We start from the raw sequence: 144,179 nt of genomic DNA, 5'->3' as shown, positions 1-144,179 counted from the left end.
TGCAAATTTAGCTCTCACCTCCCAGCTCCCAGGTGATGCGGGGTCTGGGTGCAAATGATACTACTGTCCCACATGCCACCATCAGGGCTGTGAGAAGCCCCCTGATGGGGCCATGCATCCTCATAGGGTTGGAACCTTGTGTGACTGCCCTTCAGCAAAGTAGGCTCATGGGCAGCAGGAGGCTACCGTGTGTGTCAGTTCAGAGGCACAGGGCCAGCAGATCTGCTCAGAGCTGGAAGCAGTTGGGTCCACAAGAACCCAAATATCCTCGTCCAGGTAAGAAGTTGCCACTCTATCCTCCTGGGAATCAGAGGCCAGTGGTGCTTCCTTATGGCCTATAGAGGAAGAAGGGAAAGCCAGGTCATGCTTTGGGAGCTGAGGCTACACGCTGTTCCTGCTCCTTGGTGGGCCCTCAGCTCTCCTCCACCACCTGTCTCAATCCATCCTCCTCAATCATCTGTTGACAACTAGTAGGCATCAGATAGAGGCTCCTGGGAATAGCCACATGCAGACAGAGGGCATTTCCAGAGCCACAGGAACTCATTGCCACATTTTCACCCCTCCCCGACCCCCTGCCAGCCAACCCACATCGTGGGCCATACTCATAGGAGTACCTGGTGCAGACTGAAGGGATGCTAGGCAGACAGGAACAGTTGGCCAAGGAACAGATTCCTTCCTATGGTGGCTATGTGCTACTGGTAGACAGATGCATCCAAAGAGCAGAGTCTGGGTTTGTTTCCTTCAGAGATCCTGGCTCCCCGTTCCTGTAAGGCCAAACAAAACAAATGGCCAGTGAGACCAAAGGGCCAGAGAGTTTAAGTGCATATGCATGCACATAAAGGTACACAATCCATACAAACATGCATATGTGTGTGCTATACATACAAATGTTAGTTATGTATCCACATGGCATTCACACACATGTAAAGCCATACCATGTAGGAGTGGCTGACCTTATGTGGGGAACACAACTGGCATGGGTGGTATCTGCTCATCTTTAACTTGTCTCAGAAACAGAAGTGCTCAACTCTGATTACTGAACACCACCTAGCCCTTGATATTCATTTCAAGAAAAGATCTGTGCGATTGAGAAATGTAGTAGGCTAAGGAAATGAGGCATGGGGGATCCTGGGGAATTCTCTTGAACCAAGGGCTGTTCTCATACTGAGCATCCATACTGTTGACCAAGTGGCTCAGAGGCACTAAGACTGCTCTCAGGCAACACACCAGGTTACAGACTTGGCTAGTCACACAACACACAACATGGCAGAGTCTCCGTCCCTCTCACAAGACCCCTGACATCTGCAAGGGGGCAATGGCCTTTGAAGTAGTTTAGGGGAGGGCAAGAAGCCCTCAAAGTCTGTCTCCATGTGGATCCAACATGCTACCATCCAACAAAGCAAGGTCAAAGGAGACATTTGTGAAACAACCTCTAAATTCAGCCTTTTTTGTGAATATCTAGCAGACTAGAACAAAGAGGGATAACTGACAGACATCGTGCCAGTCTGAGCTACAAGGAGAGTCGGCCCAGGTTATGGGTACATGTGTGGGCATTATCTCTAACATGTTCCAACTCTGCCACAATATAATTCAGGAAGTTCCTTAAAACCCATTGGCAGGCATTCCCTGAGATACCTGAGACAGACAATGCGCCTCAGGGCAAGGCACTGTAAGGTAACAAGGGACAGGGAGATAGCACTGTCACCATTACAATTGCCAGTGTCCACCCACCTGTGAACCCATGGACCAAGCATGCCACACATGAGGAATAAGACACTGCAAAATATGGGAACAGTGTGCACTTTGCAAGCAGATTGAAAGGCAACAACGGTAACTCCTCTCCAGAGTCTTTCGAACATGTACAGGAAACTTGAGATAATCAGATATGAAAAGAAGCCCTGGAGATAGAGGAAGCCCAGAGGTGCTGGGGACTCTGAGGGCTCAATCAAGAGCTTTGCTCCAGCCTAGGTCACTCTGTGACTGCCCTGAGCCAGTAACTCCTAACCAAGTACTTTTCTGCCAGCCTCTTCACAGTTGACTGTTAACAGTAGTGTGGGTTCTTCATTTTGTTCCCTTTGTTTCCACGGACTGTGTGAAAGTTACAGACCTCCTACACCTCTGGGTTCTGACATCCTTCATCTTATTTTTGTCACAATTCTAGCTTTCCTGTGAACTTTTCCCAGTTAGTTGAGCTAAAATTTGCAACAATATATATTTTAGGTTATAGAGTACCAGTCAGCTAGAGCAAACATTTTAGGCTTCTTTGAAGCAAGAACATTGCAAGGGGTAACATTGATCAAGACACATTGTACTTAAAAATAATAAAAGTGGGCTGGGAAGGTAGCTCAGTGGTAGAGTGCTTGCCTTGCATGCCTGAGGCCCTGGGTTTGATTCCTCAGCACCACATAAGCAAAAAGAAAAAAGCCAGAAGTGGTGCTGTGGCTCAAGTGGTAGAATACTAGCCTTGAGCTGAAGAGCTGAGGGACAGCGCCCAGGCCCAGAGTTCAGGCCCCACGACCGGACCCCAAAAATAAATAAATAAAAATAATAATAATAAAAATATTTTTGTGCCAGTCCTGGGATTTGAATTCAGGGCCTCAGAACTTCCCTGAGTTTTTGTGCTCCAAGTTAGCACTCAACCACTTAAGCCATGGTTCTACTTCTAGCTTTTGGGGTGGTTTTATTGGAGATAAGAGTCTCGTGAACTTTTCAGCCTGGGCTAGTTTGAACTGTGATCCTCAAAGCAGCTTCCTGAGTAGCTAGGAGTACAAGTGTAAGCCACTGGGACCTGGCTAATAAAAATAATTTTTTAAAATAATAAAGCACTTTAGTCAGGCACTGGTAGCTCATGTCTATAATCCTAGCTACTCAGGAGGCTGAGATCTTAGGATTGTAGTTTGAAGCCAGCCTGGGCAGGAAAGTCCATGTAATTCTTATTTCCAATAAATTACAAGCAAACAAACAAACAAACAAAAAAGCCAGAAGTGGCGCTGTGGTTCAATTGGTTGAATGCCAGCTTTGAGCAAAAGAAGCTCAGGGACAGCACTCAGGCCTAGAGTTCAGGCCCCAGGACCAGCCAAAAATAAATAAATAAGCACTTTAAGCACTCTTTGTTTTGTTTATAACTGGAGAAAAGGTCGCATTCCGTGGCAGCTGCCAAGGATGGAGAGAGCCCTGAGGCCAGCCTGCCCCTGCTTCACACTGCTGACTGAACCCATGTGACCTAGAGCAGGCCAGCCCCCTCCCCCTCCCATAACACTCTTCCTCAGCACCTCTCTTCCCTCAGTTAATCCTCCACCTCAATTTCTCTTTCAGCACCTTCAGTCCCACAGCTTTCCCCTTGGAGAAAGGATATGATATCCATGTCCATCTCTAAAGATGGTGCTGCACAAATGAGCTGTGTAAGGCACATGCATGTACTACAGAAGACTTGCATAGGACACATGCAACTTGGGGAAAGACTGAACAGTGCCCAACATCCCCACCTAGTCATGTCCAAGGCGAAGGGGATTCTTAGGCCTGACCCACTCTCCTTTCTGGCTTTAACTCTGTGGTTTATGCTGTTTCTCTTCCTAAACTCATGATTGCTTCATGAGCTTTCAGTACCTCCCTCAATACAGTGAGTCTAAAAACAAAACAAATAAAAACAATGCCCCTAGGTTTCACATTGTCCCGAGTCTTCCTTGCAATCTCCCTTTGACTCTACTGGCCTGTGCTAGACTGACCTGAGCCTTCTCCTCCACAAGTGTTATGAGTAAGAACCCTGACTGTCACCAGCATCCCTGACAATTTGCCTCTCCTTACCTAGCATCCAGAAAGCCAGTTACTATGAGCATTTAGTACCACCAAGCTACCCATGCCTGAGACACTGGGATGGCAAGGGTCAAAACATCCACTGAGATTGAGTGGAGAGCTTATGCTAGTCCTCCTACATTCCCTTCCCTAGGTGTCCTGACCTGTCCTGATCCCACATGTCCTCCCCTGGTCCCAACCCCACATTTCCTTCAGATCCCTCATGCCATATCCTGCCCCTTTGTGTGTGGGCTCCATCGGGCTTCAGCTATCTTATTAGGTAATAAGCATGACTCTCTAAGAGCACCCATGATCCTTCTGTGTCACCCTTCTTAAAGGGCAGATGACATCACACTATCATGTACCTCTAACTTTCCTATATCTCTCAAGGCTTGTAGAAGATCGGCCTAGTCTCTAATCTAGTGTCCCTGAAGGTTTATCTACAATTTACCAGGGGTGTGCTTTTCCATCCTTCTTGTGCAGCTCTGAGACCAAGCAGTAGCCTAGTTAGTCCCAGCCCCCAAGTATTGAGATCAAGGAACTGCCAGCTTGCCCAGGTTCTGCATGGGCCATGTAATGGACAGCTAGGTCTAAGAGCCACCCTGGACCCCAAAGACCACTGCCTTCCCTCCAGTGTACACTCCCACCCTCCACCCAGAAAATTTGTCAAAATCCCAGCTACCCGTGGCTCAGTTCCCAAACCAGAGCCGTCACAGACCTGACAAAAGGTCTTTTCCTCTTGAAAAATGAGCCTCCAGCCAGCTGGACTTCACGTACTGTCTTAGAGAAAAATCTAAGAAGGAAGGAGATTAACAAAAATAACCTTTAGGAAAGACGACCAATGGACCAATAGCCTTTTAGAAGCGCCAGGCCAGCCTCCCTGATTTCTGAAAGCCTGAGTCACCTTAGCCTTGTATCCCAAGGACATATACAACAACTTCCCTAGAGCCAGAGGCTCTAATTTTCTCCCCCAGGGATACTCAGGTCCTTTATATCTTATGAGGCTCCAGTTTCCTGAATGTAACAATGGGGGAGAAAGACCATGCTATTTCATCAGGGCATTAGCCCTTCCTGCAGGCTGGGGTCTTCCTGCCCTGCCATCTCCACACTGACCAGATTCTCCAACTGTATAGTTGACAGGAAAGCTATCAGGCAATGGCACAGACACAGTCAGAGGGGACATATAAAGGCCCCCCAAAAATCACAAAAAACTACTGCTTAGCAAAATGCTTTCATCATTAGCAAGTCCTTAGAAATAAAGGCCAGTTTGACCACAGGTGATAACCAAGACCTAGTGGGCAAGGGACCCACGCCAAGCAGGGAGTCTGCATTGGGATCTCCTCTCTAGGACATGAAACATTGATGAGAGGACTCACCTGTTCCAACAAATGCTCTGTGAAAGCCTGCTTCACCTTACTTCTGGCAGGCGAAAGGACATTCATCGTCAAGACTGTAAATTCCCCCAAATTCCCCTACTTCTGACTGTCAACCCAACTCCCACTGCTTTTTATACATTAAATTTCTGTCCCCTCTCAATTCACAAACCCCTGCTTCCCGCCAGAGACCTGGAAACTGCACTTTAGACCTCAGGATTTGGTAAGCAGCTTCAACGTGATACCATATCTGACTGGTTTGTTGGGGGTTTTTTGTTGTTGTTGTTTATTTGTTTTTGCCAGCTCTGGGGCTTGAACTCAGGGCCTGGGCTCTGTCCCTGAGCCTCTCTGTGCTCAAAGCTAGCACTCTATCACTTGAGCCAAAGTACCACTTCTGGCTTTTTCTGAGTAGTTTATTGGAGAAAAGAGTCTCACAGACTTTCCTGTCCAGGCTGGCTTCAAACCTGGATCCTCAGATCTCAGCCTCCTGAGTAGCTAGGATTACAGGTGTGAGCCTCCTGTTCCCAGCTTCATTTTGTATTTTGTATTTTGCTTTTATTTTGTATTTTGTTTGGTTTGGTTTTGTTGGTGAGGGTTCCTTTATGTTGCCCAGAATGGCCTCAAACTTCCAAGTCCAGGTGATTTCTCCTAACGCAGCCTTCTGAGAAGCTGAGACAACAGGCACACAAAACGGGACCAAACTCACCCACATACCATTAATAGCTCACCATATGGCTATGGATGAAGGGACCAACATCAACAAGACGTTAAAAATGAAACCTGACAATGTGACAACCTCTCACCTAGTCGAGATGAGAGTGAGCAATGCTGAGGCCACACCTGTCCCTGGAAGGCTTAAGTCTTTCCCCAGAAGAGAGTACTAGGTCCCTTTGCTCCTGAGGCGGCAGTATCTCTGCAACAGTTGCCATATATCGACCTGATTTCCCACCAGTTTCTAGTTTCCAAAAAGCCAGATGACGGTCTAGCAAAATATCACACACTCAAAATCAGATTCAAGGCGCATGCACTGCAATCCTATGAACTACAACTAGTCCTCTGATTCACCCATGCTCCTCATGCTCCCTGCACACCACAAAGGTGGTCTTTCTTCTCAACTTCAGGTTAAAGAGTCATGAGAGGTAGGAGACAAATTAAGATACTATGCCACATCATAGCCGAGAGAGATACCGGAATCCAAAGCTGCACTGCTGCAGATGCTGAGAGAGGGTGTCTGGGAGAGGTGGCACCCAGACAGATGTCTCATTAGAAATACATGTGCAGCCCTGAGACAGCAGAAAGGGCTCAACGGTGAACTCTGCTGAGCTCACTATGTCAAATGGAGTCATGAATCACACACTGATGTAATCAGGGTAATCCCAATCCAACACGCATCTAACAAGACATACTCCACCTATGTCTCTCAACCACTAACCAGAACCTACCTGTCTTGGCAACCCAGACCCCTCACGATAGTACTTGACTTGGAATTCTGCGGGATGAAGTTGTACCAGTGGCCTGCTAGCCCATGGTAAGCACTGTCTCTCCAGTAGGCTGACAATACCACAGTGGATGTGCGCTTCCTCTTCTTCCTGACTTTTGCATCATCTTCCTGGTGGTTCATAATGAGTCACTGTCATTGGATAATAGACACTCATATCTCAGGCCCTACCCCATCCTTAGGGCCACCTGGTCATTGCTCTGTCTCCTTCAGGCTATGAAGGAGATTGACTTACTGGTGAGGGTGTGATAGAAATGATGTGGACCAAAGCAGAGTTATTTTTTCGTCAAATCAAGACCAGTCTTAGAACTCACAAGAAACTATTCTAGGGAAAACAGCCAGGAGGCAATGGATAGAGACATGGACCCAGCTCAAATTCACAGTGGCTCAGACAAATCTCCACCCCTCTACCATCAAGACGGTACTTTTCCCTCACAGGGTGTATGCCCAGGTGCCTTCCAGAGGAAAAGATACAAGAGGGGCAGTATAAAAATCTCATAAGCTGATGAAGGGACAGTATCTGTAGATTCAACCAACTGGAGATGGGTAATATTTTTTAATTGGCTCTGTACTGAACATTAATAGACTTTTTGTCTGTCTTTGTTCCTTATATAATACAGTCAAACAACTACTCCCATAGGAATTACACTCTACCTATTATCATGAGTCAGGCAGAAATGACATAATATGAGAAGATGTACACAAAGCATAAGGACATTTTCTATAAGACACTTTATAGACATCCATGAAATTTGGATCTGTGGATGTTCTGGAGCCAATGTGCAGATATGTAACTAAGAACACTTGCGATGGACCAGCTCGGCCGGAGCACTGGAACCGACGGGACAGGGATTTCGGAATAGGTGGGCAAGGAATCGGCAAAGTGACAAACAGACACAGACTCAAAAGAGTTGCAGCTGAGTGTATTTTTATTGAGGAGAATTAACATTTTTATACAGTGTGTGATTGTGACATAGATTCTTTGTTTATTTAAGCATGTAATCAATTTTTTAAAAAGGCAAAGCATTGATGAATTACATGAAAATTGATGACTAGATTTTAGTCATTCTAACTGGGGTGAGGTGGAATCTCAATGTTGTTTTGATTTGCATTTCTTTTATGGCTAGGGAGGTTGAGCATTTCTTCATGTGTCTACTGGCCATCCTTCTTTCTTCTTCAGAGAAGTTTCTCTTTAAGTCTTTTGCCCACTTATTTATTGGGCAGTTGTTTCTTTGAGGATTTGTTGTTGGGGGATTTAATTTTTGAGTTCCAAGTATATTTTAGATATGAGACCCTTGTCCATTGTATGGCTAGTGAAGATCTTCTCCCAATCCGTAGGCTTTCTATTGATCTTGCTAGCTATGTTCTTTGCCATGCAGAAGCTCTGCAACTTCATGCAATCCCATTTGTCCAACCTTTCTTTGATTTGTTATGTTTCTGGGTCTCTATTAAGAAAATTTCAGCCTGTGCCAAGGAGACCTAGGGTTTCTCCTATTCCATCCTGTAATGTTTTCAGAGTGTCTGTTTTGACTCCGAGGTCTTGATCCATTTGGAGTTGATTCTGGTGCAGGGTGATATATAAGGATCTAGCTTTAAGTTTTCTACAAGTAGTTAACCAATTTTGCCAGCACCATTTACTGAAGAGGCTGTCTTTCTTCCATTCTGTTTTTTTAGCTCCCTTATCAAAGATTAGATGGCTATAGGTCTGTAGGTTCATTTCTGGGTTTTCAATTCTATTCCATTGGTCCTGAGGTCTGTTCTTGTGCCAGTACCAAGCTGTTTTGATTACTATAGTTTTATAGTAGAGTTTGACAACAGATGCTGGAGGAGATGTGGAAAGAAGGGAACCTTACTGCATTGTTGGTGAGAGTGTAAACTTGTTCAACCACTTTGGAAAGTAGTATGGAGGTTCCTCAAAAGACTCCACATAGAGCTCCCCTATGACCCAGCAATCCCACTTTTGGGCATTTACCAAAATGTTCACAAACAAGACCACATTAAAGCTACCAGCACGACTATGTTTATTGCAGTACTATTTACTATAGCTAAGAGATGGAACCAACCCAGATGCCCCTCAGTAGATGAATGGATCAAGAAAATGTGGTATATATACACAATGGAATTCTATGCCTCCATCAAAAATAATGACATTGCCCCATTTGTTAGGAAATGGAAAGACTTGGAAAAAAATTATATTAAGTGAAGTAAGCCAGGCCCAAAGAAACATAGGTCCCATGGTTTCCCTTATGTTCAATATCTAGTATATGTCTGAGTAAAGCAGAAAAGGTCAGATAAGTTGATGTTAGGGAAATGAACCCTAAGATATGAATTCAAATGTTTTTTTTTCTTTCTTGCAATTGTTTCTAACACATTTATAAGATTATTTCTTTGTTGCTTTGTATGTCCCTCCCCCACAGTATAACCCCTGCTTTCACTGTATTTAATGTCAGTATAATTTGTGGAGGTGAAGGGGAAAAACAAATCATTTAAATAGGGATACAGGTGGACCCATTGCAACAATGAGATATACAAGTCATTATGTCGACAACAAACTTTACAACTTTGGTGCGGGGGGGGGGGGGGAGGGGAGGGGGGAAGAGGGGAGGATTGGGAGAGGGTGGGGGGGAGGATGGGAAGGGATGGGAAGGGGAAACAAAGGAGGAGGCTACAATGCTTGATAAGAAATGTACTCATTATCTTGCCCATGTAATTGTAACCCCTCTGTACAGTATTTTCACAATAAAAAAAAGAAAGAAAATCGATGACTATCCCACCAACTGTTTAAGCTAAGTGGTGCAAAACAAGTCTAGCATATTGCTTAATAGAATGCGTCATCTATTCAGCCTTTCTATGTTTAATAATTAAACCTAAGACAGGGATGTACTTATTTTGTACTCTTTTTATTTTTTCCATATATTTTCAAGTCCCTTTGAAACCATCCTAAAAACCACTTTCAGGTTAAGTCAGGCATTCTTCATTTCCTGTGATTTTAATCCCAATATTCATACACATAAATTTCCAATTGTTGTTTTAAACTATCTTATTGTTGTTTAAATAATAAACACCATAATAATCTAGATCTACCTAATCTTTGTACAAAATCTAATGAGTTTCAAAATACTCTTTTTCCTTTTACGTTTATCCAACTATTTTCATCTTTATAAGCTCCTGTATAAGGAAATGGTTCATCGGTTGGTTCAGGAAACGTGATGTTATTAACTTTATAGTTTGTGTGAAACCACCATCTACTCCCTATAACGTAAGCTGGACTAAACTTAATCATAACTGTTGGGGGAATCTTTCTTTTCCTTTTATAATCAGAGGTCCTTTTTTTTTTTAGAACTCTCTGAACTACTGGGATAACTCTAACTTAGTTTAATTCATTGATTCTGTCTATTGTGACATATCTGTAAATTTTAAGTTTCTATATTTACTATGGGTGAGCTGCAAAACTGCTTGTGAAGATGTAGGAGTTTCTGGAGGCAGCATCACATCAAATGATAGATTGATTGTGGCATTGCTCACATTTAATCTTTGGTCCTAGTCGTTATTATTTAGAGAAGCCGTCTCTATTGGACTGGAAAGATACAACATGCTCTGTTCGTGGATCAATAGAAAAATAGCCAAAACGAGAATAAAAGTAATGAATGCACAGCCAAGAAGAATATAATAAGAATAAAGGTAGAGGCTATAAAGGTGCAGCCAAGTGTATGGGAAGCCTTGAACCAACACCCCCTTCCTGCAGGCATGCTTCCTTGAAGCTCTTTGTCTAACGGGCTCTCTCACGCAGACTCTGCAGGAGGTGGCGTGGCAAACACTCCCATTTTTAATATACTGGTCAGTAGTCAGTTAGTGCCTCTCTCAGGCCCTGCTCTCTAGGTCCCTCTAGGTCCCTTTGTTCACTCACAGGCTTGTAGAACCCATCCCAGAAGTCCTGAGACCCTAGCACCATGGGAAGGGATGAAAAAGGGATGGTCACAGGCTTCTCATGTGGGCTCTTTCCACACTGTCCCTGCCTGGCCCCAGAGTACTACTCCCAAGAGCAGAGTACTGGCCAGCAGAGGATCCCAGCTGTTCTACACAGTGTGACCACCCAACATGGCAGCCCTGGATGACCCTGCCACAACCCAAACCCACTTTGCAGCCTCTCCAGTGAGGAAACCACAACATCTGGTCACAGCAAGACCTTTCTCAGGTTGGGAAGAATAATTCAGGATACCAGTGACAGGGACATCCATAGCAACATTTGGGAGGAAACAACTAGTCATCTTCTTACAAGGACCCTTCTAGAAACTCTAGGACGGCATGTAGTGGCAGTATGGAATGTAGATCCACCACAGGGAGATTGCCCTTGTGTATCCTGGAAATCCAGGAAGCAAGCTTTTCCAAATTAGTACCCTTGCTCGTTAGGCTCTTCAAGAGTATGCATTGATGCTTTTTAGTTTTTTGCTCACTTAAAAAAAAGAATTAGAAGAAAAATAGCCCAACCATACACTAACATGCATGGAGTGACTAGTGATGTGCTCAGATTGGAGTGCTAGTTTTTGCCCTGTGTCAAGCTATCGTGTGAAAATTTACATCATAAAACCTTACTGAAACCTCCAGCTCTTAAACCTGCACCCAAGTTACCACCAAAGTGTTTGCTTTGCCTTGATCTTGTAAGGAAGTCAGGCTGATGGGAAGGACAGCAAAACACAGGGGAAAGAGAGAACTAACTGGTAACAGGAAGTTCTAGAAGCATTCCAGCCACCAGGGCAGGGTGGAAGGGAAGGTTGATCACAAAATGTCAGAACCAGAGAAGGTTGTGATAATATGGACCCAACTAGCAGGTGTGAATGAGAAAAACCTGTCAGGGCTTTCTCTAATCCCACCACACCACAGTCCCACCATACCTAGACACACCTTCTCCCCTGGCCTCCACATCACCCCAACCACCTTATATCACTGCTCCTCCTCATCTCTTCTTTAATCCTCTAAAGTGCACTGACTGCTACTCACACCTGCATGGTTTATCACGCTCCCCACCACCAGAAGCATTACAGGCACCCAGTTCTCATTAGGAGACAATTGATGTACAGGGACTGTTGTCTGGCATCCAGGAAAAATAGGCAACGGCTTCCCAGGCAGAAAAGAAAACCAGGAAAGCTCTTGGCCCATCAGGTAGGGCAGAAACTGGCCTCTGTTACAAGGCAGCCTGAGGGTGTAGACTAATGGATTAACCTCCACCAGGAGGAAACAAAAGCCACAGGGCTCAGTTACTGGACATGGGGTTGCAGGAACCTTTTTCACTAGTATCCTTTGAGCCAATTACATTTTTCAACAATAGCAGCCCCTGCCCAGTGCTATCTCTTTTGTCGGTTATACATCCAGGTGTCTCACAAGGTAGGAGAAATAGCCTTGAATCCCCAGTAGGGTGTTCCTACTTCCCTACTTCCACCTCCATCCATCATTCAGACCAGGATCTTACCCTCAAACCCCAGTGTGAACTTGGGTTCGTCTTTGAGGTTTTTCCAGTCACCTGCACACTTTTGCTGCTCTGCTCTGACAAGTTCTTTCTGTTACTCCCCTCCAAAAGTCAAAGACCGCAGCACCCGAGTTGGTACACTCAGCTCATCTGTACCGGCTGCAACCAGGGCCACTCAGTTTTTGTCTCTAGGGCAGAGAGCTCACATTCCAAGTCAACCGACTTTAATAATATTATTAAAATTTGTCATCATGAAATAATAAGAATTATCTACTGTTTTCACTAGAATGGCTAACCCTTCTACAAGTAACCACTTAAAAACCAATTTTCATGGGTAAGCACAATGGCTCAGGCCTGTTATGTCAGCTACTCAGTAGGCTAAGATCTATCTGGAGGATCACAGTTTAAGATCATCCTCAGGGAAAACATTAAAAGACCTATCTTAACAAATTAGCCTGGTGTAATGCCTGTCATCCCATTTATGAATGAGTTGGACTATGGTCCAATCCAGCTTGGGTAAAAATGCAAGATGAGCCAGGCACCAGTGGCTCACATCTGTAATCCTATCTACACAGCAGGATAAGATCTGAGAGTCACAGTCCACACCCAACCTGGGCAGGAAAATCCATGAGATTTTTATCTTCAATTAACCAGAAAAAAAGCCAGAAGGGGAGTTATAGCTCAAATGGCAGAGCATGCCTTGATCAGAAAAGCTGAGGGACAGCTCTCAGGCTCTGAGTTCATGCCTCACTACTCATTCTCTCTCTTTCTCTCTCTCTCTCTCTCTCTCCCTCTCTCTCTCTCTCGCTCACTCGCTCGCTCGCTTGCTCTCTCGCTCTCTCTTGCTCTCTTGCTCTCTCTCACACACAGACATTATCTGAAAAAAAAAACTAAAGTAAAAACACCTTAGAGTCATGACTCAAGTAGTAGAGTGTCTACCTAACAAGCAAAGGCCCTGTACAATAGTGATTTTACTCTTTCTATAATGACTTAGCTCCCCAAAGAAACTAAAGAGAGACAGTTGCCATTCGTTGAGAATCTAAGGAAATCCAGGTCTATGATATGATTTTCAAAGCATCTCCAGCCTCATCTTGACTCTCCTATACTGTTCTACAAGGTAGTATTAACCTTAAGCACCAGTCCTGACTCTTGCAGAGCACCCTACTGTGGAACCATGCCCTGAAAGTTCCAAATCAGGGAGAGGAAAAGACTTGCAAAGAGTAGGAAAAACAAGGAGGGTCATCAACAAGGCCTGTGGAAGATAAGGCAGCCATGAAGGCCTGTGTGTCCATCTGAAGAGCAGGTGAGTTTTCCTAAATACCCACATGGGTACTCTAAGAAGCTGCACAGTAGCCCCATTCAGCACTGCTAGCTACCTAGCAAAGTCACTACCCACTGTCACTTCCACAGGAGTAAACCTCAATTACTGGCTGCTCAAGACACCTGCACTCACTTCTGTGATCACTTATATTCAGCCCTGGTTGTCAATGCAATTGCTCTTAGAAAATGTCAAGTCAGAAGGCTATCTCCAGACATCAGAGTAACTTCTACCTCTGGTCCCAGATGCTTTACAGACTGAAGCAGGGGATGGCTTAACTCTAGGAGTTCAAGGTTGGCTTGAGCAACATAGTAAGGTTCTGTCTATTATAAAAGAAAGAAACTATTATGTAATCACTTAATCACAATAAAGAAGTTGAAAAAGAAGAAAGAAAAAAACTTCCTCTAATCTTGGCTATAGTTATCATCTGGATTATTCAAAATTTAAAAGTGATCCATTTGAGGCCTAGAAAGGAAAGGAAACAGAAAGAACTAGTACCAACAGCCATTACTTGGGCATGGGCACTGATCCCAGGACTGAGCCACAGCAGACCTATATATGCCTGATCAACACAGGTGAATAAAAGAAGACAGATTTCAGTCTCCTTTCTCTTGCAGTTCTTTACAAAGTGGCCCAGGGAAATCATTATGTCCACCAATGGCCTACAACAGCACCTGAATGCTAGGGCATCTGAGCAGAGGTTCAGAGTTCAGGCCACACCCGAGTTTATCCCAGTCCCAAGCCTGACTAGGCACTGGAGTTCAGTGGCGGGCAGGAGAAATTGAACACATTTACCATAGTTTCCAGTAAATACTTTCCAAGTGTGTACATGGAGACATGGAAGCAGGACTCAGAGACACCTGCATGTCATGTGCTCATCAGCATCTGTCTCAATATCCTGGTCTCAACCTGCCTTTATATGAGCCACCTGAGGCCCAAAAGCCTGGAAGGAACCATATAGCCATCAAACACTGTAGCATCTCAGCATACACAGGGGACTTGCTAGTGGGGAAGAGACCCAAGCAGTCAGAGGCTGCTATGACTACTGTCTAGCTAGTGCAAATGTCATCACAGCTACCACCTCATTCTCTAGTCTTCTGGTTCCTGGGGAACATGTCTAGGACATAATGGTGGTCTGGTCAGACATAGCTACCCCTCAGCACCCTCATGCATGTGGCTATGCATGAGCTTATGTTTCTGAGATCACCATCTACCATGATGCAGAGTATAGATCAGACAGAAGCCAGAGCCCCCAAGGTTAAGTCCCGGGAGGGAGACACAAAGCCCTCATCCTACCACACACAAGCTGGAGCACAGCCCTGGTGGGAAGTGGACTTCTAAATGATCTTCACGGGGGATGCCAGCACAGCCAGATGCTCTGCTCCACTCACACTACACTGGGTAGAGCTCCATGATGCACCTCAGCATGCATATACATAGCACAATGGTGCACTGGAGAGACCCCATTTTGTGGACAGCCACAAAACTCAAGGTAATTTTGGATTGCTTCACAGAAGAGGATAGGACCAGACAGAGTACACGGAAGTGCCTACAGGGATGGGCTCTTGTGGAGCAATGGGAAGGGAGAGCTGACATCATCTCAGAGTATTTCCACTTCAAGATTAGTCAAGGTAGTGAAGGAAATGCTACAGATCACCCAGATCTAGCTAAGGACCATGATCTTGTGGAACTAGTCCACCATAGACCAGCAAATGTGTTGGAAATGATGAAAGGGAGCAGTCAGGACCCACATCAGACTAAGGTGTCAGAAACTTCTAAAAGGAAGATCTATACCAGAATGATGATGGTCACTCCTGGGCAAAGACTTACTTCTAGTCAGGATATATCAGGAACTCCACACTGACTGACATAGAGCCCTGAGGGTAGCAAAGAAAAATGTGAGCTGGGTGCTGGTGGCTCACACCTATGATCCTAGCTACTCAGGAGGCTGAGATCTGATGATCACAGTTTGAAGCCAGCCTGGGCAGAAAAGTCCTTGTGAGACTCTTATCTCCAATTAATCTCTCAAAAACTGGAAGTGGTACTGTGGCTTAAAGTGGTAGAGTGCCAGCCTTGAGCAAAAATGGCTCAGGGACAGCACCCAGGCCCTGAGTTCAAACCCCATGACTGACAAAAGGAAAGGGAAGAAAAGAAAGAAAAAGAAAAGAGAAAAGTGTGTGTGTGTGTGTGCACAAACATGTGTGTTGTCAAAAAGTGATGAAGATGTAGAGAGCTCAGGGGTAGCAGCTGGATGTGAATCTGACTTGAGGTCCACATATTGACAGATGAGACTTGGCCCTGTTAGCCTTCAGATCTTCGTGCTATTAGTCAGGTGGTTTTCTGGACAATACCAAAAGCATCTCAGGAAGCCATCTTCCTTGAGCTGGTTCTTACATTAGCCTTTTCTGCTCTGAGTTCAAAATCTGGTCCCACCACTGACAGGAGAGGACTTGCTACCTCAGCACAGATGCAAATCTACTGTGGCTGAAACATGTGCTGCCCACCAGCCATGATGCTGAGCCTCCTAGAGGCACAGATCAGGAAAAGATGCATGGAGCCCCCCAGGGTACCTCTTGTGTTCTAGAGCAAGGGGCTGTGGTACCAGCACTGTTGGCAGAGGACTGGCACAGAGATAGCTGAAGTGGGTCTGGGGTTGGGGGAGGGTAGAAAGTAATTTCAGCAGCAGCAGGTCTTATGCCTAGACACTGGTGCCCAGATCTGAGCCACAGCAGGTCAGGATATGCTTATGTAAGTAGATGAAGACAGACAGCCTTCTCTGCTTTCTCTTACAATTCTTTGCAAATCACTGTGTCTACCAGTGCCATGCCACCTTGAATACCCTACACCTGAAACTGTTACTGGTAGGTGGTCATGGAGGTGAAGAGCCCAGATTCTTGGCATCTCCAACAAAGACTTGAAAGAAGACATACACACACAAAAGTAGTGAAACAAGGAGTTTAATAAAGAGAGAGAAGAAAAGTACACCATTAAGAGAAATGGTGGTCTCCAGCTGAATACAATTTTCAGTTTCTCTGGATTTGGAGAGTGTGGGAGGAGTTCATGGTAATGAGAGTGGGCTGATATTAGGAAAACGAGAGATTATAACTTGGCAGGTTTTTGGTAGGGATGTGTGCACGTACAAGGTTGCCATCCCATAATTGTAAGTGTATGTATGAGATACAATTCATATGTATGAAAAGTAGGAGTTTGTTGTAGAAAGGTGGGGCTACGGGCTTAAGGGGTTTCACTGTGCAGGTGCCTCAGTTTGGTTAGAACTGGCCTAGAGTTCTTCTAAACCAGGGAGAAGTTTTCACAGCAAACCACTAATTACCCAAAAGGAGGAGTGATATGGGAGGTACTGGGGAGGAGTCAGGACTCAAGGGTGTCTCTAGAGCAGGACTAGGAGTATGTGGGGAGGGGTCAGTTTCAACATTGTTTCCCTATAGCTAACCTTCCTCAAAACCACTACCCCATAGAGAGCACTGTTCAGTGAGTGTTGAGTGTTCAGGCACTCAGCTTGGACTAAGAAAATGTTTCATTCTTATAGGCCCAGGAACTGTGACTATGTGCTTGGCCTTGTGAATGCCACTGCACTGAACTCCTGGCCTGGACATGTTTGACTGCCTTGACCTTGTGCCAAGGTCTCCACTGCTGCCCACATTTCTATCCCTCAGGCAGTACCTCCAAGATACATACCCTGAATATTCTCTAGTCCTCAACTCCTTTCTATCCACCATGGCCATCATGGCCACTATCCCCTGAAACTCCAGAGAAGCTCTCCGCCTATATACCAACGTGCCTATGGTCCACCTGAGCTGTCCCTGGACCTGCAGCAGTGGCAGTATATGGGCACAATGGTGCCAAGCACCCCAGAGGTGACTTGTACACTGGGCTACCCAATGCAGTTTTGCACCAGGTTTTATACCTTGCTGCTTGGTAATGATGTGATCGACCCTGTCTCTCTAGTTGGCCAAGATGGTTCCTTAGAACCAAGATGAGCTCTTAGGGAGCAGCATTTGACTTCCAAGTGCAATTTTTTAAAAAAGCACACACATACACAAACTCAGTGGCTTCAAGAAACACAAATGCTTTGTGTATCTCACAGTTGTGGAGGTCAGACCTTGGCAAAAGGTTGTTTAAAACCCCTGGGTTTTAGGCATGTGCCTCCTGGAGGCTAGGGGAGGAGAATGCTTCCCCTTGCTTCTCCAGTCTATCTGCATTCCTTAGCACTTGGTCCCTTTGTCCATCTTCACAGCAAAGGGTGGGATCTGAATATGCCCCACCAGGTAGGACAGCTGAGAGCTGGGACAAGTAACAGAAGACAGCGTTTTCTCTGCACCTCCTTTCTGCCTAAAAACAAGGTATAAGCTTCTCTTTATAAAAGTGATAGATAGGAGTTAGACAAGAGCCATGAGGATATGCTGAGAGTCCTGTTCTCTCTCTCTTTCTGTCTTCCTCTCCACCCCTCCTCCTCCTCTATGCTGTAGGCCAAACTTATTTGGACTGAAAGGAGGGAGTGATGGGAACTTTTCTCTGGAATGTTGGCCGTCATAATGTTCTGCACCTGGTTCCAAGTGAAAAAACAAGTTCTTGTCTAATGAGCAGAGATATATTTTCCCATTAAAATGTTATTATAATCTCATTCTATTGCTAACTTTTCTCCCCTGGTGTTTTTCTTAGGTGGTCATGGGTGATCACCTGTACAGAGTGATTCCTGAGTTGTGGCATAATTCTCTTCATGTCGCCTGTCATTCACTCTCTGTAGGCTGGTCTTGTGACACTCCAATCCCCTCATCTCCAATGACAGCCTGTGCCAGGGCAGACATAATGGCTATTATCAATCTCTTTCTCAAACAACCCACTTTCACCTCTGAAAAGCTCCTTTTCTAATAAACCTTCTATTCTTGCCAAACGTTGATGCTACTCCCACTATGTTTCCCAATCTTGTCCAAAATCATCTCTCACAGGAAGCAACAGTGAAGATGGCTGCACTGACCTTTTTCTCTTTTTTAACTTTTGATTGTTATTATAAAGGTGAGATATAGAGGGGTTATAGGACAGTTAAAGAGTCCATTTCTTTTTGGACAATGTCACTCCTCCCTTGTTCTCGCCTAGTTTGCACTGAGCTTCTGGTAACAAATGTGTCATCAGTTTCCCTGTTCACAAACCAGGAAGACTGGTTTGTAAACAGGAAAATAACCCTCATCTACTACGTTTCCTAGTTACCTCACATAATTTTCCACCCTTTTCTTTGTCTAATCACTTTTCTGAAACCTCACTGCCTGCTTTAGGAAATGTGCCTAGTGTGGGCGTAACACCTGATTTTTGTTTTTAAGCATCAGAAGCTGGGTGTTGGTGGCTCACACTTGTAACCCTAGCTACTTAGGAGGCTGAAATCTGAGGATCATGGTTCAAAACCAGCCCAGGCAGGAAAGTACATGACACTCTTATCTCCAATTAAACACCAAAAAGCCAGAAGTCTAGCTATGGTTCTATTGGTAGAACACTAAGTAGCCTTGAGCACAAAAGTTCAAGGATGTAGGGAGGGAATGGGAGGGAACAACAGAGAGGGCAAGGGAAAGAGTGGCATTGTCCAAAAAAAAAACAACAACAATGTACTCATTACCTGACTTATGTAACTGTAACCCCTCTGTATATCACCATTATAATAACAATTTTAAAAAAGAAAAAAATGTTCAGGGACAGCACCTGTGCTCTGAGTTCAAGCTCCAGGACTGCCACCAAAAAACCCAAAACCAAAACAAACAACAACAAAAACACTAGAGTTGAGGTCCTTCATGCTGGAAAGTAAAGGATAGACCAATTTGTTTGTTTGTTTTTTATTGCTGATCCTAGGGCCTACGTACTGTCTTTGAGCTTTTCTGCTCAAGGCTAACCCTCTACCACTTAAGCCACAGCTTCACTTCAGGTTTTCCTGCCCAAACTTGGCTCTAAAACTTGATCCTCAGATCTTAGCCTCTTGCATACTAAGTGTTACAAAAATGAGCCACTAGGGCTGCGCTAAGAATATGCTGAATAGCGTGAGCCTTTGGGATTTGAATACTTACTGAGATTGCCTGTGAGAAGTATCTATCCCTAAATCCACAGCTATAGTTGCCTGTGAGTTAGGAAGTTTTGTTTTTGTTTCTTTGTGTGTGTGTGTGTGTGTGTGTGTGTGTTGTTTTTTGGTCATAGGGCTTGAACTTGGGCCTGGGTGCTGTCCCTGAGCTCTTTTGTTCAAGGCTAGCACTCTATCATTTTGACCTCCAGCTCCACTTCTGGTTTCTTGGTGGTTAATTGGAGATAAGAGTCTCATGGACTTCCATGCCCTGGCTGGCTTTGAACTCCAATCCTCAGATTTCAGCCTCCTGAGTAGCTAGGATTATAGGTATGAGCCACCAGTGCCAAGCTGAGTTAGAAAGTTTTACTACATTTTGCCTTGCCTTTGCATTTTCCTATCACTCATTGAAAACTGTTATCTATCACTCCTCCCTTGAGGTCTTGAAACCCTGAAATCTTTTGGGGAACAAGCAGTAAAAGTCAGTCTTTGGCCATTTTTTGCTCATATGAGCCACAGACTGAGGTTAGGAGTCTCTTGCTCTTACTCTGCCACTGGGGACAGCTGGAACCCTGGGATCCCAGGACATGGATAATCCAGGAGATCATTGTAGAATGGGGTAGTACATACTTTGATGAGCATAATCAGGGGTAGCTGTGCTTAAGGATGAGGAGCCATGCTACAGAGACATGGAGAACAACAGATTAGGACCATAAGACACAATAATAAACATATCATCAGAGTAGAATTCCCTCATAGATGATTATAACTGGGAGCAATTACTATTGCTCCCAGTAAAACACTATTGTTTTCTCTCACCATGTGAATCCAGGAGACAAAGACAGAAAACTCCCAAGCTCATGGCAAAGTCAGCCATTGCATTGATTTGAACTCAGATATATTAGCTGAATTGCTTGAAATATAACATAGTATTTAGTTTTAATCACAGCATGTGTGTTACACTGTGCTGTGGTTAGCATATCCAGAGTCCTCCTGTTTTGAAGAATTGTTTGGTCATTCATACCTCAGGCTTTAGTAGAGTTAGCCCTTGAGCTGTATCATTTATAATTTTATGGCCTGAGATGAAGCGAAACAAACTTGGTTAAAACATTAACAATACAAGCATAATAATGAGGAAAAGAATCTGGATTTTCTCCTGGAACTATAAAAATGATGGGTTATAGAAAAGACAAGCGTACAAATGCTTGCTCAGTGAGTATCAGGTAACCATGGTAATGAACCATTTCTTCTCAACTTCTCAGCTTTAGTTACTTCAGAAAGTTTGGCACAAGTGACTCCATCAGAATTTTTATGATATCCACTCATGCTAAACAGTTTTCTCAAATTGTTTGTCTCTGTTTGGTCCCTCATCACTGAGATAAGCTTTGTCCAAGTAGGTCTGTCTTTGTTGCCAGGATCAGATGAGCCCAGTTGGTTGGATCCTGCATTGGAAAGGGGCAGTGACAGACAGAAAGAAAGGCCCTTTGGGCAAAGTTCAATCAACAAAGACATTGGGAGGAATAGCTCCCAAGCAGAGTCATACTGATGGGCCTGACTCCAAATGGTCCAGAGGAGAATCAAATCTACAATGGCAAAAATACAGGATAACCATGGTTAAAAGTCTGAAACAGCAAGCAACTGAACAGTCTAGTTATTTCCATTGTATATAGAATTTTAGGATAATAATTATGATTGATAGCATTACATCAGCATTGTTAAGTTCTCCTCGTTACAGTTAGGAACATATGCACACAAACCTGCAAAGGGCAAGCATTATTAATTAATTGAAAGAACACCTGCTTGGTAATATGTTTTCCTTAGCTTTGTATACTAGGAGGCTTATATAATGCAGCCATTCAAAAGATCTTGACAAGTTGACATTGCCCCCCCACAAAATGTACTCATTACATGACTTATGAAACAGTAATCCCTCTGTAACATTCCAAAATAACAACAACATTGTATTTTTTAAAAGATTTTGAGGGGCTGAGAAGGTGGCTCAGTGGTAGAGTGCTTGCCTTGCATGCATGAGGTCCTGGGTTCCATTCCTCAGCACCACATAAACAAAAAGAAAAAAGCCAGAAGTGGCGCTGTGGCTCAAGCGGTAGAGTGCTAGCCTTGAGCTGAAGAGCTGAGGGACAGTGCCCAGGCCCAGAGTTCAGGCCCCATGACTGGACCCAAAAAAAAAAAAAAAAAAAGATTTTGACATAGACAAACACTCAAATGAACTTTTACTCAGTTAAGATTTAGTTTTCTGAGCATGACAAGATCAACAGAATATGAGTCAAATGTCTCAATAAAAAATATTTGCTTTAAGCCAGTTTCTTACAAATATTTCTTAGACCAGAATCCAGTGTTATTTTGGTATCAGTGTATTGCAAATACCCTGATAGAAAAAATATACTGATTTTGGAAAATCCTTTAGATAACCTGTATAAAAATCCATATACTTGGAAAAATTAGTTTCTTTTCCTAGTAAAATAAAACACTTTTCTATCCAGAAAAAGAAGAAATATTAGACTGTATAACCATGCAACAGTAATTCAAAAAGCACATTTGATAATAAGCTTATATGTTGTAAAAGATACTTGACTGCAAAAGGGATCACAACCATTTGTCCAAGTAACCAAACACCAAGATTCCACTTGCCATTTGAGTTTAAAATGGTCCCTTTTTCCTTTGGCTTAGGCCTGAGTTAATTCCTGAATGCCTACATTTTAGTTAGGTCTGAAATAAGGTAACTAGTCTTTTTCAAGACTAACAACAGTTTTTATATATTAACTTTAAGGTACCTGTTTAAGGACCATCCTAAAGATGGTCACACACATGCACCAACACATACACACAGAATTTTAGTTTAGCCATGCCAAGACCTAAGCATCCATAAAACATGAACTCAAAAATGAAGATTAGTAATAATAATTAGCCAAATGTTTTCTGAAATTTCATGGGCAAACTAAACCACAAAAACAATACCTATAACCAAGTGTAATAATCTAGCATACCTTCAGATAGAAAGAGAGGAGAGGAGAGGAGGGGAGGAAAGAGGAAGGGAAGGGAGGGGAAGGGAGGGAAAAGGAGGAGAAAGGGGAGGGGAAAGGAGAAGGGAGGGGGAAAGATCTGCCCTGATCTGCTCACCACTGCATTCAAACTGGGAAGGCATCAGTGATAGCTCCCACAGGGCTGCAACCCTCATTCAGTTCTCTCCCATTCTCACTGAGAAAACATGGGACCCAATACTCTGGCTGCAAAGCTCAGAGCCTCTGCCTGGGGTCTGGAGCCACATACAGTGCCCTCAAGGACTACACTACACAGCCAGCAGTCCTCTCTATACTAACTACCCTCACTTGCGTCACCTCTGCCTGACTTGAGACTCAGCCTCATCTGGGGCAGGCCACCTCTTCTCCCCAGGATGTGACTCACAGCCCTACCTGTAAGGACTTGTCCTGTCCCCATAGGGCTTCCTGGAGGCCTTCCCCCAAGGCGTCACAGTGAGACTTGCTGTGTGACGGTACAAGTATGGGCATATGGTCATCCTCTCAATCTCCAGATTGAGCCCAGGGCATGGGAGATCTGGAGAATAGGCACTATACCCCATAGGCTGTGGGGCACCTGAACGAAGTATTTAAATAGACCATTCTATATTCATGAAAGTTCCTACCTTCTACGGGGCTGGCCATGCTGTCCGCCGTCTCATGGGGCCCAGCACCTTGGGATGTGTATAATGATGGGATGGTGGGGTCAGATCATGGTGGTGATGGGATTGTCCATGGCCATGGAACAGAAGATTTAACTTGTCTACCTGTGATCATGCTTCAGAATCAGCCAGTTGTCAGTGCAGGCAGCAGGAAAGAAGACTAAGATCATCCAGAACCAGCCAGGCACTGTGGCTTCTTGGCTCTAGTCCCAAACAGTCTAACCCCATTAAAAAAAATTTAGGAAAGAAGTGAATGGAGGATAGTCATAGTCCAGGCCAAAGCAGGCTATAGAAAACTCCTAGAAGGAAGGATACTGTGGAAAGGTGTTGGTCATTTATTCTTTTTTTCCCACATCCTAAGGCTTGAGTTCTGTGCCTGGATGTGTTCCTTGTGCTCCTTTTGCTCAAGGCTAGGGATCTAACACTTGAGCCATACCTCCATTTCCGTTTTAGTTTTTTCTGTGATTAATTGGAGATAAGAGTCTCGCAGACTTTCCTCCTGGGCTGGCTTCAAAGCGCAATCCTCTGATCTCAACATCCTGTATAACTAGGATTATAGGCATAAGCCACTAGCATCCACCAAGATTGATTCTTCATACCAGGATACATCAGCCACCAACTCCTGGGGACTCTCACAGAACCCTGAAGCTGGCAAACAAAAATGTGGCCATATACATGCATGCACATGGGTCTTGTCATACACAGAGGGATAAATACGTGGACTGCTCTAGGTCAGTAGCTGGACATGACTCTGACCATGTGTTGGAGAAAGCAGGCTGCAGACAGGGCAAATCCTCAGCACAGCTATGACCAATGGCTACTTCAGAGCACCAATTGCCTCTTCCTCAGGCTTGTTCTTCCATGAACCCTCCCCTCCCTGTACAGAGAGCTGGAGCTCACCACAGGCTGACTCTGTAGGAACCTAGGTCCCAGGTTCAAAGAGAGCATCCAATACACAACACTGTGATTCCAGGAAGTGTCCACATAATGAACCCAGACATGGAGGAGAAAACCTGCATCTATGCTGCAGCCAAAATTCATGCTGCCCTTCTATTCAAAACACAGAGGGAGTGGACCGGGATTCCTTGGGGACTAGGACAAGAGACTGAGTACTGGTTCTGCTCACATAGGCTTAGCAGAGGCATCAGAGGGGAAGAGGCTGAGTTTCCATGGAGTTCTAGAGTGTGATGGGCCCAGGGTAGCAAGCAACTGCAACAGCAGTAAAGTGGCAAAACAGTGACCCCTTGGGTCTCAGCACCAGCCGCCAGGACCTAAGTCTCAGCAACCAGCATATGCAATTAAGTGAAGACAGTCTTTGTTCTCCTTTCTCTTACATGTCTTTAAAAAGAGGCCTAGGAAAATCACATTCCTGCCTCTGTCCACCAGTATCAAGCTACAGTACCTAAAGTACCCTGCACTTGAAATCCCCCATCTCCCCAGCACTGACAGGTGCCCAGGTTGTAGACACAAAGCACTGTTGTTGGCTTCCTCTACCTCATGGAAAAGCTCAACAAAGCTCTAGGTAAAGGTTTCCTCTTACGTTCTGCTCATGCTGACCTCACCATTCTCTATGGACAAGACCTATGTCTGCTTGCCTGGCCCTGGGAGTACAAACAACCATGCACAGTGCAGCCCCAGACAAGTCTCCACAAAAAGATGGTGCTGATTACTGTGGCCTACCGTTTTGGGGAGGAGGGGAACTAGGTCTTACTATGTTGCCCAAATTCATCATAAACTCTTGTGTTCAAGCGACCCTCCTTTCCCAGTCTCCTAAGTAGCTAGGATGTCAGGTGAAAGCCACTGCACTGAGGTCCTCTCCTGGCCATATTTGAAGGTACCTACCCACATACAGGAGTCACCCCTCAACGGATAGTATGCTATAAATCTCCCTGGACCCTGCTTCTCCCAGCAATACCTCAAACAGGCATGCCCCTGCATTCCCCTGTCCTTCCTTCCTCCCCATTCTTTACTAGCTATGGGATCCCAGCTCTCCTCGACTGCTCTACCTTGCAGTACACACAGTGCCACACAAAGACTACCTTGGGCCTCAGCACTGGCAGCATATAGGTATATTCATGCCAAGACCTTCAGGAGACTTGTACACATACTGTGGTCTGAACATCACTGGTGCACAATATGCTTTGTACTAGATTTTACATCTTATTGCCCGGCAATGGTGTTCCTTTGCAGAGTCAAATCGTAGCAAGGTGCACTGATTTCTCAGGGGAACTATAAGAAATGAACACAAACTTCGTGGCTTAAAGCAATACAAGTGCCCTACGCAGTATGTATGACTGTGGCAGAGAACTATCTAAGATACAGGAGTTGGCTATGTAACTCTTGGAGGAGGAGAAAGCCTTTCTTTTTTCTGTTGCATCTTTGTAAGGCCACCTACATTCCTTGGCAATCTGTTCTCTTCCCCATATTCACAGCAGAAGGTGGGATCTGCATATGCCAAGCAGGTCGGCTGCTTTAGCATGAGGCTGCTTTCAGTATGAGCTGAAACCAAGTGAGAGACAGCAGACACAGGGCGCTCTGAGCTACACTTCCTGTCTAAAATCACGGTGTCAATTTCCTTTTATAAACATTATAGGTAGCAGTTAAGCATGAGCCGTGGGGATAGGCAAAAGGAACCTGAAATGCAGAATCCTTAAATCAGTGTGTTCCTTTGTCTGAGCTCTCTTTTTCAGCAGGAGAGAGGCCTGCTTGGCTACATATTGCAAGCTGTAGGGTTATGCCTGGAGTGAAGCCCTGATGTGCACTGATAAGGAGAAGGCTTGGTGTGGACCAGATCTTCCTCAAGATGAACTTTACCCTGGAATGTTAGTCATTACTACATCACCTGGTTCCAAGTGAGAAATAGCTTCTGGTCTAACCAGGTAGAGATGGCTACTCTGACCAGAGGTGAATTTGCCAATTACTATGTCATTATAATCTCATTTGTGTTTTCAGCTTTTCTCCTCTGGGGTTTTCTTAGGTGGTCATAGGTAACTAAACATACAGAGTAATTGCTGAGACATGCCATTCTTTTCAACTTCCTTGTCAATCATTCCCTGTAGACCTGTCTTGCGGAGTAACTTGATAATCCAAGATCCTCTGTTTCTGAGACAACTCATTTTCACCTCTGAAAATGCGTTTCTATGTAAATTTTACTAGTTTAATATGCTTGGCTACTATTCCACTACCATTGATGATTTGCTTGACTTAGCTACTCTGGTCTTCTTGCGGCAGAATAGGTAGAAAAGGAGGTAAAGAAATTGTATTATATTTAACAACTATCACCAAGGTCAGCCTCAGAAGTTAAAACCGGGAAGTAAACTATAAAATCAGTTGAGATTCTTCCTCTTACCATACTACTACTTCCTTTTAGATGGTAAGTGATAAGAACTAGGAGACTTAAGAGGGACTGTCTAAATTTGCTGACACCACTGAAATGGTAAAAAGCCTGCAAACTCTTCATGAGTGGATCGAGATGATAGAAAAATGAGAAGTGTTTCTGGGAAAAAGACTCCCTAAGACTCACCTTGACCTTATGTTTTAGATAGGCCTAGAAACATCTCTATATTGTAGAATAATAAACAGCACCAATCTTTTTTTTATGGCTCATTGTGATAAATTTATTGAGTATTCTACTTCAGGGTAGAGTGATTATAAATAACCATTACATACTCTTCATTTAAAAAGTTAGAAAAAGTATTTTCAAAGTTTTCATCAAAACAAGTGACAGAAATATCAGGAGAAAGATTTACCTTAAATTGAACTTTACATAATATATCCTGGTATAAAAATATCACCTAATGTCCAATAAATATGAATCACTAGCATTAAGAAGTAAAAATCAGGGCTGGGAAGGTGGCTCAGTGGTAGAGAACAGCACCAATCTTGACCATGTAGAACCCATGTCTACTAGTAGGTCGCTAGCTAATACAATCATGTGTATTCCCCTAGCTCAGAAAGGATAAAAGCTATAAATGAGAACCACCTTGTTGAGTCCTTAGCTCCCATTTCCTATATGGGGATCAAGAAAATTTCTTTCCTGGGGCTGGAAAGGTGGCTCAGTGGTAGAGCGCTTGCCTTGCATGCATGAGGCCCTGGGTTCGGTTCCTCAGCACCACATAAGCAAAAAGAAAAAAGCCATGGCTCAACTGGTAGAGTGCTAGCCTTGAGCTGAAGAGCTGAGGGACAGCACCCAAGCCCAGAGTTCAGAAGGCCCCATGACCGGACCCTCCCCCACACACACACAAAAAAAGAAAAATTTCTTTCCTTTTCCCATGTCCTTCTACTAACTTCTATTATATTAAAATAAATCCTTGCTAAAACTTTCACTTTGTGAGACTGCCTTTTGGAACATACCTTGAAATGCTTTTCAGGATCTCAAGAACTTTTGATTTTGTGGGGAAACTGAGAAGCCAAGAGAACTCCTTATCCATCCTCTAGGGACAGAAACTGGCAAGTCAGATAGAAGTTGGGTCTCATAATGTATAGGAAGCATGTAGGTTTGGAACTTCTCTTTCCCTAAATTTGTTAGCTATGGTAGAAGTTAGTATGGTAGAAGTTTTTGTTTTGTTTTGTTTTCTTCTGGACTGGCCATTTAAAGGAGTGGCAGTGATGGATGAAAACTCGGGAGGAAAGAGGGCTTGCTCCAGCCTCTCCAAGGCACCAGTTTTCTTAACTTTCTAAGTAACTTAGATACAGTCCCAGGACTGAAATCATAGTCAATTGGTACTCTAATTGGCATGTGGATGGATACAGACGCTGCTGCTCTCTTCTGATTTCTCCAGAGGTATTCTATCTAATGTTAACCTCTAAATTTGCTTAAAGTCTCTTTTTACTAAAGAAGACTCCTTATTAAGTCTTGTTTTGGAGGTGAGCCATTTTTTCCTATCAGGATGTATCCAGGCCATGAGAGGAAATAGGTTATGTTCAGGTGGCCATTGACAGCATTCTGAATCAGGCTATCCCCTACAGGGCAAAGGTACCACGTGGTACCACTCCCTCTGTCTTCCCACACCAAAATTGAGCTCATGTGAGTCACCCACCCCCTTAGTGGCCAGATGCTAATGTATGTGTCTGTGACAGTGGTCTTGACGTTCATCTAGCTGGAAGGTCTAGAAAGGGAATTGCAGCTTTCCCTGTCCAAACTTTCTTCATATTCTCCACATATACTTAAATTTGAGACCTTGGCATTCCATGTAATGGCATTAGCTGAGAGATAAAAGCCTTCAGGAGATGCTGTCATCTTTAAAAACATGAAAGATGGGCTGGGAAGGTGGCTCAGTGGTAGAACGCTTGCCTTGCATGCTCGAGGCCCTGGGTTCGATTCCTCAGCACCACATAAGCAAAAAGAAAAAAGCCGAAAGTGGCACTGTGGCTCAAGTGGTAGAGTGCTAGCCTTGAGCTGAAGACCTGAGGGACAGTGCCCAGGCCCAGAGTTCAGGCCCCATGACCAGACCCAAAATAAATAAATAAATAAATAAAATAAAAACATGAAAGAATCCAAAAAGAAGAGAAAATATTTGCATGTAAACAATGTGGAGAAAACTTACCATTCCATGAAAGACAAACAGTGAAGAGAAACCTTATAGGTACAAACAATATGGAAAAGCCTTCATGCAAACAGGCCATCTTCAAAAGCATGAAAGCACTCATACTGAAGTGTAAACAATGTGGGAATTCCTTCATTAATTCCAATTACCTTAAAATACACAAAAGAACGCCCAGTAGAGAGAAATTCTATGGGTGCAAACATTTTGGAAACACCATCATTCAATCCAGAGCACTTAAAACACATGAAAAGAAATCACACTGGAGAGAAGCAGTACATATGTGTGTGAACAATATATACTTCACTTGTTCTAGTAGGTTTCAAGTTCATGAAAGAAAATACAGTGAAGAAACTATAAATGTAAGCAATGTAAGATAGCTTTAAATTAACTCTATCACCTTAAAATAAATTTTAAAAACTCCCCTAGAAATTATATGGATCTAAATATTGAAGGAAAACCTTCATTGATCTCAATGAACATATGAAATATACAGAGGAAAAGAAACCCTATAGAGGTAACCAATGTGGTAAAGAACAAAATCCATTACCCTTCAAAGACAGGAAAGTATTCACACTGGGGCGAAACCCTATGTGTGTAAGGAATGGGAAACCACTGATTCCAGGCATCTTCAATTCTATGAAAGGATACAGTATAGAGAAAGCTTATAGATGTAAGCAGTATGGGAAAGGTTTCATTATCTAAGTGACTTTAAAGTCAGTGGAAAAACACACAAGTTTTTTTTAATTTATATATATAAGCAATGTGGAAAAGTCTCTCAAGCATTATTTCAAATGCATTAACGAAGAGCTCACATTGGAGAGAAACCCTGCAAAGGAAGCAATTATTTTCCTTTTTTCCCAAATGAAAAAAATTCACTGTATTATAACTATAAATATATAAAAGCCTTCATTTTCAGAAGACCTTTTGAGCACTAATGAAAATGTACAGTGTAAAAACTTTTACTAGTGAAAATCATGTGGTATTCCTTGAAGTTAGCTCCATTCAATACACAGATATGGGGGAGGGGAGAAGCTTTGACTAGAAGAGATAGGAGGACGTTTTCATTTAGCTCATTCATGATTGCAAATGCACAACGGATCAATCCACATCTGTGATTACACTGGGTGTGGTGGTACTTTTGCAGTAGATGCAGTTGGAATAGCAATTTGAGGCCCACCACTGATATTCTGTAAGTTTAAGAGAAGCCCAGGCTACTTGTTTGTTTAGAAGAACCCAATCATGAAGGCACAAGTTAATTAGGAGGTGTCCTAGATACAGTGGTAACTGAAGAAGAGAGAGGCTCTGTCAATTCAGACAGCAGAGTATAGCTTTAGTATCAAAGATTAATTAGCTTACCTATTAAAGACAGGATTATTGGAGGCTCAACTACACTGATTTTAACAATTGGAGCCTGGGGCCCATCAGTTCTCAGTGTCTAGAAGTCCTAGAGTTGATGGTGGCTAGAAACACACTTCAAGGAGCCATTTGACCATCGGAGGGGTTTATTACCTCCTTTCTTAAAGTAGAACAGTCTCTTTTCCCCTTATTTACAGTGGAGATAGCATCCAGGAGGCAACAGTTTTAGGTCACTCCTTACTCTAGTGGCCAGGTTGTTTACAATAGGAAAAAACTTCCACTGTTGACCTCCTTCCTAGAGAAATTAGGTTGTTCTGTTGGCTTAGGGTAAGTCTTCCTTCTAATGGCACTGCCAATATAAGCCATCAGCTGCGTGGACTTATATCAAAGTTTTGGATAATGTACATACTTGACTTGATTTAGTGAGTTTTCAAGTTCAGTGTCAGGAAATAGAATCAAAGACTAAATACATATTTCCTACACTATCATCATCCAGGATTGAGCCTATATTTAAATCCCTTGATGATTTCATAAATTTGGGCAATATTATTCATGCAAGAAGATTCATGACATGTCTGATTACTTATATCAAAGCTTAACACTTCTTTCCTATTAGGCAGTCTTTCCGAAAAGTGACCTCTCTCAGCTTGTATCAGCTTGATAAAAGCCTGGAATGTCATCATTCTGCATCAGTGTTTCCAGAGCAATCCAGGACTTTGGTGAGAATTGATACTCTTTTACCTATGGACAAAGACAGCCTTCCCTTAGTAGTTAGCTTTGGACTTCCCTCATGTCTCACATGCCTTAACTTTGAGGACTCTCAGAATGAGTGTTTTGATTAGCCTACCTAGAAAAGTTTGGGAAATGTTCTTCAAGCACTGATTTTTTTTTTAATTTTAAAAAATTTTTTTAGCATGTAGTCTTCCAGGGAGTTTGCAGGAAGTTTCTTGTTGCATCTTGTTTGTGATGTACTTTATAGAGTATTTGGTGTACGGTAGTTGAGGAGGGGCTATACTTTCTTGTTTCTTTGAATCTCAAATTTTTATGTTGAGATTTTGCTAGGAATCATAGTTATGTTACTGGGAGTGCTGAATCGTAAGTAGCAGAGGATAGAGAAAGAGCCATTGATAATCAAGGTCACCCCTGTACTAAGACTGGATTCTAAGTATGTCTGGGAACACATGAATGAAAAGTTAGATGTCAATCATATTGTTGGTCTACTTTATATGACTTGGCTTTCCTTTATTCTTTGCATACTTTTGTTTTGTTTTGTTTTTACCATCAGTGGTGTGATTCCGAGTGTCTAGTGTGAATCTCTGTGTTACCCTACTTTGAATAGGTTATGGGTTTTGATTCTAGGGATTTGTATTTTCATCTAATTTGGGAAGTTGAGCACTGTTATTTCAAAATAATTTATGCGTTTCTTTCATTGTCTTCTGCATATCCATGATTCTCATGTTGGTTTGCTTTCTGTTGCCCTACAGTTCTCTGAGATTCTGCCTATGTTTTCAGACCTTTTCTACCTTCCCTCAAATTGAATAATTTCCATTGGTTTGTCTTTGTTCTGGAGTAGCCTGGGCCAGGTGCACAGCTAGCTACAAGGTGTCATCAGATTGAGGAGTCAGGTGGATCTAAAAGTGCATAAAGTGCAACTTATTGGGAGACTTCCTGTAGCAGTATGGTCCTGGGCAGTAGCTAGACTACATAGTGTGTCAGAAGTTCAACTGCATATATAAAATAGGACAAAGGTGACTTTATATAAGCTGAACAGTTCCTGATTTGTCAAACGGGCAGGCACATTCCTGGTACACCAAGATTACATTGGAAAGTTCAACATACCACTAAAATGGTTTTGCCTATTTATAGTTTGCTGGAAAACCATGGCAGAAAAACTCAGCAGGGTTTCTTTGAAGGTAGCTGTGGTGGTTCCAACAAAGCTGGCTGCAGTCATTTCATGTTAAATGATTTCAAGTCCAAGTTCACTGGTTTTTCTCCATCTCAAATCTTCTAAGCCCTTCTTCCATATGCTTCCTATTTATAGAAACCTCTATTCTTTTGTAATGGCTGCCTTGAAGTACATCTGCTGCATTCCATGTCTTAGGCACTGCGTAACCACTAAATGTGGGGTTACACTTTCTTGTTTTGAATCCCAAAATTTTATGTTGTATACTAAATATACTAGCTCACATACTGTACCAAGTCAGTACTATAATGTATTTTCTCTAAGAGGGGAGATACTGTTTTGTTTAGTAACTGGCCTGATTGAAATCTGAAATCTGTTCTCTCCACCAGCTATAGCTGTTGTTGTCTCTGTTCAATTCTTTAATTTTTTTCTCTCCCACTTCCTCTCCCTTTCTCTGCTCTCTGCTCCCTTCCTTTCTCCTTCCCACTCTTTTTTTTTTTTTTTTAAAGATAACCCCTGCTTTCACTGTATTTGATGTTGTTATAATTTGTGGAGGGGAAGGGAAAAAACAAATCGTTTAAATAGGGATACAGGTGGACCCATTGCAACGAGACATACAAGTCCTTATGTCGAAAATGAACTTTCCAACTTTGTTGAGGGGGGGAGGAGGATTGGGGGGGCGGGGGAGGATGGGATGGGAAGGGGAAGTAAAGGAGGAGGCTACAATGCTTGATAAGAAATGTACTCATTATCTTGCCCATGTAATTGTAACCCCTCTGTACAGTATTTTCACAATAAAAAAAAAGAAAAGAAAAAGAGTCTTTCTAGGTAGCCCTGGCTGCTCTGGAACTCACTGTAAAGTCCAGACTGGCTATAAACACCTGGTATTCCTGCCTTTATCTTTCTAGTGCTAGTATTACAGGCATGCACCACCATGCCTGGGGCAATTGCTTTTTCTTATTTCATTCAAAAAAAACACACACACACACACACACACAAAAATAAGTCCAGGTATGGTTAGGCTTCTTTGGTATATTTTCATTTGGAAATTTTCCTAATTAATAAGCAGAGGGATTGTAGCCTATGCTTCTAATTCCAGCACTTGGGAGGCTAAGGCAGGAGAATCACTAGTTTGAGACTAGGTTGAGCTCCTTACTAAGATCCAGTCTCAAAAACAGAAAGTGGAAGGGGAAAAAAAAGAAAGAAAACAGAAAAAATCCAGGTGCCAGTAGCTCATGCCTGTAATCCTAGTTACCCTGGAAGCTGAGACCTGAGACCTGAGGATTGTGGTTTGAAGCTAGTTGGGGCAGGAAAGTCTGCGAGACTCTAACTCTAATCTCCAATTACACACACACACACACACACACACACACACACACACACACACACACACACACACACACACACACACACACACACACACACACACACACACACACACACACACACACACACACACACACACACACACACACACACACACACACACACACAGCTAGAAGTGGAGCTGTGGCTCAAGTAGTAGAAAGCTAGCCTTGAGTAAAAAAAAGCTCAGGGACAGCGTGCTGAGTTCAAGACCCTGGATCAGCACCAAAAAGCACAAAACCAAGAAGAAAAGATAATGTAGGGAAAAGACACAGGAATTTTTTTTCTCTGAATAGTTACTAAGATGGATGGACAGGGGAGTTCATGTTCAGTAGTAATCAGTCACCTAAAAAGATTACACCTAGCTGTTAATACTGAGATTGAGAAACATGCTTATATCCAGAAACCTGAAGAGAAATAAAAATATTACTGGAGTTGTATAAGGGCCTTTTAAGGTAGCTCAATAGAAGGTACATGTGTGGAAAGCAATACCAGCTTTGGGCGGGGCTGATTTCCCACAGCAGTGATAAAGTGTAGACTACCTAGAAATGCCCCCAGTCAAACATGAGATCCATACATTACCAGACTTACTAAGAGTCAGCAGGTTTGATTATATGGATAACACTTAGGCCTTCATAAATTAGTTGGTACATTTGGGATCCCATCCAAAAGACAATACATTTCATTTGGAATCATTGCCAGTGAGAAGAATGTGTAAGAGATTGCTAAAGGTTGTGGGTTCTAGTTGGAGGCTGGCTGGGGTGGCATGGGAGATCCCTTCAGATATCCTAGTATGGAAAGCTGGGCACGGCCACTGGGAAGTGACCGTGTGACATTTGTCCCTCTGTGCCGCAGTTAGAGTGGTACCAGTTGTATCCAAAGGACTGACATCACTTAGCAGAGAACATCACCTGTGCGCACTCACTTGTCCCCAGGGCTAGTTCCACAAGATGGTTGAGCTGACAATGGCAGCTTGGCAGGACTGGGTGAACAGGTGACTGGGTACTGTCTGGCCTTTTCAGCTCTATGTGGGAAACAGAGTGCACGAGTCTGCCTGGAACCCAGGTACAGGATGGTCATTCATGCTGGATCTAGAAAGTGACCGGTTGGAACAGGTACACTCATCACAAGGCTGTTTCTAGACCCATCCTGCCCCAGTAAGAAGGGAAGTGGTGCGTAACTGAAGGGATATACAGTGTCTCCCTGTGTCACACAGCGGGTGGCTTTGTTTGTAACAGAGGTTTTGGTTTAATGATACCTGTGTAAACTCTTTTCAGTCAAGAACAGACATGTCTCTAAGATTAAAGACCAGGAAGCTCTCGGGCCAAGCCTTCACAAGTTCACACACAATAACAGAGTCTTCAGTAAACATCTTTAATAATTAGAAACACAGAAGCAAGTATAAGAAAACTCTCACCATTTACACACTGTCAGAACAGTTTAATGTGGCACCAGAAGATTTGCATAATTGAGCTGCTTGGCTTTTCCACCTCTAGAGTCTGATGTCCTGTTGCAGGAGAGGATGGACAGGGAAACACTCACAGGCAGGAAGAGCATATGGCACTTTCAAAACACTCACAGCCAATGTTCAGAGATTAGTGAAGATGATACACAGACTGTGCAGAGCGCCTCCCCCATGTACATACTAAGACTGCACCTCATCTTCAGTCAAGGTATAGGCAAAGGATTTCACCTGGAGTCTTTTTTCCTGGCCCAGGATTGACAGCTGGGGGTGAAATGGCTAGCACTTTAGGTTGACAGATCAGTGGGCTGGACTTGCCTCTGTGAAATCATGTGGGGAGTGGGCAACATCAGCCCTGCTTTCTGTCCTGAGGGAGGAACAAATGTATGAATTAACGTGAAGTCTTGGAATTAGACGGGGGTGGCCACCTGGAGCGGAGGAGCCTTCACTCCGCTGTTCTCACAGGACACTTGCTTTGGTTTGTAGCCTCCTAAGCACCTGGTCACATGTGTCTGCCAGACATGCCCTTCTGTCCTGCATTAGTACCTACTTTTCAAAAGGTCCTGATTACACTCCCAGGCTCAGTTGGGAGTCAGTGTGTCTACTGCCCAGCCTCTCGGAGTAGCCAATCAGATGGTTGTGCACAGCCAGCCAATGCAGAACAGCTTGCTGCTTTGAGTACGGGGCTTTCTGCAGGAGTGGGTGTCTGTAGCCAGCAGCTAGGATCAGCTCAGGATCTGCGCTGGGAGCGGTCTCCTGATACCTAAAAGGTGTCCTTGCTACAGCTTTCCTGAAAGAAGAAGGAGATCTTTGAAATCTTGGGAGAACACATAGGCTTTACCTGCTCAGCCTAGTTTGTCCCATAGATGTCTGAGATGTAGCAGAGCTGAACATCTCCATGTGGGACCAATGCTTGGAGTGTTAAGGATGAAGTTTTCTCAGAGGACAGGAAAGCAAAGAAGCAATCACCAGTTCCACCTCTTGGTACTGCTTCTTCACACAGGGGTTCAGGTCATCCCAGGCTACCCAGAATAGATGTTCCAGAAGGAGTTGGAAAAGGAGATATGCATGTCCTCCAATACGAAAGGCCAACTATGCATGCTTACCCCTGGCTGGCAACCCTGTTGCCTGGCAACCATATGACCATAGCACTTTGAGGCATTGAGCTAATGGAGACCCCTGTATCTACCTCTGGCCAAGTCTCTGATGGCAGTCAGAGGCCACAGCAGTGACTCAGACACACCTGTGATCTAGACAGTCTCCCCGATATGTGAAAGTCTTGACTGGGTCAGTCTGACTTCTGCAGGTTTGGAGCTGGTGACTGACCCTGTGAGGGATGGACCCATATTGCCATTTCTGCCCCTCAGTACCCAGCTAAGAGCCACCAGGAGGCAGTCCCATATTTGCAGATTTCCTGCTTGCCTCAAAGTGGTGACTTGCAGAGTTCCTGTCCAGTCACCGGCCTGTGCAGGGCTCCTAATCCTACCTCAGGCATTCCTTGATTGCTTGATCCAGGATTCTCCCATGGTGGCACGATACAAAAACAGAACTACTCTTCATGCTGAGAGGAAGTGAGAGGCCTACTAACAATTGTGGGGCCAAGGTAAGATACCTCTGGGATGGCAAAATACATACCCACGCCTTCCTCCAGTCCTTCATGAGCCGATCATGTTCCCCAACAACAGCCCGCCAGTTAGCGAGCTCTCTGCTCCACTTTTCCTGTTGGGCTGCCTCTGGAAGACAAGCAAGGCTAAGGTCACAGCTCTGTAGGATTCTGTGGCGTTGATGATGCTTACTGCTCACTAAGGTTGCAGAGGATGGGTGAGCCTCAGCTCTGACCTGCCCCAGTGGCCTTGTCTCACTGGATTGGCTCCTGCCTAGGTGGAGTAAGGCCACAGCAGAACTCCAGGCATCTAGTGGTCTTGTTTTCCTTACTTGCAGTGCTCAAAGTGCCCCTGGCATATTTGATGCCTCTTCCCCTTCCCCTTCCACCTCTGCTCTCCAGTGGCAGCTATTCTCAAGGCCACGATGGTCTCATTGCCACTTCCCATTCCTTTGTGGCAGAGGACTACCCACAGCTACGCAGGTAGCACAGACCCGAGGTCTCAGATTCCTCGCTTCCTCCAGTGAGTAGCACAGAACCTCAGAAGTCAGCTTGTTCTCTCTGAGACTCATAGTATCTCAGGAAACCTGCATAACCATGGGTTATGGGGACATTATGTACCTTGCCACTCACTCTCCAATGGCTTCCTGTGTGTGTTCTCAAAACAAATTACTTAGCTGGGCACCGATGGCTCATGCTTATAATCCTAGTTACTTGGGAAGCTGAGATCTGAGGATAGCATTCTGAAGCCAGCCCAGGCAGAAACGTACAGAGGGTCTACAATTATATAAGCCAGGTAATGAGTACATTACCTGTCACCTCTCCCTCATTTTCTCCCAGCTTTTCTCTCCCAATCCCTCTCCCCCCAAATTGTATAGTTCATAGTTCATTTCCAACATAATGTTTAGTGAGTATCACTGCTGAATTAGTACATCCTTTGTCCTACTCTTAAGGTTCAATATAAAAAAAAAGAAGTAGAGAGAAAAGTTAAGGAAGTTACAATAAATAGATGGCTGATAGAGGAGCATCCTGAGTAGCCTCCCACCTGGAAGGGGTTCCAGAAAGAGAACAGAAGATGCAATGAAGAGCTGTGAACAGATATTTAAAATAATGTTCTGGAATTGGAGAGCTGGGCTTTCATATTTAATAGCTCCAGCCAACAATGCATGAAAAGACCAAGCTACGATGAGATCTCATAGTGCTTAAGACAATGGGAGATCACAGAAGCTGTAAAAGAAAAACAGGTCATGGGTAAAGTACCCAGCACCAGCAGAGTGGGGAGCAGAGCCTCACACAACTGCATGGAAGTGACTGTCTAATTTACATACCTAGCCAAACTGTCACGTAAAGGATACATAGGTTCAAAACATCACTTCTATGTGCCTTTACTAAGGAGTGCTAGAAGATACATTCCCACATAACAGCAAATCAAGAAAAGCACAGGTGATCCAACAGGAAAACCATCACCAGCCTCAAGGTGAAAGGCAAGCCCTGACCAACACCTAACTCCAGGTTCAGGATAGGAGCTGGCCTGCAGGCTCCTGGGAGGCCAATGACACTGCTTTGCTTACAATAATCAAGTGAGTTGGACAGTGGCAGAATTGAAGCTGGTTGAATTCTTGATAACTGAGAACTAAGCAAATGGAAATAAGCATAGTGAGAAACTCCATGTGGGAAATAGCACAAGTGAGGAAAACCAGCCAGGCTTAGGGGGTCAGCTGTCCTAATAATATAAACACAGGCTCCTGTGTTGGAAAGTGAGAGACTGGCGGCAAGCTGATGTGCATGCCAATAAGTGGTGTGTGATATGGATGTGTACACGTGTAAGTGGCAATGTATTTATGCAAATGTATGCTGCATGTCTGGTATCTGTGTCTATGTGGGGTGTGTATAGGAATGCATGTCTCTTGTGAAGGCACATAAGTATGCATGTGTGAGTTTTGCATATAATTGTGTTGTATGTATACAGGTATGTGCAAGGCACAGACATATATGTGCTGTGTGTACAAATATGTACTGCATAGTGTGGCATGTGTAGGTTGTATGTGGTATGTATGCAAGGATGGTTGTTTTTGACATGTGTAGCATTGTGGTGTGTATACCAAGTATGTGTGCAGTGTATATTGGCATATGTAATATATGTATAAATAAATCTTTGTGCCTCACACAGGCATGTATGTGGTATAAGTACAATTATGCATGTGAATGTTGTATGCAGGCATCTGTATGTATGCATTTTGTGTGGCATATGCATGTATGCAAGCACTGCATGCACAGTGTCGATACCGGCATCCCATGTGGTATGCAGCTATTGGTGTGATACATGCCCATATAGTTATACACAAGACATGTATATATGTGTGTAAAGGCATGTGTATGGGGTATCCAGGTATGCTTGTACACCCTGGGGTGCAGAATGAAAAATTAATGCTCCTATTTCCTAGTGGAAAGTCAGTAGGTTAATCTCAAATCTGAAGTGCTACATGTAAGCATGAAAACTCTCTTCCCACAGGGTTTCAGGGGCATGGACATCACTTACCACGTCTTAGCACAGATACTTGCACTTTGGAGGACTGGTTCCCTGCTGAGGAGAAGACAGAGCAGCGGTACTCGGTATTTTCCTGGATGCTGTCCTGCAGCCAGCTGAGCAGATGGGTCCTGCCATCAGGCAGTGCATGGGCCTGCGCAGGCACACACGTCTCCAGGACATGTCTGTTTTTCTCCCAGGTGAGGCGGATGTCCTCAGGACCTGTAGGCACATGGACCATCTCCATCCATGTCCTGAATCTCAAGACTCAGAGGAACTGCCTGATGGGGGAAGGGGTCTCCCCAGATGAAGGGTTCTGCCTCAGCTGGAGCACAATTGACTTAGAGCAGTTTCCGATTTAGTTCCTGGACTTGGTCTGGAACTCACCCCAATAAAGAGTAGGAAAGGGCTAAAGATTCTTGGGACCATCTCTTCCTCCTGGCTTCCTGCCCTTGGACCTCACGTCTTCAGTCAAAACACACCATACACACATACAATCCCAGTCTATATAATTGGTTTCTTTCTACTCAAGTGTTTTAAACTCTAGCCACAAATTATTCCATCTATCCACTAGTGTATCTGAATATGTACCTAAACATATATGTATACACATTTATCTCTAAGTCTATCAACTGGGGACTATAGATACAGGCTTTCCTCAGTGTCTGCAGAGGACTGGCTTTAGGACACAATATTTAAGTCATATATATATATATATATATATAATATAGTATATAATCTACATATACTGTATACTTTAAATCATCTCTGGATTACCTAGAAACCCTAATTTAACACTAATGCTATTAAATAGCTGATATACTGCATTGCTTAGGGAGAGTTATAAGAAAAATGTCTGAACACATTTAGTACCAACTCAATTTTTCTATTTTATGAATATTTCTGATCCCTGGTTGACTGATTCATAGGTGTGGAAATTGCAAGTGTTCTTTTCTTTGGAACTGCTTAATGTCTTCATGATATCATGTTTGATTAGCTATTCCCCAACTGATGGGCAGTTAGCTTCTTTAAGCTAATTTTAAGAAACTTCTTAAAGTAAAAGAAACTCTGGCTGTATCAAAAACTCAAAGAATGACTATAACATCAAACATGAATGTCATAACTGAAAGAAACTTAATCTTGCATTCTATCCACCAGCTTCCACAATGGTGAGGACAGGGGCATCTGGAAGGTTCTCATGACCAAACCATCAGATAAAGAATCATGGTAGATCAAGTCAGAGATGCACACTTTTGGGTGTGGGCAGGAATAGCCTGAACATATTGCAAATTCCACTGTAATGAGGATGATCTTAAACATAAGTCATACTGGTCAAATAATGGGCATCATCACTAGGCATGAAAAACTTGTTAAAGTACTTACATTGCATTCCTTCTTTTTAAGCTATCCAACTCCTTTTGAATGCAGAGATTGAAGAGAGAGGGAAATGGGTTAAAACCAGTCTGCATGATAGGTGTCAGGGGAACAAGCCTGTAATGTTAGCTATTCAGGAGGCTGAGATCTGAGGATCATGGTTCAAAGCCAGCCCAGGCAGGAAAGTCTGTGAAACTCATACCTCCAATTAATTATCAAAAAGCCAGAAATGGAGCTGTAGTTCAAGTGGTAAAGCACTAGCCTTGGGCAAAAAGTCTCATGGACAGTGCCCAGGTCCTGAGTTCCAAGTTCTAGGACTGGCACAAACCAAAAACCATTCTGCCCCCATCTGTGCTATGCCACTGGTGGGCACTAGCAGTGGCTACAAATCCAAATCTATGACAACATAGCTGTTCATGTCCTGTATACTAAGCTCATGAGGTTTCATTTTCCCATCTCCCATCCAAGGCCCTGCTGGAAAGACCACTTGTTTCTTCCCTGGGCCACTCCAGGGCACTCCATCATCCAATCTTGCCAGGATGGCCTGGTTGGGGTGCTGCCCACAGCCTCCTCATCTGGTTGTTGTTTATTTGGGGGGGGGAGTGGCAGGTAGTACTGTTACAGAGTAGCCTCCTACGTGGACCTCTATTGGCTCTCTTGGTATCAAGTGTATGGCCCTGAAAGGAAGTCCACTGTCTTCTAGCTGGGAATAAGGATGTCATCCCCAAGGTCAGTCCTACTAGGTCCCATAGTCCTCACATGCTCAAAGCCACTTCTGGAAATTTTCTGCTCTCAGCTATGAGAAAGCTCTTAAAGCTTCAGCAAGCTTGGGGTTCTCATCTATCAATGCTGACCCTGACTATTTCACTCAGGCCTGCTCTGAGAAGCTCAGGACAGGGGAGTTCTAGGAGCCTCATTTTCTAGAAATCTGCTTATGGTAGCCCCAGGCCTCATGTGATTCCCCAGCAACCATGTGATGTTTTTACTTGCTCTGGGTTCTGGGCAATATGAGCTGCTGGCTCAGACTTCACTTGATTTTGTTCTTCTCAGACTAGGACTGAGAGATACAAGTACAGAACCAAACCCTATCCCTATGCAGCTGCATTTGCTACCTCGACTGGAGCCCAAGTCCAAGTGTGTTATTCCTCTCTACGACCTATTATCCACCTTACGGCAGTAAGGTGGATCTGAAGTTCACCTCCTCAAGACATCCCAAAACACATCCACACGGTCAGGACTGCACCTACAACTGGAGACACCTGAGGACTGGATTGGCTCTGACACTGGGCATCCTAATCCATCCCTAAAGGATGTGGGCTTCCATCCAAAAGAGGGAGCAGCCTGGACAGAAACTGGGAGAGGCCTGATGGCTGGAACCTGTCAACAGCCAGAGGGAATCCTGGAACGGGAAATGTCACAGAGGCCACTCTCCTGGTGTGCCCTCCTTTAAGGCACAAGTGACTAGGTTAGGGCTATCAAGGACTTTGCTGCCCAATCCCCGCTTTGCTTCCCACAAAGGTCCCAGGAGGTCTATGGACAGAGCAAGATAGAGGTCTGAGCAGTCGGGCTCAAAAGGATGCAGCTGCCCATCAATCAGGAGGCCTAGCTACAGAGGAAGGGCTTCTGCTGGGCTCAGCAGTCCTCGTAAATGATCCAGGCCCATGGAGCAGCAGCAATGCAGTCATATAGTGGCGAGTCTCATGGTGACCCTCACATACAGAACCTGTCCTAGGACATTGTGTGGCAACAGTGCTTTGTAGATGTGACCAGTGAAGGATCTGTATAGACCTTGATCTGGATGGGCCTGGGTGTATATGTCGGGATTGTTCATGTATGGAGTGTCGTGGGTGTTTTATGTGTTGTCTAGTTGGTCCATGGAATGCATAGGCATGTCTAGGTGTGGTCTGACATACATAATGGGTATACAATATGGGACTGAGGTGTGTGTAGTATGGTATGTGGTATGCATATGGCACGATACACAAATGTATGAATGGCTGATGCATACACGTGGTATGGTGTATGCACTGTGGTATATGCATGGTAAGAAGCATGTGTGTATTGTGGTGGCATGTGTGTGGTATGTACTTATGGTATATGGTGTGTTAGATGTGTATGCTGTGCAGTATGGCATGTGATAGGTATGTACTGTCAATGTGTAGTGGCATTTGGTGTATTATGTATAATCTGTAGTGTTGTATTAGGATGTGTGATATGATGTGGTCTGTGTATAGTGTAGTATTTGGGGAATGTAGGTATATGTTAAGTGTGGGGTATAGCAACAAGGTGTTGAATCATGTAGTAAGATGTGTTATCTGGTATTGGGGGTATATGGTGGGTGTTTAGTGTGGTGTTCAGAGTGTGTCACAAGTGTGCATGTGGTTATTTGTGTGGTGTGTGTAGTATTTGCTGAGCCATCTTGCCTCAGCACATAGTGAAACATAATGAACTCAACTCTACTAGTCAGTGGCAGGATATGTAGAGAGCAGTGGCAGACCTGGACTAATGGTACAGTACCACTGCCAGGTATCAGGGCAGTCACAGCTGCTATTCGTCCTAGGCTGGTCAGGATGTACAGGCAGTGAGCTGCTCTGTGGCCAGCCTGGGTGCTGGCCTTGAACAATTTGGGCAAAGGCCTGAGGAAGGGCACTACTTTGTTCTGCCCATCCTGCCTGGCACTAAACCATGGGGGGGGCAGGGGTTAGGGACCATGGTGAGCCATTTTCAGTGGCCTAGCAGGGAGGTTTCCAGTACCCTGGCTATCTCACCAGAACACTGTGGGCTCATGAACTGTTGACCCACCTGCATTGCATGCCATGCTATCCTTTCCTGGCAACTAAGTCACACACAGTACAGGGCACTGCCCTCCAGGTAGACTCCTACAGGGAAGCAGGGGCTGACCAGACCATCTGACCCCTAATCAGCCCTCACTGGAGGTGAGATGCTCCTGCGATAAAGGTCACCAGCAGAGCCATGGGGGGTAGGAAGTACCCAAAGAAGTGGAAGATTTTGTCTTATTGGAGAAATGGGAGCAACCTTCCAGGTCAAAGTTAGAAAATTGGCATTTGTACCAAATCTGGTCCAGGATGGTTTCTGTCAGTATCTGCCCATCATTACACGACATCCATTACTGCTTTTACAGCACGGTGGCCGAGCTGAGTAGTTGTGATGGAGACCCCTCTGCTGGAGTCACAGTAAGTTCCAAATAGTCAACACCTGGACCTTTGTGGTTGATCTCTGCTTTCCCTCAGGAACAGCTTTGTGATGACTGTTTACAGTTCATTTCTGGATAAACTGCTGTGAAAGTAAGCTACAACTTGACCCCAGAAGCACAGCCATGAAGGCGGAAGGAGCTAGAAGATGGAGTAGACATGGAGAGGCCCTCCTCCCATGCCACTGTGATTCCAGTGGCAGTCAATGGGGAGACAGTGACAGACAGGGTATGACTCACCTACAGCCTGGCAGAAGAGATGGAAGGTTCCCAGCGCCTGCACCTGCTGTGCCTGGTCACCCAGGAAGGGTGGCAGCAAGGTGACCTGCATGCTGTTGTGAGGCCCTGAGCCCAAGGCTGGCCAGGGGCTTCGGGGAGAAGATGAGTTGGGGCCCAAACAGGACAGGGATGAGGAACCAGGAGGAGGGAAGGGCTTAGGAGATGAGGCTGCGAGACAGAGGACAGAAAAGAAAAGGGCACTAAGGAAGAAGGTAGTCAGGAACAGATCGCATGCTAGGGAATGCAAAATGCAGCAGGAAACAAGACAAATGGATGAGGAAAAGGAAGTGCCCAGGACTATTACCGCCGGAGCCATCACACAAGTAACTAAGTAACAGCCTGCCCAAATCAATGATAAGGCTTCTCATTTATTTGGGTACTTTCCAAATATATACAATTCAAAGTAGAAAAATAAAAAGAAAGTAAATCTTATCAAAACACACATGTTGCCACCAAAATGACCAGATCACATCATGCTGGGGCGAGGCTGCCAAACAGACACACAGAAACCCAGTTTATTGCTCTTTGCCATGGAATAAAAGTCTCCTTCTAATGGGTGCTTACAGACCGGGGATGTGGAGTGTAAGATGGGTGTGGAAATCGTACCGCCTGTTTACATCTTTAGGGACAGTCGTAGAAGTCATCTGGAATGAAATGCTGCATGCCCAAGGACGCCGTGGTCTTGCCCACAGCTGGTAGCCCCATCCACCTGGCCCACTTTTCTTCCAGGAGGACAGCTCTGTGAAACCGAGGAGCAAGGCCACAGGGGACGCCCAAGGACAATGGGTATGAGATTAGACAGGAGGTGTTCAGACAACCAAAATCATCTTTCCAAAGGCTCTGTCCATGTGGACAGGAGATTTTGAGTGGCAGCATTGCCGTGAACTTGTAAAATGCTTCTCCTTTACACAGCCCTTCTGTTACACAAAACCTGCCTTGTAGATGTGGGGCAATGTTCTTTGAGAGAGACCGAAAGGGGTGAGGGGGAAAGAGAAGAGAAAAAAAATCTGTCTAAAATGATGCTTCTCTCAAAGAATAAAGAAATCAGTGTGTTCAACAGGTGGGTTTAGGTCCACATTTCTAAAAAGCAGAAAGAATGCCTTCAGCAAAAAGAGTCTATCCCTGAGAACCTTAAGCAACATAAGCCACATTGCATATCATATAACAAAATGTAGAAGATGCACATCTTCTAAATATTAAACATCTGCTCCTGTAATTATAAAAAAAAATGAACAAAGACATCAACATAATCAAGGCAAAAATACTAAAAAATAATTAAATGGAAGAAAAGAATCGTGCCAATCTGGACAACAGGCAAATAAGTTACCAATCTGATAAACTAAAATGTCATTTCCAATCTGGAATTAAATTATATTTTAGTAGCTGCTACAAGAAGGGGAAGCAGAAGGGTCACTCTTCCCAGCCAGTGGAGGTCACCATCTTTCCCCCCCGGAAAAAAAAAGGGCTTAGGTAACTCGGTGCCACTACCCACAGGATCATCTTAAAGTACTCCAACGACTGCAGGACTTGAGACTGGGATGCAATGTTTTTCATTTTCCAAACGGACAAAGAGAAACAAGTCACAGCTTCAACTCAAGAGAAGAGACAAAGGGGTGAGGATTGCTGCACAATCTTGAGACTCGGCTACTGCACTGGTTAAACACTAAACTCTCCACACACAGACTGAAAGACACAAGCAGGAGCACACAGTGGGGCCTCAGTCTCCATCGGCATCTGAGTCAGCAAACTTCAGTTCACACTTGACGTCAAACGGCTTTTCCCTGGCAGAGAGATCATCGATCCTCTGTGAGTCCTCTCGGTCTGTGGGGACTTTGCTGGTGATGGTGTCCTGCTCTGTCTCATAGCCGGTGTCCAGAGCTGGCTTGGGATGCTCTCCATTCTGTTGGGAGAAGCTCCCGGGCTCTACTAACGTCTCCTTTACACTCTGCTCTAGGTCAGAAAAATCTGACTTGGGCTTCTTCTTCCCAAGCAGCAGAGCTGAACGGAATTTCAAGCACTGTCCTGGCAGGTAGCCCTTGTAACAGTTGTAGACCAAGAGGCAGAGGAAGAGGATGAAGATGAAGAGGAAGAGGGACATGAGAAGGCGGTTGTCACTTGACTTGAGATACACTGTCTTTGCTGAGTGGAGCTGTGGGACCTTGTTGACGACCTTTGGTTCACAGGAAGTGCTGGTGGGCGGGGGCTTGGGAGGTGAGGTGACAGCAATTGGTGTAGTGGCCTGGATGACCGGCGTTGGGGCAGATGATTCCAGGGAGGATGCCGCTGACATCCTGGGGGTTATTCTTCTACCTTCTGTCTGAGAAGCGGACAAAGTAGTGGTCACTGGGGTCCGTGGGATGATTTTTACTTCCAGGACATGCTTGGTGAGCAGCTGTGACACTGTCTTGTTCCTGACCCTCTCCTCTGACAGGCACTGGTATACCCCATTGTCTCCCTCAGACAGGTTGAAGATGAGCAGGTTTTTCCTGCCCACAAGACCATACTTAGGGCTCTCAGCCTTCAAGACACCGTTCTGGAACTTCCACACCACCTGGGCCAGGTTGGACTTTTGGGAGCATTTGAGTTCTGCTGTGCCACCATGCTTGAAAAAATGCTGCCGGAAATTTTCTTTACTTTTATCTGGAACATCAAGATAAATGTGTACAGCATCAACAACCCTCAACTGCTTTCAAATATTGGTCAATACCTACAGACGACACAAGAGTCTCATCCACGGGAGCAAGATGGACCTTCAGGCCAACCGAAAAGATAAAAGACATGCGTGAACAAAGCAAGATATACCCTGGCTAGCAGCCCCCAGGGATAAGGGCTCTGAGCAGCAGAAATCCCACATCTCACCCCAAGTCCCAGGAGAAAACTCATCAGGCTGGTGACAGTGAGCAATGACCAGTTATGCATCTGGATGGCAGTTATGTATCTCACTGAGTTAGATATCAAGTGATTATGCTAGCAGTTGGGGAGGCCTGAAGTTGGTGTTGGTCTTACATTTCTTTCCTGTTTCTCCTAACATAAAGATCTATGTCTGCTCAGACAGAGGAGGGATGGGTCCTGAGCATCCTAGGCCAATTCCAGCCCTGGCTTTAGCTATATCACTATCTCCCAATGGTCAGCCACAGAAAAATCAAATCCTGATGGGAAGGGAACACTAGTCGAACTAATTATGGGCTGCATGACTCTTGTCTGAGGCGTTTAAGACCAGAAGGATTTTTGGAATACGAATTTGTTCAGATTTTGGAATATTTGCATTTGTGAAATGAGATATAGCTTGGGAGGAGAACTAAAACCTGAGCATGGGATTCATTTGTATTTCAAGTGCATCCTAGACAGAGGGCCCACAGGTAAATTTATAGAATATTTAAAATGATTTTGTGCAGGAAACATGAGTTTCATGGTGTGAAATTTTCTACTTGTGGGGGTCACACTGGCACTCAAAAAGTTTTCAGTTTTGTGAATACTGGGTTAGGGCTGCTCAGCCTATACTCAGGACTACTGCCTCTCATTCTCAGTAGGTGATTGTTTTGTTTAAGAAGCTCCAGCTAAGCAGAACAGAAAAGTGAAAAGTTGGAGTCAGAGAGTGATTTCTAGTATAACCTACGCAAGTACGAATATTTTTCCTGTAATCAAGAAAGTCACAAATCAAGCACATGACATCTGAACTCTGATCAAAGGGGAGAAAGAAAAACACACATTCACGCACATACAAATGCCACAGAGCTGAAGCACTGGAAATGGTTGGACAGCCTTGCTGTTCCTGAGGGGATGGTACAATGGGGAGCACTCACCTGGGCATGAGGACACATCACCGCTCATCTCCTGAATCCAAGCCCTGAAAGGCAAAGGCCTCCTGTAAGTCACTGCACACTCATGGGGGAAGGGTACACAGTGCCCTGTCCATACCTGCTGGGGCCCTGGGCCTCATGAAGATCCACACAGGCATATGTGGATGTACTCCAGGCACAGTAGGGGTCCCGTGCCAGCACGCAGTCCTCACAGCTGCTATGTTTCCTGCAGAAGGCCAGGGGGACCTGGACCACTCCTGAGTTCGAGCTGGCATAGACAAACTTCCTGCCCTGTGTGCAGAAGGAAGAGACAGACAGGCATTAGGCAGATATCATAGACAGCAAGAGCTCCAGGCCTCTGTGAGAATGACAGAGCATTTTTGAGCCCTGTATGAAGGGGTAAATGAGCACCCCTCCACAGGATGAAAACTGGAATGACAGCAGACAGAAGATAGAGCCCAGTCCAGACCTGTACAATGCCTCTGTGACTCTGCATTGAAAGCAAGTCTGATGTGGGGCACAAATACCCACATGCTATCATCACTACTCTTCTGCAAATCCAAAACCATATCAAAACCAGTATCAAGAAGTAGTCTGGCCAGCTGTGCTGCAGCCACTGCTTGAGCTCCTGGTTCCTTATGGTTCACCATGATACCTGTGCCTGGGGTCCTACCTGGGCTTACCCAGCCCTTTTGTTTCTGACAGTATCTGTGCATACAGCCCTGCAGACATGTAATGGAACTATCTGGCCAGCCCATCTAGAGCTCCTTTCCACCCCACTGCCACACAACCTTCATCCCACTAACAAGAGACACCTTCATGAACACTGACACACTGGCTCAGAAAACCATGTAATGTGCACACGTCATATGCATCCAGATACATAAAAAGGGACTCAGGTATCTGTGTACCATGTTCACAGCAATCAAAGGATAGTAACAGACCAAGTGGCTACCTGTGGATGAATGGACAAACATGGTCTATGTAGACAATGGAACATTTCTGGGCCTTAAAAAGGATGGGTAGGGCTGGGAAGGTGGCTCAGTGGTAGAGTGCTTGCCTTGTATGCATGAGGCTCTGGGTTCGATTCCTCAGCACCACATAAACAGAAAAAAGCCAAAAGTGGTGCTGTGGCTCAAGTGGTAGAGCATTAGCCTTGAGCTGAAGAGCTGAGGGGCAGTGCCCAGGCCCAGAGTTCAGGCCCCACAACCAACAACAACAACAGAAAAAGATGGGTAGTCTAACATATACTATGTCACAAATGGACCTTTCAGACTTTGTGCCAAGTGGAATAAACCAGTCACAAGAGAGATGCATGACTTTACTTATAGGAATTGTCTAGAGTAATAAAACTCAAAGAGACAGATGAAAGAATGGGGGGAGGGGCTGTTCAAGGGCTGGGGAACAAGATGGAGAAAATGTGGACAGAGTCCTATTTCAGAAAAATGAAAAGTTCTGGTGATGGAAGGTGGCAATGGCTGCAGAGCAAGCAATGTATTTAAGACTGCTGAGCTGTATACCTAAAAAGTGGGTGGGGGCTGGGAATGTGACTTAGTGGTAGAGTGCTAGCCTTGAGCAAAAGAAGCTAAGAAACAGTGCCCAAGCCCTAGGTTCAAGCCCCAGGACACACCCACCCACACCCACACCCACCCACACCCACACCCACACCCACCCACCCACCCACCCACACACACACACACACACACACACACACACACACACACACCACAGTTTGAAGCCAGCCAACTAGAAAAGGAACATAGGATTCTTATTTCCAATTAACTAGCAAAAAGACTGGATGTGGAGCTATGGTAGAACACCAGCCCTGGGTGTAATTGCTAAGGAACAGTAAGTACCCAGGCCCTGAGTTCAAGCCTTAGTACCAGCACAAAAAAAAAAAAACAATGAACAAACAAAATGGGATAGTATACTTCAAGTCTGTATTTTTTTCCCTATGATTGGAATGGAGCCCAGGGAATTGGATATACCAGGCACATGATACACCAGGGAGCCGCACCCTCATCTACATGTGTATTTACCATAATTAAAACCAAATCCTGCCATGATAATCAGAGGAGATAGTTCATGATGAGAACCTGCCTCCACCCTAGTTGTAGGACAGAAGAGCTGTGCTACTAGCCCCTTCTGAGCCTTCACAGGAGCTGCTATAATGCTGCTTCTCTACTTTCCTCTGTGAGCAGAAGGAAGGAGAACATCTGACAGGCAGAAAATAGCTGCTCCCTGTAGCCATGGTGACACAACCATGCAAGCAAGGCTAACTGACTTAAGAAGAAGACATGGGGGACTCAGAAGGTGGCTCAGTGGTAGAGTGCTTGCCTTGCATGCATGAGGCCCTGGGTTCGATTCCTCAGCACCACATAAGCAGAGAAAGCTGGAAGTGGTGCTGTGGGTCAAGTGGTAGAGCACTAGCCTTCAGCTGAAGGACAGCGCCCAGGCCCAGAGTTCAGGCCCCACGACCAGCCAAAAAAAAAAAAAAAAAGAAGGCATGGGACACTAAGGGCCAATGCAATCTTTCTCACCTGCCCTAAGCAACCAAGTCACAACCCCGTGTAGCGGAGGCTCAAGGACCCCAGCAGGCAGGGGCCTCCAGGGCACAAAGGTGTGAACCCCTGAAAACAGAATGGGGAGGGTTCCACATGTACGTTGTTACAGTTTGTTGCTGTGTGCACCTGCCATCAGGCAGAACTCAGTCACACGGGTATGCTGGGGATGCTGGCCAGACAGAGTACTTCATACCTATGATGAAGAGCTGATGGGGTGGGTCCTGCTGGGTCACTAATTTGCCTATCTCCACAGGACCTCCTGCAGCACCTCCTTCTCAATAGAAACTCACACTAGCTCTCCAGTTTCCTCCAAAGAACAGTGCACACTAGGTCCCCAGTTCCTTCCAAAGAACACTGTACACTACAAATGCCTCCTGGGTGCTTGTGCAAGTCTGAATGAAGCAAATGTGCAACCTGGGAGCTCCAGATGTTACTAGGGAAAGGTCGGAGCTGGCTCACACAGCCACTTTCAAGTCTTTGGCCCCATTGGTCTCTGGATACAAAAGGGAAAACAAACACAGATACTTAGTCTCTGGAAGCTCACAGACCAACTAGATTTCCTTTCTTCTCCTTTGCAGAACTAGTAAGTAAATGTACTTTTTTCATGTTGCAAGAGGATCAAGGAATGAAACTGAAAATCAGCCACAGTTTCCTTGGGCTTTGTGGACACAGCTGGGGAAGAGGGTGGGAAGACTTTGGAGGGATGTTTGCAAACATGCAGCTGCTGAGAGGCCAGCTCTATTTTCTCTACATGGAATGATGTCTGTGTCATGTGGGCAGAGGCCCTGGGTACTCTGGGTCTTGGGCAGGCACCAACTCAGGAAGACAGTGCACTGCAGGGCCAGTGTGAATGTTCATCCCTGCCACAGGCTGCTCCAGCAGTAAACTTGAGATTCTCAGCCACAGACATTATGTGGGCCAAAAGTCAGAGCAAGGCCTTGGAAAGGAGGAAGAAAACAGAACAGGACCAGCAATGGACATTACAAGTATGGCTCAGGTCACAGCATAGGGGCCTGCATGAGGCCCTCAGGAGACTCTGACAAGGAGAAGAGCATCCTGGATGACAGGAATATGACCTGGGCCAGCCACAGGCAGGTGGCAGCCCAGTTCACAGATCCTGAACCTCATGAGATTCATGGAACCCTCACAGCAACCGTGTGTGTGTGTGTGTGTGTGTGTGTGTGTGTGTGTGTGTGTGTGTGTGTGTGTGTGTGTGTGTGTGTGTGTGTGTGTGTGTGTGTGTGTGTGTGTGTGTGTGTGTGTGTGTGTGTGTGTGTGTGTGTGTGTGTGTGTGTGTGTGTGTGTGTGTGTGTGTTGTATGAGGGGTGATTTAAGACCATTTTAAGAAGAGGAAACAGAAGCACACTGACACCTGAGGGCCACAGCAGTCAGGATCTGAACTTGCCTGCGTTCTGCTCCTCACTGCTGTAGCCCAGCTGTGGTACCACTTCCCACACCCAACATGACAGACAGCCAGTGAGTCAAATCCAATCTCTACCCCTCTTTGGATGTTTCTATCTTGCCCCCCAGCGAAGAGATTTGCATTTCTTTTTTAAGGGTGAATAAAAATAGTGTTTTGCTTCCTATTAAACTAGCTTGGTGTCCACAGACTGGCTTACTCTAAGCTGAGCTCAGGCAGTCAAGGTTCCAGCCTCCAGAATGCATTGTCAGTTTCTTCCTAGGAAACATGTGCTTCCCTTGGTTAGGAAGGAAGTGTGGTGTTGACATAGGTGAGAACTGTAGAGTGACTTGCCATTTCTCTTACAAGTTCTACATTACTGAGTCTCTGTACATGGTGACATTCACCTACAAGTCTGCAATCTTAAAGGGTCAGGACACAAGAACATGTTTTCATGGGACAGGACCTGTCTCAACTTGGCATCTGCCATCTGCACCAAGGGCTCAGCTCAGTGAAGTTCTGTTCCACCACCACCACCACCACCTCGCCCATCTCTGTCTGCCTCCTTCCGATGTTTATAAAACAGCTTTCTATATAGACCCAAAGGCCAGCTCACCTGAGCAGCCATACTCAGGCAGATCAATTTACATCACAGACCTCAGTAAATGGGCCACCAACCCTACTACCTTGGCCACTTTACCTTCTTCAAAGATAGTAGTAGGGTTTGGACTGGCTCAGAGTTCTGGAAGAGTCGTGTTTCCTCAATGATGTGGACATCGTTGTCAAGGCTGACAGCTTTGTGGAGGGTGCCCCGATCTGCAAGATCAAATCCCCAGGTAAATGAGATAGCCCCAGAAGGACACACCTAGGTCAGCAAATGAAGGTCACCGAGGTCACTCAGAGGCAAATGCCCCCATTGGGCATATCCAAAATACTCTCTCAATGAAATGCTGAGACTAAGAGGACAGTGTTGCGTTGACATGAAAAAGAGCCAGGTGCCAGTGGTTCATTCCTGTATTCCTAGCTACTTGGGAGGTTGAGACCAGGAGGACCATGGTTTGATACCACATCAGGGAGAAAAAGGTTAGTAGACTCCCTTCTCAATCATATCTGGATAAAACGGAGCATGTGTATCATGCTAAGCAGTGTGGGAGGTGGAGAATGTCAGTCTAGTCCAACTCCAGCAAAAAAGTCTGCGAGTCTATCTCCAAAGAATGAAGATGCATGTGGTAGTGCACAGCTGTTATGCAGGCAGTATAGAAAGCCTGAAGTAGGCAGATGGTGACTGCAATGAATGACCTCAACAACAGATCCCAGTCTAGCAAGTATGAGGCCATGAGTTCAAAGGCTACTACTATCCCTTCGTCCCCCTGCTCCTCCCCCACAAAAAAAAAAAGATTAAAAAGCCATTTGCAAAGTATTCTTATTTTCTCATGAAGTATAAGGCCCCATAACATGTGAAATCAAACACTTTTCATCCATCAAGTTAACTCTGAGAGAGTGGAGGCTGATTCCACTTGAGGTAGCTCCTGGGCTCCACGGACTCTCCAGAGATTCATCCCAACAGGGCTACAGGCAGGTGAGGGCAGGGCATATGTCAGCTGGGAAGCAACAGGGGTGGGCTCAGAGCCCTGCCACCTGCAGAGGCTACAGGCCATGGTCCAGAAATACTGGTTCTAGAAGGCAGATGAGGAGGTGTGCCTCCAACAGGTCAGGACCTGTCTCAGTGTAGGTCCTTCAAGGTTGCAGTGACAGGCCCATCAGCACTTAGGAAATGCCAGGCTGATCAGAGCTCATAACCACCACTGACAGAATCATTCAGGTTCCTCACAATAGGGATTTCTTTGCAATGGCCAGTTCAGACACAGATCAGGGATTGCAATCTTTTATAAGCTTTCCAATTGGCTATTGGACAGAAAGATCTGGAAGCCCAGGTATTGTAATGTCTCAGAAATCAGTTCATAGTATTACAAACCTCTTGTCACCCCTAAGGTTTTTAAGTGGACTTGAAACAGACAAGCTGTGACTGTGAAGCCCTCAGAACCCACCTGTGCTGATAAACATGACATCATAGATGGTTCCATCCAGGGCCTGGGTCCTGTCCACCACGATCTGGGTGTAGTTCACATCTTTTTTGACTAATCTGGGCTTGTTGTCTATTGGAGTTACTGAATCATCCATCAAAGGGTGGTCTTTGACAAACTGAAGTGTTTTGTCTGGTAAATTCAAAGAGCTGGTGTAGTTGGCTGCACGTGCCTCGCTGTTGATGCACTATGAGGGCAAAAGTTTTCCTGGTTAACATGCCTGCCTGTCATCAACCAACCACAGCATTGGGAATCATGTAAGGTATAGCACTGGGAGAGACACTGAATGTCTCCAAAGAAGAGTGACAGGGGATACCTGGATATCTGATTCCCAGGAATCAGAGGACACAGCACATTCACTGTGCTTTTGATGCATAATCAGAGTAGGAATTATCTATCAAAGAAAGACTATTAAGTGAAAACACTTTATCATTTGATAGTTTTCCCCTAATAAGAGAAGCACAGAAAGCATTGCTGAAGAACCGTCTGATCCTAAATAGCATAAAAAAGTAAAATGTCAAGAATGTTTTGGGTACCAACCTCCTGATGTACATTAACCTAAATTCCTAAGCAGCAGAGGACATATTTACTGAGCCCAGAAGAAATGATGACAGCATCTGTCAGACACTCAAAAGATCCAGTCCTGGGAAAGGACAGGGCCCATCCAAGAGCCATATCAATGCCCACCTACCGTGTGGGAAACAATGACTGGACGATTAGATCAGCCTAGAATAATTAGTTTGTTGTACCTAAAATTGACTACTTTTTGTAGGGGAGAAAGTAGTTCATGACAGTGCAGAAGCCTTTGTGGAGAACTTCTTTCTGAGTAGGAAACTAAAAATGAACTAGTCCCTAACTGTATTATACAATGTTACTTTTTCAAAACACCCTGCCAGTAGCATATCTCAGTCGGGGAGAGTCTTGTAAGACCCATTATTCCACACACAGAAGCAAACAGTGAAGGAGAGCTGGGCTCCTCAGCAATCAGGCTCAGCAGCTGCCTGGCTGGGTGGAGACTCCTCTGACCAGGGGACCCAGAGAGCTCTGGCACCCTTGTCAAGTTTCATCTTGTTGGATTCAACCCTTGGATGTTAACAACAGCCCTTCTTTCAAGCTACCCCGCTGCTTACCGCTCCAGGCCGCGGAGTGGGCACTGGTCCATTGTATCGCACCCACTTAGTGTGGGACTGCTCCACTGTGGTGCTCTGCATATACTTGCCACGAGAGAAAACTGCTTCCACCGTGGAGAGTGTGTAGGCACAGACTGCTGACAGCCCCACATTGTTCCTGCAAAGGGAGGCTATGTGAGCTTACAGAAAGCAGTAGACCAGCAGGGAGAGCACATATCACACCTGCCAAAGGCACTTACAGCTGTGGGGTGAAGAGTGCATAGAACACGGGCTCCTTGAGGTCTGGGGCCCTCAGCACAAAAACATCTTGCAGTATGTTGAATATCAGGCCTATGTCTTGCTGGGAGCAGATCAGTTTGGCCTTCAGGAAAGAGGTCCACTTCCTCTGCAAGGTCCTCAGGCCTCCTTGGTCCCCCTAGAACAATGAGTAGAGGATATGACGGGAGCTTAGATGCCCTGTAAACAGGTGGTCTGCATACAGGGTGCAATGTCCACCCTCACTAGCTCATAGCATGGCCCAGACAAGCTTTGCTGAGTGAAAGGAAAACAGATAGTTCTGTGCTAACTTAGATCAGACTTTCTGGATCAAAATAAATACAAAAGACAAAAAAAAAATATCCCCTCCCTTAAAACTCATCTGATAACAACGGAAACAACTACTCCACAGCACTCTGAATGCCACTGAACTCTGGCTCTGAGAAGGCTCACTCTTGGCTCCAGGGTTCTCAAAACTACAATTTGTAAATGGATAATAAGGGCCTCCAGTCCTGAAACCTATCTTGGGTGAATGTGTGAATGTCTCCCTTTGATAGATCCATGCCTCTACCTCCATTCTACTTGCTGACATATAGCTAGAACACAGTGGGCAAACTAGATTGTCCTTAAACACTGTGTAGTTGCCAGTGACTGAGAGATAACAACTCTCAGGACTTTGTGGTTGGGAAAGAATACAACTGATTGACCTTATCCATGGTTACCTTCCCATGGTTTCAGTTATGGAGATCAGAAAGTCTCAGGCTCTTTTACTGTGTGTGCTGATACTGGGTCTTGAACTCAATGTCTGGGCCCTGGATATTAGCTTTTCTGCTCACTGCTGGTGCTCTACCACTTGAGCCACAGCTCTACTTCCAAGATTTTGCTGGTTAATTGGAGTTTTATAAAAGCCTCAGAGTTGGCTTTGAACTCCCCAGATCTCAGACTAATTAGATAAGCTTATAGTTGTGATCCACTGATCTTAGACTTTTAATATTTGTTTGCACAATTTTGAGAGAAAATACATTCATGTAAACTTAAAACAGTATGTCTGGGGCTGGAAAGGTGGCTCAGTGGTAGAGTGCTTGCCTTGCACTCATGAGGCCCTGGGTTCGATTTCTCAGCACCACATAAGCAAAAAGAAAAAAGCCAGAAGTGGCACTGTGGCTCAAGTGGTAGAGCGCTAGCCTTGAGCTGAAGAGCTGAGGGACAGCGCCCAGGCCCAGAGTTTAGACCCCACGACTGGACCAAAAACAAAAAACAAAAAAAAAAACAGTATGTCTTCATCACTGTCTATTCATGGCTAATGTTATGTTGTACTTAATTTATACTTTACATTTTACCACAGATGTGTATGTATAGGGAAAAAAACACAGCATATCCATGGGTCGGGAGGGAACCATTGCAATGTGCAGGCAGAAGACTAGGAGATAGAAGAGCTTTGTTTATTTTGAACACAATGATTTCACATCTCTACTGTGAAATCTAGGAGGACAAATGATGAATGTCATAAGAGAACCACATTTTCTTTCTGAGGTTTCAGCAGAGGAAATGTCCAGCATGTCTGTGGCCATGTGTCTCATGGGCACTCAGGTCCTGAGGAGCAGTAGAAGGGTCTGAGTGCACGGGGTAGCAGAAACAGGAGCCTGTGCTTACACTGGCCTCAGTCCAGCATTGAGAACAAGAAAAGGATAAGAAGAGGACTCTATGGGAACAACAAAAGCTACGTTAGACCTGCAACTAGCACTTGGTAGGGGTATACTGTTGGATCCTGTTCACAGATACTCCTGCACTCCCCTCCTCCAGGACAAGATGTTAAGGACAGGGTCAAGTCCAGCCACTGCCATCAGGATACAGAACTGCAAGAGGGGTAAAAGGTGACAGTGCAAGAGCTCTTCTAGCCAGTGTTACTCTAAGGGCACCTTGAATACTCACAGGGAGCTCTAGCCCCTGGAGTACCCACACAATCTACAGTCTTGGCCTCACATTAAACTAGCCTAGATATTGGTAGTACCTAGGCCTAAAAGATAAGAAATTGTCCCTCAATGAGTGGGGACAACTGAGGGACTAAGTGATCCCTGGCTAGAAAAAGTCTAGGCAGCTCATAAGATGCTAGGCAGACATTCAAGTACCTGGAGTATACGCTTTCTATTTTGAAAAGTAGGCTGTTAAAGAGAAAGATGTCCAAAGTACCACTCAGCACCACAGGCATGAAATTTCTGACACTGCCATGAGAGATTCTCACAGAGATCACCACACCGAAGGGTCATTTGGTAACCTGGTATGTAATAGCTTCCATGGGGGAAGCCTGACAACTGGACCTAGTTCTATGGGTCCTAATGGTCTGTCTAACACCTGTCCATTCCCCCAAAGTGCTGGCCAGGCCACTTTAAAGTTTGTTAACTCAACCCAAGGGAACTCCTCTCCCCAGCACTGGGGTTTGGCATCAGGCAAGACTTTGTACTTAATAGGCAATCATTCTACCATTTCAACTACTTCACTATCTCACAAAAGCGACCTCACAGCCAGGTGCCCAAGAATCATGCCTATAATCTTTTTGATGCAGGATGCCAAGACCTACAGGATCAAAGTAAATAGGCTGGGGAGAAAACTCCATAAGGTCCTATCTCCAATTAACCAGTTAAAAAGTTCAGGCTAGAGGCAAGCCTACTAACTAACTAACTAAATAAATAAATAAATAGATTAATTTAAAAGTCATGACCCAAGATCCTGCAATATGTACTTTGAGCTTTAAGCCTGACATTTTAGTGTGGATTTTGCCTCTTAACCTTCAGCGTAGGGCACACAGTTCATAGTTAATGCAGTTGACTGAGACCTCAAAAGTAAGATTCTAATTCCCATGGAGTCTGATGTGTATACACAACAGACCCAACTTATATATCTGGGAGGTCCGAGGACAGTGCTTCAGAACCAGAAGTTGACTGGTTTCATGCTGCTTTCCAATGCCCCTTTAGTCCTCATGGACACCAGGGTTTCCAAGAATGGAAGGCTGGCACCTGCCAGGCCCCTTACAGTGACATCTGTGGCAGGAAGGAGTCCTATGTCAGGGAAAGGAATATTTCCAGACCTGTTCCCAGAGAGCAGAAATCCAGGGTGGGCAGGGCAATGCTCACCTTGCACACTCTCGCAATACGAGGGACCATTAACTTGAAAACAAACTCATATTCCACAGACACTTCCGTGAAGAAGAAGTAGATCTTGTCGTCCTCACCCTCGGCACCATCTGGGCTTTTTCGGATCACATCAGCAAAGACAAAGCTAGGCTCTGCAGAGAGATGACCCAAGATTGGCCCTGCACATGTAGTTGTGTCACTCCCCGCTCCTCATGGTGTCACAGGCAACTCAGTGTAACCTTGGGACTCGGGGCTTCCCTGCAAGGATATTTGCAGTATGTGTGCTACATCTCAAAACAACTCCAGAGTCAGGAATGATAATGCTACTGAGTCTGGCTGTGCTTAACTTACCCCCTCCTCAGTTCAGAGAGGTGGCCCCAACAACAGCCATGCAGGGTATTTTTTGATGTCCACCCCAGAAGTTTAATGGAGCCGCTTTGACAGGCAGCCAGAGCATCCGGTGCTTTAACATGGAAGCAGGTGCACTAAGACTGAGACCTTCAGATGGCCCATCCTGAGGAGCTGACTGATGGTCCTAGAGGCCACAGGATTTGCCCCACACAGAGAAGCTTCAATGTAGCCCAAGTTCCCACTAGCCAGCGATCCCAGATCCTAACTTCAAATATCATCCAGGTACTGTCTAGAGGTAGCAAGGCACTCTGATCCCATATGACCTCCTCTGGAGACTTGATACAACGCTTGCAATGTTAATGTCATGCCAAAATAAGACCACATCCCAGTGTGACAAATCTGAGTTCTTCATTTACCATCTGAATGTCACTTTTATGAAAGTATCTCCGATCTGTTCTCAGGGTAGAAGGTTAAAGTAGCCTTTTAGTCAAGAGCTATCTGATGGTTTGCCCTGGATGGTTGTGTCCCTGCTACCTAGGGCTGAGGGAGATCAGGAACAGCCAGAGGGGAAGTGAAGTGAACCGCACACACCAGGTCAGACACACCATGTCTTACCATTCAGCCATGGGATTGTATATTCTGTCCGAAGAGGACTGTGGGAAGAGTTTCGGGAGATGATGGGCTCGCTTCCCAAAAAATTATATGCCGTCCCAGAATACAGCTCTTGATCTGAGGTAGCCCAGGAGTAGGGAGGAAAAAAGAAAGATTAGCTCCTCCAGCTGTGGCACATAGACATGGATGAATGTTTAACAGGATTTCTTTGTAACTGAATTAAGCCCCTGTGTAGAAGGAAAAAGTTAGTTCCCCAACTTTTGGGATGACCTTCCACTTCCTACAGCTGTTTTTCCTTTGGAGTAATTGTAGGTACCACACTGAGCTGTATTTTATGATTTAAAGGGAAATAAGTGAACACGTCAAGAACTTTTCACACTCAGTGAAACAACAGCAGATGGCTCCTCCATCTACCATGGGTTACATTTTCATAATAGCATCCTAAATCGGAAGTACTGGTTACAAGAAATATATTAAGTTCCCCCCTTTCCTTGCCAGACAACACAGACCACAGGCCATAAATGTGCTCAAAACACACCAGCTTGGAGGAAGGCAGACTCACCTCACCCAAAGTCTATTTTGTAATCAGGTTCTAAATATCTGATGAAATTCACTGAACATGAAAATGAAGACTGAATGCTGCTATTATGGTGTACTTCATACCATGACAGGGTTAAAAAAAAAAAGTTAGTGGAACCACTGTAAGCTGGAGACTGTACAGTAATGGGTACCTACAAAGCACATGGCCCAATCACTGCAGATGTCTTGAGACCACAGCAGGCAGCATGGGGCTCCATGGCTCACTTCCTTCCCAAACAGAAATATCTGAATATTGTGTGGAAAGCATTTGTGCTACCACTGTAGTGGCTGGTTATCCCTTTGAACGATGAATTAAAAAATTCCTAAGGCATCTGTGCTGAGGGACGTATACCTTCTGTAAGGGCAGCTAATGTTAAAACGAGGCCTGGCAAGACAGGACTGGGAAGGAAGGAGAGCCAAATTTCTTGCACAGGGATGGAACACTTGGCCATAAGCTTCAGCAGCGAGGAGCCTCAGGAGAAAGACTCACCAACCATGACAGATGTGTAGCTGTGCGCAGGGTCAAAGGGACACCTTCCTTTGCCATCTTCATTTTTCCCCAGAAACTTAAAGGATTCTAAGTTCTGTAGTGGAATAGAGAGAAAGAGGATCTTAAGACATCTGATTTTCTAAAACAATAATGTGTCTTGGTACCATTTAATTTTATAGTTTCCTTATTCCCAGACGACCAATAGAGAAGAGCAGATGGGAGTTGGGTCACATGATTTCTACTCTTGGAGACTTGGGTTTTATTCCTAGCTGTATGTCACTCAGCTTAGAGTGCACACCAGTGCATTGGGCCCTAAATGAGTGACCCAGGATCTCAGTATCTTCATCTGGAAAATGGGAACCTGGACGCTGGTATCTCTACTAGAGCTGTTCAGGGCTATTAAGAACCAAATACGAGACATGTTCAACAAGTAACAAGGGCTCATGTTTACAATTTAACTATTATTAAAGACAAGGATGGAAGTATGGGGTGGGGGTGAGGAAAGGCAATAAGCCATGGAGTCAAGCTGATTAAATATGCATGCATGAAATATGATGGTGAAAGTCCTTTGACAGGAATACAAAACAGGTTCTGCCTGAGATGGGGCCAGACAGCTCCCTGTTAGGCTATGAAATGTGAAGTGGGATGACAATGTAGCCCATGTGATATAAGCCATTTATCACACCAGAAGACACCTGGCAGATACCGGGGTGATGTGTAAAGGGCCTGACGGATTCATGATACTAAGGAGTTGGCCATCTATTTTCTTAGCTATAGAAATGGAATCAGAATTAGGCAGGAAAGTTGTCATTATTTTCAAGAGATCATTTCAAAGGCATTAAAAAAGGCATTAAAAATCATGGGTCATACTTCCATAAGAATTCGCACTCACACAACATGTGCACACAACATGTGCACGTAATCCCCAATTGTGCAATCCATGTAGTTAGTACACATGAATGAGTGATCAGCTTTTTTGTTGTTTCAAATTTTCTATTGAAAGTTTTGGGGAAAGTTAGCCAGGCATCTATGGCTCATGCCTGTAATTCTAGCTACTCAGGAGTCTAAGCTTTGAGAATCACGGTTCAAAGCCAGCCCAGGCAGGAAAGTCTGTGAGAGTCATGTCCAATTAACTGCCAGCAAGCTGGAAATGGCACTGTGGTTCAAGTAGTAGAGCATTAGCCTTGAGCAAAAAAGCTCAGGGACAGCACCCTGGCCCTGAGTTCAAGTCCCAAGATTGGAGCATGTGTGTGCACACATGCATACACATACACGTTTTAGGGAAAGTTACACATCTAGACTGACACTAGGTGTCAGTCTTACTCTCGTCTTACCTCAACCACAACATTTCTACATATGTAAATATAAACAACAGAGCTATGCAATGCTAGACATTTTGATGTGAAAAATGCTTCCAGTACAACTTATGTTTATTTTTTTGTACATTTGTATTTTCTAATGGGTCTGTATATTTCATCTCTCTGACTCTTGTTTTGTTGTTTTGTTATTTTTGCAGCGGCTATCAAACCTAGGGTCTCTTGCATAGTAAGCAGGAGCTCTATCTCTTAGCATATTGAGAAAGTCAAATAAATTAAGGATTATAGAAAACCAAGCTTTGCAATTCATCAGCCAATACCTATTCATGGTATCCAACTGCAGGTAACGCAGGGTTCTGAGTAGTACAATGACTACTGCCATGCCCTATACAGGACATGAATAATCCTGCTGTTCTGTGTGTCCAGGCTGAATGCCCTACTCACCCATCACTCAGAAGTCATCTTAGATACTAAATACACAAACCTCAGGTAGTTTGGTACTACTTGAGCTTTTCAGGCATCCACTATGGCCTTGGAAACATGTTCCTAGCAGATAAGGGACCACCAAATAACATGTTTCTCATCTTTCAGGAACTTATGAAATCCAGGGTTGGTTACTAGAAAATGTGCCTCATTTCCAACTCTCCGATGTACTTGCTTAAAATATGCTCCTCCTTCTGTTGATGATTGCCTAATTGAGCACTAGATTGTTTGAATAAAAAGAATTTCTCCCGAAAGGATAAAGTGAGACAGTTTGTTAGCTTGATTGTTAACTTGAGGAAGGCCCCTCCTCTCCTTCCCTCTCACAGCAGGATAGAGAAGATAACCAATTAGACCAGTTGAGGACGTGACTCAGGGAAAGGCAGAAAGTGTCCTGCTCAGACCACTCAAGAGTGGGTGGCCCTGGGAGGGCTGTGCAGTGGGCAGGGTCATGCCAACACAGAATGGTGATACAGTATTCAAGACTCACCAACACTGGCCAAGAATACACACCATCTAGGTTGCAAAACCTTCATCTGTGTGACTTGAAGCCCACCATGGGCAGGGTGTTGGGGTCACGGTACATAGGTACATACTATCAACAGTTCACTTTCTAGAATGTCTCTCCATCATTCCCAAGAACCACAAGTGATCTGAGTCCTGCTTCAACCCATGCCTTGTGCAGCAACACCATGGCTCAGCGGAGCATTAAAGACTACACACTTGGGGCTGGGAAGATGGCTCAGTGGTAGAGCGCTTGCCTTGCATGCCTGAGGCCCTGGGTTCGATTCCTCAGCACCACATAAGCAAAAAGAAAAAAGCCGGAGTGGCGCTGTGGCTCAAGTGGTAGAGCGCTAGCCTTGAGCTGAAGAGCTGAGGGACAGCACCCAGGCCCAGAGTTCAGGCCCCACGTCCGGACCAAAAAAAAAAAAAAGACTACACACTTTTCCCACAGCCTAGTGAAGCTTTCCAGAGGGGCCTGGAGCTACCCTAACCCTCACATTGCAGAACTGAAAAAAATCCTAGCGCTTTTGGGTTAAAGCTTCTGTCTACTCAAAATTCCACTCTTCATCACTGCTCAGGGAGCACACTGATCAAGGAACAAGTCCATGGCCTTACCAGGTGGTCACAGATGGGCTGGAATGCATTAGTCCCACATACATAGAGAGAGCTGGCACTGAGGGGCTGAAGTACCCGGATGTAGTTGAGGCATTCTGTCTGTGGGAAAAGAAACACCATCAACAGCCAGCCACTGAAATGCCCTCCACATCCACATTGTGAAGTCCTTCGGTGCTGCCCTGCATTCCCTCCTGACACTCCCATATAGAGGAGTCTGATACCCCTTCCACCTTGTGTACTGCTCAACTATCAGCTGAGTTATATCATCTTATCTCTAATGTGTACACAGGCTGTTTAGGTGATATTTTCAGTTCATTAGGTAATTGATATTTAATAAAGATCTGTAGACCAAACATAGGAAGGAATTGACCTCAAATTGTCCTTGAGCTCCCGAGGTAGAAAGAAATGTATTTTACTCTCACTGAACACATAAACTATTCCCTTGGTTACCAAACCAGCACAAAAGACCTCCACCTTCCAGGTGATGCTGCCCACAGAACAGGAAAGAAATGTTTCTTAGAATCTCAAAGCAGAGAAGCTAAGTAGAGAGGGAGTGACACCAGCTGTGCATCATAAAAGCCCCAGCAGGAAAACAAAGGCTCCACTTAGGAACCCACATGCTATTTTAGGGTGAACAGTACTTGGATTATATAGACTACAGTCTGAAATTATCTCAAATCAGAAAAGTTTCTTTTGGCTGTGACTGTTTCCAAACTGGTAGATGTAATTCACCATCACCCAAGGGACAAGGAGGGGGAAAGTGACAATGGCTATTTCCCTCTGCTTTGCAGACCCTGTTGTATGTGTAATTCCATCAGTGCCTGCTGTCCACTTTCTTATCGCTTCCTCAGGAAACACTTGGTTTAGAGACACATGCTTCAGTAAAAGTGTTTTGACACTTTCCTAACAATAGTTAGAGAAAAAATTTAAAAAATTAATTGAACAACCAAAAAAACCCTACAAGTTTCTCAAGAAATTTCTCTGCAATTAGCCAAATTCTTACTATTAACTCTACTGTCATGAGCAATATCAGGAACTAATGGGCTCTCACAGTCTGAAAACCTAGCAACAGGCAGGGGTACGGTGACACAGTAGGTAGAGGATGACCCAGTGTTCCTGAAGGAACACTCTAGTTAGTCTCACTATGCTTAGGAACCTAAGGAATGGGCTTCTGCCTAAGTCCTCGAATTCTGGCAGCATTCCAAGACTTCAAGCTGCAAGGAAGATCAGGAATCCTAAATTTTACACTGCTTGTCAGTGAACATAGGGAATCCGATGATTCACATGAAGTAGAACACATTTTTCAAGTGTCTCCTGTGTCTGGCATCCATCCCCATTCTCAGGAGAAGGAATGAGCTCCCCCAGGTTCTGTGATGACTGAACAGAGACCAGCAGGACCACTCAAACACACACCACACCCAGCTGAATTCAGAAGATACAGCACTCCAGATGAAACAACGAAGGAATGCATGTGAGGTTTTGTAACTGGCAAAAGCACTTACCTGTTTTGACTTTCCCTTTTCTGCACATTTTGCTTTTTTGTCTTCTGAGACTTTCCAGTATACCTGTGAGCGAGAAACAATTCAAAATCTAGTTCATATTATGCTCTCCCTTTAAAAACAGGTATGGGATAAAATGCGTGTTTTTTTTTTAAAGCACATCATGAGGGTTCAGAGCACAGAGGATTCTGAACTGGAGGAAAAAATGCAAAATGTAAAAAAGGACTGAGGCCTGGGGGCCTTCCTGAACATTCTATGTTTATCATCTCAAAAACAGGAGGTCTAGGAGCCCTAATTAACCACAAAAGAACAAGATAAAACTGAACCATTTGAAGTGGGGAAAAATTACTTTCCTCTAAAAGTTAAATAATTGTGCGTGTGTGTGCGCACGCGCGCGCGCGCGCACACACACACACACACACACACAGTGGAAGACAGGAATCCTATCAGTTACAGCACCATGGGTGTAATGAGAGGACATTAAGTAAAATAAGGCACACATAGACAGACAAGCACTACATTTCCTCTCTCAGGTGTGGAAGCTAAAACTAGCCAACCTCGAAGTAGAGTAGTGATTACTAGAGAATAGACAGGGTATGGCTAGTAGAAATAGCTGGATTTGATCAGTGCATACTTTATACATGTATGGAATTATTATTATGTACAATTAATATATGTTAAATAAACCAACTTTGATATCCATTAAAACTGAAGGAGCCAAGTGAGGGCAGCTTACGCCTATAATCCTAGCTACTCAGGAGGATGAGATCTGAGGATCACAGTTAGAAGCTATCCCAGGCAGAAAAGTCTGTAAGTCTATTTCCAAGCAGCCAGTAAAAACCTGGGAGTGGAGTTGTAGCTCAAGTGGTTAAAACTCTATCTCTGATTTAGCAAACCAAGGACAGTTCCTAGACCCTAAATTCAAGTCCCTAGTATTGGTGCACATGCACATGCACACACACACACACACACACACACACACACACACACACACACACACACACACACACACGCGCGCGCGCCTTCAGAAGGTGGCAGAATCATAATTCCTGACACCTGTGTTGGCAGCAACTGATGATAACAGTGTTAACACCACTATCAACTCAGTGACACTCTGTGGAGGATCTTCAAAGCAGCATCAGAACCAAGGCCACCAGAAGACAGAAAGCAACACAAGATGGAAGGAAAAACAAAGGGCCCTAGACTCCTACTTTGTCCTCCCTAAATGACCTTTACCTATTCCTGTGTAAGGCCCTGAAACTGGTGAAAGTTAAAAATTAGGACATTTGTGGAGACTCACATAGGTGTGGGGCTCAGTAGTGAGGAAACACACAGAGCTTCTTGGGAAAGGAAAGCCCAGGTGAGCTATCATTCAGAACTAACAGTGTTATATCCCCCAAATGTTCCTAGGGCAGAAAACAACCATCCACGGTGAAGTTATCGCAGTGGATCTCCAATCAGGATGTCCAAGAGCTTAATAAGGTCCCAAGTGCTTGGCAACTTCCCTCAGAATGTAAAAGGCAACTGAAGTTCCTCATCCACCTATGGAAACTGCTTCGGTCAACTATGTGAATGGTAATCAATCCTGAATCATATTTCTGGGCTTTTCACTAAGAAATTCTGCCAAGCATAGCCCTGGCCCAAGTTACCAAAAAGATACAGCTGGGATAGATGCAGATGTACAGAGGAAGGTCTGAGTGGGCAATGAGCCTGCAGCACCCATCTGCTCAGCTACTTTCTGGAAAAACACTATTTCTAAAGTAGAAGAGATTCAGAAACTTACTGACCTGTCAATCAGAAATTAGGAATAGGACAGATCAAAAAGGAGATAGAACAGAGCCATTGAGATTGGGGACAGAAGATGCTTTTTACCAGCCTGGAAACAGCCTGAGTCAGACAGCAGGGAAACCAGACTGCTTAGGGCCAGCATTTAACCTAAGGCCTGCCACCAGGACAAAGGATCTGATCACTAAAACAGGACCCAGAGCTTAAGGAGGGGCTCCCTGGTATACACTTGCCCAGCATGCAGAAGGCCTGACCCTAGAATCACAAAACTAAGAGGGCTGAGCTATTGGGTGGACATAAAAATAAACGTTTGCAGCAATCACTATAGCACTAAAACTCAAACCATCGAAGCCTCACCGTTGCCCTCTGGGTAGAACTAAGTCATAAACTTCTTTTTCTGAAAATTAGTCAATGAAGGTGAGCCTCTGGCATCTGTCCCCACTTTCACTAGAACTAGAAGACCAAAAGGCTGGTGAGGGTACTTTCTGTACCAGTTGACTCCTGGATGACAGATGAAAAGGGAAGAGAGAAGCAGAATATCACATTTTGTGACTCTGAGGAGGATGCACACACTGGCTTTGATGTCCCTGGGCCACTGAGGCTCGAGAGGAAGGAACTTGTCCTCAGATAGTGCCTCGCTCACCTGGCCTCTGTTCAGGGCAAGCCCTAGAGGAAGATGTGAGAAGACAGAGGCTCACTTTAGATACCATAAGGATGTAAGGAGCAATGACAAGGATAGAACATGAGACCGATGGTGCAGAGTGGCTTTCTCAGGAAAGAAACTGAGAGTGGCCCAAGAAACAGATTAAATGGACAGAATGTCTGGATGTAACAGTGGAGCCTGATTAGTTTTCCCTGGGTTCAATACAAATCTTTTAGCAACAACAACAACATTTTATAATCAAGTTGGTGAAATGTGAACTGACTGAATAATGGATGCTATAAAATGTGGGGGTGCTGTTTTTCATTTATTTGAGTGAAAAGGAATCCTTTCCCAAAGAATTGCACAGATGGAGGCAGGACTTGGGATTCATCTAAAGGCCACCAGAGGCAGGGAGTATTTGAGCCAAGAACAAGAGCCCAGCCTATGGAAGCTATAATTATCCAGAACTGGAAACACCAGAGTAAAGATTGTTCTATAATAAAAAGCTTAAAAGGAAAAGATGGAAAGTAGGTGGGGGAGGCTGAGTGACTTGCTTGTGGATATCCTGAGATAAGTCTACATGGCCAGGAAGGGAATTCTGGCCTTCTCACTCCAGCCTTTCTTTATAGTGCCTGACTCACCTCATGTTGCTTCTGAGAAATGTTGCTTGCATTCACTGCAAAGATGGCCTCTCGAGCACCCACGTACAGTGTGTCCTCGTCCTCACTCAGCAGCAAGGCTGAGTAGTTGAAGATATCTGGCTCATGAAATTGCACCAGTCCTACCTCTGTAAGAGACAAGGGAAACTGTCAGAGGCAGGAAGGAAGGACAGAGCCAAAGGGTCATTTTTGAGATCTGGATAGATCCTGAGCACCTGTTCACTTGGCTATAGTGAGCATGATGAAGTACCAACTGTGAGAGCCAATGAGGAAGATGCAGAACCTCCAAGACAGACCTGCAAGGTCACCATCAAGGGTATGTTAGGGGCTGTGCTTTGCAGCTCACATGTGGGACCCAAGGAAGCACACTTAACCACCCTTCTTTCTAAGTCTGGCTCAATTCCAAGTCCGTCCCCTACTCAGTGGCTTCCCAGGGGATCCTAAACCAGATAACTTCACTTGCCCATCTAACTCATCCATGTGTCTTTAGTCAAGCACAGATTAGGTCTGGAAAAAAACACAGTAGATCGTGTGTGTGTGTGTGTGTGTGTGTGTGTGTGTATACACACACACACACACACACAAACACATATAAAATGTTTTGAAGGAGTCTCAACTCCCACATGAGTGTCAAGCTTTGTTGCCTGTGACAGGTAACTGTCATGGCTCATGCTGACCTCCAGCACTTCTCTTCTTCCTACTCTTCTTTTAGAGAGCTAAGATCACAGGTGTGCAGCACCACACCCAGTTAAGTGTTTATTTTTTTTAAGAAGTTGTTTCATCTTTATGGCTGTTCTGATATCAATCTGAGAGTTTTCAACTTGGATTTCCACATATTTATTACCAAGTGCTCATGGGGTTGAAGAGTCAGGAATTCTAGAATTGTCTTCAGTTCCTTATAGTATGGTTCCTTCCTCTCACAAGCTGTTTACTCTGCCTGCAATGTCACTATGACCCGTGTCACACTAATCCTGAAAGCCCTACCCACTGTTCTCCAAAGCTGGAACTACGTTCCACATAGCTGATGTTCTGCTGTCGCTCAATCGACTGCCCTATAATTGTTCTCTTTCAGCTATGAGGGCATATACAACATATAGCTGAAATCTCTCAGCGCAGTCACATAGTAGAACATAGTAGGTAGGCAAGAAGTATGAAAATGCAAAACAAGACATAACAATACACGCCAAGTGCAAAGGCCTGCTGCTTTAATGTTCCAATGCAGAAAGAGGAGAATGACAGATAGGACATAGGTCCCGGTTCTGTGGGGCATGATGGCCTGGACATGTCTGAGACTCTGAGTCCTGTGAGGAAGCATCTCCATTGCTCAATGCCCAGTATTTACACTCAGAGACCTGCAGGCCCAGACACAGAGCAGAAGAGGAAATAACCACAGCTGATACCAGTGAGCAGGAAAGATGCGTTCTCAAGCTGTCCCCACTCACTCTTCTCTCAAGTGCAAGGGGCAGACACATGCCTGTGTTGGACAGCCCCTCAGCCACTATCGGGTACTAGGTAAGAAGCTACCCTTCAAGGATCCCTTAATTCAGACCCCATGAGAGGTCTGAGCAAGCTAATGGACTATTTCTAGTCACAAAAGCATCCCCTCTATGCAGCATAATGGACCACAAAGCCAGGACAGACAACCTGGCAGATCAAATGCCAGGTGCTTAGTGGGTCTATCTCAGAACTTCAGAGTTCCTGGTCCCCTCCCTGCACTGTCAGCATCTGGACAGCTTGGCTCTCACCTCTGTGTTCCCAGGTGATCCGGGGTATTGGTGCAAATGCCACTGCTGTCCCAAATGCCACCACTAGGGCTGTGAGCAGCCCTTCGACTGGGCCACGCATCCTCATAGGGTGGGGCCCTGAGCTACAGGCGTTAGCAGAGCAGGATCATGGGCAGCAGGAGGTAGCAGTGGGAATGATGTTCACCAAGCCAGCAGCTCTGCTCCAAGACGATGAGCGTTCGGGTCCCCAGGAACACACATCTTCCTGCTGGCCAGGTAAGAAGTGGCCACGTTCACCTCCTGGATGTTAAAGGCCACTGATGTGTCCTTCAGGCCTGTAGAGGAAACACAGGGAGGAACAAACAAGGTCACATGTCAGGACATTAGGTCTCAGGCTGCTCCTGCTTCTCAATGTCCCCTGAGCTCCTTCCCTTTACCTCCAATACCTCTCTTGCCAGCAATTTAACTGCTGAAGATCAAAAGGTGCTGGTTGTGGGAGTGCTGGGTACAGAGGACAACACTAGAGCCCCAGGACTCACCACCCTCTACACACACCACACACATACAGATCAGACTCCAAGATGGAGCTGACCTGGGCCAGATGGGAATGGCCAGCCAACTGCCTAGCTACCTTCCTTCAAGGCCTTCCTTCCTGCCTGGGGCTTCCTCTCTCCATCTTTTCCTCTTAGTCCAGGCTGCTGAGGGAAAGAAGCAGCAACTGACTGTCCAGTCTATTCAACAGGTGGTAAGCCCCCTTCGGTCAGAAATTCCTTGCTTCTTTCTGGGACTGGAATGCTACAAGCTAGGGGCTGGCCAATCTTTGTCATGAAGGGCACATGGTCATTATTCTCAGCTTTCCACCTCTGTCCCAACAACTGTTTACTAGTCTGGACCTGGGACTCATCAACAACATAGGTCCAATACGAAGGGATGATGCCAATCCTGATACCAGACATGGCAGGAAAGCCAAGGACTAAACGTGGAGAAAGCTGGATGGCTGAGCAAGTTTACATATTCATTCACTGGGTAGGACCCTGTTCTCCAGCCATCTTAAAAAAATGAGGTGGAGGTGGGGGGTGGGGGGGAGAGGTACCTTGCAACCTTGCATACAGCCACAGAATTGTCTTGATTCCAGTAACTGCTGCCTCTAAGACCAAGTGCTCATGCTGCAGCCAAAGAGCTGGTGGCCAGAATACTGACACTGCTCTCAGACCATTCACTGAGTTGAGGGCCTTGGCCACACACACAACAGGCCCTGCTCACAAGCCCCCCCCACCCCCAAGTGCCTTCAGGGGACAATGGCCAGAGAGGGAGTCACATCTCCATGTGGGCCTAAGGTGCCACAATCTAGCAACAATGCTATGAGGGCATTTATGAAACAACATCTCAGAACAGCCTCTTCCCCATGAATATCTTCCATGCATTTCCCAGAGAAGGGGAACAGCATGAGCAACAAATACAGTCAGCCTGACGGTGAGTGTGCTCTAGCTGCTGCCTCCTTTCCAACTCTTTTACAATTCATAATACCACAATGTTCCTTAAACCCACCAGCCTGCAAAACCCCCACACTGTAGTTGTGGCCCAGATGCAGGCCCCATATTAGGGTAGCAAGGCACAAGGAGAACAGCACTTTCCCCACTGGAGCCACCAACGTATGCCAGCCTGTGCAGCTATGGATGAGGTCTGCCTTGCATTAGGAAGAAAACACCAGGATATGTGGGAACAAGGTGAACTCTTCCAGTGAAGTGAAGGGGCAAGACCTGTGACTCCTCAATCCTTGAACCAGCACCACTGATTTTTGGCCTCAGACATGAAAAGGGGATCCTGGAGGGAGAGGGAAAGAAGAGGGAAGGGAGAGGGGGCTCTGGTGCCTTACCAGCTGCAGCCTGTGACACTTCATGCAAACAGACTAACCGGGCACCTCCAGCTCACATCAGAGTCCCCTACAGCTCACTCCTAACAGCTCACTCCATCTTCTACAATGAAAATACCAGGAAATAAAAGAAAATGGCTAGAATAGCTGACATCATCTCAGAGCAGCAGGAATGGGGGGTTTGAAAGCCCCAAGACTGGCAAGGGTTTCTTTCTCCCATAAGCCATATCAAGTGCATTAACTGTTTTGGTAAAACGAATTTAAAATAAATTAAAGTGCCCTGGTTCCTGTCACCTGGAGCAGAGCAGCTCAGCAGATCTCAACTCAGTTCATGCAATCTCTGCCACAGGATCCCAGGGACAGGGAAGATTGAGCAGGGCCTGTAGGGAGCCTGGAGCCTAATAGCTGCTAGAGGGGAGAGGTCAAACATCTTCCTGGAAGTAGGAAGATTTACCAAGCACCAAGTACATGACTGAAATGCCAGGTCTGGAGCTACCACTGCCTCTCTCCCAACCCTCCCTCAACACAGAGGCACGTAGACCCTCCTCAAGCCTTTGCAAATGCTGTTCCCTCTTCCAGAACATTCCCCGTTGCTCTAGTGGCTCTCTCCTCCTTGCAATGACCCTTTACTTCAAGGTCATCTCCTCAGTGCTTCCCCTGACCCCCCCACCCCCATAGTCTTTCTCCCTTCCTGCTGTTGTCTGTACAGTATGTGGTATAAGGGTTTAACAGTGTCTCCAGATTTAGTCCTTCAAAGGCAGAGCAAAACCAGGGGAAAGCCCAACATCACAGCTAAAACACCAAGGTGGAGACTAGGCAGGATTTAAGACCCTAATAGCAGAAAGCATCACAAAACAAAACCGCAAATGGACACGCTGAAAACTGTTCTTCCTTAAAGTAACCCCAAAATTTCCTTTAGGAGCAGTGCACGTTGGGCCAAATGTGGCCTCTCCCAGCTCCCCCACAAGCCCTGCCTGACATACCCCTGCCTAGGTCTGAAGCCCATTTATGCCATCAGTGGACACATATTGTGACAGCCTAGCTCAGACCCCACCACTCTTCTCCAGTGGCTTATAAAACAAGCCACATGAAGGGTCAAATGTCCCAAGAGGTGGAGCTGCATGAAGGTGGGGGGATGGGGAAAGGGACTGCTGCACTGTTTGCTTCATGACACTAGGAAGCCCTGATGCTTTGTTTCCCTTTTCCACAAGCACACGCTGTTTGGTACAATTTAAAAGCACTATGAGTGAAGCACACACCACATCCATACAAGCCTCTAGCTGCCCATGATGCTTTCCAGCAATGATGGCCTCCCCAGTCACTGAGGGGACCTTTTAAGGTCTAAATTAAACCAACAACACGGAACAAAGGAAGGAGTGCTCACTGCTCTCCCAAGCAAGTCTGAGAAGGGATGGTCTCCTGCGGGCAGCTGAGGCTGATGAATGCATGCTCCACAGTGACAGTGGGAAGCTGCCACCTTGCCCTCAGATAGAAGGATCTGACAGAGGAGCCCATTAGAGACAGGGTTATGAATGTCACTGCCATTACACACACATAATTGTGCTGCTCACAAGGAGGGACTTGTGCTCTTCAAATGGCAGGAGACTGGAATGGGAGGGACTCCCTGCCACACAGCAGCTCTCCATCTCAAGCACCTGGACATCAGAACAGGGTTGAGGAGAGAAAACAGGAGTACCAACAACTGCAGGAGCAGGGGCTGGAGAAAAAAAAAGCCACGGGCATGCATATTTGTATACATACATGTACAAACGTACACATGTAGGCATGCATGCACTGTCAATGCCTGAGTTCACACAGACACATCCATGCATGTGTGCAAACATCTGTATGCACATGTGTCTATAAGAATATACATGTGTGTCTGCATACGCCTGTAAACACAAGCTCAGTAATTGTGTGTGCATGTATGCACCTGTGTGTGTGCCCACACATGTATGCACATGCCTATGTGCATCTCTGTAGGCCTGTGTATACAGGGACTCTGTCATGAATGCATGTGTAGATGTCACTTTACTGTAGTGCATTAACTGCAACCTAGTGTCACATCTTACCTGTGGGTCCTCCTCCCTGGAATCTGGCAGTGGGATGGATCACCACTTAGCAGGTGCTGAAATGCCTGCTGGGATCAGGACAGCACACTGACCTGAAAGCGTCTTCCTCACTGGCACCCAGGGAACCTGATATGTGCCTCAGATGAACTGTGGGCAGATACCTGACAAAGCTGATCATCCCCTGGATCCCAACCAGTCTTCCTGCAGATGCCAGTATGGGGGAGTCTTACCAAACCTACTTCTTTCTTTTTTTTTTTTTTTTTTCCAATTTTAGTTTCTTATAAAGATGCTGTACAAAGAAAGAGGTTACAGTTACATCAGTAAGGTGTAATGAGTGCATTTCTTGTCAGACATTGTTCTGCTTATTTCTTATCTGCACAGATTTGCCCAGGTGGAGTAGTTCAACATTTACACCGCTTCCAGCCCTGGGGCTGGGACAGTAGGTGTTCCTATGGCTTCCCTCTGAGTTAGGACCACTGGCCAGGTAGTAGGGAAAAAGGATCACCGTGGTCCTCCCTAGTCGTACCTTGCCAGTGATGGGGCCTGGCCTCCTTAGCATGTTACCACCTTGCATGCTAAGGGTAAAAAGGGCTTTGTCACCCTAGGAATTGGGAACAGGTTTAGGAATGCCTGAGTCATGCGCCGAGCAAACACTATTCCCGTCTCAATTTTCCCAGGACTCAGAATGGATCCGAGGCACTGTGCATAGAAGAGACTCAGAGTACTGCCTCTGCATTGAAAGAACACACCCAGCAAGGGTGATTGCCTGCACAGAGTTCCCAAGGATGCAGGCTTGGTCTTATACTACCTCTCAAAGGCAAGCAAGACTCAGCAGGATGCCTCAGACATGTTCTCACCTCATTCATGCACCAAACTGACTGGTGCCACAGTGCTGTGATAGGTGGGAAGCCAGGGTATGAGACAGCGTGGGGGGGGGGGTGAGGGGGGAGAGGCAACACCAACTGTGGTGTACATGACTGTTCTGCAGCTATGACAACTGGGAAGTGTTTTGGCTGGTTCATGACAATGCTGTAACATGTATGCATGGAACACAGATGTACACTGTGACCCCAACAGACTAGTACTTAGAGAAATAAAATAACCCTCTTCCCCTGGTCTAAGGTTCCTTCTATACTTTTGGCATTCCCACAGGGACTTCAGGCCTAGGCTGGCTCTCCAGCAGTGTGAGTTTGACTGGGAGATGGTCAGCCAGCTCCACAGAGGTGATTGTCAGGCTCATGACCCTTCAGGGCTCGCCAGCATCATGTTCTGGTTATAAAATCACTCAGATAGGGGCTGGGAAGGTGGCTCAGTGGTAGAATGTTTGCCTCGCATGCATGAGGCCCTCAGCACCACATAAATAGAAAAAGCCGCAAGTGGCACCATGGCTCAAGTGGTAGAGCACTAGCCTTGAGCTGAAAAGCTCAGAGACAGTGCCCAGGCCCAGAGTTCAGAGCCCACAACTGACAAAAAAACAAAACAAAACAAAACACACACACACACACACACACACACACACACACACACACACACACACACACACACACACACACACACACACACACACACACACACTCAGATACATATGCTCATTCAGAAAAATGAGTAAGCTGGGTGCTGGTGGCTTATGCCTGTAATCCTAGCTACTCAGAAGGCTGCGAGCTGAGGATCGTGGTTCAAAGCCAGCCCAGACAGGAAAAATCTGTGAGACTCTTATCTCCAATAAACCACCAGAAAACCAGAAGTGGCACTGTGGCTCAGGCCCAGAGTTCAAGTCCCACGACCAACAAAAAGAAAAAAAAGAAGAAAAAAAAAAAAGAAAAATGAATAAAAGCATGAGTTCAAGCCCCAGTCCAAGTACCAAAAACAAAATCCTGAGCTAAGTACCCATGACCTACACCTGTAATCCTAGCTATTCAGAAGACTAAAACCTGAGGATCATGGTTTAAAGCCAGCCCAGGCAGGAGAATCTGTGACACTCTTATCTCCAATTAATCACCAAAAGTGGTGCTATAGCTCAAGTGGTAGAGCACTAGCTCTGGGCACAAAAGCACAGGGACAGTGCCAAGGCCCTGAGTTCAAGCTCCACAACTGACCAATAAAAACCCTAATGTATCAACAATGCCTATACCTGAGTCTAAAAATTGATATGTAACACATCTACAATGGAGCTAGAAGCACTCAGTGCTATTTCCTACATGCCAGCACATTTCTTGGTATGGATGACTTTCTTGCCATTTTTGTGACTTGCAGTATATAAGAATGAGAAGCGCTACTTTTCTCTGAAGGAACTTCAGGGTTTCCATGACATCAGTGCAGAAAATGTGGGAAGGGCTGTTTTTCTTAGTCTCACGCAAGGAATTACCTTGCTATGTATACAGGTATGCGGTTCAGAACACTGTTAAATATCCTTAAACATTTCTTTGAAGAGACCCACAAAGGTCAAAGAAAAATGGCCTGAAGGAGGTGGGAGGAGGAGAGGGGAATAGAAAAAAGGTACTTGAAACTCAAACTTCAACACTCAGAATGGCTCAGAAATAAAGCAGCCTCATAAACCAGTAGAAAAACAGACCTTGTACCCTCAGTGTAACCGGCAGTTTGTAAAATTACACATAAATGTACATCCAGTCAATATACAATAAAAAGGCAAACATAGTGCTGTGCATAGGTGGCTTATACCTGCAATCCTAGCTACACAGAAAGTTGAGAGCTGAAGATCACAGTCCAAACTCAATCCTGTCGGAAAGTCTGTGAGATTTTTATTTCCAATTACATAGCAAAAAGCTAGAAGTGGAGCTGTGATGCAAAACGAAGAATGCCAGCCTTGAGCTGAAAAAGCTAAGGGACAGTATCCAAACCCTGAGTCAAGCCCTGGTACCAGCACAAAAAACAATCCAACCATCAAGGAACAGTGAGTGGTTCATGCCTGTAGTCCTCACTATTCCAGAGGTGGGGACTGGGAAGATACCAGTTCAAGGTCTGCTTGGGCAAAAAAAAAAAAAAAAAAAAAAGTCAGCAAGACCTCTAAATCAACAGATAACTCAGAGGTAGTGGTATTTACCTATCCCCCCAGCTACATGGTAGGTTTAGGGAGAAGGATGACAGTCTGACTGATCTAGACAAAATGCAAAAACATACCAGAGAACTAAGGGTGGCTCAAGAGGTAGAATATCTGCCTAGCAAGCACAAGACCCTTAATTCAAATCCTCATAACACCAAAATAATAAATAAAACAGCCCTATTCAACAAGAAGTTTTTTTCTTTGTTGCTGTATTGGTTTTCTTCCTGTCTCATTTGTTCATTTGTCTGTCTTTAGGAGGGTAGGGAGAGCACAGAAAGAGAGGGATAAAGGGTGAACAAACGTAGCAGTGGAAATCACTAGACATAGTGCTGAAAATGAACTATAGCAACTTGTGGGCGGGGACAGGAGGGAAAAACTGAGACAGAGAGATGGGGAGGGGGGAATGTGACACTGTCTAAAAAGAAATATACTCTTTAACTTGTGTAACTGTAACTCCTCTGTACATCACCTTTTATCACACACACACACACACACACACACACACACACACACACACACACACACACACACACACACACACACACACACACACACACACACACACACACACACACACACACACACACACACACACACACACACACACCAGCCCTACCCAACTGGTAAAGTCTCTGTAAAGGGTCACACACAAACACATAGGGAGCATGGCAGGCTTTTTAAAAAGCAGACAGAAATAATGTAATACTCATGCCCTACTGCACAAGAATCTCAGCAGGAATGAAAGATGGGTTTTCCTTCTGCTTTCTCAAGTTATACTGGTTATTTCTCTTTGCTCTAACACTAGGCTGGCTTGGAAATGATCAAAAAATTTTTTTTAAAAATCACAAAAAAGGACCATACCCCAGACAGGGGGACACCATATCCCCCCAAGGAAAGGATGAGCCTCTGTGCCACTGCCCAGTACACAGCAGGAAAGGAAGCCACCAGGAAGGAGAGCCAGGAGAAGCCTTGTGGGAGAAAGGAAGAGTAAAGAACACGTAGCAGCTCTGGTGCTCAGGGCCACACCGAGGGATGGCAACTACGTCTCAACCTTGGTACTAAAGAGAATATCCAGGGACCAAGTTTGCTCCTGCTTGCCATTTCTGATGGAGGCTTCTAGAAGCTGTCAGCTCCACCAACCTGGAAATAAAGATCACGAAACAACGTGGTTTACCTGTACCGTGTGCCTCTGGGGTTTTTCCAGGCGCTTCTAGAAACTTTAGCTCTGAAAGTAATGAGAAACAAGGATATAGTTAAACTCTTAATTCTTCATTTTCAGAAACTCAGCATCAGTACTAGAAAGAAAATAAATAAATAAAGATTCCTGCCACATTTTTAACCTGTGGACTCTGGGCAGATGACCTTGTCAGGGCCAGTGTAGCTGGTGCCAAGGCTGAAAGGGAAGTGAGGCCAGTTAGCCACACCCACCAGCAAAGAGGAAGTGTAGAACAGAGAGCCCTCAACCACAGCCACTTCCTCTTTTTTTTTTTTTAGACAAGATCTTGCCATATAGATCAGACTGGCTTAAAACTCACCCATCTCTTGCCTTAGCCTACCAAGTGCTGGGATTTGTACCACAATGCCTGGCCATCACAGGTACATGTTCGTGCAACACAAGCCATTCTGATACATCTGAGTTCATGTATCAGTAAAGTTATCGCCTAATTGTCTACTAATTTTATAAATGTTTCCTCATCTTGGTAAGAGGACCAAGGGAAAAACAGAGAACACATTTAAAGACTCAAATTAATGTTCATCTTTTTGATTTTCATTGTTTGGGTGGGATTTTTTTTTTGGGGGGGGAAGGGAAGGAGCTACTGGAAATAGATCAGAGGCCTCTTGAACCATACCACCAGCCCTTCCTTTGTTTCCATGGTTGTTATTAAGTCAAACAGAAAAAGGTCCATTGTAGAATGGGGCAAAGCTCTTGGAACGTAACTGTCCCTCTGTACAGAAAGGATTGACCCTTCCCAAGCCAGAGTCTCTGAGACCAGTGATCTCAGAGACAATCCAATCCAGAGCATGGCTCTAACTTGCTTTGCACGATTGGAGGCCATTGGCAGGTATGGGTGGACTCAGAGGTGACAACAATGTTCTTGGATCAGAAACCATCTCCTATTTGCTCCACTTCAGAGGTTCAGCCCTCAGCATGTCTGTGGGGGCAGGACTTCTGTTATCTGCCTTTTACTTACCAAGTAATGGTGACCACTCCCAATTTTCTCAAAGCCAGTCAAGTAGCCAGATCTCCCGGTGGTGAAGGCAACACCTGATTCTCCCACCCAAGCCCTCAATCTAGCCTCTCAAGCATGTGAATGCCAAACAGACATCCTGGGCCCATCCAGATGGGCCACTAGTGCACTATGTGGAAATGATCACAACTTCATCAACCAAAGGGCCTTCCCTTGAGCACCCAGAGGGTCCTGGGAATGCCACACACCAGGCCTTGGCATTGGTGCTCCCTGTGGATTCACTAAGAAGGCACTGCAGCCCCACCCAGGCAGCAGTACAGCAAATCCACACTGCAAGGGTGCAGGTGCTGCAGAGTGACCTACAAATGCTGACTCCCCTGTGACAGGGCAGCTGCCTGCACAGGGCCCAAAACACTTCAGTGAGAAAAATGGAGGGAATCATCCATTCAAAGAGGGTCAGGTAAAGAAGGTCAAGAATTCTGAAACTGAAAACCTCTTTTCATGAAATTAAATATACTTCTGTCACGTTGACAAATAAAAGTCCAGAAATGCTCATTCTGTAGATAGACAAGAAGTCTCCAAACACTTCCGATTCTCAATTACCTTCAACAGCCAGGCTCAATGATGTCTATATGTGCTCGATTCCGAACTTGTTCAAGTCCATATGGCACACAGTTTTCTGAGTTACAACACATTTCCGGTCTCAGATCTACCCAGGCCCCAGGGTGCTGGCCTGTTTCAACCTTCACTCAGGCTATTTTCTTCTGCTTCCTCAACACAAAACCTCACAAGTTATAATTAGTTTTCATCCTATCAAAGAATGCTAAGTTTCCTTGTATAATTACCTTTCATACAGTTCCAACCCTGTACCTTCCAACAAAGGCAAAAAGGCCCCCAGAATGGAGGAAGGGCACTCAGGGGAAGAGTAGTACTTCCCTCCCTTAGAGAAGCCTGGCTAAACCCCTCAGGAGAAGTACCAGCCCAGGTGTGGAAGCAGGCCTTCCTTGAGCCTCCCTGGGGTCAGCGTGCCCTGACATTTCCAGCAGATGTAGCCTGGTGCTACTCAGCACCTGGAGGAAACTCAGGAAGGGTGGACTAGTACCCTGAGATCAAAACCATCTGGGCTCCAAGCTTGGCATTTCCAAGCTGGGCATTCTCAGGAAAGTTACTGGGTCTCTCTGTGCTTCTTTCTCAGAAAGTGGACAGATCAAGCCGGGTGCTGGTGGCTCACACCTGTAATCCTAGCTACTCAGAAGGCTGAGATCTGAGGATCGCAGTTCAACGCCAGCCCGGGCAGGAAAGACTGTGAGACTCCTATCTCCAATAAACCACCAGGAAACTGGAAGTGGTGCTGTAGCTCAAGTGGTAGAGCGCTTGCCTTGAGCTGAAGAGCTGAGGGACAGCTCCCAGGCCCAGAGTTCAAGCCCCACGACCGACCAAAAAAGGAAAAAAAAAAAAAAGAAAGTGGACAGATCAATACAACCTGCCTCTCTAGACTGTTGTGAGGATCTAAGATTAATTTATGTGATGAGTTTACACCACCACACTGGGCACCTAAGAAAACACCAACAAGTGTTTGCAGTGAGTCTTGCTAGCTGGCACATCTCTCTAAGATGACACTATGAAATACAAGAAAAGGATGGGTTACTGTCCAATACCTGACCTGCCCTCAGTAGTTGGCTGCCACCAGCTGCCCATATCCATGTTCACAAGATGCCTTGTGGGCAAGGCTTAGCAAGCCAGGGTACTAGGCACAGAGGGTCCCAAACTCCAGCACCGGCTCCATCTTGGAGGTCAACGCATTTGAACATGGTGAAGCTTCTCACCAACTGGTAGACAACACTCTCCGAAGTCCAGCAGAATCTGTACATATATTTATTTATATGTGTAAATGTCTTTCTACACAAATTATAGCACAGCCAGCCATTGGGTAGAATACTATGCAACTGTTAACAACAACAAAAAAAGAGTAAAGCAGACAGACTTGGTGGTGCACACCTGTAATCTCGGCTACTTGGGAGGCAGTTTGAAGCTAGTGGGGGCAAAGATAGCAGAGAGACCCTGTCTCGAAGAATAAAAATAAAAACAAAAGGGTTAGGGGTGTTGCTTAAGTGGTAGAAAGCTTGCTTATTAGCCTGTGTGAAGCCCTTAGTTCAATACCCACTATCATTTAAAAAGACAAAGTAAAAAACAAAAATAACAACAACAACAACAACAAAGATAAATTGATATGAAAGGGTACTCAGACCTATTGCTCCAAACAGATTCCCAACAGAGGGTACAATGTAATCCCCCCTCTTGAAGGGGGATGTGACCCATGTGTGTATAATTTAATCAAATGGACAATTCACTTAGGATAAAACTTAATTAAGAGCCAAGTCTGGTGGCTCACATCTGTAATCCTAGCTGCTCAGTAGGCTGAGGCCTGCAGGACTGGGGTTGCAAACCAGCCCAGGCAGGAATGTCCAAGAGGCTCCCTCTCCCATCAATCAGCAAAATGTACACTGGAGATATGGCTCAGGAAGAGGGTCAGCTGTGAGCAAGAAAGCTGAGACACAAAACCCTAAATTCAAGCCCCAGTACTGGCACAAAACAACAACAAAATCCACAAACACTTAATGGAGGACAAGCTGGCTGGCAGAAGTGACTAGAGACTGGGTCTGACCTGCAATAGGAAACACTTGTCATTCACAATTAGAATGGGGGGGGGGGAGAGAGGGAGGGAGACACATGGTCTCTGTGTAGCCCAAACGACCTCTTAACTCAGCCTCCTAAGTAACAGGATTTCAAGTGACTATCATCACATTCTGCTACAATTTGGATTCTTTACTACCACCTGAACTCTTAAGTATACAATTTTCAAATTAGAATATTTTATTTTATGACAGTAGTTTACTATGTAGCCCAAGCTGACCAGGAACTCATGATCTTCCTACTGAGCCTGCCAAGAGCTGGGAATTAAAGGCATATCCCACCACAACTGGTCTGATTTGAATGTGTGGAAACTTAAAACTCAGAAAAGGTCAAGGTAGAGGGAGTAAATCTTCTGACAATCTTAAGAACACATCATAATGACCACTGAGGTCCCATTCCTTGCACCTCTCAAAGTAAAACTACTTTACTAAATGGCTTTCACTGAAATGGAAGTCCCACAAACAGGAGAGAGACTGGATAAGCACTCGAGTGGTTCAAGTTTTGTAGGAATACCTCATTCTAACCAACTCTGCCTCCTTTATGCAGTGTTCACCTCAGTCAGGGGGGCCAATTTGAGAGATGAATGAATGTCACTTTATAAGAGCACACTGAAATCCCCAGCCATGTGTCATTCTTTCTAAATGGCAGCTGGCATCACATTACTGACTATTGGGCTCAAATCCTTCTACTTTTCTCCAAGGCTTGCAGAAGACCGGCCCAGCCTCCCCTGGAGTGCCTCTGAAAGGTAACCTACAACTTGTCAAGCACATGCTCCTCCACCTTCCCTATATAATAAACTCTGAGAATACATGGAAGCAGACTGAGCCCCTAAGTACCTGAGAGAGCAGTTTCTGACTCACTCAGGGTCTGCATGAGCAGCCTGTGGGTGGCCATATCTGACAGCCAGATTGTACCTTCAGACTACCACCTGTGCCCCAGACAACTGCCTTTCCCCCACTGTACCTGCCCTCACCTCACCCAGGCCCCCAGTGGCTCAGCATCCAAGCTAGGGCCACTACAGACCTGCCTGCTGAGTTTCTACTCAGCGAATCCTCACATACTGGATATTGGGGAAAACCTGACCAGGAAGGATATTAACTGTGGTTAAGTGAGCAAGTTACCAGTGACCTTTGAGGAAAACGAGGTAGGCCTCCTGACAGCCTCAAGCTGTCAGTCACCTGGGCACCATTTTCCAAGGACGGACCAAGAATTTACCCATCGTTGGGTATGCATGTGAATGACCCCAGCATTTCACACAGGAACAAATTGCTCCCACAATTCAGTAACAGAAGGCCAGAGACCTGCTTTACCAGTGGTGTGGCCTAGAGTTGTGACATCTCCACTGTGCAGCCCACTAGCTGCTTCCAGAGCAGCAGCAGCACTTCTATTCCCATTGCTCTGCCCAGCCCTTCACCTCAATGATTCTGTGCTGGGCTCAGATGAGCCACGTTTGATGGCATTCCCGTGCAGAGGAAAACCTAGTTCCTAAAACCCCACCAGTAGCCCAGAGCCCTGGTGGCCCTACAGTGACTGTGGGCTACTTCAGCACCCCCAGGCTCTGAGAGATCCATCACACAGACCATGGGGCACGACACAGCACAGGAAAGAAATGGCCAATACAGACTCCAGCCACCACAATCTTTGGAGCATTTGCTCTCCTGATGTATTCTGAGTCGATGCCTCATGTCTCTGAATCAGTGGTTCTAATCCTCTCCTCCAGTGACACCTGGTGTACTCACCAATGCAGCTCCTGGATCCCTGTATGGTCCCCCAGGAGGGGGTGGGTAGGAGAGATCATGCCACTCATCCAGGCTGGGATTCTCCTGCCTTGCCACAATGACTGAGCCTAGCTGCACAAAACATGCACAGGTACAGCAAGAAGGAACAGATAACTATACACTGTGATTTCTTTTTTTAAGTCTCAAATCCACAAAATGCTATTCTTCAACCAACTGCTTTCATTTTATGCAATGTCTTGAAAATACACAGCAAAATTCAGGCCAGCATGACCACAGGTTATAACCAAGACCCAGTGGGCAGGGTCCTGAGCCAACAGGAGGTTTCTGTCTTACAATCCCTCCCAAGGACGTGGCATGCCTGTGAGGGGAGTCACCTGCTCCAGGATGTGCTCTGTGAAGGCCTAGGTTCACTTCTCTCCCATTAGGAGAAAAGAGTTCATCCCTGGGACCACCTGGTCCTCTCTTACTACCAACTGTCAATTCAATTGCCACTGTATTTATGCACATGCTGTATGTATGTCACCTTGATTCACTGGTACCTACCAGCCTGCAGAGCCCCCAATAAATATACCTTTGTCCTTGGTATCAGGCAAGCAGCTTCAGCACAACTGGTTATTTGACACTTTGCAACATCTTTTCTTTTGGGGGAAATGATCAGGAGGCCCATTAAATTTCTAACTGGCCTCAATCTTCCAAGTTCAAACGGTCTTCCTGCCTTACTTAGCCTCCTAAGTATAGGGGACAACAGGTCCACATACAATGTCACATAGCTCTGCTGCTTAACCACAGTCAAACCAAGCCAACCCACATCCCTTAGTAATAGCTCACCACCTGGTCACTGAGGGTGAGTACGCCAGTGCTCACTGCAGGTGAGCAGACCAGTATCATCAAGGCATTATAAACCAGGAGGAGACAATTTCCTGCCCTGAACATGCCTGACCTTGGAAGGCCTAAGTTCTTCCCCAGACAGGAGCTCCAGTGTTCCCTTGGCTCATGAGGAAATTTCTCTGCAACCTTTGCCATGTTTGTAGCCAGATTTCCCATCAGTTTCTTGTTTCCAAATAGCTAAATGACCATACGGCAAGACCAATATTGTATCCAACTCTGAAGAACTGTAATCTAGTGAACCAGTCCTTCACCACTCATTCTCATTGTAGCACGTGAAACTGGTCTATCCTCTCCTCCACATCTTCCCAAGAGCAGAAAGGCAAAAGACAAACTAGGATAATAAAGTCACAACCTGAAGGGGCACTCAAGTTTGCCTGACTTCATACTGCTGTAGATGTTATGAAAAGTCGGGGGGGCGGGGGGGGGAGTAGGAGTACGGCCCAGTCAAATTGCTCTAGCAGATACATTCATGTGACCCCAAAGTGACAGGAAAGATACAACAAGTGAGCTCTGCTGACCTCCCTACAGAAAACAGAGCCACTGAGGAATCACCCACTGATGTAATCATGGGGTCCACCATCCCAGGGATACCTTTGCACACTTTAAACAGGAGAGGCACCTCCTTTGTCTCCCTGTGCCCTCCTGTCCTGACAAACCAGATCCCTCAACAATGGTACCTGATCTGGAACTCTGTGGGCTGAGTTCAGAAGCCCTGGGTGTGTGATCTAGCCAGCCCATGGCAGGCACTGATCTTCAGCAGGTCAGGAATGCAATAGTGGGTGAGATTCCTCATTTTGTGAGCCATGTGTCACCTTCCACATGATTCACCATGTGTGAAGCATGGTCAATCAGCATGGGGGAGAGAGGAGCTAGTTGAGTCACTGTCACTAGACACCAATGCACAGTCATCTTTTAGATCCTATACCACCCTCAGGGTCACCTGGCCATTGCTCTGTCTCCTTTCAAACAGGAAGGAGCAGGACCTACTACTAGGGTCAGGGTAAGAAAGACATGTGGACAAAGCAGAATTGTCTCAAGTAAAGAGCATCAAGTCTTGGAATTCATAAGAATCCATACTCTAATGAAAAAAATCCAGATATTCTAGAACATTGTTATATCAAGAGTAGCAAGGCTGCACCAACAGCTGGACAGATGATTCTGCTGCCTGGACACTACCTCAGGACAATGGCATGGTCCTGAATATGCTCAGCAACCTACTCCTAAAGTCCAGGATGCTCTGCAGAGACTGTGGCCATATGTCCCACTAGAAAGAAGTCACATCAGATAGTGCCAAACCAGAAGGTGAGGGCCCTAACAGGGCCCTGAATGGGGCAGTATTGCAAAAGAGGAGCAGGGTCAACAGTGGACACTGCACACATGACTACAGGATTTGAGAAGTCGTCTATTTTGTGTTAACTAATCTGCCCTGCTCATATGTTTATTCACTGTGGAGAGAGAGCATGCTTTCCTCTATGTAAGGAGCATGAATGGTGCTGGGCCTCCTGGCCCCCTGGGTTTGCACTCAGCCACATACACAGGCTTGAACTCATGAATTGACACCAGGCCTGCAGCTCATTACATCACAGATATGTCACAGTGACAGAAACATGCAGCTATCACCTCTCAAGACCCCCTGTCAATGCCAAGCTGAGGCTCACAAGAAGTAGCCAGACCCTCCTGGGAGCAGGAGGTACCATGGGAAATGTGCACCCCAAGGAATGTTCATGCTTCCAGGTCCAGCTGGTTTCATAGCCACCCCCTCTTTGTGCTGCCTTAGAGAGAGGTGGTCATCTGAAGGGGGACTCAGCTGGTCCTGTGGGTGAGGAGGGCCCAGCCAGCCCTTCCATAGTGGAGGGTCACTGTGGTAGTACTGACAGCCATACTGCTTTGGAAGGACTCCTGGACAGGCATGGCTGAATACTATGCAGTTCTTTGGGCAGCCTCTTCCTGACAATCACTGTGGGCACAAGTGTAGGATGCTTCCTTGGCTCTTGCTAGACCTGCTACATCCTACACTATTTCTTTCCGGATCTCACAATCACAGCCATCACCCTCCCCCAGCTCCCCTTCCCCCCCACAGTCCCTGCAGCAGGTACCTAAGCCTGAGGAACATAATACCTGCTAGCACTTGACAGGTTATAGACCCTGCCAATACAAGCTCAAGTAGCAACTCCACCGAAGCTGTTGGGAGGGTGCCAGGCAGACCTTAGAGGAGGTGGAGGCCTCCACTGTGAGCCAGGTGCAGTTTTCAGTGCTATACAGATATTCATTCAGTGGATCCCAAGACCCACGTAAGAGGTGGCCTTCTCTGTCACAGACAGGGGCAACAGACAGAGACATGAAGCTTAGGGTCACACAGCATGGGTCACCAAGAAAGCAACTTCCTCTGTGTAGAGCAGACAGAGATACACACAGACACACACACAGACACACACACAGACACACACACAGACACACACACACACACAGACACACACACAGACACACACACAGACACACACACACACAGACACACAGACACACAGACACACACACACACACACACACACACACACACACACACACACACACACACACAGGGACGCAGCAAAGCCAGTTCACCATGAAATGCCACCAGAAAGCAAAAAAGCTTCCATACCCTGGCTAGGTACCTATATCTATAGATTCACCAACTACAGATGGGAAATATTGAAAACTGGGTCTATACTAAACCTGTCCTTTTTTTTTTTTGTCATCTTACCCTATACATGCCGTAGAACAACTACTTAAATTGCATTTACATTGTATCAGTTACCATAATCCATCTAGAGATGATTTAAAGTATACAGGGATGTATGCAAACATGTTATCACTTTATGGCACACAGATCTGTAGGAATTGCAAGATCAACTTGTGAACACTAACAGACAACTGATACAGCAAAATAGAGTGCTCTGGTCCTTTTTATGTACACATTGTAAGCAGCCAGCATAGTACCTCCCTGGGGCTCTGTCCACTGAGTGCTTCTGATTACCTGCAGACTCTGAAGGCCTGGCCCAGAAATCCAAAGGCATCAGCCTTGCTGAGAAGTTACTGACTGTGAGACCCATCCACACCTTGTAGCCAAGAGTCACTGGCCCCATACTAGCACATCCAAGAGCATCCCCAGCCACCACAGGCCACCAACTCTCCAGTGAGGTAGCACCAACTTCTTGCCACATCAAGAGCCTTCTCAGGACAGGAAGAAGAGCAGTTCAGGCCACCAGTGACAGGGGATATCCACACCAACATCTGTGGAGTGGCTTAAACCTGCTGCCAAATACATTCAAGTTTTTACATGGACCTTGCTAATTACTCTAAGTGACAGGATCACCCCTATTTTGAGAGAAGGAAAATCATGATATAGAGATAGAACCCTAGTTGGTGTTAAGCAGTAGGTGGGCAAGTCATCCTCTGATCCTCTGGATCTGATCCAGGACCTGTCCCCAACACTACTACAGACCCAGACACCACAGGCAGGCTCCCACCCCTGTCAAGACAAGGCCTAGATGGGAATTGATAAATATGCTTGGGCTGAATGGGGCTCCTTTAAATCAAGATTGCAAGATTCCTACAAGTTCAGAGTCCATACACTTTATAAAGAGCAGATTCTTGGACCACAAAGGGACAATGGGACAATGGTGGCACACACGTTGCTTGGCTAAGGAATGTGAACCCACCACGGAGAGAAGGTCTTCATGTACCCAGGAAGCCCAGAAAAACAAGCTTTTCCAAATCAGTGCCCACTGCTTATTATGCTTTTCAATAATGCTCACTGGCACTTCTCCTTTTTCTTGCTAGCTTTTGAAAGGAATAATGAAGAAATCAATCCATGCACATACTAAAGTACACTGGGTGACCAGTGACACACTCAGAATGAGTGCTGAAAGTCTGCCCTATGCCAAACTGGTATGAAAACACATCATAAAACCTTAATATATAGCTGCCCTGCCTGACCTCATGAAGACAGGCTGACAGAAGGGGTAGCAAAACACCAGAGAAGAGGTGGCTGGAGACAGAAGATTTTGGAACCATTTCAAACACAGGGAGGGGGATTACTCATAGGTCAAGAATTAACATCATAAAATGTCAGAACTAAAAGAAATTCTTAGCAATTAGCAGGTGGGAAACAGAGAAAACTCCCTATGGCCTGCCACACCATCCCACCATGCCAAATGGCATCACACAACTTCACACCACAATACACCACATCATGCTCCATCCACAAGTCCACATCAGCTCCCTCAGTACTGCCCACCATATACACCCCACTCAGGGGCATTACAGGCACCCCAGTCCTCAGTGGGAGACAATTTACTGTGACGGTTGCCCTGGGGTGGCAGGTGTCTGGTGTCTGCTGGGCAAATAGGCCACATCGTCCTAAGCATAGAAGAAAACCAGCAAGGCTCAAGGCTCACCCGTGAGGGCAGAAATTGGCCTCTGCTGCAAGGGAGCCTGACCAGCTTGGCCTGGCTTAACATGGATGTAGACAAGTAGAATGACCTCCATGAGGAAGAAATAAAACCCACCAGCACTAGGTTACTTGGAGTGGTAGGAACATTATTCACTACTGTCCTTAGAATTACAGTTTTTCAACAACAGAAGCTGTCCTCCTTCTTCCCATTGATGGTCCTGCACCTCAGATCCCTTACAGGGATCTGGCCTTGAATCTCCAGGAGTGTGTTACTGCTTCCTCAGCCTGAGGGAATCCCAAAGTTCAAGAGGATGCCAGCTCAGGGATGTTTATCTCAAGATGCCTTCATAGCAAAACCTCATCAACCAAATGTGTGCACATCAGGAAGGGGTTAAGAAAATATGCACACAGCACAAATCAGGCAAGTCAGTGTTTCTTGGCAAGTACAGGAGAACAGAGTATATTATTAAATGCAGAGAGGAGATGATAAATGATCCCTTAAGTGTAGGCTTCTCCATGTAAAAACACAGTCATGAGAATCTAATCGGGCAGGGCCTAACCTGCATGCAGCTACACAGACTGCTCATCTGGAGGAAGGAGGTCTCCACTTTTGCAGTCAGGCCAACAAGGTACACTTGGGTCCCAGCTAGGGCACATAGGGCTGGCCTGATACCATCCCATGAACCAACAACTAGGAAGAGGGACCAAAACCAACCAATATTCAGTTATGGGACACGGAATCTGCACAGGTATTTTTCACTATTTTCCTTAGAACCAATTATAATTTTTCAATGATTGCAACTTCCTTCCACTCTCTTTTGATGGTCATGGTTTCAGGTGCCCCATAAAGAAGGGGAAATGGCCTTCAATTCCCAGAACAGTGTTCTTGTTTCTCTAGAGATGTAAGTCTACTTCCTCAGCAGCCAGAATAGGGAGGGGAGGGGAGGGCAGGGGAGGGGAAGAGGAGGGAGGGGAAGAGCACAAACTCAGTGGCTTCAAACAACAAGTGCTTTATGTACCTCAGGGCTATAATGGTCAGACCTTGACAGAGGACTATTTAAAATCCAGGAGTTGACCATGTGCTTCCTGGAGGTCAGGGGAAAAGAAAGTCTTTCCTTGCCTGCTCCAGCCTCTCCTGTTTCAGCTTCCTTGATACCTGGTCCCTTCCTCCAGCTTCACAGCAGAGGGTAGACCCTTCCTCCAGCTTCACAGCAGAGGGTAGATTCTGAATATACTATGCCAGGTAGGCTGCTTTATCATGAGAACTTCTGAGAGCTGAGACAAGTGAGAAACAGAAAACACAGGACTGTCTGCTCTCCTCTTTTCTGCCTAAAAGCTGGGCGTTGTTTCCCTTTATAAAAGTGATAGTAGTTAGGCATCAGCCATGGGAATAGGCAAAGTAAGCCTGAAATGTAGAATCTTTGGTTCAGTGCATATGGACATGACAAAATCCCTGTTCTTTCTCCCTGCCCCTGCTATTTTTCCCCACCTGTTTGCCTACATGTAGGTTTTTTGGAAAGGAAGGAGGTGTGATAGAAACTCTGCTTGAGAATGTTGGTCATCATTATCCCTCATTCCAAGTGGAAAACAGGTTCAGGTCTAATCAGGTAAAGGTAGGCTACTCTCAATGCACTTTTAAATTTTCTCCTCTGGAGTTTTCTTAGGTGGTCATAGGTAATCACATATGTAGTGGATTCCTGAGCTGTGTATTAATTCTTTCAAATTTTTATTGTTAATCACTCCCTGTAGGCTGGTCCTGTAGAAGGCCTTGACACTCAAAGCCCTGAACTTCAATAAAAGTTTATGCTAGGGTAGACACAAAGGTTATTCTCAATCTTTTTCTGAGACAACCCACTTTCATACCTGAAAGCATCTTTCTATTCTAATGACCTCCTTTTCTTAATAAAATGTGTTATAACTCCCAGTATGTTTCCCATCTTGCTGAAAATCCTCAAAGGATATAAGAAGACTGGAGACCACTCCAACACCAATCTGTGCACAAACCCTCCTAAACAACCCTCATCCACATGCTTCCTAGTTACCCCACACAACCTACCACTGTTCTAACCTTGTCTAGTAACTTCTCTGCCATTTATTACTTTTTGTTAGACAAGACATCAGCTTGACTTTAACTGCTCTTTGGATTCTATTTCAGTTCTGTTAAGTACCAACACGTGCAAATATTAAAACCTGCCTTCCTTTCCCTCTGTGAATCTGACTTTTGTTAGTTGAATTTACTTACAATTGGAACTAAACTAGTTGAGACAGAGTCTCTCCTCCCCTCCAAGAGATGTACTTGAACAGATCTGTCACATCCATCCCAGGGGACTCCACACAAGCACAGGAGAAAGATTATTACAAGGTTTCTTAGAGGAGCCATATTGCTCCCAGAGAGAGCACATGACAGCCTCCAATATCTAGGTAGCAGCAGTGTCTTTTGGGTAACTGGGTAGGGGAAAGCAGAATGGACTGGTTGGGAGTACCAGTCAGGTAACAAAGCTAAGACTCAACTTTCTGTCCAGTTAGAAGGTAGACAGGTACGGATATTAGGTGGGCAAACAACTATTTCTCTTGATCTCCCAGCTCTGATTAATTTTGAAAGGGCGAGCGTAAAGTGACTCCATTTAGGATGTCATCTCCTCTTACTCCTCTCCATGATTTTCCATTGTCAGGACTGACTTTGTCCTGGTGGGTGTCTCAGTGTCCATTGCTAGGGTAGCTTGTCCCAGTTGGCATTTACTGGGTTTGGCTTCAAGGCCTGGGCACTGTCCCTGAGCACTTCTACTCACTTGAGCCACAGTACCACTTCCATCCTTAGGCTGGATACTTAGAGGTGAGTTTCGAGCCATGACTCCAGCCTGGTTCTGTGCTGATTAGCTGGGAGATGGAGTTTTAGAGGGATTCTTTGTGCCTGGGATGGCTTTGAACTGTGGCAAAAGGAGTCTTTGTTAGAAAAGCCCTTTTTATTTCCAATTAAAGCAACAAGGAGATCAATGAGATAGAGGTTACCTATAACTTGTTAACAATTGATTAACAGTACTGAATCTGCTCTCTGCCTTTCCATCCTTCTTCCATAGGACTGGAGCCAGATAGGCTAGGGAAAAATGGATCAGCTAACAGCAAATACAGGAGATATTCCTTTATATATTTTCCTTAAGATTAAGGGGACAAAGTTATTTTAGGGGAAATGAAGCAGGTGGATAAAGGGAAAATGAGGACCGGTCAGGTTACAACAAATACAGGAGATATTCTTTCATGTACTTCCCTTAAGATTAAGAGAACCAAAGTCATCTTAGGGGAAATGAAGGAGGATAACTTAAGGAAAATGAGGCCTGATGTAGGCAACTCAGAAATATGGTATTTAGAGCCGGGCGCCGGGCTACTCAGGAGGCTGAGATCTGAGGATCATGGTTCAAAGCCAGCCCGAGCAAGAAAAGCCGTGAAACTCTTATCTCCCATAAACCACCAGAAAACCAGAAGTGGCTCTGTGGCTCAAGTGGTAGAGCGCTATTCTTGAGCTGACGAGCTGAGGGACAGCGCCCAGGCTCAGAGTTCAAGCCCTACGACCGACAGACAAACAAACAAACAAAAAAAGAAATATGGTATTTAAAAACTTAGAAGTGCTATCTTTCAAAGAGAGACAACTGCATGCATTCTTTCCTGAGGAATATATTTCTCACCCAAGGATTAACAACTGGCTGATAGGATTCCCCAAAATGCACATAGCAGGGCATCCTTGTTTCAAGGATAAGGATCTGTTTTATGGCAAGACGCATTCTTACTTGGAAACACAGAGAATAACACCAGGTATGGTTAGAGCACCTAGCTTTGAAACCAGACTCCTGCCTTTATCCTATAAATACCCCCAACAGCCCAAGGAGCTGGGTGTCTCTCTAGGTGTCTCCTTGTGTGTATATGTGTGTGTGTGTGTGTGTGTGTGTGTGTGTATGTGTGTGTGTGTCTGTCGGTCTGTCTGTCTGTCTGTCTGTCTGTCTGTATCTATGTCTCTATCTCCCTATGAGAGCACCCATACTTTGCTAGAGTGCGTCCCTATCCTTCTGTTTGTCTCATTTTTTTTTTTGGTCTGTTTATCTGCTTCCCTGCTTGTTTACTTACTCAATAAAGCTCTGCCAAGTTTTCTTACCATTGTGACTTGTGAGGAAATTGTTATTCTGTGATCAAAGTCAAGAACCCTAAGAGTTCCTGTATTTAAAGGAGAGCTTCACTAAACTTCACCTCCGTCCAATGACAGAATCCTAGTGATTATACTTAAGGACCCCTGAGTTATTCAAGATCATCTCCCCATCTCAAGTCCTGAACTTAATCACCTGTGCAAAGCCCCACCCATGTTACCTAACACAAGACAGCTTCAGGAGTGAGGCCATTATTCATTCTCCAGCAGACCCTGGACTAATGCTACGGTAAACAGTTCGATCCCAAGTCTCTGGGGCCCAGTCAGGGAAAGTGACAGGAAGGCAGCCAGGCTGGCACCTGCCAACTCAGTGTGGGCATAACTCCTGGCTTGTTTTTTTTTCCTAGAAAAGTCACTTTAACTGAGGTGGAATCCTTCATGCTATGAACTGAAAGGACTTTTTTTTTTTAATAACCAAAAAGTTCACATCAAACCTGACGAGTTGGTCTCCTAAATACTCCCAGTTCCCCTGGCTCCCTGGAGAATGGGGGCAGTGCTCTCCAAGGGAGAGCACAGTAGGTACAGAGAATCCCAGCTTCTGGGGGTCCTGTGGAGCTGGGCACAGCATGAAAGTCAGTGGAGGAGGAGGGGGTCCTGAGATGTCAAAAATGCAGGCTGAGTAAAAAGCACAGGGCCCCAGATGGCACTGGGGAATTACACAGGGCCGCACATTCCAAGGGAATCCGGACTAAAGAGTCATTCAGATGCAAATCTGATCCCAATTTTGGAGGGATTACAGCTCCCCATTGAGAGACACCATTCCTATGTAAATTTTGGGCCCCAGCAGTTCCCAGCTTTCTTCTAGACTCCCAGGTTTCTTTCCAGCAGTTTCCAGGGCAGGCCCAAGTTTGTTTCTAGCCCCTCCCTTCTGTCCCCTATTGCCTTTCCTAAGGATTTTGCAACCCTCAGTTCTCACTTTCATGAATGAGTCATCAACAAGAGGGTGCCTGAAATACCTCCACTTACTCTTGCTTCCTGAGGCCACGCTTGGGGTCACCTCAGCACTGAAGAGCCTACACTGGAGCCTAAGATTCCATCAGCACAGCAGTCCCAGCCCCCGGACTACTGAGCTGGGCACGCCTCTGCCAGGATTATGCCCACAAGTCACCACACTTAGGGATACCTTCTCTTCCCTACAGATAAAACAGAAATCCAAGAGACAAATGAACTCAAACAATAAAGCTGGTGGGATAATGTTACAGTAGATGCATTCAGTGTCAGCCCTGTGATGAGGGAACACAGGGTTGTTACCCCAGAGTCTACAGCTAAACCAGACCCCCTACCTTCAAAGTCAAGCACCTGGGTGAATCATCAGGTGCTCAACGGGATAGGTGGTGGGAATCCAGCTCTGGCCCCCTTAGAAATAGGCTCCTAACAGAGCCCTTGTGGGAAGAAATGGTAACCAGACCACCTTTACAGACTAGAGAAACAGCCAGCCCCACTGCCTGTCCACCCACGTGCCCAAGCTGCTCACCTTTCCAGGCCGGGCTCCTGTCCTGCTCTGGCAAGTGGTCCCTGGCTGCCTGAAGAGCAAGTGCTCAGGGCTTGTTTCCTGGAAGGTTTCCTAGGGCAACTGTCCTGACCACAGGGGTCCAAGGGCTGTGTTATCAGTCCGGGTACACCCAGGATAGGGTGTGGGGCATATGCCACAGGCAGCTGGATCCACTGTGGCCACAACAAGGCACCCTTCAGCAGTGGAACAAGGCCCTGTGGTGAGTTTTCCCCGCAGGTCATGGAACAAGCCTGTCTCCATTCTCTACCCTGTAAATAGCAGAGCTGTTCGGTGATGTGGGCCCTGATTGTTTTCCCAAGCGGACCAATTCAAGAGTGTGGGGCAGGGCAGGCTGGGGCTGAGGAAGGAGAAAGGCTGCCTTGGAGGCTAGAGAGTCAGACCCAGGGAAGGAGGACACTTAGCCCGGCACCCAAGCCATACAAACCACTGTCCACCAGGCAGTGCCTACCAAGCAATGGCACATAAGGCCATAGCTTCACAAAGCACTTGGGGGCTCCAAGGGGAAGGAAAAGAGAGCTGCTCCTGCCTCTCAGCTCATTCCACATTGGAGTCACTGGAGCACAGACTGTAGACACATCCCAAAGGCAGACATGTTGGGATCCCACTGGCTCCTGTGAAGCCCTGGGCCAGGCCCTTAGCTACTCTATGCAGCAGAGGTACAAAAGCTATGCAGGGTACAACTCTGAACAGAGGGATGACCCAGGCGCCTGAGACCAAGCAGAGACAACACTAATGTTAAGAGAAACACTACACATGAGACATTGTAGCTCTTCTGTCATTAGAGATTTAACACCAGAAAAATAAAAATAAAAATAAGGGGCTGGGAAGGTGGCTCGGTGGTAGAGTGCTTGCCTTGCAAGCATGAGACCTGGGTTCAATTCCTCAGCACCACATAAGCAGAAAAAGCTGGAAGTGGAGCTATGGCTCAAGTAGTAGAGTGCTGGCCTTGAGCTGAAGAGCTGAGGGACAGCACCTGGGCCCAGAGTTCAGGCCCCTTGACTGACCAAAATAATAATAATAATAATAATAAAGTAAAACATATATATATATATATATACATATATATCTTTCTAACTAGTCAAAAAAGGGTAATAGTTTCAAACACCAATATGCACCATCCACATATATAATGTGACACAAAGTTCAATTTCCCTTGTTTAAAAAGAACTACCTTAACAAATGGGCAATCCAGATATCATCATGACCAACCCATATCCCAGAGTACAAATTGTCAATTCTTTCATGATAAAAAGCAAGTGTTTGTTTTTAAAATCTATTTAAAAGTACTGTGTGTTCTCTAGATTTAAAAAGAAAAGAAAATGAAAGAAAGGCTGTTGAAGAATTCACTACCCATGGTTTGGCTGAGTGAAAAATCAGGGGGCTGACAATCAAGCTCACCATATTCCAGCATCAATTATAAACATTTATTCACTCTATTAACCTAAGAAAATGTCACATTGTAATTCTGCACCTGTGCACAGCCCTTGGATACCATACTGAGATCCGCAAAGTGCACACATAAGCTGCAGAAGAGACAGCTGAAGAACATCAGAGCCCAGCTAGCTCACCAAGAACAGTACATATGGAACAAAGGCCATGACCAGTGGATATGCATTCTCCTTTAGAACCAGCATGTTCACGGAGCCACTCAGATTGTGGCACCTCCATACCTGTGCCACCCAGAACAAACTACAATCATGTAAGAGTTTCACGTCTCAGACCAGGTCATGGTCATAGTGACACAAAGATTCACCTCTCTCTAGTGCAAGAGTTAAGCATGGTAAAGCATTGTTAAATATTACAAGCTGTTAAATGCTTTTAGAATTTTTAGTATTATGTTGAGCTTTAATTATACTTTAATTGTAAACACTCTTTAATGCTTTCTGTCAATGATTAAATCTGTCAAGAGTTGGCCATTTGACAGACTTTTGCCTTATGCCCAGCAGCTGTGAGCCAGGAACCATCAGCCAAGCAGTCCCTTTTACTGGCAGCTGGCTGGGTTACACTTATGGCAGTCTGGCTAGTCTGGATACTTTACAACTATAGAGGATCACAATCATGGCTGAAGACATGTTCCAGTCACAACCACTCTGCACAGCCTGAACAATGTTTAAAGAAGCACTCTATGCAAAATACAACCTTAGTGAACTCTGGATAGAGCTATTCTCACTCAGGTTGGGGCAAGGGAGATCACTTCCCCTCATAGCCCAGCAAAAGGCCTGTGGTTGCTACAAATATAGACCTTCATTTGTATAAAACTCTTTCATGATTGGTACACATACCCTTACCACACTCCCCTCTGGCTATATAACCAAGTTGTTCAGCTCACTTTTCCAGGAAACACTACTCTTTTAGTGCTTCCCACTTCCTCTGGTAATGTGACGCTAAGTCCAAAAGTCTTCTTCTAAATAATCTTTTCTCTGCCGACTTTTTAAATTTATTTATTTATTTATTTGGCACTGGTCTGGGGCTTGAACTCAGGGTGTAGGCACTGTCCCTGAGCTTTTTTGCTCAAGGCCAGTGCTCTACTACTTGAGCCACAGCTCCATTTCTGGCTTGTTTTTCTTGTTTGTTGGTTGGTGGTGAATGTTGGTTGGTTGGTGCAGTTAATTGGAGATGAGTCTCATGAAATTTCCAGGCTGGCTTCAAACCTTGATCCTCTGATCTTAGCCTCCTGTGTAGCTAGCCACCAGTGCCTGGCTTCTACTTTTTATTTTATCCTAAGTAGACTAGGCTGAGTTAGTAGAACGAAGAAGAGATAGAGGAAAAGTAACACCACCAGCTGTAGTGGCAGTTGCAGTGGCTATAGTTTCAGAGTGTCAGAGGCAGACGTGGTGGAGACAACATGGAGGTATAAAGAAGGCTGTGAAGAGCTGAAAATGCAGGACTGCAGGCCCTGGTCTCTGCAAAACTTCTAGGACACTGTCAAGTCCCAAATGCCATCACCCAAGATTGGAAAGCTGTGACTTGGGTAGCTGTTAGGAGCACTAGGTCCTGACACCCAAAATGTGAGAACTGAAGAGGAAGATTACATTGACTGCCGAGTACACAGACATTGGCAAAGTCCAGAGCAATAAGTCTCCAACCTGAGTGACTAAGCCCTAAGTCCCTGGTCTCTAGAACCAGTAGTTCTCAGAACAGGGAACTGTAAGTCTCTAGTCTGTCAGCCCATGCTCTATGCCTTCAGCACTCAAGAGTCCAGGTCTGCTAGCACTAGAGGAGCTACTACTTGCATGTTCATGATTTCTATCTGAGTAAAGCAAAAAGACCCCAGAAAGCTGTTATTCTCTCTGTGCTCCTGGATGGCAGGCAGTGTCCACACCACCTTCCCCTGCACTCCTTACTACCTTCTGTATCCTTCTTTCCACTTCTACTTCAACCAAGTCTTCTGCAATGCAGAGACATGAGTGTCTAAAATTGAAATCTGCTCCAATGTATCGGCAGAAACTCTTCCATGGCTCTCTGCTGCCTTTGCTCAAAATAATGCAGGTCACTGCCTCATTGCCCACCCCATTCCCTATTTTTCTTCAACCTTGACCCCTCCCAGTCCTGGCACTTGGCTTGCAAAGCAGCCAGACTTTCTGGGGAAAGCATTCCCTGAGCTGGAAAAAAGAAGGCCAAATCCCTTGGCACTTTGCACAAATGTTATTCCCATCCATCTGCAGATATTTCCTAAATACCTGCTACTGCCAGGCACAGTGCCAAACATGAGCAGAGAAAAGTGGGCCTTGACCTTCCCTTATAGAAGTTACCTCTGGGGTGAGACACCCACACACATGAGCAAGTGTGCATGCATGGGGTCACATGCTGTGTTCAATCCTTGGTAGGGAACCACCGTGTTAAGTTGGACTGGTCAGACGGCAAAAGGCAGCTCTGAGTGGTAACCGGAACCAGAAGTCAGCATTATCCACAAGTATACATTGACTTGATTATTCTCACAAATGATTGCTTAAGAAGACTAAGCAAATAGCTTTGCTATGAGCTCCTGAAAGTTGTCTCACTTAACTGCAGCCTGCTTCCTTAGTCGCTCAGGGCAGTGAAGCCATCTAAGAATAACAACCACCTCCCTGGGCAAGCTGCTTCCTCAGCACAAGCTGCTGGCCGGCTTCACACTCCTGATGAACCTACCCAGCATACCCTTACCTCATGAACATAGGCCAACCGAATCCCAACTGCCACCATACCCGAGAGCTCTGCCTCCCTTGACTTCCCCTCCACACACATGCAGGACCCCACTGGGTAAGGCTTTCCTTCCGGCCAGATGGCTAACTGCTGCCAACAGTCAGACAGCAGGCAAAGAGACTCTGCCCTAGAGGTCTGCCTCAGAGCTCCAGGATCCCAAGCACTTAACCTCCATCAACCCCCCTGGGACTGGGACTGCTTTGTCCCCAATTCTCTTCTTGTTAGTCCAGCCCTCAACACCAATGCAACCACTTTGCTCTCAGACTAAATCCCATTAAATTCACTCCTGAGCTCTGACGTAAAAAGGGATTTCAGCACGGTGAACAAAAGACTGAAGAGGAGAGAGGATGTACATCTATCTGCCTGCCCTTCCTGGAGATGGCCGGATCACAGCAGCTGAGCAGGCAATGATTCTTCTTCATGGGTCCCTCCCATACCTGCATTTAAACCTCTGTTATGTAACGCAGTATGAGCCCCTGTTAATTAACCTGTCAGCCTCTTGCACAGAGCATAGGTGTGTAGATTACCCAGTTAGGCCTGGAGCTCAGAATGTTACTGACCCCTCCGAACCCTGAGAAAACAGTGAACTGAGACTGCATTTCCTTCCCTATGTGAGGGTCCAGGACACCAGACCCAAGACACTAGACTGCCCACAGTAAGAATGGAAAAGGCAGGGATGAATGGTGCCGTGAAGGCTGTAGGAGCTGCCCAAGCCCCCAACCCTGCCCTGCTGATCCTCTGATTGAAGAGTTCTAGAAGCTCACAGTCTCTACAAGTTGGTAGGTCTCCAGGAGTCTCCAGCTGTGCAAGGACAGCATGGACCTTGTTCCTTAAGTCCCAGGAACAGGAGAAGAACTAAGAGAAGACTAGGCAGTGGCAAAATCAGCAGTAAAGAGGGGAGGCAATGCAAGGCTGATTTGGCCTTTTTGTGCTGTACACAAAAGCAAGGCATGCATCAAGGAGAAGGTCTGCCTTCCCCACCTGCTGCTCAAGGTAAGTCTAGAAAAACATCACACTATTACCCAGGAGATTCTCTCCCAGCTGACAGAGAATCTGCCCTAGCCTACAGCGACTAAACCAAACATAGAAGGAAGGAAAAAGCAGAGCAGAGGTTCGGGCAGGCTCATCCCTGCATCCATCCTAGAAAAGCCATCTTTCAGTCATTTTTGCCCTTCCCTGGTGAGAAAACACAGGACCCAGTGATTTGACTGAAAAGCCCAGACCCTCTGCACTGGGTCTGGAACCACACACAATGCCCACAAGGACCATTTCCCACAGCCAGTGGGTACAGTACCTCTACCCTCACCAGCATGACCTCTTCCTGACATGACACTCAGCCGTACCTGGAGGACGCCACTTCTCCCCCAGGATATGACTCACAGCCCTCTTGGCCCACCTGTAAGGAGGCCTTGTCCCACCCCATACGGCACCCTGAAAGACTTCATGGTGTCACAATGAGACTTGCTGGGTGACAACAGGAGTATGGCCACCCAACTGTCAGATGGAAGGAACCCAGAGCATAGGAACCCTGGAGAAGAATAGACACCTGTGCACCATAGGCTGTGGGGTACCTGAAAGGAGAATTTAAGTAAAACATCCCATGCCCATGAATCCAGATTTCCATCCATAAGCCTGGCCACTCTGTCCACCTTCCCATGGGCCTCAGACTGGCTACAAGTCTTCCCTCTTGCTAACCTCACAGCAGACAGCACAGACCAGTTGTTCCTGAGGAACCAGCAGGTATCTCAGAGACAATGGTCTCTCCTTGTGAAGTGTATCAGGACGCATCCACCTGTAACTGCCACCCATGAAACAGGATGAGCCAGGAGCTACCACCTAAGGAGGAGCTGCCCAAGGCAGGCAAGCAGCTAGATGACACTGGTTCACTCACTTCTAAAGCAATGGTTGAAGCACAACCTCCTTTGGTCCCAGTTGTTAGTCCTGTGTGGGGTCAGATACCTAAAACTCCTACCTCTAGACCTAAAGCTGGGGCAGGGCCAGAGTCACACAGGGGCAAAAGCAGCTCTGATCTGACTATGCTCCCATATGGTGAGGCCTGCATCTCAGGCAGCACAGGAAACTTTTGGAGACCATGGAGCATCAGCCAACAGAAGGGTGCAATGTCCTGAGGTAGACCAGGACCACGCAACCCAGGATCAGACACCTGTACTAGTGGCAGTGACACAGACACCCCACCATGAGGACATGTGACCTCATACATACTGTACTCCACGCAAGTCACCACCTAGCCTGGGCAGGATCGCTGAGTGTAGGCGTCCCACACAGCTGTCACCGGTTCTCTGTACTTCGTCCACAGATTGGCTTCCCTGGTAGTGACCAACCTCCTGGGCCACTCACTCCACTTGTTTCACTACCCGTGACACAGGTACTTCTGCGCACATGTGAGTACTTCCGCTTTTCCCATGGCTCCCTTCTCCACCTCTGCAGCCTCCTCCCTGGAGGCCCACTTCAGCACAGCTCCTCGGGTCCACCCTCTGCCCCCCTGTCTGCAACTGGAGGAAACACGGGTTTTTCATGTACACAGAGGTCTCCTATAGTCACTGTGTGAAGATGGCACCACCCCACAAATGCACAGCACAGCAAGGGGGATTCCTTCAGCAGCTGTCAACCCACTGTAAGACTACCACCAAGGTGACTCAGACATGTGAAAAGGCAGCCTGTGGAATGGGTAGATGACATGCGAATATAACAAACCACAGTGTTAAGTTCCATCCATGGGTCAAAGGACAGATGACTCAGTAGTGTGAGCACACTGGATGCGTATGGGATTGGACTCTCCCTCCTTTGACATCTTTTTTTTTTTTTTAAAGCAGTGCTGGGGTTGGAACCCAGGACCATGTGCATGCTAGATAAGTACTGTACCACTAAGCTTCAGCCCAGCAGTGAGCACTTTAATTCATGTTATTATAAAGAAGCATTATAGACACAATCAAAAGTTGAATTCAAACACACAGAACTATAAAACTATAAAAATCAAAGGGCAGTCATGTAACACTAGTACCTATAGCCTTAAATGAAAACAAAGGCTTATTGAACCGCAGAGTAGCTTCATCTTGCTGACAAATGGTAGAACTGAGAATAATGTTTGCACAATAGAAGTGAGGCCAAGGCTCAGTATCTATGACAACACAGCCCCTGAGGGTGGTTGGACAAGAGGGATGAATGCCCCTGCCCTAAAACATGGCAGAGAAGGGCCCAAACACTGGAGGGAGAATGTGGAGCAAAAACACCAGGAACACCAATGTCTCAAGAGCACCAATCAGTGCAGCAAGGCAATCATTCTGCTTGCAGACTAAGGAAAAGACAGTAACTGCCACGGCTGAGGGAGGATACTGGGGGCAGAGCCCTCCGTGAAGATCAACTGTTAGATCTCTTCAGAAACAAACCTGGCAAGATCTACCAAAGTAAAGAGACACAGACTGTGACCTGGCTAAACCAGACCCGGCGGTCCAAGCCACAGATGACAGGTCTGAGGTGTGGTCAGGGTATTTACAGTAGTGCTGTTTATATTGACTGTTTTTCTGGAATAGCTCTATCCAATGACTACAAACTGCACAGGAATTCATTCTTTCACAATTCTAGAGGCAATAAAGCTAGAGTTAGTGTCACTGGACAAAAGTCAAGGTACCAGCAGAACCTAGGCCCTCTGAAGGTGCCTAGAGAATCCCATTTGGGGCTCTTGCCATGGCTTCATGGCTCCTGGGGTCTGTTCATTCCCAAGAAGTCATCCCCAAAAGCTTCCTGTGCTACCTGAGATGGGCAGGCCTCACCACATGGGAGCACAATTAGGTCCTGTTCAGACCTAGCATGGACCAGGTAAGGCTTACCAACATCAGGAAGGCCACCTGCCTTACTCAGTCCATTAATTCAAATACTCATCTCTTCCAGAAACCCCCAGAGAAATGCCTAACCACACGTCAGAGAACTCCATGGCCCAGACAGATGGACGATATAACCCAGCCTCACAGCCACTGCTTCAGCCTCTACTTCAGCACACTTTCTCCATGTCTCACCTCCTCTACCCCCTTCCCCCCAACAACAAAGCACTCATGACTTCAGGCACCAGCTAATCCAGAACGATCTCATCTCAAGATGCTTACTTATATCTGAGAGACCCTGTTTATACAAGCCCACCTTCACAGTGTCGTAGGATTAGAACTCAGCCTGTCATAAGGACAAAAGCAAAACCCTAAGGCGGAGTGAATGCCTTTGAGTGGGGTATGCTGACAAATGTCTCTCGCTTACACAGGAGCAAACAGGCAGGGGGATTCCTGCGATGTTTTCAGGGCTTTGGGCTCATATACCAATGAACACTCTCTCTGACCTGGTCAAGGCAGACCATCCAGGACCCTTGGGAGGAGCAAGATGGGGGAACACAGGGATGGCAGAATGAAGGTGCCTGGGGCCAAACGCCTCATCTAAGCCCACCTGGTAGCCCTCACACTTTCACCACACCCAGTTCTGATGTCCAACTACGGCTGGCAGTGGGTGGCCTACACACACTCTCCATCCTCACAGCAGCCAGCTCAGTGGACTAGCATAGCTCAGCTAGCACCCTGCAACACAAGACTGCAAGAATCAAGATGGGACATGGCTCACATACCCTAGAGCCTTCTCTGGACATGGGCAAGTATCCCCTAGCCCCTCATCTCTACCTCAGGCTGCCACTCTGAACCAAACCCTTCTACTTCTGTACATACACATCATTCATTGTCTGTGATGGAGACGCCTAAGAGCTATCAACAGGCCAACATGAAAAAGGAGCAGGCACAAACTGATGTCCAAGGTACAGATGAAGGAGGCCCTATACAGGAGTCCTCAACCCTGACTAGTCCTGACATCGTTCCCCTGTACACCAGCCTAGGCACCCAGGAGTTCCCTCCCACTGAGAAAGAATCTTCTGCTTCACTAGCCCCAAACACCAGATCTCACCTCCCCAAAGTTGGATGCCTCCTGCAGAGCCCAGGCAGACCCCATCTTTCCAACTGCCCAGGCAAAATTCAAGGACCCCACACCTGCTACAAACCCTCTCTCCTCAGCCCCACCTCAGCACCCACAGCACTGACAAGCTCGCTGTCTACTCTATCTCTTCTTGCCCATGTCCCTTACCCCAACTATGCCTCGGGTCACTGCCCCTGCCTGCAGTGCCCCCTGAAAAACCCTGTCTTACTCACATCTGCCTTAGGACCTTTGTGTTGGCGTCTTCCTGTGTGGGGAATACGGCTCCTCATCCACAGGTTATCAATCACCATCTGGCTCTAGCCCAGCTCTCAGCTCCCCCTTCTAAAACTGTGTCCTGCCCCATTGCCACTTTTCTCTCCTGGGTACCTGTCACCTTATAACCCACTCACACCTATCTTGGTATCTTTTAATGCTTGCTTCTCTACTGAAGAGTGCCCTGCTTTCCTAGCTTGATGGGCTGCAGATAACCTGTTGATCTCCAGATGGCCTCCTGAGAGCTGGAGCTCTTCCTGGGCTCCAGAGCCACCATCCACAAGCTACAGAACTACAGGCGGGAAACCATGAGTCCTAAGCACATGAATAGGAACATGCCGGGCTCTCACTGAAAGGCTCATTTCATAGGCTCCCCTTGTGCGCATCACAGCATCACCACATGCTCACTCTGCAAGGAAAAATGGACCCTTTGTGGGATATTAATAGCCCAGCCAGATGTGGGACCGCCTGGGGTCTTTTCCCAGGGCTCCACAGGGTGCCCCACAGCTGCACAGGCAGAGTACCTCTGCTCAGGCCCCAGAGGCTGCCAAAGCAAGTGTACAGAGGTAGGGAAGGTGGGGGTTACAGAATACAGCAGCAGGCTCATCACAAACAGGACATGTAAGCTGTGATTGCCAATGCATTCAGGACAGAACCATGCCATGGAAAATCAGCCACAAACCAATGAGCACACTCACAGAAACAAGAGTCAGAGGGGCAGTAAGTGGCTGAGGGGTTGTAGCACTCTGAGGGCACATCTAGGCAGAGTGCCCTGGGAAGAAATGCCATCAGTGTGGTAACCCCATTCTCTGATGAGCCCCAGCAGTTTGCTTTGTTAACTGCCTGCAAAAGTACAAAATAATGGCACTGGGGCTGACAAGCCCCAGGCACCCCCAAAGCCAGCCTGGAATGGAAGGGAAGTCAGACCCCAGGCAGACAGAGCAATGTAGATCTACACTGCGCAGCATATACCAGGTGAATGGCACAAGTGACTGCAGAATTTTCCAGAAGTCAACACAAATTTCTAGTTTCATTTACCCAAAACAGAACAGTTCCACACAAAACTGATATAGGCATTATGAAAGGTGCAGCATTTTCTCTTTAGGGTGCCAAGTCTTCACAGCAGGCTATAGATTTGACACTGGAGAACAGTCTGAACTCTGACCAGCTGTACTTTTGGCACCCCAGGCTGGCTATCATGTCTGGCTAAAGGACTAGCAAGTGAATATCTGAAACACAGATAAGTAGCTCCAGCTAAGAACAGCTGCTGCTGTAAGGAGCTGGTTCAGGCCCAGTGTGTTGAATGAAGGTGGGGAAGTTTCCAGTCACTGAAAATGGACTCTGTGCCTGTATGGGCTTCTATGCTTGCAACCTGACCATCCAGAGCCACTGTACTACCGGATGTTTTACAGGCTTCCTGCAATAACCCACAGCACCAAATTAAAACTTTATGCTTTTGGCTTACAGAACACCAAATAACATTTTGATTTACAAAAAAAAAGAAAAACTTGGGCATGAACGCAGGGCCAGGGCACCCTCCCTTAGCTTTTTTGCTCAAGACTGGTGGCTCTACCACTTCTGGCTTATTGCTAATTAATTGGAGACAGGAGTATCTTGGATTTGTCTATCTAGGCTAGCTTTGAACTGTAATTCTCAGATCACAGCCTGTTGAGTAGCTAGGATTATAGGCATGCGCTAGCAGCACCCAGGCAAGCATTCAGATTTGCTTACTTTTTTTTTATACTAATGAATGTATGAGCTTTCAGACCAGCACCTATTGAATCCCAGATGCCAAAGCGGGAGGGTCCTGAGTATCTTTCTCCAGGTAACAGCCTCAAAGGACTACGAACAGGACCAGAGAGACCTTCCCAGGCCTTGGGAAATGCACAGAAGTAATTACTTCCCATTTGGTTGTCATTTAATTAAAATCATTATTGTCCAACTCTCAAACTGGCTCTGAGTGTTTTCAACACTAGCTAAAAATAAAGCACACCTTCTAGAAGCTGGCTGGGCATACTCCAACTGCAGGGCAGTGTGCATACACACTGTTGAACAGCAACGAAATTCAAAGCACTTCACTTTCTGCCCTTAGCAACTCCAAAAGAAGCACATCAGGGGTGAAGAATCTAGGTATAAGAGAAGAAATCACAGGCAAGGTCCAGCCTTAGGTTCTGGCACTCTTGGTTCCCCAAAATAATGCCCAAGTGAAGTCTGTCCCCATCCTGAAGCCTTCAAGCTCTCTGTATCCCATGCCCTCATGTACTGAGTTCTTGGTACCTACTAGTAGACCGGCAGTCACCCAGTACCCCCAGAACAATCTTGATGGCCAGGTTCCCAAGCCACTTAGCTACTATTTCCCTGGGTAGACACACCAACTTCTTGTGGAGCCACCCTTCAATTGCATGCTAAAGTTCCAGGAGCAACATCACAGAGAGACCCATGGGGACACATGGAAGGACAATGCCTGCTTTGTTCCTGCCAAATGCAAAACTGTCTATATAGACTATTTCTTCACACTAGAAAAGGTCCCTGGGAAGTATTTTTTGCTTCCACTGAAGCATTCTAGAATGTATATCTTAAACTTTCTAAGGATTTCCTCTCTAAATGGCCTTTCATACGTGAGCTACAGTTCCAAGTGTCTCCGTGGGAACTAAACAGTAGATAATACTGACCATACTCTGCTTTTACCTGTACATACACACTTAAGACACAGTCTATATCAGAAATTAGACACAGTAACACATTATCAGTGACTAGCAACAAATCAGAGTAACTGTAACAAGATACAAGTATACAACTGTATACAAGATACAACTCTGTGATATAAGTATGGAAATATGGTGTTTCTCTCTTGATATTTAACTGCACTCTTTCTTCTTGTTGCTTGTAGGTAACTAAAACTGTGCAAGGTGAAACCACAGATGGGGGTGGGGAGCTTACTGAATTTGTGACTTGAAAGTAGAAGCCAGGGGGATGCCAGAGCCCAAGTAGAATAGGGAGCTGAACTATCCCTGGGTGGGAGATGGTGGGGCTGGAGGCCATGGGAACAACCTGCCAGCACAGCTGGGTGTTTTTGGACAAGACTCAGAGACCTAAATGTCCTGAATATTACAACATAAGTCACAGCTGCAAACTTCATCTAAAACAGACATGTCTGCAAAAACTTTCAGTCCAAACCTCTGGGACCAGCCTACCTTTTGTTTCCACAACTTGACCCCATCAATCCAGGCTTCTGCTTTTGTCGGTGTCTCACCTCAACTAAGTCAAAGAAAGACTCCCTCCTTCCTGAGCTCCTAGGCAAGCCAGAAAAGTGAGAATTTCCCAGATAGGCCTAAGCCTCACAGTCCCTTCCTCTGCTGCCTGGGGACAGCAGAGACAACTTGCACCCCACTTTTACTGATAACAGGTGTAAGGCTGAGGACAGAGCCTGCAGCCCCTTGAAGACTGCTGAGGCTCAGCACACCCCCTTTTAATGGCCACCCACCCCATTCACATGTGGCAGGGCTATGCCCCAGCTGGCTGTGAGTAACCTCAAGACTGAGAGGGCAAAGGGAGCCCTGCATACACATCTCCCTAGCAGGCCCAGGTGGCACTGCCCTCCAAGCTCATAGATGAAGATACTGGCATACTGGAAGTAAAAGCCAGCCAGAGGCCAGGCAGCATCAGCATGGTAGGAGACCCGGTCACAATGGTTAGGAGCAGGTGGCAAAGGGGGTCAGAGACTCCCCCCTGTACAAGTAGTGGGAATCTCTCCTTATCACTTGGTCTGTGTTCTCATTTGCAATGGAAAGACCCAGAATTCCTAGGGGGGCTGCCAGGACATAGTGGCACACATGCCACATGCCTGTGTGTGACAGGGCTCATGCACACCAGTGTTCCTGAGCCTTCAGCACAGGCCATCTGCCATCCTCCATACTGTATCTCAAGGACAAACGGCAGTACAAGATGCCGGCCACCCCAGACTCCTCTTTGCCTCCTCTATCCTGGCCTGAGAGGCTGTCTTCCCTGCCAGGCAGAGGCTATGAACCAGTAAAACAGAAGATAAGCAGGGACCACCAGTCCTTGTGACTCCTGAGGGTACAAGACATGTGTTTTCCAAGACACAATAGGAGTTCCTGAACTCACAGTTTCCAGGGGAAACACTGGAGGATCCCAGACAAGGATACAACCTTACAGACAGCCCTTTCCTGTCCTGCCTGGAAAAGCTAGTGCTGACCAGTGCTGGACTCACTACCCAAATGAGCCTCACTCAGCAGTGCCCCAATGGCAGCCCTCACCACCCACATCGACACATGTCCTAAGTCCTCTAGTCAGACCATGACTGCCCTGGGCAGAAAAGCCTGAACTTTCTGAGACTGTATTTCTTGGTGCCCAATCCCCTCACAAGCCAGGGATAGAACAGACTTAGCAGTGACTTACCGAGAGCAGATATCAATTGATAAGACCTCCTGAGGGGCGGGGTCTAAAGGCAGGCACCCCTCCCAGCTGTGCTTCATCCCTTACCTCAGGACTGATGTCATCAACCATTTCAGCAATCAGGACTGGGCTTCTTCCCACTTTCTGGTGTTAGTGGAGCCTGGAACAGTTAGAAAAAGGGGGATACATATTAGCAGGATCAACTTGGCACCAGTTCCTTTATAATAACCACACAAACTCTTGTGCTGAAAATGTTCACCAGAGCCAGGGGCCAGTGGCTCACACCTGTAATCCTAGCTACTCAGGAGGCTGAGATCTGAGGATCGTGGTTCAAAGCCAGCCCGGGCAGGAAAGTCTGTGAAACTCTTATTTCCAATAAGCCACCAGAAAACCGGAAGTGGCGCTGTAGCTCAAGTGGTAGAGTGTTAGCCTTGAGCTGAAGAGCTGAGGGACAGCGCTCAAGCCCCATAACCCACACACACACACACAAAAAAAAAATGTTCACCTGAAACTCTGCAAGATCACTAAGAGAGTGGTAAGTCACAGGGAGCATTACCTGGCCAGGTGAGATTACATGAGGTTAGCATCATGGCTAAAGAACAGTTGCTAGCAGGAATACCATCTACACCCTCACTGACTTGTGCCTTCTGCTGCTGCTGGCAGCAGCCAGAGCAGGAGAAATTCCCCTCAGTGTAGCTCAGAGCTATAGGAAAGGAGCCAGGCAGTAGGGGACTTATGCAAAAAAGTCACAATAACCAACCACACTTTAGCACAAAGCTTCCAACTCAGCCCCTCAAGAAAATTTTTAATAATTTGTTCCTTGGCCTGGGAAGGTGGCTCAGTGGTAGAGCGCTTGCCTCGCATGCATGAGGCCCTGGGTTCGATTCCTCAGCACCACATAAGCAGAAAAAAACAGAAGTGCCACTGTGGCTCAAGTGGTAGAGCACTAGCCTTGAGCTAAAATGCTGAGGGACAGTGCCCAGGCCCAGAGTTTAGGCTCCACAGCCAACCAAAAAAATAAAATAAATAATAATAATTTGTTCCTTGCCATTACCAGGGTTTGAACTCAAGGTCTCAAACTTGCTCAACTTGCTAGCCAATTAAGCCACAGCTTATGCTCTGCCCTTTGTTGGTTATTTTGGAGTTGAAGTCTGTCAGACTTTAATCCTCTGGATCTCAGCTTCCTAAGGAGCTAGGATTACAGATGGTAGCCACCAGTACCCAGCGGTATTTAAATAACTTTTAAGTTTTAAAATGAAATATGTGCTGGGTACTGCCAGGTCATGCCTATAACCCTAACTACTCAGGAGGGTCATGGTTCAAAGCCAGCCGAGGCAAGAAAGTCCGTGATATTCTTATCTCCAATTAACCCCCTGAAAACTAGAAGTGGCGATGTGGCTCAAAGTGGTAGAGTACTAGCCTTCTGGAAAAAAAAAGCTCAGGGACAGCACCCAGGCCCTGAGTTCAAGACCCACAACTGACCAAAAAAAAAAAAAAAACTATCTTTAAAAAACAAAAGCCAGGTGCCGTGGCTCACGCCTGTAATCCTAGCTACCAGGATGTTGAGATATGAGAATCACGGTTCAAGCCAGCCCAGGCAGGAAAAGTCCATGAGACTCTTATCTCCAATAAGTCACTAGAAAACTGGAAGTGGCACTGTGGCTCAAGCGGTAGAGCACTCGCCTTGAGCTGAAGGGCGCAAGGACAGCGCCCAAACCCAGAGTTCAAGCCCCACGACCAGCCAAAAAAACACAAAACAAAAAACCAATATCAGAAGAATAGGAGGAGGCAAAGAAAGAGGGGTATGGCCGGAAGAGAGAAAATAATACTAAAGTAAGAGAGGGCTTACTATGCATCACACATACAGGAGAAATACAAAGCAGCAAACCAAGAGAATACAAGGTTCCTTTCTGACCATCCAGGGCCTCCCGAAGTCCCTTAGCCAAAGCCCAAAACTGCAGAAGTCAAGTTACAGGTGGGGCTTTGTCATTTACTGAAGTACAGCAAAGTGGTCCTTTTCCTCTTGAAGATAGGCAATGATCTGGGCAGTGACCTGGACTGACATCAGGCCAGCGGTGCGGAGAGGGACAGGAGAACCTCCAACACACGGAGAGAGAAACAGCAACCTCCTCACCCCAACATTCAGGTTTTCTGTAGTTACATTTTGCTCTGCTTGGAAAGTTTGCCCCCAACTTCATCAGCTGAAATTTGGTTATTATTCTGCTGGTATTAAAGAGGGTAGGAACTAAATCCTGAGACTGTATGTATATCTGGAGACAGGGTCTTGGGAGGTAATTAGGATTAGGTAGGATCCTGAAGTGGGGCCTCCATGATGGCCTTGGTGATTTATAAGAAGAGAAAAGAGAACGGAGCTGGCATAGCTCAGTCTCAATGGGAGATGCCTCCACCATATTACAATGCATCAAGAAGTCCTTACCAGACACCAGTGCCAAGATCCTGGTCCTCCAGCTTCGAGAACCATGAGCCAAATAAACCTCTACTCTTTATAAACTACCCAGTTAATGCAAGACAGAATGGAATAAGATATTCTTAGACACAGAGATGCGCTAAAAAGAAGATCTTCACCTCATAGCAAAGCCACAAGAACAGCTTCAAAGTCCACCACCAGCTTGACCACAAAGTAAATACATGGCATGTCCTAGGCAGCTGCTACAAAGAACTAACTGGTTTCCTTTTCTGGAGACAGCTGCCCACGGTGGAAGGAAAGGGGCCTGGAGGGTCAGAACACAATGTGGTCACTGCACATACATGCTTTGGTGATAGTGATGAGTTTACCTTGCACATTCTGCAAAAGATATGCCACATTTCCTCTTAGCAGCCACTCACTTTCCTTTTGGGGAAATTCCACTTCAACGCACAGAGAAAAATTGACTCACAATTGCCCTCCTGAGCACACTGAGAGGACTCCATGTCACATATATGCCACACATGGATATACACACATATGCAGCTACATATGCATATGCAATATATATCCATGCCACAATATACATGATATATACATGTATATCCATGCATGCCTATACACACATGCATATGCTACATATACACATATGTCACATACCCATGCATATTCATATACACAAATATATAGACACATATAACCACAACTGGACCCCTTTTCCAACAGGCCCCCACTCCACTCCCTCATTAATTATTAGATATTCAGACTCTGAGCTACATTTGGTTCTGGAGCTCAAGAGCCTCAGGTGAGTGATTATCACACAGAATACCTACAGCAGAAGCAACAGGGGCGAGCTAAAAGCACATCTATGGGCCCCAGTGGAGTGTGACACTGCAGAGATGTGATTAGACACAGAAAGGAGCCTAGCTAATGACTCCAGGGTGACAGTGCCACCAGGGTGTTCCAGGGAACAACATGTGGTGACAAGGGGTATGTTGGGGAGTCCGAGAATCAATGCAAGGAGCATGTGCCAGGCTGCGTCAAAAGCCCCACCTTACCCCTATCAAAAGGATGCAAGGAAACTAACTGAAAAGGGGAATCCAGGGAAGGAGACACAGCTGAACAAACTGGAGAGTGCCACCTACCTGAGAAGATGCCTGCCAGTGGGGTTTGACCACACTGTCACTAACTCCCACAGGACCTCATCCTAGAGGGAACAGGGGCCTGCATGGAGAACCCGGGCCCTTCCATGCAGTCTGGGAACCGCCATATGCAGGCACAGACACCATCTCCTGGCAGCAGAGAAGGAGGCATTGGCAGGGAGCCTGGGAAGGGTATGCCAGGGCCATCTGGCTGAACCAGGGAGCCTAGGCCAATAGGGCCTGCTACTAGGATGCATCCCACTCTGTGCAAAACTCTGGTTAACACCTGGGACTGTGCTGACTTCATGCCAGTCCCAAGATCCTAGAGAACAGTGACAAGTTAAAAAGCAGAGAGAGAGAGAGAGAGAGAGAGAGAGAGAGAGAGAGAGAGAGAGAGAGAGAGAGAGAGAGAGAGAGAGAGAGAGAGAGAGAGCATACAAGCTGTGTCTGGAAACATCACGAGAAGGAATCCCATCGTTCCACTTGGCCTGGCCAGGACTCTTGAAGCCCCATCTAAAGAGGCACAGAAACCCTGCAGGTCCCACTCAGGGCCTCCTATTACACAGTTAGGAGATGCTCAGAATCTCCCTTGGGTTAGCTTCTCCTTTCCCTGGACCTCCTGGAGCCCTCCTGAGAACTCATTGGCCCTGTGAATACCCTGTGATCATTCCATGTTGACCCACATCTCAAATTGTTCTACAACCCTACAAAACAAAACCCTTCCATCTAACCCTGGGGGCATAAGGATCCAATAGTCAGAGCAGATGTGCAACACACATCCGCATGCATATATGGGCAGTCCCTTCTCTCTTTGCCACAGCTTTTCCAATAAAGTCTTTCCTTACCAAGTCTGAACTTGCTTTTTATTTGAACTGTGCACAAATTACAAACCACTGGAGCCCTAGGACATATCACACACCCACACAATTATCATACAAATCACAGTCATCCATGTTGTACTGGCTTCTACTAACTGGGTAGCAAAGGAACCCCAACACCCCCTGAGGACAGCATGTAGTTTTTCTCAACACCAAGAGAGTGGAGATAGAGAGAAGCCACCTTGTCACAGATAGCATAAACCCAAGAAAAGCCTGGGTTCTACCCGCCAAAGGACATCACGAATAATAAATGAGTTAATGGACAGAATCCAAAAGGCTGGGGGTTGAGTTTTATTAACTATCTTTTCCTAGTAGCTGATTAACCTGGTTTAGGTCTGGAAGGGAAATTCTGGGGCTTTCTGCTTGCCAGACAGGAGAGCACAGGGCTGAAGTTTCTCTCTACAAACCCCAAAAGAAATGCTGAGAAATCTCTCCATATCACTGCACTGCAAATCCTTGGAATTTACTGACTCCAAGCACAGATGTGGAAAAGTCTTGCTGATGTCAGTCAATGAGGCTACGTGGCTGACAGTGGTCAGGATCACTGTGTGTGCCTACTCTCTTAACTTCCCCACATGTGCCCAGAAAAGATGACCAACTTACCAATAAGGAGACACCCTCAAAGGGAGAACACTCCAGCTAGGAGAGAGCAGAGAAGGTCTTTCCCCCACAAGGGGAAGCCAGGAAGACAGAGGTCCCACAGCAGGCAACAACCACAAGGAAACAGACTCAAATGGATGTGGAGTCTACTTCATTTTCCTGTCCTTTAGGGATGTTGTTCAGTTAGGGTCTGTTAGGGTGCCTGCATCCACCTTTAGGTCTGCAGGGTACGTTTGTTTCCAGAAGCCAAGTCTAGTCACATTTGCATTCCGAGAAGGAAGGTCCTGCTCTCTTGGCTCAGTTCACTCTGACAACTCTGACACAAGCTGCCGTCGAATTCTACTGGGTTTCTTGCCTTGTTTGGATGCATCTCTGCTTTTGGCAACAGGCCCTCCTAACAGCTGTACAAATCACGCATGCTAACCTCACCCCTACATACATGATAATAAATACACAGAAATTTGCTGGGCCCAGTGAAGAAGCAGCCCAGGAAAAAGATCCTTTATTATATCACTGAGTGTCCCCCGCAACCTGACACAATAGCCAGGACAGGGAAAACCTCTCATGTGGTGTTCCTCCTGCTCCCCAGGTCTGGATTCTCACTTTTAAAATAACCCTTGTTCTACCACATCCTGTGGAGAAGAGATAGGAGGAAGCACACAATTCCTGCAGCACCATCAGCCAACAGTGTGAGCTGGCCAAGGGTAAATGGGTTACAACAGAACAAAATCCCAGTGGTCCACACCCTGTCAACCCAGCTACTCAGAAGGTTGAGATCCTCAGAAAGATTGTGGTTCGAAATCAGCCCAGGCAGGAAAGTCCATAAGACTCTTATCTCCAGTTAACTAAACAAAGCTGAAAATAGAGCTTTGACTCAAGTAGTAGAGTGCTAGCCTTGAGGGACAAAAAGAAACCTCAAAGACAGCATCCAGGTTCTAAGTTCAAGCCCCAGGACCAACACACACACACACACACACACACACACACACACACACACACACACACACACACACACACACACACACACACACACACACACACTTAAGCCACTATTCTTAAGGGAACCAATGAGATGTTATAACCCATACACACACACACACACACACACACACACACACACACACACACACACACACACACACACACACACACACACACACACACACACACACACACACACACACAGAGTTATTTAAGCCACTATTCTTAAGGGAACCAATGAGATGTTATAACCCTCTCAAAGGAAAAGTCAAACAATCACAAATGACATGGAATAGGCCTGGGGGACAAGGACTGGGGAGCAGCAGCTCCTTAATGGACCAAGGGACGCCTTTGGATAGTAAAATGTTCCAGGAACATAACTAGATAGAGATGGTAGTGCAAAGTGCTGAAGGTTCTAATATGGTTAATTTTATGCACCTAATTCCATTTTCTGATGCCATGACGAAACATGAGGCTGGGTAAATTATAAAGAATAGTTTCATTTGTTCATGGTTCTAGAGGCTGGGAAGATCAAGAGCTTGGTGCTGGTGAAGTGCCGCTTCATGCTACAGATATAGAGATTAAGATAGAGATATATAGATATATAGACATATAGACATATAGCTATCTGGCAGAGGACCGCACGTGGTGAGATGTCTAAAAAGCAGGCAACCTAAGTTGGGTCTATCTTCCTCTTCCCATAAAGCCATCAATGACATGACAGGACCCCACCCTCATGACCTCATCTAACCTTAACTACCTCCCAAAGAGCATACTGTGAAACATAAACTTGAGAATTACATTTCCAACATGTAACCTTTGGTGAGGAAATGACAAACAGCCGTAGTACGGTGTTGTGTGAATTTCACTTCAACAGAAATAAATAAATAAACCTAAAGGAAGTAAAGGGACTTCTAAGGGAATTTCCATTGGACACAAAACTCACTTGTCCTATGGGAGGATCTAGTTACCTCTCTGCTATCAGAAGCGACTCGTACACCTATGGAGGACAATTTGTGTTATTAGTTGTTTCCAACTTACAGAGCTCTGTGAGTCCCACAGCCTGACACTCTGTTCAAAGGCTGTTTATACAAAAGCCCCAAGTTCGTACAGAGGAGGGAATGGGATCTGGGATTAGGAAGACCAGGTCTGGAATGAGACCACCACCACAAATAAGTAAGAAAAGGAGTCAGGAGTGACTTTTGCATTTCAAGGGAAAGCCAGGTACATTGGAAAGCTGGGGAATCCAGTGCTGGTGTGCCATGACAGAGTAGGAAACAAAGACCCTTCATGGCTGTCTCACTTTCAACAATACTCCATAGCTGCCGAGGCATGCACCAACAGGCCACACATCTAAAGCAAAGGAGGTGTTGAAAAGTTTAAAATATTAACAACAACAACAAATGGACAATGCTTAGATCTGAGTTCACACAGCAGTGGCATAGATTCTTTCTTTTAGAAATGCCTTTATTTTTTCCCCTCTTGATTCCTGCTAGGGTTCCTAGAATATGTCTAAGAGTCAGGAGCATCCAAAGCAGGCTGCCGCACCTGTAATACCTCTTCCAGTATGCATGCACACACTGGGACACACAAATACATACAGACCATGTAAGTACATGTGGCTGTCTCCACAGGAGATAAATGTACTTAGGAGACCACTCAAGTCCTTGGCAAGAGTCCATACTGTCCAGAACACACACAGTGTGACAGCCAAAAGCATCCAGACTGTCTATGCCAGGCCTGCTCCAGACACATCAGTCACGCATAGGTATCTAACTCTCAAGACCGAGCTAACCACTTTCTCCATACAATGAGTGCCTACCATGCAATAACTGCCTACCACAGGGGCATAGCAGGCCATGGCTCTGCTATCCTGATGAGCAATGACCTCATGTGCAGCCAGGTCACGTGCATTCATAGCTGGGCTCATGTGACCACACATGTGAATTCAACCCTAGTTACGGGAACCTTCTTTCAGGGTGTTGCTCCATTTCCACACCACTCTTAGTGTAGTACACAACCAGAAAGTTTGGATACATATTTCAGAAAGCAGAGCCTCTAAGAGGGCTTTGTTACTCTTTTACCAAGCAATCACAGTGGAAAGGAAAATGCTACTGCCTCCTGGAAAGGAAGTGAATCATAATCTTCAGAACTCACAAGCCTCCATGTGAAGATTAACTGGTTTCGCCTTGTTGCTGAGGCTGTGGAGTTTCCATGAGCAGTCCCCTTCCACCACAGCTCCAACTTGCTTGTCGCACCTGCCCCCTTCCTGGCAGCCATGCGTGAACACAAGAACCTAGTCTCACTCACCTCATCCTGCGTATGTCTTCTCATACTTCAGCACCAGGACAAGCCAGTGAGCTCACCACAAAGTTGGAGAAGAAAAAACATTCATGTCTTATACCTATCAGAAACCCCCAGCACCGTCAGTGGTCCCAGCCACTCTGTCCCCAGAAGACCCATGAAGACCTAGACTGGGAGTTCTAACAGTACATAAAGCCAGACCTCTGAACGCAAGGGTTTTATTCTGTATCTGTGGTCAAAATATTCAGAAAGAAAGAAAATCTGTATCTGTGCTAAAAACATAGACTATTTTCTTGTCCTCATTCCCTAAAGAATTCAGAATGTAAACTGTTTACATGGCATGTACATAGCCTTAGGTACTGTAGGTAATTTAGCAATGATTTATAGGACTTGGGCAACTGTGGATTTGATGTCTGCAGGGTCCTAGATCAATATCCTTGAAGATAGAGAAGAACAAGGTACACTCACCCATGCAGCCCTCTTGGTGGATAAGCAGATTTTAATTTTTATCCTGTGGCTTAATTGTACTTCCTACAGTAAACACAGTTTATTTTTATAATAAAGGGGAAAATCACACCAAGGGAAAAAACCTTACTCTGTGGATGTGTGTGTTTGTGTTGGTACTAGGGTTTAAACTCAGGGTCTGGCACTGTCCCTTAGCTTTTTTGCTCATGGCTGGCACTCTACCACTTGAGCCACAGCTCCACTTCTGGCTCTTTGCTGGTTCAATGGAAATAAGAGTCTCAGAGACTTTCCTGTCTAGGCTGTCTTCAAACCAGGATCCTCAGATCTCAGCCTCCTGAGTATCTAGGCTTACAGGTGTGAGCCACTGGAGCCCAATTGCCCGTGTCTTATTAATCCTTGTCTGAATATGACTATAATAAAAGTGGCAGGAGGCTAGCTTCTTGCATGTTCCTTCCCAGGTATCAAGAGCTATGGAAGCACTTGTGGTCAGAGCTGAAGCTCTTATCATCTGGAACTCACCTTTCAGGATGCACATCGGCTACACATGAGCATTAGAAGATCAAGCATTGCCCAAGACAGAACAGAGTAGGACAACAGCCATCAAGGACCATTTGCAGGAAGGTCACCTGGTCCAGCCTGCTTGGCTACAACCTCTGTCAATGCAACTCACAGCCTACTCACCATAGCTCAGGGTCCCCAACTGACCCTACTTCCTTTGTAACCAGGATTGCCAAACCCTCTGCATTAAAAAAAAAAAAAAAGAACATTTTCCTCATTGTTCATAAATCACTCTCCTATTTAAAGCACAGGATGTCACAGATACTTAATTAAAGTGACTAAAATTAATCTTTCTAGAAGAATTACTCAAGAACTGTGACCTTTCCTCTCACATGGAAAGAAGCTACATACAGTCAGGATCTTAAAATCAGCAGCCTCTGTCAGTCATTCAAATAGTTTCTGCTTTACACCTTAAGAACAAAGAAAACACATCACATAGAAGAACTTATTGTCAGCCATCTCAACCCATCAAATAAAAATCGACAGAGAAATCTCTGCCTAAGTATCCACTCCAACACGCCCCTCCACCTGGCCTTATTTACCTGGGTTTTCCAAACAGGCTAATATGGGGCTTTTTATTGGGAACAGACATAAATAAATCTGTACCTAGTAACAAACCACTCAGAACAATCAGCTTGAATGAACACCAGAAACAAGAGGTAAAAATCTCATCCACCTGCCAGGGAGAGGCTTCCAGTTTCTTCTCACTCTGGGATAAAGCCAGACAGACTCTCCCTGAGTGTGACTGCTCCCAGGCAGCAACTGGTCCTTCTAGAGACACTGAAGGCATGCAGGCCACTGAGGGGTAGGTAGTGTTAACTCCACCAGTCCTGTACCATACATACTGAGGCTTTGGAGCCTCAGTGCTCCTCCTAAGCCGTCTCTTCTGCTACTCCCCAAAGAACATTGCAGGAAATTTGGCAAGTAGTGCTACACTAGGTCTAAAGTCAGAGTTTTAAAAGCTCTGGAGATGAACAGTAGTGATGGTCACAGATTCATGAACATATTTAGTGCCACGGAACTGCACACTTACATTCAATTAGTATAGTAAATTTTGCCATGTATCTATTTTACTGCAAATAACACCACAACCTAGAGCTGGACATGGGTGGTAAACATCTTAAACCCAGCACTTGGAAGCCTGAGGCAAGAATCACAAGTTTGAGAGTTCAGAAGCAAAAAAGAAAAAGGTAGACAAAGAGAATGAGAAAACAAAAAAGAGCATATTTCTTCATCAGAAAAATAATTTACAAAGTTGTATATGCATGAAAATAAAGAAATAAAAGAAGTCAAAATGCTAAAGCCTATGGGGTGCAGTGGCTCAAGCCTGCATATAATTCTAGCTACTTCTAAGGTAGACATTGAGGGATCATGATTCAAGGCCCACTGGAGCACAAAAGCTCATGAATCCAGTATTTTCACAATAACAAAATAAAATAAAATAAATCAATAAAAGCAACAAAAAAAAAAGCTCATGAATAGCCATTCAACCAAGGACAATGTGTGATGGTATGTACCTGTCAATATCAACAACAAAGCAAACACAAGTAGGAGGATTACAGTCCAGGTTGGCCTGGGCATAAATCAAGATCCTATGTTGGAAATAACCAAGGGGCTGGAGGAGTAGCTGAAATGCTAGAACACACCTGCCTAGCAAGTATGAGGCCCTGAATTCAATCCCCACTACCACCTACTAGAAAGAAAAAAGCTAGCTGGGAGCTGTTGGCTCACGCCTGTAATCCTAGCTACTCAGGATCACAGTTCAAAGCCAGCTCGGGCAGGAAAGTCTGTGAGACTCTTATCTCCAATAAACCACTAGAAACTGGAAGTGGCACTGTAGCTCAAGCTGTAGAGCGCTCGCCTTGATCTGAAGAGTGCAGGGATAGCACCCAAGCCCAGAGTTCAAGCCCCACAACTGACAAAAAAAGAAAAGAAAAGAAAAGAAAAAAGCGAAGGCCCATCCCCTTTGCCCTCTTCCAGATCTCAAGACCAGATACTTGTGTTCATCCATCCAAACTTTGTTCTGTACACGTGGCTCAGGTACACGCAAGACTATAAGGTCTTCACAGGGACACCTCCTACCTCTTGGCTAAGTTTCCACCCAGTATCTGTTACCTAGGTAACCCTTGACCTGGAAGCAGTCACCTTCCCCTCCTGCTAGGTCACATCCTGGGCCACCTTTGGTCACATGCCTCCCATCTGACCTTAGGAGGGTCCCAGACCTTGAGGTCACATTTCAGTGTGGCCACACTTTTCCCCCACCTGGCCACACCTCTTCCTGTCCCTGGCCTAGGTAAGTCCTGGCCCAGGGGTGGGTCACCCCTTCCTTTTCAGCCATGCCTCTCCACCATGCATGGTGTGGGCAGTAGTTTGGTAAATAAACTTCTTTTCCAGCCTGAATATAGTGTGGTGTTCTCTTCATCGGCTACCTAATGAAACCTACCTATTTAATATGCCTTACAAAGACAAGAGGCTATTACTCTGTTAATGACACAAGAAATAGACCTCAAAACAATTTTTTCCCGTTGTGTTTGAAAGAATTGTCTTTTGCTTTCCACAGAGACAGAGATGACCAACAAATAATAAAAATGGATCCCAGGCTTGCTCAAGCAAGTGTGCATTTTTCATCATCTGAAGCTTCACTTTCTCCACTTAGTTACCTATACTCATGCTCCAAAAATATTCCAGAATAAACAATTCATAAATTTTAAGTTGTGCTCCATTCTTAGTATTACGATGAGATCTTACTCCATCCTGCTCCATCCTGAGACAATGAGAGGCACCCTTTTGTTCAATGTATCCTCAAGGTATATCCTACCCTCGGTCAGTCTCTTGGTAACTAGATGTATCTATAGTGTATAAACTACTCTTATGTCAGTCATTTAGTCACCCTCTAGGCTATCAGATAGGTTACTGCAGCATCACAGTGCATACAAATAGTAATTTTGGCAATTTGGATGTGCCAGTGAGAAGCCATATATAGTGTTATAAGTGAAAATTCTAGACTTAAGGAAAGAAAAAAAGACTTTGCTAAGATCTACAGTTCAGAGAGAGACAGCACAGTGGGGACTGGTCTTTAGGAATAATGGCAACCTTAAAAGATGTAAATGCTGGAAAGAGAGCTACAGAGACTCATGGCTAATTGAGTTATAAAAGCTGGGACCTTCTTCCTCAAGTCTGCCCTGGGGATCCATAACAGAAGTGAGGCACAGAGAATACTTGGTTTCTACAGGGTTGGGGTACGGCCCCCTCCCCATTCCCAGTCACTCTACAGACAGATGGGTACCCTGGTTCCATGCACAAGTCTCTTGCCAGCCCCAATGTTGCCAAGAAACCACACTGCAGTGATGCCCAGGCACAAATTACAACTTCTAGACACCTGGCAACAATAAACCCTGAGGATCAACATACTGACGGCTCTCTGCAGAACAGGCATGTCAGCAGAGATTAGCCTTTGCTTGAGTTGCATGTCTGAGGTTGAGTTATGAAATCACTAGCATTTTAATCCAAATAAGAGCATCTCAAAGATTATACCGGACAAATAAATATAAACAGATCCACATGTCTCCATGCTCCTGATTTCTAGCCATCTTCCTGTGTATATACAAATGAAAGAACCCAAGAAACAGTCTCCATAAAATGTACTTTATTTTTTTCCTTCCCCTACAGTTAGAAGCAGCAAACCCAGCAAGCATCAGAACCTATGAATCATCCTTTAAATGGTTCAGTTCAATAGCTTTTTCAAATCTCATGATACATAAGTACCCTGAGGGCAAAAGCTGAAGCATGGCAAAATATCAAGCCAACCTTCCAGGCCTCTCCTCAAAGAAGAAAGACAGGCCAGACAGGACCTTCACCTTGTCACCAAATCCTCCTGCAGAAAGCACAGGGCTGGGCGCAGATGGGAACTTCCAGATTCAGTCACAGGTCTGACTTGGAAAGTACCAGCCAACACTTCTAAGAACAGTAGCCCTCACTGCAGGCAAAGCTGCCCCACGGATACTATGCTGTTCCTGGGCAGCTCCCTGAACCAGCTCTTGAGTTGGGGTTAGGTCATCCCCAGCAGCCCTGCCAGTACCACAGAAGAACTTGAAGCCAGACAACAGGTTACCCATAAACCCAAGCAGGTCCTGGGCTACCAAGAAAGACTTGCTTTCTGAGAAACCAACTGACAGAGGCATGGCAGGAAGCCCCAGAGACCAGAGAGTGGGCAGTGATGCGGCCTGTGCCCACACTCGTCTGGGGTAAGGCCAGGACTCCCAAAAACCTCCAGGTCCATGTCATGTTGCCTCTCTGCACCTTAGGCAGAGCATGTGGCACGCACTATCAGATCACTAGCAGAAGTCTGGCTTTAATGTGCCTGCTTTAACATGGGTCAGAGCTCCAGTGTAGGCCCTCCTACATTGCCGACACAGACACAGATAGACACACACATATATGCAACCACACAGCTTACTACACCCTGGGCCTAGCACCACTTCCTTACTCACTCACCCATCACATACTCACTCACCTCCAGCCATCCTGGGGACCTTGCCTGTCTATTTACCCACCAGCTCCTTTTCAAACCTAGAACGCCCCAGAATGCTAGGCCAGATTTCTCTTGTGTAAGGGAATGACTTAATGTCAAATTAACAATCTCACAGAAGTCAAATAAAAGCACTCCAGATGAAAGGAGGCCAAATTCAGAAGCTCACAAAGGAAAGAAAATGATAGTAAGACTGTAAGTAGCATAAATATTTTTCCAGAAAAGGGAAATATCAGGAGAGGGGAGGCAGCACTCCACAGCCTTCTGCTAATAAATACCTTTAACATGTCACATCAGTCAGGAAGACAAAGCCATTTCCAGTGGAGAGTGACACAAATCACACCCAGAGACACCAACGGAGTTATCTGTGCATAAACCTAGGGCCAGAGTGACAGACAAGAAGCAAAAGCCTCAATTAAGCTAAAGGCCAGCTGAAATGTGAGGCCCAACTTGCAGGAACCCCACACTAGAGAGCAAGAAATGTCAGTCTTTAGTCAGTGTCTCACAGTTGTGATCCAGCTATTCAGGAAACTGAGATCTGAAGATAACAGTCCACCAGCCTGGGCAGAAAAGTCTGAGACTCTCATCTCCAAGTAACCACCACAAAGCTGGAAGTGGAGATGAGGCTCAAGGGGCAGAGAGCTAGCCTTGAGTGAAAAAGTTAAGGGATAGCTCCCAGTCCCTCAATTCAAGCCACACTACTGGCACCATTAAAATAATGATAATAATAAAAATAACAAATCAAGTTTATCTGTGCTAATGCTGGCTTGGAGACTTCTGGAGACAAACACCAAACCCTACTTGCTCCTGGGACAGACTTCCAGAAGCAAGTCAACCCTTTTTCCTTATTAAACACTCTGTGCAACCTCTCTACATTACCTGCAGCTCAAACTTATTAATGAAACACAGCTGGTCCTCTCTTGGAAGTACTGACCAGTATGACAGTTAATGTCAACTTAGCCAGATTTTAGTACAAAAATATTTAGTCAAACATTATTCTGCATGCTTCTAGGACAGTATTTTTTTTAATGAGATTAAACCACAGAGCAGATAGCCTTCCACAATGTGGGTGGGCCTTATCTAAAAAGTTGAAGACCTGAATACTAAAAGAATGACTTCCACTGAGAAGAGAAATTCTGCCTCAACTACTTTGGACTTCTCTGAGTCACCAGCTTGCTGGCTTGGCCTGCAGATTTGAGCTTATTCCTCCACATCCTGAGCCAGTTCCCTGTAATAAACTCTGTCTTCGTACACACACACACACGCACACACACACACGCACGCACGCACGCACGCGCACGCGTATCTGTTTGTTTCTCTGGCAGGTACTAACTAGTACAATTTGTCAGGGACATGGCAAAGCCCCCTCCCCCACTTCCCAGGCTCCTTAAGACTCCAAGAGGCCCATGCCTACCTCCCTGTCCCACTTAGAGCAGAACCCTTACAGGGAAGTCCCTGTGATCAGTGAGCACACAGCACCCCACAGAAGGCCACCATTATGAATGACCTGGCCACATATACAGCCTCTGGTTGGGACACTTGGCACAGTTGACCAGGGGCGGGAAAGCTAAATATAGATAATTCCCACAAAACACAGCACCCAATCTACAGCACTGTGTTCAACTCTTCTCCACTAGCTATCACTCTAAACAAGCTACAGGCATGAGAAATGAGCATGGCAGACTTTACCTTTTGGCTAGAAAAACAAAGACTTCTGGAAAAAAAAAGTTTGGTCGGCCTCCCAATGAGCATAACCTCCCAAAGCTAGAAAAGTCTCCAGAATGCAGATCTTTAACCATCTATGCCCTGCTATTCTAAACCTCTTGTGTAAATATGTGCAGGCAGGCACTCATGTGCATACATGTGTGTACATACATTTACATTTTAACTTGCAAGCCCTCAATGGTATGAACAGTCACATGAAAATATGCACACACAGACACTCGAATACAAGCATATACATGCCTGGCCTGACCTGCCTACCCCAGAAGTCAGCAGGGTCTTTTTGTTGTTGTCTCTTTTTGTGTGTGCTAATACTGAGGCTTGAACTCAGGGCCTCATATTCTCATTTGTATTGTTTTATTTTGTTGGTTTTTTGTTGTTGTTGTTTTTTTAATGCAAGGTTGGGGCTCTACCACTTCAGCCATACCTCCACTTCTGGCTTTTGCTGGCTAATTGGAGATGAGAGACTCACAGACTTTCCTGCGTAGGCTGGTTTCAAATGGTGATTCTCAAATCTCAGCTTCATGAGGGGCTAGGATTACAGGCGTAAGACAGCAGCATGGAAAAGCCATCTATTTCGTTTGTCAGGTTCTACTCCTCACAAAGGTCATTCTATCTCTATCTCTCTGTTATGCTTGATATTGCCAAAATAACTACTGCTTAAGAAGAGCATAACGCACCCAAAAAAAAAAAAAAAAAAAAAAGGACTGGGACAAAATTGAGAGACTCTCACAGTGGGGATAAAGGACACAGGGCCCATACCACAGGACACATGGTGTCTGAGGGCCAAGCATAGCCTCTCCCATAATACACAACATTCAAATCTAGAGTACAAAGGTAAATAAATAGAGCAAGATGTAATCTTTCCACAGTTTGCCATGTTGTATGTGTGTGTGTACTTGTAGGAGAAAGAGAGAGAGAGAGAGAGAGAGAGAGAGAGAGAGAGAGAGAGAGAGAGAGTGTGTGTGTGCGTGTGTGTGTGTGTGTGTGTGTGTGTGTGTGTCTGAAAATGGAACCAGGAGTGGGGGGTAGCTTCAGAAAGGCAAGCTGTTAAATGGCACTGACCCAGCACAAGGAGGAAGCTCCGTGCTTTCTCTCTCCATATTTTGAACAATAAAAATGCCTTGAAAACAAAGAAAAAGTGAGTCAGCACATCTCACTTCCTGCCCACATGGGAAGATTCCACAAGTACCTTTGCAGAGACACAAGTGAAAAGCCCAGGCCCCACCGACAGGAGAGCTGGCCTGAGTAGATAGAAGGCCCTTTTCCTGTCTCCCCAGTCAGCGAGTCAGCGGCATCTATTAACAAAGCAGAAGGTTTCCTCTGCCCTTCAGTTCTACAGCTTGCCTTGTGTGGAGGTGAGCCATGCTTTCCATTTCCCTGCTGATAAATTCACTGGAATTCATCCCAGGGAGGTGACTGCCTGACAGCCCCGTGCCAGACCGGTCCCAACCCACCAGGTACCAGCCTGGGGTCCAGCCCCAGCAAGTGTTTCAACAGCATTTCCCATGCTATATGAGGCCTAAGGGGCAGGACTGCTGCAACGGTAGGTATGACCTAAAAAGGTCTTCATAAATGTTCTTCACCAAAGGATCTCCAAATGGACCATACAAAATAGTCTTGAAAACAATACCGTGTCCAGTGTATCTAAGAGATACATAAACTCAAAGACAGAGACACAGAAGACATGGTAAGTGACTACTGGAGTGCTGCGACCACAAGCCAAGGAATGCCTGGCGCTTCTAGAACCCTCTCTGGGGCCTCTGTGAGATGCAGCCCAGCTGTACCTTGACTTTGATTTCTGCATCCGAAACGGGAAATCGTTGGATCCCCAGTTTGTGGCAGCCACAGATGGTGCCAACAGATGTCCTCAAGATTCTATGAAAAGAGAGAATACTACTTGGAGGTTAGCGTGTAAGGAAGGCCATCGAAATATAGACCAAGAAAAATGTGCAAGATGAAGCTGTCACCCTCCCACCTATAATTTTGTCCTATGGGGGTGCCACTTAACCCAAGCCCCTTCTCTTTCCTGGGGCTCTGCTTCTGTGTGCCATACTGCTCTGTTCCCAGCAATCTACTAGTTCTAGATTTGAGTCTGAGTGAAGAGTGTCAAATGGCCACAGCCAGGGTCACTCATCTCTGTTCCAAAATCCAAGAACACATAAGGTAAGAGCCTGGTGAATGCAAGCTGCAGTCACTGGGAAGATCTGTCCTCTCACAAGGGTTCTTAGCAGAGAACACACCCCAGGATTGTCCCTAGATCTCACCACAGGACTGCCCCTAGATCTTCTTAGGCCTCCATGAAGCTGAGCTATCTATTGCAGGGCTACTACAGACTACCTCCTAGCCTCTAGTAAAGAATAGAGAAACCATGCTGGAGCTTACTTAGCCTCAGGTCCACATTCTGCTGGTCCAGTCAGGAGACAAGCAGACCCATGGGGAGGAGCAGACACCCACATCCACCCAGAGCCATGGCAACACATTTGCCACCAAGTTTGTTTCCTGTATGTATGTTTGTATATGTGCGTGCGCTGGAACAAGGACCTGAACTCGGCCTGAATGCTGTACCTAAGCTTTCCTTTAAGGCTGGTGCTATACCACTTGAGCCACAACCTCTACTTTGGGCTTTTTGGTGATTAACTGGAGTCTGATGAACTTTCCTGCCAGGTTAGGCTTTGAATTGTGATCCTTAGATCTTAGTCTCCTAAGTATAGGGACTATAGGCATGTACCATTGGCCTTCAGCTGCTGCCAAATTTTTAGAACACCATTGCTTTCTCCCCACTCAGCTACCAGCTGGTTCTACCAGAGTTCTGCATTGACACCTGGCATTACTGATTTCAACACCCCATCCCATCCTTGTGGATGGTCCTCAACCTCAAGGTTGCACCCAGGCCCCCACATTACCTAGATGCACCCCTGTACCTTCTCACACCAGACGGGCATATCCTGTCTGCTCTCCCTCTGGGCTGTGGCCTCTATGGACCCAGAGCCACACATGCATACTGCTAAGGAGTCAACAACTGGCCAACCAATGAGCATGTGCAGAGACAGGACAGTGAGGCAGAGAAGCACACAGGAATGACAAGGACATGCCTTCTGCTTTCCTGGGTAAAGGAGGACAGAGGGTGCATCTGGGGAGATGCAAGGGCCCAGTGGGTGGGGTCCACAGGCAGTAAGGAATCATTTCAGAGGCCCCTGCTCAGAGGAGCTGGAGACAGTGCAGGTGCCAAGTCCAGAGGCAAGACCTAAGTCACAGGAGCCATCACTACTGATAACAGCAAGTAGTGGCCCACATCAGAGAAGCCATCAAATCTCAAGAGTCCCTGGTGTCCCAAAGGGAAGAGGATGGTCTAACATAGTCAATGTACAGTAAGTGCAAAGGCCTCATTCAGCAGCAAGCAGCCTACCTGCATACATACATGCTTGTGTATGTATATGCTTACGTATGTATGTGTTTACATGTGGTAGGTATAAATGAGAGTAAACTATGGGGACGTACAAAGGTGAGGATTCTGTCCCCTAAATGCTTAGGGCCCGAAGTGCTTCAAATTGTGAACTTCTCCTAATTTGGGAGTGGGACTTCCTCTTGGGACTGAGACCCAAGTCTGAACACGAAACTCATTCAGGTTTCACAGGTACCTTGTACACACAGCCTGAAGGCCATTTCAGACAATACCTTAGATAATCTTGTATGGTATATAGATAAAGTTGCATGGTGTGGATTTTTCCACTTGTGGTATCAGGCTGGTACTTAAAAAGTTTCAGACTTGGGGAGTATTTCAAAGTTTTGGATTAGGGATATTCAACCAAGGTAAGAAAAAGACCTTCGAGAGCTGAGCCAAATGACATACAGATGCCAAATGACAAAACATTTCAGCTGAGGTACCCAGTGACAAGAGCCACAGTTAACTCTGCTGTGATCATTCAGGGGGTCAGTGACCAGGGACCAGGGGACCAGGACACAAAGGCTGGCAGTGCTCACCAAGACTCAAATCAAATCCCACATCGGACTACACTCATTTGTGCAATTCCAGGGTAAATTCTACAACCATCCCTGTGAGAGGAAGGAGGAGTTGGGAAGAAGAAAGTGGAGGCTGAAAGTACTAGCAAGAGAGTTCAATGTCTCAATGAACGATCTTTCCTGGACTCCAAGGTGTCACAGGAAGCTAGGAGAGGTACCACCCACCAGCAGGTTGAGAAGAGCTACTGCAAAGCCATGGAAGTCTGTGGAAAGAGTAACAAGCCTATGCTGCATGAAAGACAGGCAGCAAGAAGCCATGTGCTGCCTCCCTAGGTCTGGAACCCAGGCTCCCACAAGTTCACTTGGGCACAGCACTGCAGATGCTACTGTCTGGGGCTGTGCCTGGTCTCTGAGGCCCTCATAGGGCAGAAACACAGAGTAAGTGAACAGTAAGAGAGAAGCCAAAGAGTGGCCATACCTGGTCACCCTGCCAGGGGGCTTGACAACCATGGAGCCTGCCCTTCATGTCAGCTGACCAGGAAGGCCCTCTGATGTATCAAATGGAGAGAAAAACAGGGGTCACTCCAACGGCTTTGATTCCACATGGAGGCATCCATATACTGTCCTCAGTCCTGTGCCACTAATTCCCTTGCCAAGCCTGCAGAAATCGCTTTGCAGAAAACACCCTCTGTGAGGCAGGGGCCCTTCTCTGCTTCCTGGAACAACAGAGGTCCCCAGCCTACCGGGTGACAACAGTGAAGATGGACTGATGGCCTTGTGGTGAATGAATGGGGCTGTGTTTGGGAAACATCCCTTCCCATCGTTAGTGACTGCAATGATGTAAGTGCTAGAAAAATGCCTCAAAATAGTCCTGACACAAAAACATGAGACACAAATGGCCCAGTAGCATCAGCAGTTGTTCTAGGGAATGATGCAGGCTTGATGGGTTTCCTCAGAGATGAGAGAGGGGGAGGGAGAAGGCTGAGCTCTGTCCATCTTCACAGCAAGATGCCTGCCCTGAGATGCCCATTCTCCCTGCAGTGATGGTTGTAGTCATTATACCAGTCTCGTCCGGCTGAACAAAAACCTGTGCCTGCCAGCTCACAAGTCACAGAGTGGTTGCTTGTAAATAAATGAGGATCAATAGCTCCCCAAAGGCTTGTCTTCCAGGTCTTTCTGCAATTGGTATCGCTTTTAAACACCAAATTCCCTCTGCTTCTCTGGTTTTGCAGAACTGGTGAAAAACAAGCTGTAGCCAGAGAGTTCTCTTGTGGATGCAACATAAAGATGTGGGTCCCCACCCAGATACCCCCTCCTCACCAACTCTAACAGGAGATGCCTGCTGTTGACACAGGCACCCGGAGGAAGCTGGCAGTCACTCAGGATTCCACACTTGAAACCCAAGCCACTGGCTGCCCTCAGGTTTCAAACACAAATCAGATATCTAATTCCGCCTGCTCAAGAGCTTTGCTTTGACCTAGTTTCCCTGCCCAGTGTTCCTGAGTGTGTGGTCAACCCCAGGCCTGCAGCCTGGGCAGCACAGTGTATGCTCTGCCCAGAAATCCAGAGGATGAGCCGGATGTGGAGGGAACCAAAGGTGAAAAGAGAGCCAGCATAGAAACAAGAGAACTATACCCAGCCTGCACACACTGACCCAATGCTGTTAAAATGTCCACAGTCACTCACAGGACACCAGATGCCATGTGGGGATCAGAATTTTCAATGTGGGGAGTACAAACACACTTTTAAAATAAAATGCAATTGAAGCCTGGCACTGGTGGCACATGCCTATCATCTTCACTACTTAGGAGGTTGAGATCTGAGGATCACAGTTAGAAGCCAGCCTGGGTAGAAAAGTCTATGAAACTCTTTTCTCTAATTAATCAGCAAACAGAAGTGGAGCTGTGACTCAAGTGGTAGAGTGACAGCCTTGTACAAAGAAGCTAAGGGACAGTTACCTGGGCTGAGATCAAGCCCCAGTACCAGCACACATGCGCGCGCACACACACACACACACACACACACACACACACACACACACACACAAATGAATGCATGATACATAAATAAAATAGTTTGTTTTTTTTTTTAAGGCCTTAGTACATCCTACGTCTAAACAGTCAAGCACAACTGGTTTAGTGGTGTGAGCTGATTGCGTAGGTGTGTGGGTGCTTTACAAGGCAATGCTTCACAATGGAAGATATTCCTGGATTACCAATAGAATCTAAAAGCTGCCAGGTGCAAGCTACCTGCACAGCTGGGCTTCTCATGGTTATAAGGTTTGGTTTCAGATATGACACTGATTTCCATGTGCATCCCAGCTCCAACTGTGCCAGGGGATACCACAGAAGGAGTCACATCTTTCATCTCCTTCCTGCCTCCCCCTTCTTCCCAGGAACCACTTGCCAGTCCCAGGCCTCACCCCTCCACCAAGAGTCCAGAACACACTCATCTTCATGACACCCTACAACCACATACTCTGCTCTACTGCCTCACTGCGTGGGGAAGAGGCCAGGGTGGATAGCTGGCTCACTGCATTTAAAAGGACATCACATGAGAGATGCCTCTTGCTCTGTGAACAGGCATGCATGACAAGTAGAGCGAAAGCATGGCAGGGATGTCAAAACACTGTGTGTGTGTGTGTGTGTGTGTGTGTGTGTGTGTGTGCACATGCTGCAGTAGTTCATGGTATATACAATCCATATGAGAGTATATGTGCTCTGTCTGGGTATACGTATACATATGTCTATATAGTTTATTTTGGTATGTGTGAGAATATGTGTATTTCTGTGCATATGTAGATTGTACCTATGCATGATGTATATTATACACAGTGTGCATATATGTGTACACGTGTTACAGTTCTAGATGTGTGTGGCAATATCTATGTGTGGTGTGGTGGATATATCTTAAGGAAATACTAAAAGGCTACACAAGTAAATTTAGAAAGACCACAGGGTAAACAGTTACTATATTCATATAACACTAGCAATGAACAAATGAAAAAATTACACATCCAGTTATCATTTATAACACTCAAAAGCATGAAGTGTTTATGAATATATGTGATAAGACATGCTTAAGACATACAACTTGCGAATCCATGTAAAAGAAACTAAGGGAGCACACCAGGCATTCCATGATCACTGATCAAGAAACCTGAAATTACTGCAAGGTCACTTTTCTCCAAGTGGACCTAAGGAGTTAAAAGCAATCACAGCCAAGATGCAAGAAGGACTTCTGCAGAAACTGGCAAACTGCTTTCAATTAGATAGGGTACAAAGGATCTAGAGTTGGCTGAAAATGAAGTAAGACCATCACACTAGTAGAAGCCACTAGAGAGCCCTGTACTGGGGCCCATAGGAATCAGCCAAGACAGGAGATACAGCCAGCTACTCACCAATCGTGATGCTAAGCTAACTCAACAGGGAAAGTATATATTTATTTTAACCAACTGTTCTGGAACTATGGGATATCTGTGAACAAAATAAGCCTCAGTCTAGGAGTATTTCTCAGTGGTATGTTGTTTGCCTAGCATGCATGAAATTCTGGATTCCATCCCCAGCACGGAAAATAAAAAGGGAAAACGGAAAAAGAAAAAAAAAAAAAAAAAAAGCTCAACCCTAAACTCTTTATAGTAAACGTCTAATTTGAAACCACTCAGGAGGCTGAAATTTGAGGATCAAGGTTTGAAGTGAGCCCAGATAGAAAAAGTCTATGAGGTTCTTACCTTCAATTAACCAGCAAAAAGGTCAGAAGTAAAGGTATGGTACAAACGGTAGAGTACCAGCCTTAAACAGAAAAGGCCAAGCAAGAATGAGAGGCTCTAAGTTCAAGCCCCAGTACCAGCATATATAAATAAACTAAAAAAAAATAACATTTTTGGGGTAAAATATGGAAGAAAATATGGCAAGGGATCTGGTATAGATACAGCATAAAAAAACATAAAACAGTAAACTAATAAGCTGGACTAAATACTAAAATCTTCCCTTTCAAAGATGTTATTAATAAAACATGAGGGCAAGGTACAGGTTGAAATTATCTGCAGCACAACTATTTGACAGATTTGAATTCAAAACACATAAAAGAACTCTTACAACTCCAATGTAAGATAAACAACCCAATTAAGAAGTAAGCAACATATCTGAACAGATACTTAATGTCCCCAAAATTATGTTCAAGAGTTAGTTAAGTACGTAAGAGTTGCACACTGAAATGTCCAGAATACTGCATTCCAACGTTCCTGCCAGGACAGATAAAGTCAAAAGACTGACAACCACAAATGCTGGCAAGGAGGTGAGCCAATGTGAATCCTCTGAACTCTCCTGCTTAAGAGATGGAATGTACAACAACGGACTGCCCTGGAAAACACTTTGCCGGGTTCTGCAAAGTTAAACACACACCTCAAAACCTTCCATTCCTACGCAGCTACCCCAGGAGAAATAAATACACAGTCTGCAGTAAGATTTTCCTCTAAATGTTCATAGTATATTTATCTATCACTTTTTGCTGTAGTAAGCTACACATAAGGTAGAATTTAACATTTTGAAGTCCACAATGCATTCAGGTCCTTCACAATACTCTGTAGTCATTACCACAACCTCTGTAAAAATGGAATTGCTGAGCTAATGGAGTAATTCTATGTGTAGCTTTTTCATGGGCTTCAAAAGTGTTTTCCCTCATAGGTGGAATCTAGATCTAAAACATGATAACCTATATAAGTCTCCAGCAATTCACACAGACTAGAGGAGGATACCCAAAATTTAAAACATTTAAAATACTATTTATCAAAACAAATTCCAGGAAACAGAAATATGAGTTTTGGTGATGGTAGTGGTTATTTTGTTTTTGCTTTGGATTTTTTTTTTCGTTTCTGAGAGGGGCATAGAGGAGGCACAGAAAGGAAGAGATTAAGGGTGAACAAATGTAATCATGCTATTCAGTATATTCTATGTAAAAAAATGACCTATGCAATTTGTAGACAGGTCTGAGAAGGGGAAACAGAGGGAAATGAAATGACATTGTCCAACAAAAAGAAATGTACTCATTATCTGACCTATGAAATGATAACCACTCTGTGTAACACCTTAATAATAACCATATTTTATTTATATTTTTAAAAAACTAAAAAAAAAGGAGGGTTCTCAAGCAGGGCACTCACTGGTAGTTCATACTGGTAAACATGGCTACACAGGAGGCTGAGATCTGAGAATCAAGATTCAAAGCAAAAAAGTCCATAAGACTCCACTTAGCCAGCAGGAAGTCAGAAGCGTAAGTGTGGCTCAAGTGATAGAGTGCCAGCCTTAAGTGAAAAAGCCAAGTAAGAGCATGAGTCCCTTAGTTCAAGCCCTAGTACCAGCACACACAAAAATGGGGTCTTCCAAACTATCTCATTATTTTACATTCCCACTAACAATGTTCTCTATATCTTCACCAATACATTATTCCCCTTTTGTTCATCTATTTTATGTATTTGTTTGTCTGGGGCAGTACTGAGGTTTGAACACAGAGCCTCATGATTGTTAGGCAAACATTCTACAACTGTGCTATACCTCCAGCCCCTTTTTGCAAAGGTTATTTTTAAGTTCTCACTTCCTGTCTGGACCTTTTAGGCTTCTCATTTTCTCATCATAGCTGAGATGAGAAGTACATTACCACACTGAGCTTCCTGTTGAGACAGAGCCTCTAATTTTTCTGCCCAACCTGGCCTAGAACTTCAATTTGACTAATCAAAGCCTCTCACACAGCTAGGATGATAGATGAAAATCACTGTACTCATCTATTGGATGAGAAGGGGATCATGCATGGATGCCTGGGCTGGCCTTGAACCATTACCCTCCCAAGTGACTAGGATCTCTCCGCCCCCCCCACCCCCCCTGTCTTTTTTAATCAAAGCCATTCTAATGGGGTGTGAATGGGATATTTCCTCTCATATGAACCTGATTTGCATCTTCCTAGTGACTAATGATGTTGAGCATATTTTCATGCTTCATGACTATCTTCTCTGCTTCTGTGTTGATACATGCTTTGCTGATTATTCGCCTTTTCTTGTGAGATCCTACCTCATAACCTTTCAAAAGGAAGTAACCCACACTCCCACAAGCAGATGAACAAATAAACTGTACTACTACAACAATATGATGACATACTATTCAGCAATAAAGACATTTAGTACTGATATGCACAAAGCCATTGAGAATCTTATCAATATTGCCACAACAAAAAAAGAATCTCAAAAACATCATGTACAGTGAAAGAAGATAGACATCAATAAGTATCAAAGATACCGCCTATAGTCCCTCTTACCCCTCCTGTAGTTTTCCTACAGAAGTTTCAATTACCCACAATCAATTATGGCTCAGACACGGTAAATGGAAAATTCCAGAAATTAACAATCAGTAAGATTTAAATTGCTCAAGATTATGACCGTCATGATGAAATCTCACAACATTACACTCTGTCCCACCTGGACAGCATTCATTGTCTCTGCCTTTAAGTCTCCTGGTAGCCAGGATAGTTGTTAGATGGACTCACAATCTCACAGGGCTTGCTTGTACTTGAATAGCCCTTATTTTATTTAATAATGGCCCATAAGTGCAAGAATAAGAATGCTGCCAAGGAGAAATCTAAAATGCTTCCTTCATTAAAAAGTTAAGAATCCTAGAGTTAAGATGAAAAGTTACATGCTGAGGTTGCTAATTAGGTACAGTAAGTATCAGAGAGGGGAGGGGTGGGAAAAGGAGAGAAAGAAAGCAAATGCACATCACTTTCAGTGTCATATTTTTTCTATGGATTCCTCTTCCATTCCACCTCTTTGTCCCTCCTTACAAACTGCAAAACCAAACCGGCTCTCAACCTTCTCATTTTTCAGCACCCTTTCCTTCAAAGGAACAAAGTTCTCAAAGAAGTTATCAATTCTGATTGTCCCCAAGTGTGCTCCTCCCCTCCTCCTAAACTCACCCTAATACTTCAGCCTCCACTCTCAAGACTACCTGCTCTGTGACCTCCATGCTACTAAGCCCAAGATCATCTCAGCCTTGTCTGCCTATGTCCTCCTGATGTACATTTTATCATCACTCCACCCCATGACTTTTTTCTTTCCTGCTTCCTTGACCCCAGCTCAATCATCGTATCTGCTCCCTTTTCTTCTCACCCTACCTCACTGATAACTTCAAGACTAAACATTGCCTCCCAACTTAACCAAAATCCAGGCCCATCTACCCAACTAACTCAACACCATTTGCACATAGGCTGACCCCATTGCACTTCCTAACCCTGGGATGCCAAAGCTCCTCCCCCCACATCCTGTGTATCTGGAATCTCCAGCCTCCCTCCTAGACTCCCCCACCAGAGAGCACACAGCCATCTGATTACAAGTTGCAAACATCTCTGGCCACTGAACCTCATTACTCTCTCCCCCAGTTCAAGATGGAATGTCCTGTGTTTCCTCTCCTCACAGATTTTTCACCTCCCTCTACCTGGCTGTGAGGTCAAGGGTAGGGCCCTCTGTCTCCTCGCTCCTGTCACTGGCTCCAAACAATCACCAACTGGAGGAAGTGGACCCTGAGACGGGAAGGGCCCTTTAAGGTAAGCAGGCCCCTTTAACCACTGTTTCAGTTACTCCCAGTCAACCATGGTTAAAATTAAAAAAAAAAAAAAAAAAAAGGAAAACTCCATGAACAATTCAGATGCTTTATATAATCATAATACATGGTTACGATGGTTCTGTCTTATTGTTAGTCATTGTTGTTCATCTCTTGCTGGACCTAATTTCTAAGTCAAATCCTACCACAGATTGCTAGGCATGGGAAACACACAATACACACAGAGCTCAGTACTATCAGGTGTCAGGAATCCGTGGGGGTCTCAGAGGGTATTCCACCACAAAGTTCTTAGGTTTTTCCCATCAAAAACCCAAGATATAAAGTAATATTCATCAAAATGAACTCCAGGAAATGAAAACAAGAGGTTTTTCCTTTGTTGTTGATTTTGTTTTCTTTTTTCTTTTTGTCTTGTTTGTTCATTTTTCTGTCTTTGGTGGGTAAGGGGAAGGTCACAGAAATGGAGGGACAAAGGATGAACAAATACAGCAGTGGTACTGGATATTATATTGAAAATGAACTATCCAACTTGTGGGTAGGGACAGGAGGGGAAACTGGGAGAAAGGAAAGGAAGGAGAGATATTGTTCACAAAGAAATGTACTCATTATATGACTTATGTAACTGTAACCCCTCTGTACATGATCTTTATAATAACAATTTTAAAAACAACAACAATAACAAGATAACAATGGATGCTCACATCTATAATTCTGACTACTCAGGAGATCTGAGGTTCAAAGCTAATCAGGCAGGAAAGTCCCTGAGACTCTTATCTCTAATGAACCAGTAAAAAGCAAAAAGACTGAAGTGCATCAAAGGCTCAAGTGCACCAGGTTTGAGGAAAAAGCTAAGAGCACTAGACCTTGAGTTCAAGCCCCAGTACCTGCACATACCAAAACAAACAAAAAAAAAAAATCCTCAAGATGTAAATGTTACCTACTATGGCCTAAGATGCTAGGTCCTGTGATCAAGATCCCTGAGGCCTTGAGGAAGCAGGGACATGTGTAGAAAGTTATGAATGGTACAAAAAGATGCCAAGCTAAGTGGGGAGGCAGGTGTCACACAGTGGCCATACAGACACTTGATAAACTCAAGCCTTGCAGAACTGACCAAGCTCCAGGCCACCCATGTCACTGTAGCACCCTGTTGGGTTCTCCCAGGACCCTATAAAGCATAGGTCAACAATAATGACAATGACAAAGACAACATCAAAAGCTCCCAAACACATAGCCAGAATAATACTCAGCCAAATGCAGACCTAACCAGGAACTTCCCATACTTCCCATCGAAATCAGAACAGAAACCCCAATCAAAGGCCCAGATTCTAGATCACAGCAAATCATATTGTGGCTGTCCAGGCAACATCAATTACTTGCAAAAGGACAGAAGAATTTAAAAACTAAAAAAATTAGATTTTGAGGAGACCTTGTATTTTTTATTTTGTAGACATCCACATTGGATGTATCAGTGTATGCTCTCTTTGTGGTCCTAGCTTGGGTAACTTGGCAGATCCATGAAGGATCAATGGAAGAAGAAAGCACAGGCTCCCACTAAAAATTAGGCCAGGCACTACTGGCTCACATCAGTAATCCTAGCTACCCGGGAAGCTGAGATCTGAAGATCTCAGTTCAAAACCACGCCAGGCAGAAAAGGCTGTGAGACTCTTGACTCCAATTAACTACCAAAATGCTGAAAGTACAGCTGTAGTGGTAGAGCACTAGCCTTGGGTGAAAAGGCTAAAGGACAGCACCCAGGGCCTGTACACAAAGAAGAAAAGAAAAGAAGGAGGAAGAAAGAATAACAACTAGGGAGGAACCTGACCCAGGTGTGGAGGGCCCAGGCAAGGGCACAGACCAGGTTCAGACCAGACTGCCACCTCAAGGTCACTGTTCCCATTTTAGGTGACACTTGCTAGCCTTCAGAGTCTCTGTCTCAGCTCCCTGCTGCTGAGTATACATAGCAGCTACTACCTTTATGGGGTCCTCAATGCCCATGTTGAGAGGGCCAATAATCACCAGCTGCTGACCACTTCGGTGTGAGGGCCAATCATCACTGGCTGCTGACCACTTTGGTGTAAGACAAATTCTCATTATGAGCTTAGGGAGGACACAAATTGCTATTATCAACCTTTACTAAGTTACATATGCCCACACATTCTCACATGCACTCCCACACTTCACACACACGTTCACACTCTCCTCTCTTCACACATGCATACACACACTCAATTACAGTCCCATAACCACACTCTTGAATTTATATTCTCCTACCTGTTCATCCTCCTATGCACACTCACATACTTGTATGTGCTTATTCTATCAATGCTATATGCATATTCACACACTTTTACTACAAGCACAATTGCATAGTTGCATGCATATGTCTGCGCATATGTCTGCACACACTATGCTCTCCCTGCTTGTGGAGCCTGGCTGCCTCTGCTCCTGGTTGTGTCCCTGCCTGGGGAAGTGACTTAGCTTGGCAGTGGTCAAGAAGCTGCTTCACCACATGCATGTGCCATGGTATTCAGTAAGAGCTACCATGCCTAAGTCCTTACACGTGTGCATACAAATGGCACCACTCAGTAGGTTTTAAACCAATGGGTGATGTTTAATGTAAACCCTTAAATGCTTCTGTAAGTAAAGAAGCCAATGCTATATTTGGGAGGGAGGGACTGGGGTTCCTAAATTATTATTAAATATACTTTTCCATTATTTTGTGAGCTAGTACTGGAGTTTGAACTCAGGGCCTCAGGCTCTTGCTTGTCTTTTTCTACCACTTTTGCCACACCTCCACTTCTGGTATATTTTTGGAAATAAGAGTCTTATGGACTTTCCTGCCCTGGCTGGCTACAAACCTCAATCCTCAGATCTCAGCCTCATGAGTAGCTAGGATTACAGGAATGAACCACTGGCGCCTGGCTATTAAATACTTTTAAATATCGAGTGTCTCCATAGTGCATTCAAGTGGCAAAACATTAAATCCAAGTTGTCCGCAGCAGACAACCCCATCCCTTCCTGCCTACTGACCTGGGGCTGATCCCAAACACTTTATAAAATTCTAAGAGAATGATCATTTTACCTTAGCCAGGCAGCAGTCAGTGAGGAATTCCTAAAAGCCAACATTCACTCAACCAATGTCCAACTGTGTCATAAACAGAGACTCTTGGACCAAATGTGGATCTGACTGGGAGCTCTAGGTCAGACTCTTCCAAAGATGCTGCTTAGAAGCAACCTAGGGAAGGATGGAGTGACTCTCATAGGCAGCTTCTAAGGAAGGACAGGACCCTGGTCCTCCAAAGCTCAAATGAGTCTTATGTAAAAGTGGTTGTGGGGCGCTGTCCAGACCCAGGGCCAACAGCGGCTCAGCAGGAAGCAGTCTCTGTCATGTAGCACTCCCACAGCATATAAATGTACTCAGGGAGGGACATGCAAACTGAGCCATCTCAGCAAAGCAGCCAATCTGATCCTCTGGAAGATCACCTTAATTGGCATGGCAGAGGGTACCACCCCAGCTTCAAGGAAGACACACCTCTCAAGAGACAGGGAAGTCAGCAGATACGCCTATTAATAAATCTCCACATTTTCCTGGGTCATCTCTTGACAGCTGAATGGCAAAGAGGCCCAAAACAACATCTCTTGCCACGTGCAGAAGAGCTTGCCTGACCAGCTCGCTCTTGCATGGCACCCTAAGTAATCCAGGGACAGAACCCCAAGTAATCTAGTGACAGTCAGGACCAACCACAAGCTACGTGGGTAGAGCTGCCCAAATGGAACCTGACAAACTCAGGGTGGACCAAGGCCAAGGGGGAAAGAGGTCTCTCCTCCCCCAGTGCTTCTGTTTCCTTCTTCCTTCTTATCTTCCTTCCTGAAATTGTCGCCATACATGAAAATTAGCCAGGCATGATGCCCTTAATCCTAGCACTTGGGAGGCTGAATCAGGAGCATCCTGAGTTCAAAGCCAGCCTGGGCTATACATCAAGACTATCTCAAAACAACAGAGAAAGGGAAGAGAATGAGAGGGACAAAGAGACAGAAACAGAGACAGAGACAGAGAGAACTGACCCTAGCTAGGAACTGTAGTCTTGCTCACAGTGATTGTTCTGGACAGTCATCGTCTGCACAGTGTCAATCAGGGAAAACTGCAGGAAATGAGGGACTTGGAACAGAAGAATCCTGAGCAGGGAGACTTAGAGTAATGTTTCCTTGTTAGTTTTACAAGGAATTCTTAATGCAAAGGGAAAGGCTGTTAGAAATTACAAAACAGACAGTGAATTCTCTTCCAGGGCAAGGCTAACCCAGGAGCAATAGGAATTCTCTAAAAGGAGGCCATGGTCTCCACTAGGACCCAGGAGTTCAGAATCCAGGTCCACCCCACAAGGGGTTGGCTCTTAGCCCAACCCTTCCTGAGTAGACTCCCTCCAGAAGCACAGAGGAGGGATGGAGAAAAAAATTTATTGATCTTTGCAATGCATTATTGATTATGCTGCTGCTGCTGTCAAAATGGACGTTTCCTCCCTTCCTTCCTCAGCCAGCCATTAGCATGCATTCCCCAGCATTGGCTAGGAACCCACCAGGCAGCTCTGAGTAACATCCACCCAAGACAATCCACAGCATCCACAGGCGACTGTCCACAAGTGCATGATGTCATCAAATACATCTCTTGGGCCCAAGCCCCACCAGCCAGGTAAGGAAGCATGGTCCATGCCATGGACCCCTAGAACCCTTTGAGGGAGAGCCACCTCAAAGGGCGGTCTCTGCAGAATGTTTTCAACACCCTGTGTGCCAGTCAGGAGTAGACTTCAGAGTCTGTTCACTGGCTCTATTTCAGAATGCAAACAGACAAACCATCACTGGAAGGCAGACTCCCCACTCCATGCCAGACAAAACCATCACTGGAAGGCAGACTCCCCAAGCCCATGCCAGCTACAGGTCTAGACCCTGGGAATAGCCACTTTGGTACCAGCAATGTATTTCTTTGCTAGTTTTACTTGCCACATAGGTCACTGACACTGGTACCTGTCTGAACATCTGGCCTTCAGAAAAGACAGTCCTTACCCACAGAATCATCTCCTTACCACCCTCTCCCCTGTAGTGGGGTCCTGGAGGCAGGCCTGCTTTCTTCTTCTCAAGTGATGTCTACCCAAGCATGATGTACACAGATACTAACGGTCAAAGTGACAATTGGGGCATTATGGTCTCTAGTACGATCTTCCATGGCTTCTGGCAAAGGCTGCTTGTTTCTGGAACACAGTAAACATTCCCAAATAGGCTTGCTTGAGCAGCCAGAAGGCAAGCCTTAGGCCCGGGGCACATACGAAGAGACAGACCAGTGGTGTCACTACACCCACTTGGAAAGGGATACTTCCTTTTGGTGGCGCCTGGTGGACTTGAAAATACTCAGAACAGCAGGGTCAGATGCTTGGCAAGAGGCCCTAGGTCCAGCAGGCCTCAGGTCCAGGGAGGGCCTGGCCACCCAAGCGCTCGGGATGTGCCAACAGAGTGAGTTTCAAAACAAAAGCAGAAGCAAGTTCATGTGGTAAACACTCCAGGAAGGTAGGGACGCCACCCTCCTCCCCTCCTCTCCCCACCTCCAGCAGGCCTCATTCGAAGCAACCTGACTCACCCTCCCCAAAGACAACATCAAAATTAAAATTAAAACGCCCATGGATGCTCAGCCCTCCTTTCTCCGTTTGTACTTTTTTTCTTTTTCTTTTTTAACTAGAAAAACCCATTTTTAAGCCCCAGCACCTAGTAGCTCACCGGGCTGTTGCAACAGGTGCAGCCTGAGCCAAAGGCTCAATGGCTCTCAGGCTCCGTGGTTCAGCCAAAGCCCAGAGGAGGCCGAGGCCTGCAGCGCCCACTTGGCCACCACGCCGGCGACCTAACCGCGGAGGCCCGACCTGCCCCACCTGTCTGAGTGCGCGGAGCCGCATCCGGTGCAGGGAGGCCTCGGCCTCCAGGACCGAAATAGAAGCCCGCGGGGGCCCGGGAGCCCGCTGGGCTGCGGCGGAGCCCGGTCCAGGCGGCGCGACCCCGGGGACCCGACCCCGCCGGTGGCTGCGGGGCCTGGCCCGGCGCGCCGCCCCCCTCCCCACTCTCGATCGGCGACGCGCTCCGCGGCCCCGCGCGCCTGGAGCCACCTGCCCGCGGGTGCCCGGCCCGAAGCTGGAAGGGGAGGGACGGGGAGGGGCGGGGAGAGGTGGGGGACGACTCCGGGGGGGGTCCCGGGAAGGCGCTGGGTGGGAGGTTCAGGTGGCGTTCCGAGAGACGTTGGGAGAGGGACGTGGGGAATCTGCGGGGGAGGGGAACGGGAGAGATCCGGGAAGGGGGCTGCTGGAGGGGTCCCCAGAGCGGGTCCCGGGGTGCAGCCAGGGGGCTCCGCACACCTGCCCAGCGCGCGCGCCCTCCCCCGCGCCCGCCCCACCGCTCACCTGGGGCGCGCGTCCGGCGCGCTCCATGCAGGGCCCGGCTCGGCGAGCTCCGCGCCAAGAATGGCGGCGGCGGCGGCGGTGGTGGTGGTGGTGGCGGTGGCGGCGGCGCCAGCGACAGCCAAGGCGTACTAGCTCCGGGAGGGGGCGGCGAGGAGGCCCGGCGACGCGGGGATGCTGCGGCGCGAGGGCGCGGAGGCCGGCGCGGGGGGACCGAGGGCGCGGGGCGGGCGCGCAGGCCCCTCCCCCGCTCCCCTCCCTTCCCGCCTCCTCCCCTTCCCCCTCCCGCCTCCTCCCTTTTCCCCCTCCCGCCTTCCCTCCTCTGGTCCCTCCCCTTCCCCCCTCCTCCTCCCTCCCCCTCTCTCCCCCAACTTCGCTTGGCCTCCCTTCCCCTACTTCACCTTCCTTACACGCCTCTCCTCCACCCCCACTCCTGCTCATCTCCCCTTTCCTCCAGCTTCCCCACGCCAGGCCCCGGGGCTAGGCCTAAGGCTAGCCTCCTTCCTTGGCTTGATCTTTGCTAGGTAAGACCCAGCTTGCCAAGAAGAGGGGCTCTTTTTCACCTCCTTTCTCACCATGTCTGTAAGGACTAACTCTGGGAACTGGGACTGACCCTTTAAGGTTCTCCCAATCTCCAGATATTCCTGCATCTCAGTTTCTAGAATGCAAGGCCAAAGACCTGACCTGCTGGGCTTTTGCTGAACTTTCCAAGCCAGGCCCTTCCTATTTCCTAGTATGAGGTGGGCAGGCCCTCCTGAGCTCTTGGTTGACTAAATGTTCCTCATGGCATGGAGCAAAGGTTTCCTCCTTACAGCCCGGATGAAACAGGTTTGTAACTATCCCACAAAACCCTGAAAAGTTAGTACCATGACAGGTAATCATCCTTTCTGCCCCAGAGGGAGAAGTAAGCAGAGTGGCCCGTGCTGCCCCAAGACACAGTCCTCCTGAAAAGAGAATCTAATTCTCAAGTGAACTGGACAGGTTTCTCTGAATGAGTGGGGTCAGGGGGCTGCTCATAAGTCCCAGCTATAGCACCCTAGTTTACCATGGTTTTTAGAGACCAGAAGATAGGACTAAAGTTGCTCAGATCACAAAATGCTCAGAGCAGAACTAAGTAGTTCCTAGATGTTCACAAACCAAGTGCCAGGAAACCTCCATTCCCAAACCTGCCTTTCTGTGCCCAGGCTGAGAGAGTAGGATCAATCAATCCTAGCAAAGGTTAAGATGGCAGAATTAGGGGAATTGGTAGGAGCTTACCCTTTTTTGCCCCGGAAAGGTCATGACCCTCCCCTCTGAATCTCACAGTTCTCAACTTTTGGCTTCATTACTTCCAAGGTAACCTTGGACCTCAGCTCTCTGTCCTGCCCAGCCTAAGAATAGGGTGGCAGTCAGGGGTGGAGGGTAGAGGAGGTTGTAGGAACACAAGCAGAAAATGGTAAGTCTATAGTATTATGTGCCCCAGGTTCGGTGCCGGAGACCACTGTGGGGAAGTAGAGGGATTTTTTTTTCCAAGCTTTCTTCCAACTGTAGAAGTTCATGAATCCAGATGTCCATTCTCTTTGGATTACAATCTAACAGGAATGAATTATACCAGGGCTGATTAAACAGTACCCTTGCCCAGGAAGGGATGGACACACACTTAGCACTAAGTCAATGCAAGTGCAGCCAAGATGGAAGGAGAGACTCCTTTATTCTTCATAGGTGGGGCACATCTAGAACACTGTGTTTCTCGTGGTGTCTAGACAGCCACTAGCATGCTGAGAGGAAGTAGGTGACACATAGGAGCTTCCACCTGGAAAATTCATAATGGAGTACCAGACATCAATTCACAAATTGTTCAGAGAAGAGTGCCCTGTAGGGTTATGAAGGGCAGAATGAGGACAGATAGGTAATTAGATGAGAAAGTGAGTTTCTGCTCACTGTGAGTGTTTTCTGACAGATCTCTCTGCCAGAGGAGCCAGCTGCCTCTGCATGAGCCGACCCTCCAGGGGCAGCGTCTAGACAGGTCTGCCACCACCTGGGAATGTGTTGGAGCAGCTTCTCAATAACCACAGAAACCACTTCCTGGTTTATAGGTTACCAACTCTATCCCTGATAAAGGGCAGCCCAGTTCAGAGAAGAGCCATTGTTCAGATGGTCCTGAAGCTCACCTTTCTGGCCTTGTAAACGTGGAGAATCTTAAATCCAGCTTGTTTCCTGAGGGATGGGAGAAAAAAATAAAGAAAAGAAACATCCAAGCATCTCTCCAGCATATCTTACCAATGTGAAGGCTGCCTTCCTTGTTCCCTTCACTCAAGGATAGTGGCCCAGGCTCCCCAGAACATCCCATTCCATTTATTTGTTATTATTTAACATTTTGTCACAGCTCATTTCAGACACATAAGATAGCAAAATGAGCCCAAGCCTCTCTTCACCTCTGACTAATTTACCTTTCCCTCCAATATTAATTTCAAGCACATCAAAGACATATTAGCCAATTTTTCATTGAGTTTCCCCAGAAATTCTGAGTTTGGATATTTACATTTTATAAAGTTTTCCTACATGTTCCTGTTAGAACATGGACCTCACCTAGATAGATAGATGAGTAAGAAACTGAAGATGAGTAAGAAAACCGAAGAGATAATATTTAAATCCCATATGAGAAAGAAA

At 45.9% G+C, this 144,179-nt stretch overlaps 1 protein-coding gene across 8 annotated transcripts; it reads right to left on the bottom strand.

The window, feature by feature from the left end:
* Positions 1–34,736: 34,736 nt before the first annotated feature.
* Positions 34,737–141,738, bottom strand: LOC138834704 (semaphorin-4D). 8 transcript variants are annotated; one of them, XM_070033341.1, is made up of 21 exons: positions 141,534–141,738; positions 108,020–108,092; positions 77,627–77,677; positions 69,468–69,781; positions 67,705–67,850; positions 64,639–64,701; positions 63,137–63,235; positions 60,222–60,315; positions 59,156–59,269; positions 58,190–58,341; positions 55,043–55,218; positions 54,804–54,960; positions 53,638–53,860; positions 52,290–52,405; positions 47,745–47,917; positions 47,630–47,673; positions 46,137–46,466; positions 43,788–43,994; positions 38,975–39,184; positions 36,468–36,565; positions 34,737–35,622 (listed from the first exon to the last, which is right to left on the bottom strand). In XM_070033341.1, exons 4-21 carry the CDS (start codon positions 69,571–69,573, stop codon positions 35,596–35,598), a joined length of 2,535 nt encoding a protein of 844 aa, XP_069889442.1. In that variant the 5' UTR covers positions 69,574–69,781; positions 77,627–77,677; positions 108,020–108,092; positions 141,534–141,738; the 3' UTR covers positions 34,737–35,595. The 8 variants fall into 8 exon arrangements, with proteins under 8 accessions (XP_069889442.1, XP_069889439.1, XP_069889440.1 ...); XM_070033338.1 differs by lacking the exon at positions 46,137–46,466; XM_070033339.1 differs by lacking the exons at positions 43,788–43,994; positions 46,137–46,466 and having other exon boundaries at positions 141,534–141,737.
* Positions 141,739–144,179: the final 2,441 nt, after the last annotated feature.

This window comes from Dipodomys merriami, unplaced genomic scaffold (genome assembly GCF_024711535.1).
Source record: "Dipodomys merriami isolate MVZ:Mamm:240054 unplaced genomic scaffold, mDipMer1.0.p SCAF_22, whole genome shotgun sequence".
NCBI classification, from domain to species: domain Eukaryota; kingdom Metazoa; phylum Chordata; class Mammalia; order Rodentia; family Heteromyidae; genus Dipodomys; species Dipodomys merriami.
This window is presented reverse-complemented; position numbering and strand designations above follow the sequence as displayed.

Excerpts from the sequence above, each read along its gene's own strand:
- LOC138834704 (XM_070033334.1), bottom strand. The coding sequence starts at position 69,573 with ATGAGGATGCGTGGCCCAGTCGAAGGGCTGCTCACAGCCCTAGTGGTG. Across the intron at positions 59,270-60,221 it reads CTACACATCTGTCATGGTTG|ATCAAGAGCTGTATTCTGGG; the intron begins GTGAGTCTTTCT and ends GGGCTACCTCAG. Across the intron at positions 46,467-47,629 it reads TGATGTGTCCTCATGCCCAG|ATAAAAGTAAAGAAAATTTC; the intron begins GTGAGTGCTCCC and ends TTGATGTTCCAG.